Source organism: Neovison vison, chromosome 4, assembly GCF_020171115.1.
Source record: "Neovison vison isolate M4711 chromosome 4, ASM_NN_V1, whole genome shotgun sequence".
Taxonomy (NCBI): domain Eukaryota; kingdom Metazoa; phylum Chordata; class Mammalia; order Carnivora; family Mustelidae; genus Neogale; species Neogale vison.
In genome coordinates, this window is record NC_058094.1 from 74,425,635 (window position 1) to 74,569,813 (window position 144,179).

Genomic DNA, 144,179 nt, shown 5'->3' on the forward strand with positions numbered 1-144,179 from the left:
CACCAGCTAAGGAGGGAGGATGCTGCAGTCCACCAAGAGACATCTATTCCTGGGCTGTTAGTCTGAATTGGGCAAGCTGAGGTTGAAGCCAAGCTGTGGACCATGTGCTGGGAGACATAAGAGCTAGAGAAGAGGCTGAACAAACGGGCCACAAGGACAGAGAAGGGAGAGGTCAGAGGAGCAAGCCGAGGTGGGCTAAGGCTGTAGACCAGGGCTGGGTTAGGAGTAAATCTCTTCAGCATGGAGTTCCAGCCACCGATTCCCTTTTTTATACCTATGTACACTTTTAAAATATAGAATGTAGGACAGGAAGAGTGAACCTTCATGTAACCTATAGGCTTTAGTTAATAACAACGTGTCCATATTATTAGCTCATTGTCTTTGTATCAGATGTACCACAGGATGGCAATTGTTTGTACTTTCTCCTTAATCCTTTTTGGAATTAAGAAATAGTTCACAAAATAAAGTCTATCATACTTAAAAAAAAGTTTCAGTTGTTGTAGGTCTCTTTTTCCAAGCTTCTTTTTTTTTTAATTTTATTTTAAGTTCCCTTTATCCTGTGAGCATTCCTAAGCCCCAGCTGCCAAGACTGGCCCAGGATATCTCCCAGTTTGCTCAGAGGTGGAAGGCAAGAGAGCTGGCGTATGCATTTCACTTGGTGTTTGATTCTTTTTTTTTCAGATTTTATTTATTTGAAAGAGAGGGATGGATGAGCAGTGGGGAGGGGCAGAGGGAGAAGCAGACTCCCTACTGAGCAGGAAGCCTGATGCGGGTTCCATCCCAGGGCCTGGAGATCCTGATGTAAGCCGAAGGCAGATGCCAAACCCACGGAGCCACCCAGGCGTCCCTGCTTGATTCTCACCTTCTCCTGCAACCAACATTCTCCTGGTGGTGTATTACCTGAGTTCACCAACTCTAAAGGCAGTCAGTGTGGCAGGTCAGAGCCTGGGTTCCAGAGACACACCTCTGGTCACCCACCACCTCTGTCTGTGGCCACAGATGAGTCTGAGCCTTTTGTTTTCTCACCTGAAAATGAGCAATATTGAGACTCTTAGGAGAATGAAAGGAAACAGCATGGGAAATGCTTTACGTAGAATCTGCTACATAGGTAAGTGCTTGTTTCAGTTATCCACACTGTGCGATAAACCACTCCAGAGCTTCCTGGCTGAAAACAACGATTTATGACTTCTCATAGTGCTGGAGCCAGGAATTCAGGCAGGGTCTCCCCCTGCTACACCTACCGTCAGGTGGGGTCACTCACTTGGCTGCATTCGGCTGGTAGCTAAGCTGGGCTGGAAGGTCCGGACAGGCTTTTCCCCTGCACTTATGCCTCTATGTTCCTCCCAAATATCATGACCCGCCTCCCTTGCTCTTCCTCGAAGCACGGCGCATGCTCAGGGTAGGAGGGTTTCTTCCATGCTGGGGAGTTTCTGAGAGCAAGAGAGGAACTGCCCAGCCCTCTTGAAGGCTAAGCCCCAAATTGCACAGGGTCACTCCACCACAGTCTGTCAGACAAAGCAAGTCACAAAGCCGGCTCTGACTTAAGGGGAGGGGAAATAGCCTCCTCCCTCGAATGGGAGGGTGGCATGTGTCTACAGGAGGGCAAGAATTGTGGCCGCCATCTTTGGAGACATCCACAGTGCTCAAATAAGTACTCTCCTATGAACTGGTTATCTTGCATAACAGGCATCCCTTTATCTCCTGCAGCTAAACAGCATATTGTAAGGCAGAGAAAGGTGGCCTAGTTGCTGTGGGAACTAAAGTATGGGTGTGGCCAAGGCACTGATACAAGCTGGCCACTGTATCGCCTTTCAATGTTGAAAATGGCTCAGTATATTTTTAGTACTGTTCCGTCAATACTGTGTCCTCACATAAGCATATCACCTACTGTGTATTTTACTCTACGTCACGAGATTATTTTGAGGCTTTAAAAAAAAAATCACTAAGATGAACACAGACACATTATTTGAATGTGTCATTTTGCATTTTTATTAACTGTAGAAAATCTTCTAGAAAAAGAATAGTTGAGGTCTTGCTGGCTTCTGTAGTTGAGTGTTTGGCATTTATTTACCCTTTTGACTAGTATGTCCTTTGTACCCTCTTTCCTCTTCCCTTCGGTGGGCAAAAGAGCACATATTTATCTTTCAAGACTGTTTACATGTCACTTCCTTTTTTTTTTTTTTTAATATATGTCACTTCCTTTAAAGCCCCTATTGACACACCTGCCGCCAAGTAGACGTGGATCACTCCCTCTTTTGTGGCCCCACTGTACCCTGAAAGCTTCTACCTTGCAATCATAATTTTTATTGCATTAATATATTTATAAAGGCTAATCAGGTCGCCATATGGCTGCTGGCACAGGGAAACAAATTCCTAAGTGCCTACCATGAGGGGAATACAAAGAGGAAAAAGACGAATCCTTTGCTCTTGGGAGCTTATCGTCAATTGGAGGAGGAGGTAGCAATAAAATATGTATTTCAAACACAATCATAATTTCAGGGCTGGAGATCTGGACACGGTATATGGAAGCGCTTTAACCGCTTGAGTGGGAGTTCCATTTGGCAGAACACTGGGAAGGTTCCCTAAGAAAGGGTTTGCTTCCTCATACAGGTGGATTTGAGGAGTATCACTGTAATGATCTCACCTCCCAACTGTAGCCTTTGTTATTTTGGTGCTAGGTGGAGGGCCCTATGCCTAAGCGGTATGACCTCAGAAGTGAAGGGAGTTACAGCCCATGTTTACTCAGAGCACATGGGCATTTCCAATGGATAAGGGCTTTGTCACTGTGTGGTAAGGCTGTGGGGACCCTACGTAGGGCCAGAGGTTCTAAGACCTTCGTAAGTTGGGCTAAGGGCCCCACTTGAGACTGTTCAGTTTCCCTGCAGGCCAGAGAGGTACTTCTTTTTTCTTTTTTTTTTTTTAGTACTTAAAAAAAATGTTTTTTAAGGTTTTATTTATATATTTTACACGGAGAGAGACAGCGAGACAGGGAACACCAGCAGGGGGAGTGGCAGAGGCAGAGAGAGAAGCAGGCTTTCTGCTGAGCAGGGAGCCCCATGAAGGGTTCGATCCCAGGACCCTGAGATCATGACCTGAGCTGAAGGCAGACAACGACTAAGCCACCCAGGCACCCTGAGAGAGGTACTTTCATGTGAAAGAAAAAGGCAGATGAAAAAAGCATTTGAGGAAATGAAAATTACCCTTGAACTCCCCTTTACCTGATGGGCTACTATAACAGCTAGGTTGTATTAGGTTAAGCTGCTGTAACAGAGTATCCCCAAATTTCAGTGGCTTATAAAAAAAGATTTACTTCTCACTGACATGACATGTCAAATTCTGGTTGCCTGTGGCTCTGATCTATGGTTCTTCGTTATGTCAGGATCCAGAGGGACTGAAGAAGCAGGGCCTTTCTTGGACTGGGTAATTTGGGGACAGAGGGACAAACAGGATGGTGGAACCACATGACAACTTCTAATGCTTCTATTGGAAGTGGCCGGTGCCCACCTACCCATACTCAATTGGTCAAAGCGGTCCTATGGATAGTCGGTGAAGTATAATCTCATAGAGATTATAGAGAGGGGCAGTGAATGACAGGAATGAGAAAAAAAAAAATCTGTCACAGCTACACCAAAACTGAAGACTCAAAGCTGATGTTCGGAAGGCAAAGACCAAGAAGAGGTAAAACTAAAATAGATTCATAAACAGAACTGTAAGCAGGCAAAATACGAGATTAATCTGATAAGAAAAAAATATGAAAGAATTAAACTTCTTGCCTTATCAGCAAAGCTTGAAAGCTTCAGAAATCAAAATGTACAGAATGCGGAAATATTTGATGTTGTGAAACTTAATAAAGGGAAGCCTCACTAAAATGGAGTTGGGAGGCCAGGGGGGGAAGTACAGAATTGGGGAGCCTTATCTCTCAAATGTCTATTACACAAAGAATTGTCAATTACAGACTTGAACAAAAGAACCGTCAACAGGAAAGAATCAACAATTACAGGTCCCAATAGGGAATGATGTCCATTGTATCCCCTGTAAGAAATGAACCACCCCTGCAACTCAGCCAATGAGAAACGATTATCACCTTTAACTCTTACTTTTCTCCAATGGGCTTTTGTTCAAAACAACCCCTTCCAACTGCCTCCTTCTTCTCCATAAAATAATAGCTCTTTCCTTTATTTGCTGGACTTGCCTCTGGTTTTGCCATAGCTTACATGTTCCAAATTGCAATTCTTTGATATTCCTGAATAAACCTATTTTTGCTGGTAAAATAGGTGACTACTTTGTTTTTAAGGTTAGCAATGTCTTTACTGACAAAACAAAAATCAGACTAACAAACTAAACCAAAGAAATGTCTTACTTCACACATAATCCCATTGAAGGACACCTTTTTTTTTTTTTTTTTTGAGTAATCTAGATTGGTCTTGGCAGGTCACAGAGATACTTTGCGGACAAATGCATCCACAATGAGAACTTCCATGATTTGGCATCATTACTTGATGATGCTTGAAATGCTGTTTGCTCACTCACTGTGCTCTAAAGCCAACTCATCTTTTTGCATTTGCCTTAAAAGCCATCTTTTCCAAGAAACTTTGCTTCATCATTCCCATCTATATGAATCTCATCTTCCTTAGATATAATGGTGCTTGCATCACTATTAAATATATTGCCTTTATTATAGTTAATTATTGACTCCCTCCCCCATCGCCCCCCACCCCCTGCCAAGAGAAGTGTGAATTCCTTGCAGGCAGAAGGAGTGTTATTCACTTTGGGGTCTCCCATAGTGCACAATACAGAGCAGTGCACGTGAAGATATACGATTCATTGTTGAAATTCAGAAATTTACACAATCTGGTTAGAAGCCATTTGACATACATATGTTAGTTCTGTCCTTAAGGTGCTCCCAGAACACAAGATACACAAAAGAAGAGAATAATAATTGTTCGCGACTATTGCGGGGCTGAAACTCACCAGCACAAGAAGAAAGCCTTGAAAAGGTAGGGAAAGGATAGGAAAAGGTTGGGAGGAGAGGGGTGTGTGAAGCAATCTCAGTGTCTCTTTGTCCCTGTGACATCTAGATAAGTTTGTCCCTTTTAGGTATTTCTATTTTCTTAGTATTAAATAGTAATAAGTTATATAGGCTTAGTTTTAATAAACTTTCCTACTGATGTCGTTTGACCTCAGTTATGGAAACATGAGAAGCAAGCAATAGAAAGTTAAAGGAATCGAATATGATATTAGGTTGAAATATTTTAAAAATTGCATATGGGGATATGTGGAGTACTTATGTTCATAATAGAGAGCATGAATATTTTTAGATTCTCTGATATTAGATTTGGGTGTGCTTGTTCTAGTTTATAAATCAACGAATTGGCCTATATCTTCGGGTCTGTGTGTTTAGGTTTTATGGTGACAGATACTTTATAATAACTAGAAATAGAAATTCCATCTTTAGCGATAATATAGTACAGGGACCTGAGAAGAGAAGGTCTTAAAGAGCTGTTAATTAGCAGAAATCTGAAGCACACAGTCTCAAAGCAATTAAGGCTGTTAATTGAATACTTGGATGCACTGTGGAATGGTTCATATGTTGCTGGGTAGGGTATCCTAGGTTTGCAGTAGGGAGCTACATTATACACAAGACGTTGAATAATTTAGAAAGAACAAGTACGGGTAAACATCTGTTTGCGTAGTGGTTAACTACATTTATGAATAGTGATATATTGTTGGCTATATACAGAATGGTCTATTAGCTGCAAAATTCAATATTGGTAATTCAATCTTGCAGCCTGTCTGCAGTAAATATGGCACACCATTTACTACTCATGGAACACTGAGTTCTTTGCCATGGTGATTTTGCTGTCCTCTGGCTTGGTAAACATCTCTGTAATTCATGTAATACTTTAAATGAAATGGTGGTCACACAATGGTTACAGTTTGGCATCTATTCATGTTTGGGCCGAGGGGAGTGGACATTCCTGATGAGCTCAGGGCGGCAAGATGATTTTATTATTTTCTATAGGTTCCATTAACTGTAGCATTTGATTATTGTGTGAATACACTTCTAGAAGGAAACTTTAATGAAAATTTCAAGATTGTGAAAAAGTTTTCAACAACAGAAAAATAAATGAAATGTTCCTTTTAGAAGAACTTTAGTGAAAATGGTTAATACTTTGGGTAGTGCTTACTATTTTCAAAAACTATAGGTTTAGGGTAGACTTACACTTCTGTCAATCCCAGGCTTATTAAGGAACAGAAGAGAGGATATCCACTAAAGAACACCCAAAAGGCAGTGAGTGAAGAATGAATTTCATCTCTCTTAAACTGTGGCTCAAGTCCTCATAACTTTTCACCTACCTTAAGGGGGAATTTTTAATTTTTATTATTATTAATTTTTTTAGTGAGTGCTTGGAACCTCAAAGCTAAAGCTGACCAATAGTTCTCACCTCTTTTGCTAAATGTTCCAGAAAGTGTCAGAATTGATTGACTTAGGCCCCCCCACCCTCAATCTCAATCCACTTTCTGGAGTAGTTTCTAATAACCTGTTAAATGCCTTTTTTACATAGTAGAGGGCTGAGCAGCCAGTGAATGCTAGGAGCACAGAACATGAAAATCCCCAGAAGGAGCCTCTCCATCCTATGAGGAATGAAGCATTCATAAAGATGAGATGATTTAAGAACCGGCAATTCAAACTGCTAACAGACGTTGCGGTACGTGCACTGGGCTTATAAAAACAAATTCTGCTTGAGGTCCAAATCTGAGCCTCTAAAAACGCGGAGTTAACCTGGTCAGGGGTTATAAACTGGGGCTTTTAAAATGCATTGAAACACGGGGCTTAGGGCATTAAGTCGTTGGGAAGCATGTTTTAGAGGTAACAATGCTACCTCTTTATATCAGGAAAGTTCTGTTTGTTATGCAATGTGTGCATTTCATTATTTACACGATTTCATTAGACGTTTGGGAGCTGTGTACAGGTCAAGCTGTTCCTACAGCAGCACCCCAGACTCTGAAACTAAAACCAAATACCCTTTCTTTATTGCTTGTCATTGCCTTTGAGATAATTTTTTTTTTTTTTGGGGGGGGGAAATCCCCAAATTATATCTGCTTATCTAGATTGAAACATTTTTGTCTTAGGTGTTTTAGGAACTACAAGTTCCTTGGAAATTTTTCCATGTCAACTTTCCACCGTCCTTTAAGGACGATGATAAAGTAAATAGCCAATAATAAAAATTCAGAGTGGGAAACTTCTTACGGTCTTCCCAGCCCTGTCCTTTACGCATAGCTATTAATCTCTCTCCTTCCTGAAACCCCCACCTCCGCTTTTTTTTTTTTTTTTTTCTTTTTCTTTTTGTATTTCCTGCAGTAAAGCCGAAAGTAAATAAGGTAGAAAGCCCCGGGTCTAGGGCCTACACACACGGGTCCTTGGGCGACTCGCGGGCTTCTGGAAGGTAAGCGTGGGAGAGCCGGCAGTGGGGAGCCCACCCCACAGGTAGGGCAACCGGGCTTCCGCAGTTTCCCTGGTGGGGCCGGTAGCTCCAGGTCCTTTTCCTGCTGGCCGCGGAGCGAAGGGGGCGGATCCTCCCGTACCAGACACGCCCCGGTCGGGTTTATAACCCGCAGACTGCCGCTTCTGGAGCTACGGCTCGCGTCGCGCTCCGCCGGGACTCGGGGCGCGCGCGCTCCCCGCCCCGGCCGCCCGAAAACTCCGGCCCAGCCCGCGCCCGCCTCGCGCCCGCACGCGCGCTCACACCCCCACGCGCGCGCTCACACCTCCACGGACTTCTGGTCGGCCTCCCACCTCCAAGCGCGCCCACTCCCACTCCTGCCCGCTTCCCTGTTGCCCCGCGGGCTCCGCGGGCGAGAGCGCCGAGGGGATCCACGGCCTTTTCCCCATGGCTGACCTGAGCTTCATCGAAGATTCCGTCGCCTTCCCGGAGAAAGAGGAGGATGAAGAGGAGGAGGAGGAGGGGGTGGAGTGGGGCTACGAAGAAGGTAACCGGCCGCGAGTCGGGCGGGCTGTCCGAGGTCCCGCGCCCCGCCGCGTGCGCGTCCCGCCGAGTGGCTGCGGCTGTCGCGCACGCCCAGCACCGCCGCGGCCCCTCTTTCCCACGTGCGTCTCTGTCGCTTTCCCGCTCCCCAGGCCCGACTGGGGGCCGAAGTGGCTCCAGGCAGAGCGAGAGTGCCCGCCGCCTGCGCGCGTCAGGGCGCCGGTCGGTCCTGCCGGGCAGCAGTTGGCACTTGGGGCCACGCGGAGGGCCAGCCTTGCGCGGCGCCTCTAACCCTTGTGTGCACCGAGTGCCGGCGAGGAGCAGCGTTGCATTTTACTCAGCACCTTGGGCCCCCAGTCTTACCGAAACTGCTTGGTTCTTGCTTGCTGTGAGGACCCTGCGGGGAGAAAGCCTTCTCGCCGCTAGTCTTTCCGTGAAGGATGCGAACGGTGTTCAGTTCTTGCTAAAGAAGTCCTAAATTTCAAGCCCAATCAGCGGGCTTGGTCGGAAGGGGTTGACTTTTTAAAAAGTTTTGTTGGCTGCATTTATCCCAGAAGATGGAAATAGATTTGACCGCTGAAGCTGATGGTGAAGCAAATGGGGAATTTTAACTTTATAAAACATGCCAAGAGAATATATATGTATATATTGTAGGACAATAGCGGTGTGGGTATTATGAGGATATGCCCACTTCTCTACTGCTGTGTTTGCATTTCTGAGAAGAGGGGTTTATTCACTAGCATTAGATTTATGGTTTTTGGCTCTTGTCAAGCAAGTTCAGAAGTTCAGTTATTTCTCAGGGACTGCACGTATTGAACTAATGAGCAGAGGAAGTTTTTGTGGAACTCTTCATTCTTTTCCAGTCACTTCGAGGTGACCTAAATTTCCTAGAGTTACATATTATTACATATATGTGGACGAAGACAGAATATTTTGTTAGTACAGTACTTTGTATATGATATTTGATAGCATTAAATCATTGAAAATATGAGTGCAGAAATTCGTACACCTTTACCATATTTTCATCTGTAGAGAAACAATAGTCATAACCTTAATAATGTCAAGGATCATAAACAGTGTCTAAACCAGCTTTTACATGTTGAATTTTATTGGAACTTTTTTATAACCTGTTCTAAATTTGCTTTATTTTGTGCTTAGGTGTTGAGTGGGGCTTGGTGTTTCCTGATGCTAATGGGGAATACCAGTCTCCCATTAATTTAAACTCAAGAGAAGCTAGATATGACCCCTCACTGCTGGATGTCCGCCTCTCCCCAAATTATGTGGTCTGCCGGGACTGCGAAGTCACCAACGATGGACATACCATTCAGGTTATCCTGAAGTCAAAATCAGGTATATTGGAAGATGCTTTTGCATGCCTTTGTAAATTAGAAGTTCTTACAGGCTACTGACTTGATTTGGCTTCTATGACTTTAAAGGTAGACTTAACATAGTACCATTATCAGGATAGCTTACTATACTATAAAATGCTATTTTTTTGGGAATTGATTTCTAAAAAAATTTTGAGAAGCTAAAAGGATGAAATTATGGAGATGGTAGTTTGGTTGTTCTGTGTTACATGATATTACTGAAACAACCTTAGTTGATCAACTTAAACTTTGTGGGATTTATGGAAAAGCATGTGCAGGTGTCCTAATCTGCATTTTGCCCTAAATCGTTCATTAGCTTAATTCATCCAGAAAATTGTAATTCTCTGTTTTATTGCTTTGTAAAACTAAAGATTAGGATTTATTGCCATAATCTGGGATTTGAGATAGACTTCTCAAATTAATTTTCTCTACTATATTAATGTGGCAAGAAGAATTTTAATAGCTATCAAAAACATCCTCTAAACTTAGTAAAAGATTTGAATGACCAGAACTCATGTTTGTATTTACTTATTTATAACTCTTCCTCTCCCCTTTGAATCTGATTGACGTAGATTTGAAATGTTTTATGGAAAAGGTGTTGGAAATTATCAAGGAATTGGCTTAAATGTAGGGGAGATGGAAGAAGAATTTTTAAAAAATTAGCATTACTATTATGCTTTTCTTAGTGAATAGCTGTATTTCTTTCTTGGAAAGAATATAAAATTAGAGTATGTTGAAATACTAGGAAGTACTAATGAACAGAGATCACCTGTACTCAAAATTAATTCTGAATCAATAATATCATATTTTAAACCATAAAGTCTTTAGGTTTATTATATGACAGGGCAGGTACTGATTTCCAACTATGGAATCTTTGTTTTAAAACTTACTGTGACTGTTACTGAACTTTAATTTAGAACCCATGAGCTAGTCATAGGTTCATGTAGTCTTCCTTGATGATCTGACTTGGGTCAAAGTATGGGCATCATCCCAAACAGATTCTCAGTGTTACATGTGGTCAAAGAGAGAGAGCTTCAGATGGAAATTTGAACTTAAATAAAACTTTTTTTGGGGAGAGGCTATCTATGAAGGACATTAGGTATTATTTTTAAACTGCACAGTAAAATTATTAAGTGCTGACTGTCATGGTTTGTAAAAAGCATATTAATGTAATATATGTGTATTGGTATGTTGAGATGTCTTTGTGTTTCTGGAGATAAACACTTATATATCTATAGAACAAAAATGCATTTCACATCAGGCACAGTGGTCAGTGCATATGGGTTGCATACAAATGCTAAGACTCCTCGAGGATTCATAGTTTAGTGAAGAGTCAGTCATTTAAAGTATTAGTATAAAGATGTTATGGAAGAGTTATGAAATCTGGAAGCATGGAGGAATGACTGAGTACGAACACTCTCTGCTCTAAGATCCAACTACTTGATCAAATTGAATTTAACATTTCCTTCTGGTACCTTCTCACATATTGACGATTTCCCTTGGCCCGCTCACTCATCCCCAAAACAGAGACTATTAAGCAGTGCCTTGACTCTCTAACCAAAAGGTTTTCCCTTGCACTCCAGTCCCTCCCTCCTCCACCGCTGACCAGCAGGGGGGAGCTCTCTGTCTGTCCTAGCCTAATTTGAGTACACATGTTCCAGACCCCTTACTCCTGCCTCCTTGGAGAGCTTGCTCCTTTAGAAGTCCTGTCTCTTTTCTGCTGCTGGAATAATGTCTTCTTTGTTGTTTCTGCTTTTTCTGTATTTCTCAAACTTAAAATACAAGGGGCAAAAAAAATACCATGTGTGGACCATTTTTTTTTCCAGTTTTTTTTTTTTTGAAGATTTTGTTTATTTATTTGACAGAGAGAGAGACCACAAGTAGGCAGAGAGGCAGGCAGAGGGAGAGGGATAAGCAGACTCCCTGTTGAGCAGAGAACTCGATGCAGGGCTTGATCCCAGGACCCTGAGATCATGACCTGAGCCGAAGGCAGAGGCTTAACCCACAGAGCCACCCAAGTACCCCCTTTTTTAGGATATTTAAGCTTCTCAAAGGAGTAGTCTGCAAGCCCCAAGCACATTATCCTTCATTTATTTAATCAAGGGTTATCTTTATCAAAATAGGATATACAATTTGACTAGTGCTATATGTTGTTTCTCTCTGCCCTTGGGGAGACCCCATCCCCACCTAAAACTTTTTGCCTTGGTGACAATCACTTTGAACTCTTAGCTGCTTTTTCTGCCTCCATCCCTCACAGGTATGCTCATAGGGTCCTGCTTTGACATGTGAGATATCTGTGAACTCTGTGCTACGGAAAATGAGGCTGGTCTCTAACTACCCTCCCCCATTATGGTTTGCCCCTCTTTTGTCCCTGTATACTTAAATTACAATTAAAAAAAATTTATTTATTTAACAGACAGAGATCACAAGTAGGCAGAGAGGCAGGCGGACAGAGAGGGATGAAGCAGGCTCCCTGCCAAGCAGAGAGGCCGACGCGGGGCTCGATCCCAGGACCCTGGGACCATGAACAGAGCCGAAGGCAGAGGCCTAACCCGCTGAGCCACCCAGGCACCCAACAATTTCTTTTTTTTTTTAAATTTTAAAAATTTTTAAAAAAGATTTTATTTATTAATTTATTTGACACAGAGAGAGAGATCACAAGCAGGCAAAGAGGCAGGCAGAGAGAGAAGGGGAAGCAGAACCCCGCTGAGCAGAGAGCCTGATATGGGGCTCGATCCCTGGACCCTGAGATCATGACCTGAGCCGAAGGCAGCCGCTTAACCTACTGAGCCACCCAGGTGCCCCCCCCAACAATTTCTTTTTTAAAAGATTTTATTTATTTATTTGAAAGAGAGGAGAGATTGAGAGATCGAGCATGAGAAGGGGAAGGTCAGAGGGAGAAACAGACCCCCTGCTGAGCAGGGAGCTTGATGTGGGACTCAATCCTGGAACTCCAGGATCATGACCTGAGCTGAAGGCAGTCGTTCAGCTAACTGAGCCACCCAGGCACCCTTACAATTTTTCTTTAAATTAGTACTCAGTATTTTTATCATTATGACCGTGTAGTCGTTGTTTCCAGCTGAGACTATAATCTATTTCCTTTACTGAACAATGTGGCGTTTTTCTCCCCTGGAGTTAATGCATTTTTGTTTATTTAATTTCTTATTTTATCTATCATGATTTTATTCCCAGGCTCTGACCCATGGCAGAGCTACATCGAGAAGTCCTTGCCTCCCTCACCTTGGTCTTTCCCCTGTCCCTTTGGAGGCCTCTCCCTTCTCCTGCTTTATCTCTAGGCCTGCCCTCTAGCCATCACCCGCAGCTCCTGGATCTTATGCCCACGAGGTCCCTTTGCTTATCTCTCCTGTGCAAGCCCATGTTTCCTGGATGCTGTCAGACACTTTTGAGGTTGATCCCTTATGTCAGGGGTTTCTTGGTTTATTCCCTCCTATAGTCTGTCTTCCAGTAACTTCCAGAGAAGGAGGGCATGTGAGGGCTCATGGCTGGCTACCTTGTATGTCTCTGTGGTGCGCGCTTGGTGGGCTTTTGGATGATTGTGTCTTCTGTTTCTTAGAAATTTTCTTACATTAGGTAATTGATAAATTTTCTGTTTTTCCTTTATTTTCTTTTTTCATAACTCCTCTGTTTTTGTCTTTTTGTTCTGCTTCTCGGTGGATTTCCTCAACTTACATCTTCTAGTCTTCCCATTAAACTTTTGCTTTCTGTTCTAACTTCTAAAAAAGTTGTGCTTATACTACTTTTCTTAGTCATTCAAGTACAGCTTCTGCTGTTTATTTCCTAAGTGCAGAGTCTTTCTCCATTGTTTTCCGTCCATCTGTCTCTCTCTCTTTCTTTTTTTCCTGTTCTATGTCTCTGTTTATTTTGGGTTCTTTTATTTATTTGGTCTCTTTTAGATGGGAGTTTTTTTCCAAAGTCTACTTAACTTTGACTCTTTGTTCATATTTAGGGATGGGTCTAAAAATTGGATTAGAAGCTCTCTGCACGTGGACAGGGATTGCTATCTGGTGGGCATCACAGTAATGTGATTATTTAAGGACCTGGCCATGTTGTAGAAGGAACTTTTGTTGGTTTATCCAGTTTTCTGGGGAAAGGGATATGGTGGCTCACTCCTGGTTGTCAACATTCTGGTTGTTGACCCCCAGGCCAAAGAGTCAAACAAGAGTAGTACATTTGTTAACAGTTGATGAACCTATGTTGACACATCATTATCACCTAAAACTTACAGTTTAAATCAGGGTTCCCTCTTGTTGTTGTACATTCTGTGCGCTTCCACAAATGTGTAATTACATGTCTCCACCATTATACTGTCCTACAGAATAGTTCCATCATCTTAAAAATCCTCTATGCTCTACCTACTCTTCCCTTCCTCTCTCCATCTGGCAATCATTGATCTTTTTTACCATCACCATAGTTTTGCATTTTTCAGAATGTTGTACAGTTAGAAGCATATGTTGACTTATTTCACTTAGCAATAGGCATTGGTTTCTTTTACTGGTTTTCTCTGGTTTGCCAGATGCAGGTGGCAATCTTTGTTTTACCTTCTGCAAAGTGTTGCCTGCTTGGGTCAGGTAAATAGAAATCAGGCTCCCAAGCTGCCCTTGGAAGATCACAGTGGTGGATTGTGTGAGATAGGTACACCAGAAGACGTGATTTTTGGCTGCCATTTTGAGGGGAGAATGGACAGATGTGGTAGCATTGGCAGTGATCACTGAAGCATGAAGAGCATTTGGATGGGGAGGATTGGAATATATGGGAAGAGAGGATGCAGCTGTGGGAAGGTCTGGACCTTGGATGAGGAAAAGAGAATCCTGAAGTGTATGTGGAAGGAAAGATTGATTCATGGAAAATGAGGTTAATATATACATCAAGAGGCTGTGTTGGAGCAATTTCATGAACCAAATCCTAAAGAGTATAATCTTTTTTTTTTTTTTTCTTCTGTAAAATATGTTTCAGGAAAATTCACAGGGCCATACAGAGTAAGATGGGATCTGGGAGAGAGTGGGAACGGCTGTGTTGGCAGTGCCAGTGGAAAGGCAGGGATGGCACAGGGAGGTCTCTGAGATGCCATCCACAGAAAGTCGGCGATGGGGTGTGTGGACCAGCGCCGAGGAGGGAACCATTGGAGGGATGCCCCGGGGTGGAGCCCCTGTGACTGGACCATGCTTTGGGTCCTGTCACTGTGCTTCCGCCTCTGCTCTGAGCACATTTCGAGGTGACAGAGTGCCTCCTGTCATGGAGTTGAGCCAAGCATCACATTCTGGGTCCTGTTATCTCCTGGAGTTTGGAGAGTGTTATGAAGGCTGCCGCATCCATCATTTAATTTCTCTGTCGAACTGGTGAATCATTGTAGCACAGGAATCTCCATGGTTAGTGTGCACTAATGAAAATCAGACATATTGCAGTGGTATAAAGAGTAGCTTAAGCATAAAAATATAACTGTAGATTTCTAGCCTCAGTGGTTGAATAGTTAAGTCCTGACAAAGTGTGAGACTGGTCAAGCTTCTGCAATAGAACATCATTCCATCTGACTGCAAGCTGTGTGTTAAGGGTAATGACATTTTTAATGGACCATTGGTATGGGAGAAATTGCTAATCAGAATAGGTCATTTGTGTCCTTTGTTGTAACTAATTATAGAAACCCTAATTAGACAGTTCTACCTCTGGGTCTTATATAATTCTCAATATTAAATTTAGGCTAGATTACTTTTATTATTAAATCATACTTTTTTTTCCCCCAAAACATGACTTTTTTTTATAGTGCTTCTTAATAGCCTTGCTGATTTAAAGATGGGGTTGTCAAAAACATCTTAAAATTGTCTTCACTTAGACAGTGGCTCTGTATTGTTTACTTATATGAAATGTCAGGGTTGAATTTCTTTATGATTGACCTGTTAGCTAACTTTGGGGGTCTTGCATTACTTGGAGAGTTGTCTTAATCTGCTTCCTTTGCTTATGCAGACCCAGGCTGACTGGCCTCCTCCCCGTACTGTCCATGTTGCCCACTCTTAAGAACTGATGATATTCATTCTTTTTTTTTTTTTAAGATTTTATTTATTTATTTGACAGAGAGAGATCACAAGTAGGCAGAGAAGCAGCCAGAGAGAGAGGGGGAAGCAGGCTCCCTGCTGAGCAGAGAGCCCGACGTGGGGCTCGATCCCAGGACCCTGAGATTATGACCTGAGCCGAAGGCAGAGGCTTACCCCACTGAGCCACCCAGGCACCCCGATATTTATTCTTTAATATAAAGTGAAACTGTAGGTTAGAAGGTAAAGGGAGTAAAATAATTATTGCTTTCAAGATTTCAAATGCTTTTTAGAAGAACTAATTTATACTCTTTTTGGAATGTTTTGCGAATACGTTTTGGATTCCTTAAAAGTCAAACTGAGGTTATAAAATCTTTAGACCCGTTGAGAATGAACTGTTTGGTTCTAGATCCGTTAGGGGACACAGCAGTTAACAGCTTCCCTCTGTGCTGGGGACACAGCAGGGCTGGGGAGGACTCTGTCTCTAGACCTCACTATTTGTGCCTGAGTTATGACAGTCAGCTGGTCAGGCTTGCTCTTTGCTGGTCCACTGTTCACAAAGGTATGGAAGTAATATTTTATTAGTCGTCTACTTAAAAGGTATTGGTGATCCCTCCATAATAACCTCCCAGTTCATAGGCATAGCCTACAGGTCCCCTCCTGGTGCTCACATCTTGGGAACCTAACCTTTATTCTCCTGGAATAGACTCGGTCCTTTCTTGGTCCCTTCTCTCTGTTTGGAATGCTCTTACTCAATTCTCTTTGCTTCCTCTTCCAGTCTCTGCTTAGTGATCTCCTCTGTAAAGTCTTTTCTGACTTTCTGATGCCCCCTTGGTTCTGGCATGGCCCTTGCTGGGTGCCTTTCCTGCATCTCACGTTTAAATGGGAGCGTTGTTTCTTAAGCACTGAGAATACCCCTCCGGCATGGAGACTGTGTCCTCCTTTTTACATCCTTTGGGGGGCAACACAGGGCTGGGCAAGGAGTCCATCTTAAAAGGCGAGTTGAACTCAAATAAAATGAGGGAGGCTAAGCCTTTGAACTCTCTGGCAAATTCGTTTTCTGCAAAGGCTTGTGGAAGCTTAGCTAGATTTAGGTAAATGCATATATATCATGCCTTTATGGGTTTCTCAGATTTTGCAGAGGTTTCTGAGAGGAACTCTTTTTATATGTACAAGCATAATAGCTGTGCCTGTTAAAGAGCATTAAAGAAAGGGCAGCTAGTGGCAATGGCATCAGTTTATTTTCTATTCTTTCTGCATGTGTGTGTTATTCTAAGGAAATGCAGGGTGTCATCAGTGGGACTCTCATTGTTTCATTGTAATTTTATTGAACATAATGACATCACAACTAATAAACCTGCCACATGGTGACAAAATGTCACTTACCAAATTTGATACTCATAAATATAGGAAAAGTATACCCCTTTTGGTATGAGTAGTTTCCTTATTAAAAAAATAAGCTGGGAAAAAGGAGAATAATGCTTTAAAAAGATGTTGCCAAGTGGGTAAAACAGAGAGACTATTTATTTTTAGTCTATCAATGCTAGCATTCTTAGGGGATGAACAGGTAATGCTTTTAGCTGGCCCCTCATAAAATTCTTAATTCAGTATTTTGCTATTTTTTATGGCTTTGTACAGCCATGTGATTTGAGTGTGGTTTAACTTTGGATTATTCATCTGCAGCAAGAGTGACTAGTACCCAGAGCCTTGGCTGCTGGCTGGAAGCTGTGTCCTTGTCATTTCTTCCTGGGGTCTAGGCCCCGGCTGAATGCTTCCTTTCTTGGTGTTTATTTTCAACCTGATAGAGTGTAAGACCTGTGAGGGTCTTATTTCATGATGATTTTATTGAACATAATGGCATCACAGCTAACAAATCTGCCAGGGGCTGACCACATACTGCTCAGCAAAACACTGACCTCCATAAATGGGTGAATTTTCATTTCCCTCTAACAAAACGTAAGATTCTCAAGGGTAGTGAATTCTGTCGGTTTTAGCAGAGTCGGTGTATCTTAAGCATTTAATGTGGTCCCTGGTATAAAAATATTAGTCGAAAGGATGAGTAAATGAAGCCCTGTGGGCTTGGAGCTGGTCCCCGTCCACACATAAACTGGTGCCGTTTGAGTTTCTAGGGCATTTAAAATAGCAGCTCTGTCCTCCAGTTCTAAGCTGAAGGCTTGGTTCCTAGGAAAGAAATCCTGGGCATCCATCAGATGGGCATTGTATTTTGGTGCCCTGAATTCACTGTCAAGGTCACGTATCTCCATTTCTAGAGGAAAGCCTTGGTAGACGGCGCTCCCCAGGCTCAGAAATACCACGCCCTTGTGTGTGCACATACCCTAGGAAGAAGTTTGGGGGAAAGATTTTATAAATCCTCTTTTCTGGGCTACATGAGCTTCCTGGCACAATGCTGCCCTTTCTTTTTCCTCCGCAGCATGGAGTTAAGCCTTCTCTAAGACAGTTTCCACCTTCTGTTGAAAGTAGTGTTAGGGGCGCCCCTGAATGGCTTGGTCAGTTAAGCGGCGGCCTTTGGCTCCATTCATGATCCTGGGGTGCTGGGATCCGGTCCCACACCTGGCTCCCCACTTAGTGGGGGGCCTGCTTCTTCCTCTCCTTCCTGCTGTCTTCCTCTCTCTTCACTATCTCTGTCTTTATCTCTCTCAAATAAATAAAATCTTTTTAAAAAAGTGTTTAAAAAAAAAGATAGTAGATAGTAAAGTGTTAGGGAACTGGCTCCCACCCCTCAGGTCAGGCTCTCACTGCCCTGGTGAGGGCAGTGTTTTGGAGTTCTGGTGATGAGGGCCGGAGCGTGGCCTGGTAGGTCTCGAGAAGCTTTCCCCCATGTATTCTTTTTGGTTTGGGAGAGGGGTACATTCCACCTTTGGGAGTGGGTACAGTCCTGACTTCCTTCCTGGTTTTTCTTTTTTTTTTTTTTTTTTTCCAATTTATTTATTTTCAGAAAAACAGTATTCATTATTTTTTCACCACACCCAGTGCTCCATGCAAGCTGTGCCCTCTATAATACCCACCACCTGGTACCCCAACCTCCCACCCCCCCGCCACTTCAAACCCCTCAGATTGTTTTTCAGAGTCCATAGTCTCTCATGGTTCATCTCCCCTTCCAATTTACCCAAAAGCACATACCCTCCCCAATGTCCATAACCCTACCCCCCTTCTCCCAACCCCCCTCCCCCCAGCAACCCTCAGTTTGTTTCGTGAGATTAAGAGTCACTTATGGTTTGTCTCCCTCCCTATCCCATCTTGTTTCATGGTTTTTCTTAAGACCAACATCGGGCAGCCAGGGGGAAAGGAGTGATTTTTGAGGTTACGCCCAAACTGGGGCATGGCTGGTTGGAATACAAGGGTTTCATCCACAGCGTGGGTGCTTGTTGGAGAAGGTGCCCTGCACTTGCTCTGCTGTTTGGGTATCTGGAAACCTTTGTGATCCACGTGTTTACATTTTTTTTTAAATTGTTTTGCGAAATAGGATGAGGTGTAGTACTCAAAGGATGGACTGCAGTTTAGAAATCCAGGCTTAAAGAACTCATTGGTTTTTTTAGTTCCAGCTCACAGACGCAGAGATGTGAATTTCCCTGTCCTCAGAGTGAGATGTGGGTCAGAAGGTCCGAGTTCCAGGCTCCTGGAGCTGGCTAGCTGGGTGCCCGGGTCACATCACACTTCACCCGTCCAAAGCTACGCTTTCTCGACCCTGTTCCTTGGGAAGGTGATACTGACTGACCCCTCCAGTTTTTTTTTTTTTTTTTTTTTTAAGATTTATTTATTTCACAGAAGAAAGAGAGAGAATAAGCAGAAGGGGCCATGAGAGGGACAATCTCAAGCAGACTCCACACTGAGCACGGAGCCTGACGCGGGGCTTGACACAGGGCTTGATCTCACGACCCCGAGCTCACAACCTGAGGTGAAACCAGGAGTTGGACGCTTAACTGACTGGGCCACCCAGGCGCCCCTACAATTTGCTGTATAACTTACAAGACCAGACATGAAGAAAACATAAAAACCATGTGAGAGAGTATCGTCCTAAAGGTCATGTGTCTCACTTCTTTTCCGCCGGAAAGGAAAATTATAATTGTGTTTTGCTGCTGCTGCTCTTTTTCTTCTTTGAGCTGGCAAAAGGCATAGAGCCAAATGCATAGGGTGCTTTTCGTAAGGACTTCATGACTTTCATTTGTGCGGTAGCCTCCCGTCTCCATCTGTTTTCCCTCTCTGTCTTTGTTTTCCCTTTGCTCTTCTTTCTAATTTATGCCTTCTGGCTGGATGACAGGTACTTGATGTAAGAAGCCTTAAATTCTTTTGGAACAAGTAATTAGATGATGAACCAGGCAAACAAATAAATATTGCTGCACCAATTCCCTTTCCTCTCCACTAAGGTTTAGGGTACGGATGGACAGCGGGCCTGTCCCTCTGTGTGGCACTCAGCTCTGGGCACTACTGTTCCTCCACAAGCTGGCCCAAGTGTGAATGCTCCTTTCTTTCAGGGACTGCTTCTTGGGAGAGTAGATTAAATTTTGTCAACTTTTTGTCTAAAAAAACTTAATTCTTAGCTGATATCATTTAGAATAATGTTTTTTTTTTTTTTTTTAAAGATTTTATTTATTTATTTGACAGAGAGAAATCACAAGTAGGCAGAGAGGCAGGCAGAGAGAGAGAGAGGGAAGCAGGCTCCCTGCTGAGCAGAGAGCCCGATGCGGGACTCGATCCCAGGACCCTGAGATCATGACCTGAGCTGAAGGCAGCGGCTTAACCCACTGAGCCACCCAGGCGCCCCTAGAATAATGGGTTTTTAAAGAAGATTTTATTTATTTATTTTAGAGAGAGAGAAAACATGAGCGGGAGGGGCAGAGGGAGAGAGAGAGAGCGCATCCCAGGCAGACTCCATGCTAAATGGGGAACCCAGTACGGGGCTGGATCCCAGGACCCTGAGATCAGGACCTGCCCTGAAACCAAGAGTCGGACACTTACCCAACTGTGCCACCCAGGTGCACCTAGAATTGGCAGTTTTTATAGGAAAAATATGGACAGTCTTTATTTGTGTCAAAATTGGTCATTTGTGATGAGTAAAGTTTTCCTCTACAACGTCAGGGTGTGTTTAAACTAAGGAAAGTATTTTGTTGTTTCAAGACCGGTTCTTACACAGGTGTATTTTTCATCATCCTTTAGAGTGCTCCTGTTTGGGACAAAGTTCTGGGTCCTATCCAGAAATGAGAAATAGAGACCAGGCCCTGTGAAACAAATGTTAGTATTTTTCCCCCAAATGTTAACATTTTAAAGGTTTTTAAATATTATTTTATTATTTATTTATTTATTTGACAGACAGAGATCACAAGTAGGCAGAGAGGCAGGCAGAGAGGAGGGGGGAAAAACAGGCTCCATGCTGAGCAGAGAGCCCGATGCGGGGCTTGATCCCAGGACCCTGAGATCATGACCTGAGCTGAAGGCAGAAACTTAACCCACTGAGCCACTCAGGTGCCCCAACATTTTAAATCATGTTAATATTTTATTATAATTTTACTTCACTTGCATTTCTGTGGTATTACATTGTAAATAGCTTTTTAAGTGTGATTTTGTTGTCAAAAAATCACATTGGTGTAAACATTCTTTTAATAGGTAATTTTATTAGCTTGTACTTACTCTCTAAATTGACAGTATGGTACAAAAGGGTGATCTGTAAACAAGATATAAATGATCGATTGGTCGATAGCAAAGTACTGGTCAGTGTGAGACGCAAACCCTGTCCTTGTCTCCTGAGCAGTGCTAAGTGCGAGTCTCAGGGAGAATAGGTAATCGTGTCTTCTTTGTCTACTCCTTTTCCTGAAACACACAGGAAGTTGATGGGATGCAATTTTACCAAGTATTTTATAGTCTTTGAACTGTATCAGTGTGATAGTGTAAATGCTTCCCCCAGTTAGAATATATTTCTCATTTTGGCTATCTGAATTTAATTTATAGAACTCATGAGAGCTTTCTGGCAAAAAATGTCCCCTGTGTTTATGCTACAGTGTTCTACTGTACTGATGAATATGTTTTCTGTTAATTAAACAGAACTTACTTTCTTTTTTCAGTTCTATCAGGAGGTCCATTGCCTCAAGGGCATGAATTTGAACTGTATGAAGTTAGATTTCATTGGGGGAGAGAAAACCAGCGTGGTTCTGAGCACACAGTTAATTTCAAAGCTTTTCCCATGGAGGTAAGAATAACAAATCATCTTGTAAAACTCTTACTGTTTATGTAAAATATTCAGCAACTTACTGAGAATGGTTGAGTCTAGAAGTAGGTGTATACCATTTAAATTTTATCAATTTATAGTAAAATAACACAGCACTTAAAGTGTATGCTTGGGCAGCAAATGGCATTTACCATCAACTTTGGTGAGCTTGGAGAGTGCACACGGGTGATTGGCTATACAGGTAATTTACACTACTAAGTTTCATTTCGGTATTGTTACCGTTCTAAAAATTCTGCTGCCTTTGCAAATTCAGTAAGTCATTTTTGTAGATGCTACAAATAGATGATAAACTGAAAACCAGCAGAGTTAGAGAAACCTCAACATTAGTCAAAATTCTGGTTTGCCTCTGATTGAAATTGCTAAGTTGGATTTATTCACCCCAGGCAATTAGAGAGAGAGATTTTTAAAGAGTCATTCTTTTGTCTGAAGAAGTCCCTCTTTACTTCCCTTAGTCAATTCCTACTCTTTCTTCACAACTTAGTTGAAGTATTATTTCTTCCATGGGACATTTTCTGTCCATTCCCTAAGCAGAATACATTGCTCCCTCTTCTGTGTGCCCAGTGTACTTGATAGATTGTTGCCATGGCACTCATTGACTGTGAACTTTAGTGTCTGCGGCGTCTTTCTCACTGATTCCGTGGGTTCCTGTTATGGACCAAAACATTGGTGCCTTCCCCCACCCCCCAGTTGTATGTTGAATATGATGGAATTAGGAGGTGGGGCCTTTGGGATGTAATTAGGGTTAGATGAGGTCTCCAGGGTGGAGTCCTCATGAATGGAATTAGTGTCCTTATAAGAGTCCAGAGAGAGCTTGCTCCTCCCTGCTCCTTGCCATGTGAGGGCAGAGGAGAAGATGGCTGCCTACAATCCAGAAAGTGGGTCCTCACCAGATGTCAGTTCTGCCAGCCTCTTGATCTTGGATCATTCAACCTCCGGAACTGTGAGAAATAAATGTTGTGTAAGCCACTCCAGCGGTGGTCATTTGTCGTAATGACTCAACGTTGACTAAGACAGTTCCTGAAGAAAAGTCTCCCCCTCATCTTCTCTTTACACCTGTCATTTAGTCCACTGCTGGATACATCAGAGACAGCCCATGTTGGTGAACATCAGACAATGTTGCCATTGGTCCAGGTCTTGTTTCTGTGTTTTCCTATAAGGACCCCCAGATGTCTCCAGGAAACAGCATGTCGGTGGCACATAACAGTATATTTTGGAGGCTGCTGGAGTGCCAGTCTTCCTTCTCTGTTGTTGCCAACTGCCCATACCCTTAGGTATGGGATTGAAGATGGCTAGATTCTGTGTCTAGTCCCACCTCAGTGACTGGAAATCACTGCTGTATAATTTTTATTAGTGATACATCTATTTCACAGAATCAAGGTAGAAGAGGTATTTCTCCATATTTAATTATTATTTTTAAAAAGTGCCTTAGGAATCTCAGAATATGCCTTTCATTAAAAAAGACTCAAATGCCTTTTTTTTTTTTTTTAAGATTTTACTTATTTATTTGAGAGAGAAGAGAGCATAAACAGGGTCAAGGGAGAAGCAGGCTTCCCATTGAGGAGGGAGTCTGAGGGGGAACTCGATCCCAGGACCCTGGGATCATGACCTGAGCTAAAGGCAGCTGCTTAACTGAGCCACCAACGCACCTCAAGACTCGAGTCTTAAAAGTTAAATATTTAAGTGTTTGAAGGAGGATGGTGAAGGGAAAATGGTTGTAGTAAGCTGCAGACCACCTGAGTATGTGACTATGGCCTTGTGGCTGTGATTAAGACCTTGATGGGGAAGATCAGGTCTTCATATGTTACCATCCTAGGGACTTTTTTTCTCAGTACCTACAGACATCATCTCCCTTCTGCTGCGTGAATACGGTTCTGCCCTGTCTCTGTGTCACGTCTGGCTACTGCACTGTCCTCACCCACTGTGAGAAGGAAAAGCACACACCAGGAGGCATCAGAGAGGAAAGTGGACACAAAACAGTCCAAAACAGCTGGACCTGCAGGGTAGCAGAGGGCAGAGTCGGGGGCTGGGAGACACGGACGGGCAGGGCTACTTTAGGTTTAAAGGTCTGTTTCATCATTTCCTCTCAACCAGTCTTCAAAGACCCACTTGTACTATAAAAAATTGGGGGAGAGATGGGAGTAACTGGATAGGCAACAACTTCCAGATGAAAATTTAGCGGCCCTGCTTGCGACATGCGAAATTTATAGCTTTGGGAATGCTTAATTAGATTAAACCAGTCCGTGGTCTGTGCTTTTTGTTCTGTGGTCAAATAGAATTTCCAGGCCACATGTTCAGACTGGTCCTGTTACTTGGTGGCATTTTAACTGCTCTGGTCCATTAAACACAGGTAATGGTTTGTTTTGAGTGAAGATGAAATTAGGCTTTGTTTCTGTAGAAATATTTATATTTGGGATAATGGAATTACTGGCTGTAATTTTTCCAAAATAGGTGATGAATAATATTTATACTCTTTGTTATCCCAGATTATCTCTGATTCGGTCCTAGAGAAAATACTTGTATCATCAGCTGATGTTTGTTTAGTTCTCTGTCCCGCTGAGTTGCATAAATGTAGGGGGCTGTGCAGAAGTAGAGGGAGCGATCTATAGGCCACGTTTTTTCTGTTTTATTTTGTTTTGCTTTGTTTTAATGGAGGCTGTGAATACTGAGCTGGGTTTTATTTTTTTTAAAGATTTTATTTGTTATTAGAGTGAGCGAGAGAGAGCATGAGCAGTGGGGAGGGGCAGAGAGAGAGGGAGAAGCAGGCACCCAACTGAGCGCAGAGCCCAATGCAGGGCTCACTTCCAGGACCCTGCGATCATGATGTGAGCTGAAAGCAAACGTTTAACTGACTGAGCCACCCAGGCACCCCTGAGCTGGGTTTTAAGGAGAGGATTTACAGCGTGTGCTGAAAGAGAGAAGAGATAGACGCAACATAGACTAAGTCCAGGAGGGAATGAGAAGGCTTACGTGGAGATAGGTAGGTAACTTGCCACTGGTCCTCTGGCCCTGAATTGCCCTCAAGGGCCACCTTAGAGACAAGGGCCGCCACCTTGCCAATAGAATAGTGGAGAGTGAGGGGATCAGGTAGGTACCTTCTTGGGTATGGGATTAAAAAAGTTTTAAGACCCTTTCCATCTTTTATTTACATTTCAGGACTAACTTTAATTTCTAAATCGCATATGTGTACATAATTTGTTTTTAAGGATTTATTTGTTTATTGGAGGGAGGAGGGGCGGAGGAAGAGAGACTCTTAAGCAGACTCCATGCTGAGCGTGGAGCTTGGTGCTGTGCTCAATTCCGCCTTCCTGAGATCATGACCTGAGCCGAAACCAAGAGTCAGAAACTCAACCGGTTGGGCCACCCAGGTGCCCCAACAGATTTCATTTGTATCGATTTCACTTAAACTTAAATGGACGGCTTACTAAACCCTATAAACAAATATTTATCATGTCCATTACGTGTAACACAGGAATGGCTTTTACCAGAAATTCATCAACCTTCCTCAACTCTTTAAAATTATAAATACAGTAAAAACAATCCAGAACATATTTTTGTTACTACTAGTAGCCAGCACCCACATCATTTAAAAAATTAGCAGTTTATGATTTTAAACAATTTAAATGGCAACCCCTAAGCTAAGCAAGATGGATAAAGCAGGCCATTTCTGTTTTTTCTTCTTGCAGTTTTCAGTTTTGAGAAACACACGAGTTTCCATGGCATCTGACGTTCTCACTATGCTTTCATCTTCTGAACCTGAATTCTATTATCAATACTGCAGATTTATGCTTATATGACAGCGCCTGAGCAAGAGAAAAACAAATTATACTGCGTTTTTCTTCCTGTTACTTGAAAGCCTAATGGGCGTGCATGTATTAACTATACTCTTAGAAATGTCTGAGTCATGTCTACCAGCTGGAATTCTTTCACTTAGTGTGTGGATATTTTGCATCCTGATGTTTAATCAAGAAAGCAACAGGAGTAGAAGGTTGTTGATTTAAGAGAAGTCTGAGATCCAATCAAATTAATTCCTGTGTGTTTGTCCTTCTGGTGGCCGCAGAAGCTTCATATTTTCTTTGGGTATCATGAGATACGATAGCTCTTGAAGGCCAAGTTCAATGTTCTATGAATTTTGCCATTTTTCTCCCAATGGTATGCTCCTTGCACCCACCATACCACTGAAGTTATTTACTCCATTCCTGTTTAATTTTTGTTACAAATCTAACTGATGGAAGAATTTCTGAGTATTTATGTTCACATTCAACTTTTCAGGCTGTATATTCTGTTTCTGTCACTTGTCTGAGAAGACTGTCATCAGATTCTTTGTGACTTGGAGGTAGCCTAACTTTGTGTTCTGTGTAACTCTTGGAAATTATGATTAATCTTTATACATGAATTGCTACTTTCATACTTATATGGAAGAATGCTTCACAGGCATTTAGATTTTATGTGGGAGCAATAAAATAAAAAAAATATTAGGGGTGCCTGCATGGCTCAGTCGGTTAAGCATCAGACTCTTGATTTCGGCTCAAGTCATGATCTTGGGGTTGTGGGATCAAGCCACAAGTTGGGCTCTGTGCTCAGCACTGAGTCTGCTTGGGTTTATCTCCCCACCCCCCTTCCCCCAATAAATAAATCTTTAAAAGAAATTAGAGGATGGGGAAACCAGTAGTGTGGCCAAGTTTTATTTTTTCCAAATAAGAACATACTAATTGTGCTGTCCCCATCATTTTATAGAGAGATCATCTTTACTAGCTAAATGTAGGAAGGATACAGTTTCAGGATAAACATAGACCTGTAACTTGAACAGATTCTAGCATTAAGAAACTCATATATTAGTTCTGTTTTCTCATTTCACTGCAGGTGAATGAAAGTCATGGGCACTGGTCCTGCCCACAGACCAGCAGGAGATCCTGCATGGTGGGTCTGACTTTCTTGCCCTGTGGGCCTAAAAGTTTATAATTTGAGAGTGGATTACCACAAAAGAGGATATTGTAGGACAGATTCTTATCTTTATACTACATATTTAAAGAGCAGCCATTGGTCTGCATACTCTGAAAGGGCTTGGCGTTAACTGAGCCACCCACATACCTGCGGTTTATGGGAAGTTGAATGGTTTAGGTAAATATTTAAAGAAAAGAAAAAGTAAGTTTGATTGTGCAGAGCCGGATTCTTCAGTTGTGAAGAGTCTTGGCCTTGGTTGCAAAAGAGGCCAACAGAACCGGGTGAACAGTGCATCTCATAATAATAGTGGCAGTCCTGACTATTGCATTCCCCTCCCTCCAAGCCCCCAGGTCTTCCAGGGATCCTGTATTTTTCTTTCCTTGTCAGTGGCTGCCATTTAAATTTTCTTTCGGGAAAAATGGTCTGGCCTTTTGCTTTGCCGCCTCCCAGGTCATTTGCGCATTTGCCTGACTGAAAGACATTTATCGTGTGTTCATTTATCTTAATACTCTGGGGAGATACCAGGAAGAGTTTGCCTAGGTAACAGTGAAATGAGGATCTTTTCAAGTTACACTGTTTCCACGGATAGCTCAAGTAGAGCTTCATGTTTGTGATATCACTTCCAAATTAGAGGCTTCCACAGACTTCGCTTGACTTCAGTGACAGAACATGATGAGGTTAGATCTATGAGATATATAATTATTATTATTATTTATTAAAATAGATACACAATCTGTTTTCAAAAGGAGGCTTTAAGCTCACTCAGTGCAAACTCTTTTTTTTTTTTTTTTAAAGATTTTATTTATTTATTTGACAGACAGAGCTCACAAGTAGACAGAGAGGCAGACAGAGAGAGAGAGAGAGAGAGGATGCAGGCTCCCTGCTGAAGCAGAGAGCCCGATGCGGGGCTCAATCCCGGGACCCTGGGATCATGACCAGAGCTGAAGGCAGGGGCTTTAACCCACTGAGCCACCCAGGCGCCCCAAACTCCTTTTTAACACAGGAGAAATTGGAAGCTCCAAAAGGTTAAGGGTTACATGGCATCTTACAGGAAGCCATAATGTATATGGCCTGGGTAGAGAAGGGGATATTTTGCTTAATTAAGTATTCCATTTAAGAAATAATTACCCTTTAATGTTGGTCCTTTCTCTAATTGGTTAGATTGAAAGAGGTAACACAACAGTCCCTACCTCCCCCACACACTCCTGTGAGGGTCTTTTCTGTCTGCATGCACCCGTATTCAGAGGCGGGCATGTCCTACCTTATATAGGATTATAGTGAAGCTGTGTGGCATGGGGCCCTGGCTTTTCAGGATGTGAGGACAAAACTCAGTGGCTTCATGAGGTTGCAAGACCATGGTGTCATGAAGGTGGAATCCTTGCTGCTCCCTGGGGACTGGGGTGGGTTTAATGGATTGTGTAGTTCCCCCATTTTGCTGGTCTGCTCACCAAGGTCTGGAGAAGGAGGAGACTAGCTCAGGGTCGTGTACCTAGGAAGTGACAGTGGCCACACAAGATCTGTGAATTGATTTCTCTAAGGGGTGCTTCTTTTTTTTCCCCCCTTCACTTTCCAAAGCTAATTCTTACTGGGAAAATCAACAGTAGTGTTGAGATTTTATTTGCCATGGTAGTTAATACTTCGGATTGAGGCTGCTTTAGGAGAAGAAAAGGGAAGGCAAGTTATCACTGATGATAACTAAAGGAAATGATTCAAAATTTGAGTGTTCAATTTTCTTTGATCAGAAAAAGGAACAAGCTGTCAATAAAATGATTATTATGATTATAATTTGGCATCCTGGACTCTTCCACGGGGCTAGTAAATTGAGCCTCATGGAAAGACAGATGGATTTAGAACTTTGTGCTGTGGCCTTTCTGTGGTCATAGTTGCAGAAAATCCCTCTCACATCCGGGTTAAAAACAACAACAACAACAAATTTTATGTTTCCTGAATTCTGATGAACACTTGCGTTTTTACTCCGTAAAAAACACAGTTCCTGCTTTGATTTAACATGTTTATTTTTTAATTTATGAAAATGTATTTAGTGTTAGAAACTGCACAGTTTATTGAATAGAAAATAAATTATAGTGTTGAACAAACAGAAATGTTCTTCTAGCTGTACCACACGATGTGCCAATCTACCATTCCACTTAGAAATAGAAGTGTAGAAGGCCAGCTCAACCTTTGAATAGTCTTTGAGCCTACCTTTGATTTTATATTTTTTAGTTTTTTTTTTTTTTTGGTAGATTATTCTTTGTTCTTTGAAGATGTGTAACATGTTTTTGGCAAACTAAATTTGAAAGAATCCTTTTTATGTATACTTTTACAATGTAATGAACATTTATAGAAAATGAAAACTTGTTTCTGTAAATGAATATGATATGTAATTAATTCATAGGAGGTTACAGACTTGCAGCTAGAAAATATTTTTAGATTGGGTTTTAACAGATCTAAATTTTACAATAGAATATATCCCTTTAATATGTCTCCTGATAGGGGCATCTGGATGGCTCAGTCGGGGAAGCTTCTAACTCTTGATTTCATCTCAGGTTCTGATCTCAGGGTTGTGAGATCCCTGTGTCAGGCTCCCTGCTAAGGCAGGGAGCTTGGTTAGGATTCTCTTTGTCTGTCTCCCTCTGTCCCTTCCCCACTCTGTAAAAAAAAATAGTCTTCAGATGAAAAATAGACTCTGATTTAAATAAGTCAAGCAGAGAGAGTCAATTATCATATGATTTCACTTACATGTGGAGCATAAGGAATAACACGGAAGACACTGAGAGATGGAGAAGGGAAGTGAGTTGGGGGAAATTGTGGGGGGAGACAAACGATGAGGGATTGTGGACTCTGAGAGACAAACTGGGGGTTTTGGAGGGAAGGGGGTGTGGGAGGTTGGGGGAGTCTGGTGATGGGTATTAAGGAGGGCACATATTGCATGGAACACTGGGTGTGGTGCATAAACAATGAATTTTGGAACACTGAAAACAAAATAAAATTAAAAAGTAAATATATAGTCTATAACTAAGTGGCCATCTTTGAAACAACTCACTTTCATCTGTTCATTCATTTGTCCGTCGGTTGTTCATCCATCCAGTCATCCATCCATCCATGCATCCTCCCATCTAATCACATGTTTCTTGGGAGTCCACTGTTCAGGCTCCGGGCTAAGTGATAGCAGATCCAACAGTGAGTGGAAAAGACAACCAGTGGGGTTTATTACAACCGAATGCAGTTTATGCGAGTCGTCTCCTCTCCTCCTTTCCCCTAAACTGATCAGTGTTTAAATCAAGTGTTTTCATGGCAGTTAAAGGGGCTTATCCCCTCTGCCCCTTCTATGCAGTATGCAGACTCTGGCTGTCAGAAGCTGATTAGAGGAGGGTTTTGAAGACACTTGTAAGAAAGCAAATACATTATTTGAGATGTAATGATTGTCAACCAGACAGTTTATAGACTCCTGTGTGAAAGGCTCTGTGTTAGGTGTAAACCCTTCTACAGGATTAATTTAACTGCAGTAAAATTAGGCTTGGTGAGACACCAGATAGGAAACTTTTAATGCTGAGGGGAAAGTTAGGAAAGGTCTAGGTCCTGGAAAGCTGCTGTAGAACCCAGGCCATTTACCAGTCCCAATGTGTGGGGGAGGGGTCAGAGTGCTTGGATTGGTGAGAATTCAGGCTGGGAAACAAAACCAGAATGGAGATCCCAGCCCTGTGACCTTGAGCAAGCAAGTAAACTTTTTTTTAAAAGATTTTATTTATTTATTTGACAGAGAGATAGAGAAAGCACAAGGAAGCAGAGCTGCAGGCAGAGGGAGAGAGAGAAGCAGTCTCTCTGCTGAGAGGCTCTTGGCTGAGGAGAGACCCTGATGCAGGGTTTGATCCCAGGACCCTGGAATCATGACCTGACCCAAAGGCAGCCGCTTAACCAACTGAGCCACCCGGACACCCCAAGCTAGTCGACTTCTTACAGCCCCAATGGTCCTATGGAAAGGGCTCAAAACTAGCTCACAGGTTGGCAAGGAATAAACCTTTTTCTATATTACAAAGGTATCATTATTCCTTTTATGTTATTCCTATGATTAGGAAGAGATGGGGGGACATCAAAGGGGCGATTACAGTTGTGATGATAAAAACCTAGTGAAAGGGAGTGAGGGGAAAACAAAAGGATTTTTTTTTTCTGGTTGTTTTTGTTTATTTTTTTTTGTTACTAACAGAATATGAATGAAGAAAAAACTTGAAGTCTTTTCGTTTTCTTTAAAACCCCTGTTCCCTTTACTTAAATATATTATATTCCATAAGTTTAGTCAATATGGTATTTCCTGAGACATTTTTTTATTATTATTACGTGTGTATATGCAGTAGAATTTATACCATCAGCTTCTTTTGTAGTGAAAATCAACTAAATATTTCCTGTGTAAGATAGTTAAGTAATGGTATGATAAAACTTCTAATCAAACAAAGAATATTAAGAGATTTTTAACTCCGTAAGACCTTAATTAGTATAAAAGCTATGTAAGTTTGTTTTGTTCTTCTATAGCTCATTGTGCTTGCTTTGTCTCTTGTTTACTCTCTCTCTCTCTCTCAAAAAAAAATAGATAAAATCTTTAAAGAAAAAAAAAGAATGACCACTTAAAATGGTGCAGTGATGTTGGTAGGATAATTGTACCTTGGCCACAGCTTTGCTGTGCTTGTATGCATTTTTTTCTTTTAGCTTCTTAGGGTGATGCACAACAAGAGCCCACTATGGAATCCTAGAGCGACATGCCAGGAGCCCTGTGGGAAACTGGAATTTTTGGTGTCTTGGTTTTCCAGGAGAGCCCCTGTTCTGTTGACCGGCACTGTCAGTCAGGAGAACTGCACTGATTGAGGCTCACCATGGTATTTGCTGTGGGACTGATGTGTAGCCATTTAAGCTCCTTCCTTTGCTGGTACATCAGGATAATACAGTTGCACCTGCCCTTATGAAACTTAGGGAGAGGCTATAAAAATTAATGGTGTAATATTGGAGGTGCCAGCCACTAAATGTCTCCTGTGGTGGTTTAAACAGAATCTGGTATTCACTGGAAGTACTTTTGTGAAGGCATTTCAAGGGAATAATTAGGTGCATTTGATGTAAATGTTGTAATTTATGACAGTATAGTTGTTTTGGGTTTTTTAAATTTTAGAAGCCTTGGATAGAAAAGAAACCCAGATTTTAAACTGTTGAACGTAAACATTAGGTATAGAAGGAAGACATTAATGCTTATAAGAGCTGACAGAGTGAAAGACAGACCCATTTTTCATCAATTAATGTTTTCACTTGGGGACCCTGAGGCAAGTATGTTCTCCAAACCCAGCTTAACACGTAGTGGAACTGATTTCTTTGGCTTCAGAGTTAAGGTAGTTGTCACGAACATTACTTGATGAGTTCTCTAAACTGTTGAGTTCTCTGAGGAGAGCCATAAACCGATCCCTTTATCCTGCCTGTGTTTTGAACAAATTAGGAAATATTAGGAAATAGGCATTATTAGAGTCATCATTACAGAGAACCAAACACCACCTATATCAGGACTAGAATGACAATGGAAACCTAGCTTAGTGTTAGAGAGAAAAGGCTCTGCCTGCTCAGTTGTAGGTAAGGTAGAGGCATGTGAGGGAGGACAGAGCTGATCCTAGTGGGGGAGGGGCCAGGTAGGGTTTAGAAAACCTGCTCTCTCAGAGCAGGTAGCTCAAATTTCAAAAGAGGAATAAAAAAGAGGAGGAGTTAGTTGAAAGAGTGTAGAGGAAGGCCAGTCCTGTTTAGGGAAAATCCCTCTTTATAGGAGCCCGGAACAAGGAAGAGGCATTTCCTCTTAACAAGATGAGTCTTCAGAATTCTCCCATGTACCTTTTAAAATTCGATGGCACTAGATGCTAGCAAGAGACCAACCATGTTTAGGAATCAGTGGAGGAAGTTCTGTTTTCTTTTATTGCAGGTTTGCTCATTTTAACCATTTGGGATCAAATCCCCTTTTTGTTTGCTGCTCCCTTGGACCAAAGACAATCACACAGTTTCCCACTTACTAGAAGGAGCTGGGAGATGGAGCGAGCAAAGATTTTGATGCATGTGGAGGATTTATTATTATTTTTTTTCTAATTTACTTGGGTGGATTTTCACCCAAATCAGCACCTTAGTGTGGGCCAGTCACTGTTGAAACCAAAGCCGTAATTGTATTTACATATATAAATAACTGTTTCCCTTTTCAAAAATGGTGAGCTGGATCCAGGGCTTAAATTATTAATCCTACTCAAAATTTGGGTCATACAGTGCTGGAACTATTTTGCAATAATTTTTAAGAACAAATGTCACTTAATCCACCCTGTCACAGAGAACAAACATTACAGATTTTTATCAGCAGGCATTGTTTCTCATTAACTTATCAGCCCTGACGTACTTTAACGGTGCTCCCAGTCTTGCTATTTTCCAGCTGAGCTAGGCCTTGCTGTGTGGGTCAGTGGCTTGGGTCTAGCATTAAGTAATATTTGTTAGCTTTTCCTCAGCTGAGCTCCAGTGGGTTACCTCCTTTGAGGTTTTCCCTTCTAGAGGCTGTCTTCCCCATGAACAAGTAAAAGGAAAACTATGACTGGATTTTGAATCTCTCAGGAAAGCAAAATGGTGGTGTGGTACATACCATTCAATTAGCAAGCATTTGTTAAGGATCTATATTTAAAGCCAAACCCTGTGAGATACACAGCACATAAGACAACAGCATTTGTGTTTAATGATTCTGTAGTATGCTTGGAAGAGGTGGAATTAACGTAAAAACATGTGAAGAGATAACAGTTGGAGGGTTAGATGTAAAACAATTTAAAACACATTCTCTGAGTCTGGCAGATATCCACCCAGGTGGCCCATAATAGCCATTTTTAAGAGGTCTGTCACCCTGTTGGGAATATGACCTCTTCCTTTTTTGTATAGGACCTTCTTCTAGACCTGGATTATTTTGCATTTATTGTCCTATATCAGCACCACACACAGCAACAAATACATAGTAGCTGCTGGACTCAGAGAAAGCTGTGGAAAAGAATGGATTTTGGAGCTGAGCCTTGACAATCTGGTAAAATAAAAACGATACGGAAAAGGAAGAGGTGGACGCAAGATGTGTCGTAAAGGACAAGCGTGATAAGGTTTGGTGAGTGATTTGAAAAGGCCAGTGTGCTGAGAAATGGAACTTGAGTAATGGAAATAGTCATGGGATAATTAATAGGAAAATGAGGGAATCAGGAAGTGAGGTACACAGTAGGGAGAGGCTGATGAATTTGGGTTAATAAATGATGCTGTTTTAACAAGCATCACTTTACTCAATTACATCGGTACTGTTATTAATCCCAGGACACTCTGAAATTAGGTTAAAAAACAGCACAAGTCGGGTTGCCGGTCCTTAAAAAGATGCAAAGGTGCTCTCTGCTGTGGGTAAGGTGAAGAGAGGAAAATATTTGAAATCCTCCTTTGCCTTCCACAGTCTGAGACTTAATGAAAGCAAGGCTGAGCTTTCTCCACACAATAGGAAAGTGCATTACACGGAGGACTGCCAGATTTTAGTTGGTGTTTATTGTTAATTGGAGTTGATTTGTTTTCTCTGGGAAATAATTTTCAGCTTTGGGATTTTAGTTTGGTGGTCTGAATGCATTGATCTTTACCGGGTAGCGTGTATTTCTGCTGTGGGTTTCCTAGGCAACACCCAGCAGAATCTCTCTTTCTGATGGTGTTTTTGAAGAGACTTTCTCTTGATATCTGTGCTCCTTGGAATTGCTACAGCTTGCGGTTGTCAGTTGCTGTTTCTGGAGTGGCTCCTCCTCCTCCCTTTCCTCTGGCCATGTTATTTTTTTTAACATAGATATCCATGCCCTGTCAGTGCCCCTGATGACTCTTAGAAGTTTCTGGATTTTGAAAATTGAAGTGGCAGAAATAAGAAGGATATTGGCTGGGAAATGCGTACATGAAGGTCCGTCAAGTTACATGGATATTTATATTTCCATAGGTCTGAGTTTTATTAGAGATTCTCTTCTGAATTCCGTGTGAAACTCTGTGCAAACAACACGGAATTTTGTTTTAGGTTGTTAGGATTGGTGTTACTGGTGTCCCTGCTCTGGTTAGCTAGAAGGCTGTGGAGAACTAGACTTTGTGCTTCTTGATTCCAGTCAAATTTGAACCTCCTCAACGGGAAGAATTAGCCTTGGTTATTTAAGTTGAGTATCAGAAACATTTTGGCTGTCTTTCTTATTGAATAAATACTGAATCCTGTGGGGACAAGGTTTGAGATGATGGCAGATGCTTTGCCTTTCTCTTCCCAGGCTTCCTGTTTGAGGGTGGGGTGGGGGAAGATAGTCAGTATAAAATGGGGCTGGCCAAATACTATAATTTGGGGTGGGTGGTAATCTTTAGTACCTACTAAACATAATGTTATGTTTGTCAAAAAGGAATAGTGCTTTTTTTTTTTAAGGTTTTATTTATTTATTTGACAGACAGAGATCACAAGTAGGCAGAGAGGTAGGCAGAGAGGCAGACAGAAGCAGGCTCCCCGCAGAGCAGGGAGCCTGATGCGGGGCTCCATCCCAGGACCCTGGGATCATGACCTGAGCCAAAGGCAGAGGCTTTAACCCACTGAGCCACCCAGGTGCCCCTGGAATAGTGCTTTTGAGCACGAGGCTTGGGAGCATTGTGTGTTGTGAAATGACATGGGGATGTCAGGAGGGAGAGGGATTTGGAGGAAGGATGTCAGGGTTACCTCAAGTCATGCTGAATTTGAGATTGGTTGAGATTTTTATGTAATTAAACTCAAAGGTAAATTCTAGGAATTTTCACATCGGAAAGTTTGATTTCTAATAGAATCTCAAATCCTGGCCTCTAGAGGGCTTTAAATAAATAAATATACACAAGTGGGTATGAAAGAATAGATGGGCAAGTTCTAGCATAGTGTCAGGTTCTGAGGAGGTAAATAGGATAGACCGGACCTTCTCCCACCTGAGGGACTTAGTCCTTGCAGTCCCTGGTCTGGAATGTGCTCCCATCAGAGGCCACACAGCCTCTCCTTGAGCACTTTTGGGTCTCTACTCAAATGTCACAGAATCAGTGAGGCTGACTTTAGCTTTCTTTCTTTCTTTTTTTTTTTTTTTTAAAGATTTTTACTTATTTATTTGACGGAAAGAGATCACAAGTAGGCAGAACAGTAAGCAGAGAGAGAGGAGGAAGCAGGTTCCCCACTGAGCAGAGAGGCCAGTGCAGGGCTGCATCCCAGGACTTTGAGATCATGTCCTGAGCCAAAGGCAGAGGCTTAGCCCACTGAGCCACCCAGGCACCCCTAACTTCAGCTTTCTTTAACCTGCTGTGTTTTTCTCCATTGTATTTCACAGTAATTCAATAATATATATAGTTACTTATGTATATATATATATATACACACACACATATATATATATGCTGTGTATACATAAACATATAATAAATATAACAGTTTTATAGTAATCTATTGTGGTTGCAGTTTAGAGGACCTAGAAATTAAGTAGCTAGAGATACATTTCCAATGGCAGGTTGCGGACAAAGAATGGAGACTTGGAGACTCTAGAAAGTCAGGATTATATTGATAATATAATCAACTTAGTCAGATGAGTGATGTATATTATGATGTATATGGGCGTTTCACCAAGGACAACAGGGATCATTATTCCACATTTCATAGTTACAGATTTTTTCGTGCACTCACGAGTTACTGAGCACCTACAATGTATGTTACAGGCGGTTGTAAGTACTAGGAACACAGCAGTGACAAAGCATGCAAAAATCACTTCCTTGCTAAAACTGTACTTTTGGTGAAATCTAATCAATTTCATTGATCAGAAAGGTCATGCTTTGGGGAAGTCATTTTCAAAAAAACTGATGGGATACAACTGGGATGATGGCCTTGATGAAGAAAAAGAAGGTAGTGTTAGAAATAGTGTAGGAAGAGAACATTCAGAGCATACCAAAAGGGTTTTGATGGCTTGTCTGGAGATCAGGTGAAAGGAGGAGTCAGTGATTCCTCTAAGATTTGAGCCTTGATAACTGGCAAAATGGTGGACCTTTTAAGAAATGTCAGAAAGGAGGACTGTTTTGGTGGGAAATCGTGGTGGGTACTTTGATAACTTCTTGGATATAGCATAGGGCGGGGCTGTTGGGGGGGGAAGTCATGGTGTATACATTGAAATGCTTTGAGTTTGTTAGCCGCCTTTCCTCCAAGTGGAAATGCCCAGGAAGGGGCTGGAAATGCAGATCTGTAACTCAGAAGAGAGGTCACTAACCAGGATAGACTGCAGCCACTGATATTATTTACTTCTGCCTCTCTTCAAATCTGGGTCTAGGTAAATGAGTTAATACAAGAGCACACTCTCTTTTGTTCAGGCAATGTCATGGGAAAACAGTTGCCGTTTTAATTTGGTATCACAGGAATATGTAATGTACCCAAGTAAGCTTAATCAGGCAGTACTTCCCCAAGGGGAAGTTATATTCTTAATCCTGGGTAATGGCTATTTTATGCCCTTAGTTTACGTATTACGATTGTAGCTATCGTAGTAGCATATGTTGTCTTCATCCACATCAATAATTAATCTGTTCTTCAACCTTCCTCTACTGCTCACCTTGGTAATAAACTAATAATAAAATCCACTGCTATTATTAAGAAATATTAATGTGAGCACAAGAGATTTAGGACTAGATTTATACTTCTGAAACTGCTGCAGTGATGATATGTTTTCTGCTCACTGATAACTGGTTTACATTTTTCATGTCTTTATTTTTCAGGGTATTAAAAATGATGATACAGAAAATGCCTCTCAGACTATTTTTGTCAGAGCAAAAAGCTCCATCAACTTTTGTGTATTCTTAGAACTTTATCTTCAGGAAATGTTCCATTTTGTCCACCCAAAGTCCAAATGTGAATAGTAAAAAATTTTTCTTCTATTTATTAAGTTATTCTAGCATATTCTGCATTGAAGAGATTGGATGTAAGAAACCAACAGAGTACTTTGGTTTAGTATCCTCTGTCTCTTGGCAAGGAGTGCCTTGGTTTCAGGCTAGTAATAGGAAACACAACTGAGAAACGATCAGATACTTTCCTTCCGCATTACGTCCCAATGAGCAGTTCTGGGTTGGATAATTCAACAGCTAAGCCGTATTTCTAAGTGCCAGTTACTTTGTTTTTCTGGTAAATCATTTTAGAAGTTGGGCTTTGCACCTTGGTTTGCTCACTCATGGTTGCAAGATGGCATATCACGTCTCTAAGTGTCACATCCTCACAAATTAATGATTAAAAGTTGTATTTTCTTTCATTAAAAAATCATTTTATGGAAATAAAATTTACATGTCATAAAATTCACCCATTTAAAGCGTACAGATCAATGGCTTGAGTGTATTTACAGTGTCATAAGCCTCTATCATGATCTAGATTTAGAACACTTCCATCACTCCAAGAAGTAAATTACTCCCCGTCCCCTACCCCCACACCCCCACACCCCTTGCCCTAGGCAGCTGATAATCTGCTTTCTGTCTCTGCGGACTTTCCGATTCTAGACATGTCATGCAGATGGAGCCACGCGAAGTTTTCAAGGTTCCTTTATCCATCTCATAGCCTGTATCAGTCCTTTGTGACTTTGACTGGAGAAAGTGTTCCACTGTATGGGTAAACCATGTGCAGTTTATTCGCCAGTTGATGGACTTAGTTTGTTTCCACTTTCTGGCTGTTTTGAGTAATGTAGCTATAAACTTTTGAGTACAAGGTTTTGTGCCGACAGGTTTTCATTTCTCTTGGGCATGTACTTAGGTGTGGGACTACTGGGTTATGTAGTAGCTCTGGGTTTAACATTTTAGGAATTGCTCATTTTTTTCCAAAGGGGCTGTATCCTTTTACTAGTCCCATCAGGATTTTATGAGGGTATCCCATGTCCTGGTCAACACTTGTTATTGTCTGTCTTTTTGTGTAACCATTTAAGTGGGTTTGAAGTAATACCTCACTGTGGTTTCATTTGCTTTTCCTTGATAATTAGTGATATTGGGCATCATTTCATGTGGCTCTTGGCCATCTGTCTGCATTATATTTTCATTTTGGTGAAGGTGTTGCTTGATGTCCAAAACTTTTTGATATGGATGAAATTTCATTTATCAAATTTTTTCTCTTACTGGTTGTGTTTTTGGTGCCATCTCTATTTTTTACAGCTAAGACATTTTTATAGGTAAATAATACATGCAGTGCCCAAATCACAAATAGTTCATTGAATTTTCAGAACATACCTATGAAAAACTAACACTCAGATTAATAAATAGAAATAACCAGCAGCCCAGAAGCTGTCTTCATGGTGACTCCAAGGTTAACTGTGATCTTGACTCCCAGCATCATAGATAATAAGTTTTGCCTGGCTTGGAATTTTATATAAATTGACTCATGAGGCAGTTGTTCTTCTGTGTCTTACATTTTTAAAATCCTGCATTATGTTCAGAGAGATTTCTACACTCTGGTGTGTACTTTCTGTTTGCTTACTTTACTCTCAGATAGAGTATATCATTACATGAAGTTTCCACAGTATGGTTTTCTACTGTTGATAAACATTTAGATTACATTCGGAATGTGGTCTGTTAGGATAGAGCTTCTGTGAATATTATAGCCTTCTGGTGTGCATGCACCTAGAAGGGTAGGCTGGGTTGTAGGAAAGGCATAGTTCAGCTATAGCGGAGGCTGCCAAGCGATTAACCAAATTGCCGTAATCCATGCTATTACCAGTTTTAGGAATCCCAGAAGTCTTCCTCATCCCTACCAGCCAGCAGAATTTCCCTCATGTATCGTTGTCCAGAATTTCTGTACATGCAAGTTCCTGAAACAGTCATTTCAAGGTCAAGGACAAGGCTGTAATTCTTAGCTTAATCAAGTTCACCCTGTGGGGCTGAGGAGGGGCCTAGCCTTCCCATAAGCACTTGGGCTTGTGATCCATAAATGTCACTGAAGTTCTCTCTGCATGGAGGGAAGGGGAGGGAAAGGATGGCAAGTGGAAGTCAGCTGTGTCTGCTGAAAGTAGGAACATCCAGACAGACCAGTTAGATGTTGACCAAAAAAGTGGCTTTTTGCTCCACAAGATATCTCTTCTGGAATTATTTTCAAAATTGAACAGGCCTTTGAGTTTCAGGTGCTCAATAAATATTTTCTATAGTGATTATGCTTTCCTCATTTTTAAAAAAAGATATTTACTTATTCATTTGACAGAGAGATCACACATAGGCAGAGAGAGAGAGGGAAGCAGGCTCCCCATTGAGCAGAGAGCCCGTTGCAGGGCTTGATGCCGGGCTTGATCCCAGGACCCTGGGATCATGACCTGAGCCGAAAGCAGAGGCTTAACCCACTGAGCCACCAGGTGCCCCTGGTAGCGAGTCCTCCGTCTTCTCTTTGTCACAAGGCCTTATGGAAAATGTGTGGAGGAGTGCTCACTATGAGGTAGTCACCATTTTCCCACAGAAACAGGGTTTTCATTAAATTTTCATTCCTGTTTAAGGCTTAACCTCAAATTAATTAAAAATCTCACACACATTGTTCTACAAAAGCAGAGGTAATAAAGTAACTGTACACCTGTAGAATAATTTGTTAGCAAAATTATTTTCTGAGTTACATTACTGTCGAGCAAGGAGGTGTCCTTGCTTTTCTGAGGGGCCCATCTCTAGGACTATATAGATGCACAAAACTAGTTTTACTCACTGCTGTATTTCAGTGCTCTATAACAAATAGGTTTCTTATACTGAAGACTTATGGAAAAAAATAATTGTTTCAATTAGAATTTCTATCATTTTTTTGAGAGTGGTTTTGGATGGCCAGGATGATAAAGGCATTGAGTAGTCCGGTAGTTTGACTACCATGAGGGCGGACCAGGGGGAAAAAATGACACAAAACAGAGACTCTGGTCAGTCTTGGAGAGTCCAAGATGTCTATCCCATCGGTAGACAAATTCAAGGCCTAGATAAGGGTCTCCTTTCCTAATCAGTGTGCCCACTTCTGCCCTCTGAACACAGAGCACTGTGGTTATTGGTGATGATTGATTTTGGACTAGGTACCAGGTGTAATCATTTCGTTTCAGAAATGTTTTTCCCCTAAGTCAGCGTGAGCTGCACAACATTGAAGTGCGTTGCCATATAAACGTAGGTTAAATTTCCTATCTGAATTGTTGTGCTTTTTCTGGTTCACACCCATTCATGCCTTTCCTGTTCCTAGTTTGACCTCTTTTTACCGGAGCTGTTTTGGGAGAAGTTCCATCTCAGTTAAGCAAAGTGATACTTTACCTTGTCACAGCATTGAAAAGAAACTTGGACTCCATGTTTGAGGTCATTTGTAGGTGAAAACCCAGTTTTCTAGAAGGCTCTTTAAAATAATGTGATTCGTATTTGGCTCCCTGTGGCGTTGCTCCTCTGATAGTAGGAGAGGCTCACACAGATTTCAGGGAAACGTGGTCCCCTTCGGTTAGCACTGGAAGTGATGTGGTGTACGGTGAGCTTGCTTGAAGAATGGGTCTTTGTGCAGCTCTCTTGAGCAACAAGTGAGTTGGATTAGTTTGTTATGACTTTAAAGTAAATTACAAAACTTACGTAAATAAGGAAGTACTTTGTGGGAAAAGCATAGGTGAGGATTTTTGCAGAGCTGTTTGTCTCCAGGAGTAGGGCAGTCTTCCATTTTCATAGTTGTAGAGCCGGGGGAAATTCCTCTCTTGGCGGGGGAATGTTTTGGTGAAAGTCTGTGACATGCGATTCTATGTATACATTTATTTCTTTAGCCCATTTAGAGTTCACTCTTCTCAGGGTATCCCGAAGATACAAGATTTTCTTTTTTTAATGTTGGAATGTTTTATGTCTGTTGCATTATCTCATGTCCATGGAGTTAATGCAAAATTCATTTTCCTGCAGTCCTCAGAGAATTGCAGAGCCAAGCGTTAAGGCTTCTAAAGACCATCCATGTGCCAGGCATATGCCATATCTTATTTAATCATTAAAATATCCCTTAGAGGTAGATGTTATGTGTATTTTTCAGCTGACTAATCTGGTCAAGAGGTTTTAAATAAGTTGCCCCAGGTACATCCGTAATGGCTGAGACTCAGACCAAGTACCATTCTTTTCCCTCTACAATATATGCCTTCTCATATTTCTACTAAAATGGTTCTGATTTTTGCTCTAGATAATTGCAATTCACAAAGTAAAAGTGAAAGCCTCCGAGTGTGCTGTGTTAACAGACAAGTACCTTTACAGGAACAGCGAGGATTAAAAGGGATTTTCTTTTAACTTTTTTTTTTTTTTTCAGATAAATGTATTTTATTGTGAATGGTAGTATTTTAAATACTATAATTAGATTTAAAATATGTTTCCTGAAAATTAGGTTAAGAGGCAATGTATTAGGTATATCAGGTTGGAATATGAAAATTGACAGAGGTATTTTACAGAGAAATGGAATTGTGTTGAATTTTAAGCCCAATTAAAATTGTTTTATGCACATTCTTATTGCTAAAGAGAGCTTCTTACTGTAATTGTTATCACCAACATATGTGAAACAGTTTATTTATAATAAAGCTGGCACACTTTCAGAGATTATAGGAAGACATCTTCTAGTGCCGTGTGTATTAAGAGTGTGCACTGTACCCTGGCGACAATAAGAAGCCTTAGATGAGCTTTCCTGAGGAGGGTGACATCATCACATTTGCACCATATACCTGCAAGGTGGGGATGAATTTGAAATGCCAGCTTTGGAGGTTAGTTAAGAGACCTGGACCATAATTCCAGCAATAGGTTATAGATAGCTTAAACCAAGGAATTGCTCATGGGGATAAATCAAGTGGATGGATTTGGGAGATTTTAAGGAGGTAGAAAATGGCAGAACACAGCTCTTGAGTTTTGGAAGGGAAGAAGATGATGAAAGAGATTTCTGGTTTGGGTCCCTTAACAGAGCTAGGAACGAAGGTGGGGGGAGCTCTGAGGAGTGCAGGAGGCACTTCAATGACGAAACACTGATTCTGAAATATTTCAGTAAGCAGTTTAGTAAAGGGGTCTAGACTCAGGACGGATTTTAGTGAAAGATGTTGATTTTGGAATCATGGGCATCTAGATGGCCGGTGACGCCCTGGGAGTGTAGAGGATCCCCCAACAACAATATGCTCAATGGGAAGAGAAGAGGCCAGAGGACGTCTATCCTAGCTCTCCCCCTCCCTGTTCATCACGTGCTTTCCTTCATGGATTAACCTGTGAGTTTGCAACTCTGGTAGAAGCGATCCAGCTTTCTATAATGGAAAATTTAGTCCTTCCCTTTAACCTTGAGGAAAATAAATAGATGAGTTCAGCAGCAAAACGAGAAAATAACCAAAAGGAGGGTAGATGAGCTTACCTTTGTTTTCCAAGACTTTGAATACAATTTTCATACATTACCTTCCTTTTTGCCCCTCCTACTTCTCCCCACTCTCACTGGCTCTAGCCAGCACTTCCGTTGATATTTTCCAGGAGCATTCCATGTCCTATCTCTTGCCCTTGTAAGGGCCTTAAATGTTAGAGTATGATCCGTCCTTCGCAGCAGAGACTCCTAGAGCTCCAGTAATTTCCCAGGGAGCTCAGAGGGAGTAAGTGTTCATTCACAGCAGGTGTGTGCCTTTGTACCATGTGTTGTTGGCATCAGGCACAGCCCGGCTGGATTACAGCCATTTCTTGATGTGTACACCCGTCCTTCTTTCTCCCTGGTTTTTCTTGTCTCGAGGGAGAACGTAGTTTGCACTGTGGGAACAATCATGCTGCAAAAGCTACCCAGATCAGTCTTCGGCTCTCCCTCCTTGGAGGGCAGAGCTGCCATTGAAGGGTGGAGCCCAGCTGCCTAGGCCATCTCCTGGCTTTGTCCCTTGTTAGCTGTGTGACCCTAGGCATTCCCTTCTTATCAAGATGGGGTGTTGGTGGCGGTGTCAGCATCTGTTATTAGGAAGAGGATAGTGAGGATTGAAGTGAAGTCAAGTTTGTAGTGAGCGGCTCCTGGTGGAGAATGTCACACATCAGAGCACATTAAATAACTAAAGAGACACCCAAAGCAGCCCCATAATTTACTTTGCAACCGACCCTTTTCACTGCTCTTTTTATTCCATTGAATTAGAAGTTTTATATTTTTTATTTGTTCATATCCTATATTATAAAAAGATCTGAAGGGTGCCTGGGTGGCTCAGTTGGTTAGGCGACTGCCTTCGGCTCAGGTCATGATCCCGGAGTTCCAGGATCGAGTCCCACATCAGGCTCCCAGCTCCATGGGGAGTCTGCTTCTCCCTCTCATGTTCTCTCTCACTCTCTCTCTCCCTCAAATAAATATTTGAAAAAAAAAAAAAAAAAGAAGATTTGAGGTCTTTGTGTTTCCAGTGTTGAAAGCAGTGAGCACTAAAACCCAGGTATTCCTGGTGCTCTGTAAATGTTTTGTTGAATGCTGCCATCATTTCAGAACTCTTTTCTTTTTTCTTAAACTTTTTTTTTAAAAAAGATTTTATTTTATTTATTTGACAAAGAGATATCACAAGTAGGCAGAGAGGCAGGCAGAGAGAGAGAGAGAGGAGGAAGCAGGCTCCCTGCTGAGCAGAGAGCCCGATGCGGGACTCGATCCCAGTACCCTGAGACCATGAACTGAGCCGAAGGCAGTGGCCCAACCCACTGAGCCACCCAGGCGCCCCTTCAGAACTCTTTTCTAATGTGTTTTTTATTTGGGGACAGTGGGGCAAGAATACACACAGTACTTAGTGATTCACCATACAGAGCAAACAGATGCAGTCTATAAATGACCCATTCTGTAACATCAAGACCCCGTGACACCCCTTAGCTGCCTTTATTTTACAGAATAACAAATGAAATATAAAAAGTTTTGGTTATGGCAAGTTAATTGCAGCCCATAATGCACAATTCACATTTTCTTTTTTCTTTTTATTTTTTTAATAAAATAAGAGGGGATTAAGAAACAAGATGGGGGATATTTCTTGGAAAGCAAAGAGGCCAATGTGAAAGAATTTGTTTTAATTGTTTTTGATCTTGCATTAAATAGAAATTAATTTAAAATGATGTGTTTGTTTTTCTTTGATTCATGACTGCTCCCAAAGGCTTTTCCAGCCTTTCCTAGTGAATTTCCTGAACGAAGCTTCTGTTTTTGAGAGAAGAGCCCTAACAGTACTAAGATGCCCTCTTTGAAGAGGATAGCAACATCAAAGCAAACAAAAGGAAATTAGCATTCAATGACGAGGTCATTCTGCTCTGAAAAAAGATCTTTTTAGAAATTTCAGAGAACTCAGGTGCCTTTTGAATCGACAATTCCGAACCCTAAGAACACTATAAATAGCTTTTGATATTAATATATTAATAGATGAAGTTGCTCTGAAATGTTTTACCAGACCCTCTTATTTTTCTTCTACCTGTGTTAGAGGATACATAATTAAGTTTAGGCAAACATAACAAGGAAGTGACAGTCAGAGATAGAATTTCAAATAATTTATTTTCCATTTCATGCTTTACAGCGCTTTGTCACTATTCTATCTGTCTGCACCTTGGATGTCCTTCTCTGCATAGTAGCTGCATAATTTATTGACAGTGACATCTTCAAGTGCAGCCGCACCTGAAAACGATACACACTAAATCCCAGTTTATCTGCAGATGAATGGCCGCCTCTTCCAGGGAGGAGGAGATCTGCAGAGAGGGACTGTTCTCTCTGCTCTTCTGCACTTAATTATCGCTCTCACTCCGTTACTCAAAACAGTTCACTTCGTTTCGCGTTCTTTTTAAAAATTTGAATACTTCCCGTCTCCTTTGTTTCAACCCTCTCAGCAGAAGTGTAGCTGAGACGTTATCTTTTCTTTTCCTTTTTCTCATTTCATTACTCTTCCCGAGTGCTTTGAAAATGGGTGTTTTGGAGTGTGAGGGAGCAGGGGGACGTGACATTCTTGGCTTCCCAAACTCAGAATCTAGTGGGAGATGGGGCTGCCACGCTCCATCGTTGAATTTCTCTGGGACGAAGGGAAGCAGTTAAGCAAAATCAGGACACAGAAACCAGGGTGGCCCCGCTCAGAGGAGAGTTCTCGGTGACCAAAACCATTTTTGGCAGGAAAATGGTTTTCGGGGGCAATTGCATGTGAGTTCATAGGTGCACTGAATACTGCTGATTTATCAAAACTTTCAGTGGCTTGGGATTCTCTTAGGCTTTACCCTTGCCCGTTGAAAGAATAGATGAAAAGAACACTAAAAGCAAAGGTGACTTAAACTCGAGTGTATAGTTTCTCTTTATTAAAAAAAAAAAATCACTTAGCCCTTACTTATAGTTAGTTACCTTTTGATTTGTTTTCTGATACTCCCTGCCCACCTTCTTGGATGAGTGGCCTTGCCCTGCTGGTTTTATCCTAATGTCTTCACGTTCTGCCTCTGTGGCTTTCATTCTATTGCCTGTGCCTTCTCATTTATCTTTAAAAAGAAATAAATCCCATATCTCTTCCTCTCCTCATTTTCTTCTGTTTTGTTGTATCTTTGTAGCAGAGCCTGGACACTGTTGATCACAGCTTCTTCTAGAAGGATTTTTCTCTTCTGTCCATCAGGACTTTGGAATTTTCTGCATTTCCTCCCGCATATTTGATGCTCCCCTTTTCTCATCTCACTGTTTCTGAAAGCTCAGTCTTTTCCCTTCTGTCACTCTTTTTTGTGACTGGATGCATGGGTGAGCGGACTCTGTAAAGCTCTCTCTAGACATCTAAGGCTATCTGTAGTCCACAACTCAGCCTGTCTTCTTAATGCAGTTCTCATTCTGCATCGCTCACTCATGGGAGATCAGTTGGACTGTTGTCATGTAACTTTCAACTCTTCTCTACAAGTGAACTCATCTTACTTTTGGGAAGTGATACAGGCTGGAAAACCCAGTTATCTCTTTTCCTTTGTATCTATTGGTTCAAGCTGTATCTGTTTCCATCTCCTGTCATGTCCGTCCTCAGTCTGTCTGTCTCTCTGTCAAACGCCTGTTGAGGCCCAGGAGAACAGGTAGAGTTTAGGTAAGTCTCAGGACAAGACGGGGTGTGGCATTCTAAATGAGTGGAACATAAAAATGGGGAGGCTGTTGTGAACCGTCAGGAGTCTCACTTGGTTTGAGTATTTTGGAGATAGTTGGGATGGGGAAGGATGAGGTTAGAGAAATTTAATCTTGTGTGGGCAGGAAATAAGGCAAAGTAGGCATTTTTGAACAGAGGAAATGTGAAAGCTGCAAGAAATAGAGCTTTATAATGCAAACAATTAGGAGCCAGGAAAGGCGTTGGTGAGTTGGAGATAAAGGGGTTGTTCAGGGGGGTCAAGGTCTCAAACCCAGGAGGTTGGGGCTCCGTGGTGAAGCCGGTAAGAGGGCACCTTTGAAGGGAGCTGACGTGGATCCTAGCGATACTGAACTTAAACTGACATGAAGTTCTTTGAAAGGAATTGGCCATCAAGCATGTGAGGATAGGATGAGACTTCACAGAATTTGTGTGAATGAGTGCACCTGGCTGGAGAAAGAAGTCTGTGAGTCATAAGTGCCTTTTTAGCCTTCACTGCCTTTTCCATTCCTCATGATTCATTCTTTTGTACTTTAATGCTGTCGTGTTATTTATGTTAATAATAAACCTCATTTATCTTGAAGATAGCTTTCTGTTAGGCTGCCACGAAATCTTCAAACTTATTTTTCTCAGTGACAAATAAGTGATTATAAGGCAATGGCTTGTCACAGTTTCATAACTTTGGACAAATTTATCTATCGCTGTGAGTTAAGTACATTAAGATGAACGTTTCACGGGTACTAATGGCAGAGCGGCGTAATCATTTGCAGGAAATTTGAATTTGTGAACCCTACAGCAAAAGCTCCAAGATTTTCTCTGAAACTGTAAAAGGATGCTTTACAGTTGTTATTGTAGGGTCAGGTTTTTTTTTTGTTTGTTTGTTTGTTTTTGTTTTTTTTAATAGGAAGGAATGATGGTCATGATGTGGATAAGAGGAATAATGGCTCTCTGCTTTCTTATTTCTCCATAATATGAACATTGTGCTTTTTTTTTTTTTTTAATTTATCTGACAGGGAGGGGCACAGCGAGAGAGGGAACACAAGCAGGGGGGATGGGGGAGGGAGAAGCAGACTCCCTGCTGAGCAGGGAGGGCTCCATCCCAGGACCCTGGGATCATGACCTGAGCTGAAGGCAGATGCTTAACAACTGAGCCAGGCAGTCGCCCCAATATGTACATACATACCTCACAGGAGGTCACATACCTTGAGGTCTTGTGGTTGGGGGATGGAGGGGGTTGGGGGAAGAACAGTAAGTGAGAAAAGCTTTGGCTTCGATAGAGAAAACCACTGTCTTCTACTCAGACATACCCAGGTTGGGAAAACCTTGCGTCTTTTGAGGGGGAGTCCCTGAAGGGAGAGTGAAGAATTGCCCTGTTGTTTCTGTTGAAGAGTTCTCTCTTTTTTCAGCTACTGTTGTTGGTAGCCATAGTGGGAGTTGGGGTTCAAGGGGCAAGAGGCAGGCCCTATGCTACTTGCTGTGCTATGTGCTCAGGCTCCGGAAGGCCTTGGTGAGGCAGAGCCCTGCCCCCAGTCATCTTGGGTCCCATGGACCCTGACAGAGTGAGTGGGAGCATTAGGAGTCCAGGCGGCCCTTGTGGGGAAGGTGCTGTCTCTCCCCCAGACTCCTCAGCCACAGTCAGGGTCATTTAGACGCTCAGGTTTGATTCTCAAGTAAGCCACTCTCCACTCTGAAAATTCATCCCTCTCCTTCCTGGCCTTTGCTGCCTGCATATGATTAAGGCTAATGAGCACGATCGTGCCCAGGGAGAGAAATGGAGGGATCAAGAGAGTCCTTGGGCGGGCAGGGAGAGGGGTGAAGAAGCCAAGCTGGGAAGACACCGCTCTCCTTGTGTCACGGAGCCCGACGCTCAGACGAGTCAGTGATTTAAGTTCACAGAGCTAGAGAGCTGTGAACTGAACCAAGACTCTAAGACTTGATTGCTGGCGCACAGACCTTTTGTGAGAGCATGTTGCTGCTCAGAATTTATCCATAGGGTTGCAGAAGTGTCTGGCGTCCCCGCCTCTGTGCTCTGTAGTCTTCTCCACGGGCCAGACACACCCCAGAGCCTGCGTCTACCGTTCAGCTTTGAAGTGAGCTTCCTAGCTTCCACTTCCCAGTTCCCTCAACTGATAACAGCGTCTGCTTGGACCTCTGCAACAGCCTCCCTTTGACTGGACGGGCCGTTTCATCATTTTCTAAGCCAGGTTCTTCGTGTCCCACGCCTTTCCCTTCAAACTCCGCTGTCCCTCCGCAGGTCTTGGAGCACATACCCTCACTGTTGTTCATATTCAGGAATAAATACACGTGCTCATATGTATTTGATCTAGGTCTGTCTTTTTCTGTGTATGTAATTATTTTGTGAGGCATAGGGAAGCTGAAATTTTAAAAGAGGACAAAAATAAATGAGCAGAAGTTCTGGTATGTATTTTCTGATCCTCTGTGAATTGTTTTGTCCCTCCGTGCCCCTTCCCCACAGCAACCCTGCTTGGGCTTAGGAGAGGAAATTACAAACACTGTCATTTTAATTGTCAGAGTCCTTTGTCTTTATCCCTGTGGCTACTCGTCTTGTTCATATTTAAACCTCCGTTTGTCTCCATACTTCCTGCTTGTTCACTTGTTTGTACAACCTGTGTATCGGTCAGGGTTCTCCAGAGTAACAAAATATATATTGAGAATACATATCTGAGACAGAGAGAGAGGGCAAGGGAGAAACTAAGATTTGTTTTAAGGAACTGGCTCATGAGATCACAGGAACTGGCAAGTCCAAAATCTGCAGGGCTGGTCAGAGATTGGAAACTGGGGTAGAGTTTGTATGTTATAACCTGGAGGAGGGAGTATTTGTTCTTCTTCAGAGGATCTCAGTCTTTGCTCCCAAGCCTTCCCTGAATTAGATGAAGCTTACCATTATGGGGATTAATCCACTTACTAAAAGTCTACTGATTGAAGCGTTATCACATCTTTAAAAAGCACCTTCACAGCAACATCAGCAACTTCTAGACTTTTTTTTTTTTTGTTTAAATTTATTTGTCATAGACAGCGAGTGAGCACACAAGCAGGGGGTGCAGCAGGCAGACCAGGCAGAAGGAGAAGCAGGCTTGCTGGGAGCCTAATGTGAGGCTTGATCCCAGAACCCTGGGAATCATCATGACTTGAGCTGAAGGCAGACCCTTAACCCACTGAGCCATCCCAGGACCCCAGGATCATGACTTGAGCCGAAGGCAGATGCTTAACCAGCTGAGCCAGCCAGACGCCCCTCACTTTGCTTAATTTTAAATTAATTTCTTTTCTGTGTTCCAGGAACTCACCTATGATACTATGTTATATTTAGTTCTCATGTCTTTTTAGGTCCCTTTGTCACTGACATATTTTCAGGTTTTCTTGTTTCTGTTGACCTTGCCTGTTCTGAGGAGTACAAAAGATATTTTGTATCAGGTCAAGTATTTTGTAGACTGTCCCTCTGCTGGAATCCGTGTGATGTTTTCTTCATGATTAGATGGGGTTATGGGCTATGGGGTGGGGGGCAGGCCATGGGGGTAACGTGTCATTTGTACCACATCCTGTCAACGGCTCACGCTGATGACTGGAGCTGCTGACCTTGCCCCTCTGGCCTGGGGAGCGTTTGCCTGGTTTCTTCACTGTAAACTCACTCCCTGAAACAAAGTCACTGTGTGCAGTGTCTGCTTATGGCGTGGGTACCCTCAATTTTTTAAATGCAGAAGACCACCAAGCAGGTGTGGAAGATCAGGTGTGAGTAAACAGTGTTGCTGAGTTCTAAGGAGTGGCAAGGCGAAACACAAAAAGAAACCAGGGTTTTGGGGGGACTTGTTTTATTTTAGAAAAAAATACCCCATAATGTTGCTATGAGAAGTAAGAAAAACGTTGATTTGAACTTTGTGATTTGTCGAATAAAAATAGATTTCAACCTTGGGCCTTCTTTGTTTGTTTAATTAAGGTAGTCGGTTCTTATCTGTACACTGTACACTTATCTGTACCACTGGGACTCCATGCTATTGTTGCAGCCAGAAGAGGAAAGATTAAAATTGGTCTGTCTTTCATTATTAATTGAAACGTTATGGAGCATTGTTTTCTCAAAGGCAGTGCCTTGACAGTTGCATGTACTGGCAGTCATGGTCTATGTTGGCTTTTCATAGCCTGTCCTAGCTTGGCCTTGAATGTGGTCTTTTTCTAGGTTCCGGCTTCTATTGCAGGTAGAGGACTTCATTGCCTCCCTCTAGCGGTCAGTTTAATAATCTCGCATTCTAGTAGGACAAATTCAGCTGTAGAAAAAGCAAATCAGTGCCTATTCTCAATGATAACGTACCTTCACATTTTAATATGGATGCTAAAATGACCTGGTGATTGAATTTTAGCTCTGTCCTTTTAGATTCGAACTGATTTTTAAACGAGGCAGTGTTTTAACGTGGTAAGTAATTATAACTTGATTAAAAGCTGTAGTGATGAAGATAGCATTCTCGGCAGAAGGTTGACCTAGCTACTGTTTTCCTAAGGACTTCAGTGGGCATTTGATTTGAACGAGGGAATTGAATTTGGCTTCTTGCCAGTGTTTTATCAGTGCTGTAGGAGCAAGTGCATGTTCTAGATAAACTTGAAAGCCACAAAGCTTTATGAAGCTAGGAGTGAGGGAGTCCCTCTAGAGTACGGTTTGTCATTCCTTCACAGATAAAACTTTATCTCTGGTGCAGGAAATGGCCTTCTTTTAGAGCTCTCCATCAACATTCATTACATTACCATGACTTGAGGAAGACACTGCATTATAGGGTGCTCTCTCTGTATATCCTTGGAGAGTTGAAATAATTTACCAGAATTTGAGGCTGGCTTTGTCGTGGTTCTGATGGAAATACCAGGTGACCCAGTATGTGATTTTATGGGTACTGATCCCTGGAACGAGTGCTGGTGTTTGTGCCCAGACCCGGGATTTTGTCCTCTCGAAAACCAGAGGGATCAGCTTTTATGAAAGGCAAGGTGACTAAATCAGTGAGCCTTCTGCCGGTCTCCTTAGATGTACTCCTGATGAGGATTAAAGCGGATCTCAAGAGTCTGCAATCCACTGAGCATTGACAGCTGTTTGGAAATGAGAACCTGGATTCCAGCAGTGGTGTGTGTGTGTCTATTTGGGACACTTCTGTTGCATGTGTTACCACAGAGACGTAACAGACCTCATTAAGGAGAAATTGATCTGTCCTTGTGGTTCTCACTAGAAATGCATTAATAACGAGACGACCTGTCTTGTTTCCCTAGCTGCATCTGATCCACTGGAACTCCACCCTGTTTGGCAGTATCGACGAGGCCGTGGGGAAGCCACACGGCATTGCCATCATTGCTTTGTTTGTTCAGGTAAATGGTCTCCTGCTGTGACTGTTCTGTTGTTCAGAGATTCTTATTTTTGATTCCTTGGCAGAGTATTTTGTACTCTCAGTTTTATTACTTCTTAAAATCCTGTGCAAAGAACACAACTGATTTGAGAAGAGGACCCCTGATTCTGCTGGCTCACGAGAGAGCAGCCATATTTAAGGGTAGCAAATGGTTCATTTAGTCTGTAGACATTTTCTTCTAACTGGGCTTCAGGGACTTTGGAGAAATGATGTTGAAAATGTCTCCTGAAGGCAGAATGCATTTTATTAATGAAAAAGAATTTTAGAAAATGTTTTTGGACCCTGGTGCTTGCTGTGAAATCGAAGGAAAATCAATAATGTAATCATGTAGTAGACTCTTTTAGCTCTTTGTTATTAATAATTTTTACTCCAAGATGATTTGAAGTGTCTGATCGAAAACACTGATAAAATAAGACTGGTGAAGATCTTGGTGGATATAGTCAATATAGAGTTTAGATTTGAGCTCTGTAGTGGGCAAAGGATATTAAATTATGTGAAATATAAAAAACAGACTGCCTACTTTCAAAAGTAAAAATTTAATCTAGTCCCCCACCCCCTGCCGTGAGTCTTTTTAACTTTGTCTTGTCTGTGGGATGTCCTAAAAGATGAAGAGGTAGAAGAGACCCTGCTTTCTCCTTCCCCATCCTACAGAATGGTCCTACAAGGGCCAGAGAGGTCGGTCACAGATCGTAGTCACACACAGATTTAGTGTCACCGTCAAGACCGGAAACCATTGCTGTAACTGCAGTTCCGTGTGGTTCTGGGCTCTCCTTTTGGAGAACGTGAGACTAGAGCAGTCATATGAGAACAGTGATTGTCAGTAACTTAATTTTTCAAAGAAAGTGGGGCCTTTGCAAACCTGCTTTTTTGGTGTCGTCTATATTTCAATAGTAATATTAAGCACAGCAGTTTTCCTTTATAAATTTCTCTCTCAGGTATTTGTCTATTGACAGAAAGGTTTTACCTTTTAATATTTTAAAATCAGTATCTTGAAAATAGGACACCTGTCACAGAATTTAAAAGCAAATACCCAGAGTTTTAAATGAACCTTCTTACTCTTTACTTCATGGCTTCTTATTTTTTTTATAGGCAAGGGCCTATTTTATAACTGCATTGTATAAGCAGAATAAAATCACGTTATCAAGACACTGATAAAAATGTTTTGATGATTTCTAGTGTACTAAAGTAGTAACTATTGAAGTCTACGTTTGTAACCTGAAAAAATTAATAAAGTGCCCAAATTTGAGAAGTTGAGGCAATAGAAGTAGAAGGCAATGTCTTGTTATTAAAAAATAAGAATGAAATAAAATAAAACAAATAACTGAACAGTCATATCAAGTGGAGAAGTAAGCATGTTCGTTTCATCTCTGGAGTTGGTGTTCATTAAGTATTTGTGAATAGAATTGAATATGAGAATATTATCACTTACTTATCCTTAGCATAGGTCAGGTGGCATAGGGTGATAGAGCACTAGGCTGAAAGCCAGGGCTCTGGGAACCAGCATCAGTATTCCAGGAAGAAGCTCATGGTTGTAGGCCTCGGGGAAGCTTACAAGCACGTGCACCTGTTCTAACGTTCCCTGAGTTTGCTGGGAGGAGCCATTCTGGTTATCTAGGAGAGAGTCAACTTACAGAAAGTCTGAGAGCGGAATCTCATGGAAGAAAGAAGGACTGATGAGGAGTGTCCACTGAAGTGGAGACGAGAGGGACTGAAGTCCATCTGGGGCTCTCACACTTCTGCAGGAGGAGTGGGAGAATGGGAGGCGGGGGGGAGCAGGGAGGAGGCAGGGGAGGAGGCAGGGGCGGTGAGCATAGGTTTCCCTTTCAAGAAGCTTGGCTCAAGAAAAGAAAAACAGATGGGGGTAATAACTCGTGCTGATGTATAGGAAAGTTCTCTTTGTCTCATTTCAAGATCTGCGATCTGCCTATATGTTTATTCTGAGCAAAAAGCATGAGTGCAGATGCAGAGTTTAAAAATACTGGAGAAAAAAGTGATAACTTGATATATAAGAGTTCTGGAGGAGACAAGAAGATGCTGGATGGAGAGCGTTTGTGGGTAGACTAACCTCGGAAATGAGGGGGCATCCACACTTTAACCAGAGCAGAGCAGGAAGAGAGAGTGGGTAGAAACGGGATGGATTTAAATGTGAAGAAAGGCATGAAGTTAGAGGGGCTCATGCCTGATGACCTTCATCATCTCCGAGACACATGAAGTGGAATTATTTCTAAAGCAAGGGAAGCATGGGTGTAGAGTTGGGTTTTGAAATAGCCCAGAGGAGAGTGGTAACAGACGTGACAGTCAGTGTGGAAGACCCGCTTGAGACTGAACATCATAGATGGTGCAGGACGAGATCTTGTGGCTTGTTTCTCTATCCAAGTAGAAGAGTAGAAGACTTCTTGAGAATTGTTGCATTGATCTCTTGCAGAGCAGATGGCATAGGACGACATAGGGATGAGAGAATGGAGGATGGCTAGAAGGGTGTCAGGAAGGGAAAGCGACAAAGCCAGTGTACAGTGGCTCCTTAGATCAGTGAATGGGGAGAGAGAGAGAGGAGAGGATAAGAGCTGCATGGATGAGACGCTGTGGTCAAAGGGAAGGGTCTTTGGAGCTGAAGTTTTCAGAGGGAAAACAAATTCAGGGAATGTTCTCAGGATGAGTGCTAAGGTGGAATGGGGCTGTAAGCCACGGGCTTCAGGACTGAAGATACATTTCAGGGAGTCGAGGTCCTCTTAGTGATTGCAGGAGGTGAGGACAACGAGAGGGTGACCAGTGGGTCATTTTTTTAAAAAGGTGGTGACAATATAACTTCGCCCCAAGTAGAGCCGGGTAGTATCTGAGGAGGATGGTTTAGTCCGAGGAGGATAGCCTCGTGCCCATGGGTCAGAGTGTGCATCGGAGGGTACCCGCAGGGCACTGACCTCTGCTTTCAGCCTTGTCTCTGGGGGAGACGGCACAGCATCCACTCGGAAGGCCCGGGTGAGCTGGACCTTGAGCAGACCTGAGGGCTTCACACGGACCAGCAGGCAGTGGCCCCTTGTTGCAGAGGGCACAGCGGAAATGAGGTGAGGTCAGAGTGCGAGGTGGAAAAGCACGGGCCAGGGCTGGGCAGGGCTGATGGGGTCATTTTGGATAGAGGGGTAAGGAGGTAATGGGTCTCCTGGTTCTTGGCCGACTCTGGGCACCAGGCTATGCTGTCACCTGGGCTGCTCTAGGATTTCGGGGGCTGGGCTGCACATAGTAGCATCTATACTCGCTTTGTTGGGTGGTTATCACCTCTTCCTACAGATATCCAGAGAAGACGGAAAGGGAAGAGATGCCACAAGAGCTAGAGTTTGTTGCAAGATTTAAAACTCTTGCCCATAAAGTACGGAATCTTTAGAGAAGGAGGAGCCCGAGATGCTACTACTCTCCGTATAAACTGTATTTGATGCTGTTTGGCATTCTGAGTAAAGATAATAGTGGGTGATAGTAATTGAATTAGGACAGTCTGTGCCCTCTTCTGAGGTCTTTCTTGTCTTCTCTTCAACCCCATTGCTTTTATCCTCCGTACCCCACCCCTCCCCCACTGGATAGACCAGAAGCTGAAGGACAGAGAGGTTAAGTAAATTTGTTTTGGCCTGAACACTGAGTCAGCCTCAGAACCTGAGCATCCTGTGAGGGCAGCCTTGGTCCTGAACCTCTCCAGTATGTAGCCCTACTGGATTCAGATAAGGACTCTTCGAAGAGTTGTAATCTGACAGGAGATGCATGGAAGGAAAAACACCGGCCAAGGTGAAGTCCTCCAAGTGCTACCTCACTGTTAAACCAGTACAATGAAGAGGGAGGTCCACTGCCCCCAAAGGTCGGGCCCAGGACTCTGCACTTACTCGTGCATTTGCCTCAAGTATTATTTTCTTAACTTTAGAGAATTCATTTTCCATCTTTTGAGCCTGTCTGAGGAATTGCAGACACTTGGGAAATAGTTAAGTCTGGAGTCTTTTGAACTGATCAGCCTATTAGATTATGTAAGTGTCTTGTTTCGTCTCTTTCCTCTCTGATGCCCCTTCACCTGGCATATTTGACACTTGGTGCATGTGGAGAGAAACGGAGAACGTTGAGAGGTTGACAGCTTTTCTAGCACCTGTAGGTCTTCCTGCACAAATGTGTGGGGCAGGGAAAAAGCATATAACATTGTTTATCTCAGATTTTAAATTATCTCCTGTTGCTATTGTCCTCCATTATCATGGGCCATTGAAACCTGGTAGAAAAGTGGAGATCAGACGGCACTTACAGTTTTTAAAAGTTAAAGTCAGGAACACTTAATGTCAAATTTCTTTTAAAATCTCACATTCTGTGAAGCATTTTTTACACTAAAAATATGTAATGATACATAATGTTTTAAAATAGAAAGCTATGAGCAGCATATTTCGATGAATTTAAGAATAAAATGGTGGTTATACAATTATGTCCAGTCTTTTCAAAAAGTTTTTATTTATTTATTTGAGAGAGAGACTGAGCATGAGTGGGGGTGGGGGAGAAGGAGAAAGGGAGAGGGAGAAGCAGGCTATCCACTGAGCAGGGAGCCCGATGCAGGTCTCAATCCCAGGACCCTGGGATCATGACCTGAGCCAAAGGCAGAGGCTTAACAACAGATCCACCCACCACTCCCAGTATAGGTACAGTCTTTATAACAATGATCTAGAAATGCCAGAGGTAAAAAAATGAAAGGGTTTGAAATGTGATGAGCAATTTTAACTTAGAAATATCCTTGAAATATTAAATTGCAGTATTATATCCTTTGATATACAGTTGGCCCTTGAACAAACTTGACTTTGAAACCGCACGGGTCCACTTATGCATGAATTTTTTATAGTAATGTAAATGTATTTTCCCCTTTTTAGGATTTTCCTAATAACATTTTCTTTTCTCTAGCTTATTGTAAGAATAGAGTATATAATACATGTCAAATTCAAAAATACATGTTAATTGACTGCTGTTATCTGTAAGGCTTCTGGTCAACAGTGGGCTATTAGCAGTTAAGTTTTGAGGGAAGTCAAACATTGTATGTGATTTCCAACAGCACAGGGGTCAGTGCCCTTAACCCCCTCATTGTTCAGGGGTCGACTGCAGATCGCACAGTGGGTAGTAATCTCTACCTAGTAAGATGAATTTAGAATGAATTCTCGAAAATGTCTTAGAACTAACACTTTCCTGTACTAGCCTCTCTTACAACTTTAATCGCCCTCTGTAGATGCTGACCTGGTTATTAATGAAAAGGTCATTTATTCCTAGAGAAGGAAATTCAGAAGGACTTGAGCTTCACTTTCTGTTAGTTCTTTTGAATGAAAGCAGAGTATTTAAAGATAGTTGTGGTATGGTTTATGCTTTATGTATTGCAGATAGGAAAAGAACACGTAGGCTTGAAGGCTGTGACTGAAATCCTCCAGGATATTCAGTACAAGGTAAGTCCTTATTTAAAAGAAAATAAAAATACCGGTTATGAAAGCAGTCCCCAAGACCGCTCTCAGATTTGATGATGCGAACAAAGGACTCACAGAGTAGCTGTTACTCTCCTGGTTGTGGTTTATGACAGAGGAAAGACACAGATCAAAAAGGAGGACAGTGTGGAGGCACATGGGCTAAGTCCAGGAGACACCAGTCATAAGCTTCCAGCTGTGCCCTCCCAGTGGAATCACGGGATGAACCTAACTCTTTCGACCGTGGTATGCCACAGCGCATTTGAAGGGTGACCAACTAGAGAAGCTCGTTGAACCTTTGTGTACAGGGATTTTATTAGGAGTCCGTTATGTGGGCATGAAGTGTCTGTGTAACTAACCCCAGCCTCACCCCCTGCCCCAGCCAAACCAAGCCTTCATCATAAATCACATTGTGAGGATAAATTCTTCTGGTCCAACTGGTACAGTGTGGCCCAAGGCCTCCGGCATATGAAACACTCTTATCAGGCAGAAGATTCCAAGACCTCAGAGCCAATCAAGGCCAGTCCTCATGACGAACTGCTTTTTGAGCAATCCAGGCCTGTGGAATTAACCCCTTCCGCCCATTGGTTATAGGAAAGTTGTGTAATTGAAACAAAAATTATGGCAACTATACTAAAAAGTACTTATGTTAAAAAAAAAAGGCAAGTATGCATAAGCTGTAAGATCAGGTATCGCAGAGGTGATTTAGTTGGATACGATTCTGTAGTGATTCAGCCCAGCTTTGCTTGGAAGCCAAGCTCTGTTATAACCAGTGCTTTTCACGTGCATGTTGAATTGATGGAATATGAGTGGCCTCGTAGGGCAGTAGTTTAATACTGGATAGCTACTGCAGAGATAGTGCAGAGATTCGAAGACCAAGACCCACGGCCAATCCAAAAATCGATCTGGAAGTGAAGTCTGATTAGCTTGAGGCTGGTGCAAGCCCAGGGCATCTTGGATGAGGGAAAAAATATCGACCAGAGATTTCCTGAGCAGGCTTAGAATGAATCCAGCTACCAAGGGAGAGCACAGACTAGTCAAAAAGCTGGTAAGAAGGGAGAGGGACACATTTTGGCTGACATTTGTTTAATAGAAATGGGTTGAGAAATTTTCTTTCATTGCTTCAGCTCATAAGACCTCTGTCTTTATGGAATACAGGGGGCTGGCGGGAAGCAAGTAAGCTGGATTCTTACAATGTGTCAAACCGTTCTTAGAAGTAAGGAAGAGACTAAGAGGTTATGTATTAACCTCTTATGTCTGCTTTGACGGAGTAATCTTACAAGAGACCTCCAGCTACCGTGACAGGTCTGTTTGCCTCTAGGGCATGAGCAATTTAAGGGACATTATTTAAAATAGTGATTGCAAATGTGATGATTGAACAATGGCACAAATATTTTATTGAAATTATTTTATTGAAATTTAAATACAACTTTGATAAAAGTGGATTAGAATTGAATATATATATTTTTTAAAGATTTTATTTATTTATTTGACAGAGATCACAAGCAGGCAGAGAGGCAGGCAGAGAGAGAGGAGGAAGCAGGCTCCCTGCTGAGCAGAGAGCCCGATGCGGGACTCGATCCCAGGACCCTGAGATCATGACCTGAGCCGAAGGCAGCGGCTTAACCCACTGAGCCACCCAGGTGCCCCTAGAATTGAATATATTTTTAAAAAATTTAGTCATTTGAGAGAGAGAGCGCATAGGCTGGAGGGGCAGGCGGAGGGAGAGAGAATCTCAAGCAGACCCCATGCTGAGTGCAGAGCCTGTCTCGGGGCTTGAGCTCAGGACCCTGAGATCACGACCTGAACCGAAACTAAGAGACAGATGTTTACCAACTGTGCCACCCAGGCATTGGTAGAATTGAATATTTTCATTCAGGTGTCAGTTTTTCCTCTCTGGAGGAAGAGAGGATCTCAGATAGATCATAGAGACAAGTTACCAAATGCAAAGGAAACAGAATGAGAATTTAGGAGGTAGGTTGTAATGCCAAGAAGGTTAAGAGCTGAGGTCAGAGTATCAGGAGGAAGGTCTTTTCAAAGGAATTCTCTGAACCAGGGTCAGGCATTGTACACCAAAACCCAGGTCTTTGGTGTGGATGTGCTTAGGAGCAGGAAAACTGGGACAGACAACATAGTAGATAGACAGTTGTAAACATCACTCTGAAATTATAGGGGGAATTGAACTGTGGTCACAGCGACATAGCCATGGAGTTAGAGCAGGTGTGTCTTGTTGGAATCAGTTGCTGCGGCTTCCCTGAGAAGACAGAGTGGGACACTATAGACATCAGGAGTCGGGGACGCCATTCAGAAAAGATGTCAACCTGGGTCCTTAGTGCTAGTAATTTTTTTATTCTAAAATTGAGGAATCTTATGATAACATATGGTGAATTTTTTTCTTTTTCAGGGGAAGTCCAAAACAATACCCTGCTTTAATCCTAACACTTTATTACCAGGTAGGTGTTAATTGCGGTCGTGTTAGAAGAATTTTAACTGTGTGAATATGATTGCATTGTTTCCTTTTGAATATATACGACTATATATTATTACTTAATAAAGTTTCTTTACAGTTTACATTCTCTGTCGTAGGTAGTACTTTCAGATTGCTCTAAACATGAGTAACCTTTTGAAACAAACATTTTGTCACTTTTTCCATTATTCTCTGAAGAGTTTCTTTCGGATTTTCATTTGCAAGAATTGCTACCTCTGTGTAAAGCATGAGTGTAATAACGTAACATTAATATACTTCTAGGATTGGTCAGTGAGGTTCTTACTAATCTCTAGAGTGAAATAAAGTTTATATCTAATTATTTAAGGTAAAGTCTTTGCAGTGCTTCTATCATACAGATGTTACTCTTAATTACTTAGGTATACCTAAACATGTAAGAATTCAGTATAAAATACTCAAAGCATAGTTTGTAGTTAAAGGTGGTTTTGTTCAAAATTTTGGTCTTCATATCTCTCTGCCTAAATTATATGCTGTTTCTCAGTGTTTTAAACAAAACCACGTAGGCTGATGTATTGTATCATCTGTGGCCTACCTTTAGTTGCTTTACAACAAACCAGTTTTTGCCATGTGTTGAACATCTATCCCTCATATTTGATCATGAATTCCTCTAATGCAGAACTAAAAGATTTCTTTTGTCCTGTCATAATAGGACCTCAGTATTTTGCTGTTGAGGGAGATGTATAGAGAGAGCTAGAACAGAATGTTTATTTTTACTTTTATTTTTTAATAGTAAAAATTGCTTTATTATCACAGAATGCCTTTAGATTCTTTTAAAAATCATTGCATGTAAAAATGCAAAAACTTCTCCTTTACTATTTTTTTAATTAACATATAATGCATTATTTGCTTCAGGGGTAGAGGTCTGTGAATCATCAGTCTTACACAATTCACAGCACTCACCATAGCACATACTCTCCCCAATGTCCATAACCCAGCCACCCCATTCCTCCCTCCCTCCACTCCCCAGCAACCCTCAGTTTGTTCCCTGAGATTAAGAGTCTCTTATGGTTGTCTCCCTCCCGGGTCCCATCTTGTTTCATTTTTCCCTCCCTACCCCCCACGAACCCCTGCCCTGCCTCTCAAATTCCTCCTATGAGAGAGATCATATCTATTATGCTAAGCAAAATAAGTCTGTCAGAGAAAGACAATTATCATAGAACAGAATGTTTAAAAGTGCAGTCTTTGAAGTCAGACGGCTTGGTGTTGAACCTGGCTCTGCCAGTTATTAGCTGAGTGACCTTGGGCAAATTATGTCACCCTCTGTGCTTCAGTTTCCCCATCTGGAAAACAGGGCTAACAATAATACCCATCTCATTGATTTCCTGTGAGGGTTAAATGAATTCATGTGAAATGCTTAGAAGAGTGCCTCACAGGTAGTAAGGGAGGGTTAGGTATGAATAAGTCAGGGAAATTCTTCAATATAGTAAAAAACAACACAGATACGTGTCTTCTAAAGTGACTAAACCTGGGACGCCTGGGTGGCTCAGTTGGTTAAGCATCTGCCTTCGGCTCAGGTCATGATCTCGGGGTCCTGGGATCGAGTCCCGATTCGGGCTCTCTGCTCGGCAGGGAGCCTGCTTCCTCCTCTCTCTCTCTCTCTCTCTCTCTCTCTCTCTCTCTGCTTGCTTCTCTGCCTACTTGTGATCTCTCTCTGTCAAATAAATAAAATCTTAAAAAAAAAATAGAGAAAGAGACGAACTGGACCTATACGTTCACATATGTATAAGTCTATCAACTTTGTAGAGCCGTCTTTGGCTCACAGAGTGGTACACAGCTCGAAATCAGTATTAATACTAGAATGAGGGCTCATCGTATTGTCCTGTTGGTTATTTTCTCCCTGATGATCAGTTTAAGAATACAGGTGTGAGACTGTAGTTTAAAATGACCTCATTCTGAAAATTGGTGTTTAGATGATTTGTAATTCTGGAAAGTTATTGTTGGCCTCCTCCAAAGTACTATTAATTAACTTACTTTTTCGTGCCATGTCCACCCGGTTGCACAGATCCTTTGCTTCGGGATTATTGGGTGTATGAAGGCTCTCTTACCATTCCGCCTTGCAGTGAAGGTGTTACCTGGATATTATTCCGATATCCTTTAACGATATCCCAGCTGCAGGTGAGTACAGCACTTTAAATCATTCAGAAGAAGTTCTGAGTTAAAGGTTAAATATTGTTTCTGTAAAAGGGAAATGTCTGTTTTATGTCTTAGCTTCCTTTAGATCAGTCACATCTCCACAGATGAAAGTTAGATGTCTTGAACCAGTGAAAGCAATCGAAAGGTCAGGGATGAATAAAACCCAGCTATCGTTTATGATCTGTATTTTAAAAGTTAGTTTTTATAGAGTAAATAGAAGTCACTGAAATAGTCAGACTTTTGATTAGTCTAGTTATTTCTTTGTGTGGGATTCCCCAGGAGTGGAGAGGAGAAAGGTCTTGGAAGTGAAAATATTGGTTATTTCTGTGAGTCATGGGGTTTTGTGATACTTCTTTCTTGGCTTGCACAGGATGAGTTCTGTAAGCAGAAGTGTGAAGGAGGTAAAAAGAATGCTCTGGAAAGAGCTGGATTGTTCTCCAGCTCCACTTCTGGTCACGTACTTCTTACCTTGGGCTTGGCCTCAGTGCTCTAAAGGCTGATGCCCAGTCGGTGGGGGCACTGAGTTGAACTGTCATGGGATGTTAGCTGGTGGAACCTGAGGCAACATCATTACAATATGTTTAAATAATGATTTTGATATTATTACAAAAGAGGTGCTTTAAATGTCTCCTGTCCTCCAGGGATCTAAGGGATGTGTTCTAAAAGGCTGTATTTTTTCCCTCATGATCAACCTCAGAAGGCTTAGACTGTACTCCAAACAAATGAAGTTTCCTTTAGAGACCTTTTTTTTTTTTTTAACAAATTTTTATTACATCTCCTATCACTTTCTAAGAACCTCAAGTTTATTAACTACTCAGTAAAGCCGTCCTTTGCTTGTCCTTAAATCTTCAAAATCCTTTCAACCTTTAACAGTTTCTTCTTCTTTTTGTTTTTCTAAGGATTGATTTTAAAACTTCCCAAATTAGCTTCTCCAGCCTTTTACGGACTTCGATCACACCACCTTGAGGCTTTCATATTTTTAATATGACCGATCCCTTATTTATTCATTTATCCCTGTGTTCTTCAAAGAAGCTATTTCTGAGTGCCAAGCAGACACACAAAGAATATGGAGATTAAAACAGTTTTTATCCTCAAGATGTTTACAAGAGTGGAAGAGGCAAAGAATCCTACAGATGGGTTATGCTGAGAAGTAAGGTGTTCCTGGCACACGTAGGAAAGAAACCCAGCCTGGCCTAGGGGGACAGGGAATAATTCCCCAAAAATATTATGAGTAAGTCTGGTAAGGAGAGGAAAGAAATCAGAAATTTGACTCTAATGTTAGGGATGAACCTTTGGACTAATAATTGTGGGTTTGGATTTTAACCACAAAGATGGTAGCTGCTGTAACAAACCAACCTCAGTGACCTCTCACAGACGAGATTTATTTATTTATTTTAGAGAGCAAGCCAGCACAGGAGTGTGCACGCATGAACTCGGGAGGGGTGGAAGGAGAGAGAGTCTTACTTAGCAGATTCCCTGCTGAGCTGGGATGTGCATTCAGGATTCACGTCCCAGAGGAAGAAGAAATGGATTTTACGATGAGTTGAGCTCAAGTTGAGGAGGAGGCGAGAGAGGGCCGGCTGACGGCCAAACCTCAGTGCAGCTGGAGATGGCTTCATGCAGGGGGCTAAGAAGGACTTGCGGACACTGGAGACGGAGTGACTTCCTGGGATGCAGGATGGGAGAGAGAATCGGCCCACACGTGGAGGAGGGACATTAATAGTGACAGATGCCTGGGAGAATTTAAGTAGGGCGGGCGTGGCAGATAACCATACCTTACAGAAGCGGGCCCGGATGCCACTGGCTGGTTGTGGGATCCAGCTCAGTTCCAGGTGATGATCAGTGATGGGTGCTTAACCACTGTCCCCTTTCAACTCCTGTCCTTTATGACGTCACAACTCCTTTGAGATCCTCTTTCTATATCAGACCTTGACAAGAAAATCTCACGGTACTAGAGAAGGTTTCTACCTTTTTGGCCCATGTTTTGTGTTCTCAGTTGGAGGAGTTTTAGTTCTTCTGACTGAAACACAGAATAAGATCATCTGAGGCTGAAGTGGCCACACGGATTTAGGGATCTTTGGCACAAGACAAGGAGCCAAGGGATGAATGAGATACCCAAGAAAAGAGTTTAGGAAAGGAAGAGTGGAGGAGATGGAAGATGGGAGAAATAGTCTCTTGGGAGGTTTTCCTGAGAAAGCTTTTTTTTTTTTAAAGATTTTATTTATTTATTTGACACAAGTACGCAAAGAGGCAGGCAGAGAGAGGGGAGGAAGCAGGCTCCCCGCTGAGCAGAGAGCCCGATGCGGGGCTCGATCCCAGGACCCTGGGATCATGACCTGAGCTGAAGGCAGAGACTTTAACCCACTGAGCCACCCAGGTACCCCTCCTGAGAAAACATTTATAAGAGAACTTTTTTTTATAAGAGAACTCTTCAAGGCTGGTAGGGTCCCATGGGACTTAGTAGTCTCCATGTGCTATCCAGTTCATCCAAGTCACTTCTCTCGCTGACATCTCATTTCCAAAGCAGGGAAGAAGGTTTGGGATGACCCGGTGGATGGGTGAAGGCCATGCTTGTTGTTAGCCCCTCAGCCAGGTAAGAGTGAGACTGCAGCCTCAGCCGTCCGAAGCTGGGCCGGCTCAGAGTTGTGATTGTTCTGGGAATGACGTAGATCAAAGATCAAACACCCCCCCCCCCGGCATTTATATTTCCTGCACTTTGCTTTTAGGACAATGATACACACTTCCTCATTGTTGTAGCAAGGAGCACAAGTTCTTAGATGACTAAGTTTCAAAACACTGAGGCTGGATACGCAGTATGTTTTGCTGGGGATTCATTCACTGGCCTTTAATGTCCCTGACACTATTAATTAGTTTAGTTACTGATAAAATGTGTTGCCATAGCCCTGTCTCCCTTTACCCTTTTCATAGGCAGATGTTAGCATGTGGAATTTCTCTTTTGAGAAAAGGTGAATAATTTATTCACATATTCATGCATTCAATGATTAATTTGGTAATTTGGCATTTTCTGTATTCCAGGTGCTGTAGTAGGCACAGAAAATGGAGGAACGATAAGACATAGTTCTGACCTCAAGGGGTTCACCATCTAGGGGGAAAGGCAGATATGCTCACATTTTTTTTTTTTTAAAGATTTTATTTATTTATTTGCCGGGGTGGGGGGCGGAGAGAGAGAGCACGTGCAAGCGAGCACAGGCAGACAGAGTGGCAGCAGAGGCAGAGGGAGAAGCAGGCTCCCGGCTGAGCAAGGAGCCTGATGTGGGACTCGATCCCAGGAAGCTGGGATCATGACCTGAGCCGAAGGCAGCTGCTTAACCAACTGAGCCACCCAGGTGTCCCAGATATGCTCACATTTAAAGAACAGTAATTTCTGGGGCATCTCGGTGGCTCAGTGGATTAAGCCTCTGCCTTCAGCTCAGGTCATGATCCCAGGGTCCTGGGATGGAGCCCTGCATTTGGCTCTCTGCTCAGCAGGGAGCCTGCTTCCTCCTCTCTCTCTGCCTGCCTCTCTGCCTACTTGTGATCTCTGTCAATTAAATAAATAAAATCTTAAAAAAATAAAAAAGATTGTGACAGTGGGATGAAAGGAGAGGAATGGCTTTAGAAACAAAAAGGCAGTAGAATCAATAGAATTGGTGATCGAAGACATAGGAGGGTTTTCAGGGAGGGCAAACCTGCATATTACTCCCTGGATTTTGACTTGAGTGACTGGCGAGTGTGTAGTGTCGCTCTTCATGACAGGGAATAAAAATGGAAGAGTAGGCTTTATGGAGAGTATTAGGACTTTATGGTTGTGACTGCTGAGAGTTTGAGGATGCCTTTGAGACGTCCCAAGAAAGGGGTGTACTTACTTCATAGGTGATGGTTGAAGCCATAAGTGGAGAAGAGGAAGGAGATCCTTTAGGGAGAGAAAAGAAATCATGCAGAGCTTGGGGAGTGGCAGCTGATAAGGGCATGCATTGGGAGAGTTGTCCCCACCACCTGACTTAAGGGGTGGGAAGAGTCAGGAGGTTGATGGGAAGCCACAGAAGGTGTGAGTTTTAAGAAGAAGGGAGTGGAGGGGCGCCTGGGTGGCTCCGTGGGTTAAAGCCTCTGCCTTCGGCTCAGGTCATGATCCCACGGTTCTGGGATCGAGCCCCACATCGGGCTCTCTGCTCAGCAGGGAACCTGCTTCTTCCTCTCTCTCTGCCTGCTTCTCTGCCTGCTTGTGATCTCCGTCTGTCAAATAAATAAATAAATAAAATTTTTTTTTTAAAAAAAGAAGGGAGTGGAAAGATGAAAAGTATCAGATTCTGCACATACATTAAATGATGGGTAGAAAAGTATTAATTGGATTGAGCCACAAGAAGAGGTCTCAGGCATTGCGAGGAACTAGAAGAACCTGAGTCTACAGTCTCATTTGTTCAGCATTGCTTTGTTTAGGGGTATTTTTCTAAAAATAGATCAAACCTTTTAGTGAAAAATAAAATTTTATCACCACAATAAATTTCTGTTTATTGGAAGTTAGCTGGGACTAACCTTGTTGAGCCACAAAAGAGAACATTTTCAATTCCTCTTGGAATTCCGTTAAGGATTCCCTTGCTAGGCTGTTAATTCTTGGGAATGTTACTGTTGAGCTTTACTCTGAATATTAACTGATGTTCTGTAAATGTGAGCCATAATGTTTTACTCCTCTGTTGACTAGCATGTTATGCCAAAACTCAGAGACAAATCACTGTGTCTGCGTTTGCGTCTGGCTAGCTTCAAAGGGAACCTTGCTTTCTATTGTCCCTTTGGGTAAGGCCAATAAAAGACTCTAATAACCCTAACACACCAAGTCATGTTCCTCGATTGTTGGGAAAAGCTGTATCCTCCTAAGTGGAAGCCAAAGGGATGTGTATTGGAAGGAATAACATCAACTGCTCTTGAAAATACATGACTTTCCAATTAGCAGCAGCTTTTTAAGAAAAAAGATATAGGTACTATTAGCACAAAGGTCCATTATAGCATCTTTTCAGAAGGCAGCGGTGTTAAAATGTACACACACACACACACACACAAAATGCAACTTACAACAATTTGGAAAAAAATTACAATTTTAGGTGAATATAAATTAGTTTTCTCTTGGCCCAAATGTTTTGTTGTTGCTGCTCATATAACTTCAGAGAAAGCCGGGCAGAAAAAGAAAAGGTCCAGAGAAGGCAATAAAAATGAGAAGGACCAAAGAGAGAGGTGGGATTCTAAAATTTAGACCAAGAAAAATTGAGACGTCTTGTATTATTAACTTTAAAGAGGAACAGAGACAAAGGGAGGGATTATAAAATATTATTTGTGTATAAAACAATGAAAGGAACTGGCAAATAGGTAGGGTCTTTGCATAGCTGAGTCTGTTGGGAAATATAAAACTTCGTATAGAAGAAAAAATGTTTCCTTTCAGATCCCAGGGTTAACGTATGTAAATTAGGCTGTTGGGTCTTATTACAGAAAGGATTGGTATCTTGCAGTGTACCATCTGCCATAGGATAAGAGTGTCTGCACTAGCCACATTAAAGAAAAGACTCCAAATCATTGTAGTTTTTAAGTTTTTTAAAAAATTAATTATTTGATAGAGTAGGCAGAGAGGCAGGCAGAGAGAGGAGAGAGAGAGAGGAGGAAGCAGGCTCCCTGCTGAGCAGAGAGCCCAATGCGGGGCTTGATTCCAGGACCCTGAGATCATGACCTGAGCTGAAGGCTTTAACTAAACACTGAGCTACCTGGGCGGCCCCAAATCATCATAGTTTCTAATGAAGTGCACAGCAGTTCAGTTAAGGAGGAGTCGTCTTCTGTTGACTTGTAGTGTTGACTGTTAAGCCCATCATGGAACACTCACATGCTCAGGGGTACTCGGAATTCTAGAGTAAACAACTGGAAGCCTCTGCTCAGTTGAATTTTTTCATCTTATTCTTGGTTAGCATACCATATGCGAGGGGAAAAGACACGCAATTGGATGGCATGTAATTTTCTTTGATTTTGCTATGATCTAGAATGTTCAATTACTTTGCAGTAAACAGTGGTCTAAGCATTAGGAAGCTGAAGGAAATAATTTTTTCAGCTGAACGGTTATGTTTGGAGATGAGTTTCCAAGAACAGAATAAAACATGCCAAATTTCATCAAATCTGTCAACAAATTGTAAGACCCATCCTGATTTCCAGTGACATTAAAATGTGAACAGTAGTCAGAATTGATACTGTAATGGCATGTGTGCAAGTATGCACAGAGAAATGATTAAGTTTTACTCTCCTTTTCTGACTTTCTCTGTTTCTTCCTTACTCATCTATTCCTACTTCTTAGTTTATCTGCTTTCTTCAGTTAGATGTGCCTGTTTTTGTTTCTTTCTCTTTCAACTTCAGTAACACTAGTGAAGCAAAGGGACGTGAATGTGTTTACTGTCTCTCACTGTGTGAATATATGTCTGTTAGAACTTAGAAAACCACTTTTAATTTTCTTTTCTTCTCAGTTTTGCCCCTTCTCCATCCTTCCCTGTTACGTATTTCCTAGAGATCAAGAAGCAGAACTCTTCCTCACCCCAACAGCCCTAGTCAGGATATGGTGTGTGCTTTGTCAGAGCGATCTGAGAGCCCACGGTCCTGGGAGACCAATGAGGTCTGTTTAGGGCCAGGACTCAGCAGCAGGGTCTTTCTTGTCTGTGTGATCCCCACATAGGTTCTGAGGGGCTGGTAACCCTAAAGACCCCAGTTGCTGTGGAATCACCGCATGGTCATGTTTGAAAAACAGTTTCAAGCAATTGGGGACATTTGTTTTGAATTGTCTTCTGTTATCCACAATTCCCAAACTTGGGTGGGCTTGTTCGATCACAGATTGCTGGGCCCCACCCCGGAGTTGCTGATCCAGTAGGACTGGGGCAGGAACTTATCCCAGGAAGCACACTTTGAGGATACCTGGTTCTTGTCTACTGGCATTTACCTCCATGTGTAATTTAGAACCACATTCTCACATCAGAATGTGGAGTTTCTTGAGAGAAGTGTTGACTATCCTGTGGAAACACCATGTGAGGAGCCACATATATAAGACTAAAATTTCTAGGGGTCACAATAAAACAATCTAAATATAAATAGTTGAAATGAATTTAAATAGTATATTTTAACCCAGTGTACCCCAAATACCATTTTAACATATAACGAATAAAAAAAAGCATTTTTTTTACACGATTACTTCACTGTAAGTCTGACTTCCAGCATGTGTCCTGCATTTCCAGCACACCTCAGGGCAGACCAGCTGCATTCCGGATGCTCAGTGGCCACACTGTGATAATACAGCTCTAGGTTCTCTCCCTTGGGATGCTCCCTCTTCCCTTTCTTAAAATGAGTGTTTTTTAGGCACTTGTGGGGAATTTTGGATGTATTTCCTCAGCGTCTTCTGTGATAGAGAGCGCTTCCTCTGTGGTCATGATCTCTAGACTGTAATTCTTGACTAAGTTTGCACATGGGTAGCTCACCAGTAACTGCCCTCAGATGGAGACGGGAAGACTGTGGCAGAGACCAGGACTGGGTATTGGAATAAGGGAAAGTTGGCATCAGTTTTACTGGGCTCTTCTCTGAGCTCTTCCTCAGAAAAATGAGAAAAATGAGACTAAGTAGAGTCTGTGACAGATGAGTTGATTTATGGATGAGAAGTCTTTAAAAAAAAAAAAGCAATGATTTTAGAAAAAAGTAGATAGTGGGTTGAGGAAAATGAAATAAAAACAATTAGACTGAGTACGTGAAAGGTGGAGAGTCCTATCAATGACATAATCTCAATTTATGTACGTATTTATGGACTATTTAAGTAGAGCTGACTTTTGACTCTTAACTTGAATGCTGCCATAAGGAATTATATTACACTAATGCATGCAGTGTCATTGCTTGACCAGAAAAGAAAACCAGATGAGAATGTTGACTTTTATGTGTTCTTTTCTCTTTAAACATGGTAACAGAGATGCAAGTAAAAAGACGTCTGTTAGAGGATATTCACAGGATCTTGGGAATCTTTAAAAATAATTAATGCCAAACCACAAGCCCTGTAAATTAGCACTTTGAATGCACTCTTAAAGAAAGAGGTTTTAAAGCTGAACTTTGAGTGAATAATCTGGTTCATGAGTCAGTGAAGGTTGGAGTCAATGCTTTATAAGTAGAGTGCACAGACGATTCAGAGAATAGCTATTCAACTCGGTTACCTTTAGAAGACAAGCATTTCTCCCTGAAGCTTGGGTCTCTGTCCTCTCTCCTCTTTTAAATTGGTTAAAAACCGATAGCCATGTTTAAGTAGAGTAGCATTAAAAATTGACGAAGTCATCCCTACTGATGTGTGTGATAGTGATAGTCTCTGTACTGCCCTGACATTTGAATTTCATCACAGACTTTTATCCTGAAATATTATTCCGCTCCTTTCTCACTCTCTCTCTCTTTTCAGTGGGAGATAACGCAGTACGCGCTTGAAACCATTTGAAGTGACTAAAGGTTTTGAGGGGTGGTTACTTCAGAAAAAATTGGCATTTCAGAAAGACATGTTTTCCCCTCGATCTCTGTTGATGTTTGAAGTCTTCAAAGTATTGCTATGATCAGAGAAAAACATTTCTTGTGAAATAGTTCTCTCCAAGAATGCAGTGATTTGAGACTGGCTGGCTGTGGATTCCGATCGTCTGTTCTAGAAGAAGCTGTTTTCACAGAATTTGCTTCAGGCTGAGGTCTGGGGCTTGAAAGATTTATCTTCGGTTCAGAATATGTAAATATAAAATTAACCTAGCTTTCAAATAAGCTTCAAAGTCAATCAGAAATGGAGTCTTTCTTAAACTATGCTTAGGCAGTGCACTTTCTAGTCCTTGTTCCTCACTGGTGACCCCGTGTCTGGTGTGTGGATTCTAGTCGCTACCATTATGTGTGATTACATGTGAAGAGGCTGTGAGAAGGCAGGACGTTCTGTTTTTGCAGTCTGTTGGTTTATTATTTCCAGTCTACTTTTTGCACAGAAAATTGTAGCTAAATATTTATCTCAAGATGCTAAAGGTTTGACTTCAAAAGAAGTGCCAGTATCTGCTGAACAGTTGTGTGTGCTGTAGGAGTATGCGCAGTGATTCTCATGAAGTATCTCGCTCCTGCATTGTCCTTGCAAATGCTGTTGTTCGTCGTCCCTTACGTCCATGTGAAAACGGAACGGAAGCTTAAAGAGGTGATGTAGTCTGGCCGTTTTGGTTCTTCGGTGTCAGAGCCAGGGTGTGAACTGGGCTGTTTCAAAATTTAAAAATTTTTTATTTTATTTTTTAAAAGAGATTTATATTTATCAGAGAGAGAGAGAGAGAGCACAAGCAGGGAGAGTGGACGAGGGAGACGCAGGCTCCCCGCTGAGCAGGGAGCCCGAAGTGGGACTCAGTCCCAGGACCCCGAGATCATGACCTGAGCTGAAGGCAGACGCTTAATGACTGAGCCACCCAGGAACTCCTCAACTAGGCTTTTGATGCACAGCCCAACAGCCTTCATCTCCATAATTTTCTGTTGAAAAAGCCTGACTAGGTTCCTTTCAACTCCACGCTTAGAGAAAACCTAGTAAAAATACATGTCACAAATAATGACAGGGAATTCTCAGTGCAGCCTTGGCTCTGGAAGTTTTCCCAGTGCAGCAAACAATAGGTGATGCCCGTATTCTGAACCTAAGATTCCAAGAAGGTCTGGGGAAAAGCCACAGTGAAGATTAAACCAGTAATTGCTTATGTCCCTGGCACTTCTGTAGAAGGGCAGCGAGTAGGTATGATAAAAAAGCAAACAAACAGGACAGTACCAGGTGGGTCAGTCTTACCCCATGTGGGGAAATCAACATGTAGGGAAAGCATTTGGAGACATGAGAAAGTAAGATCTTAGAGGTTAGACTTCTAACTTGCGTTCTGATGTAACAAGTCACTTCCTTCTCCCTTAGCTCTGTTTCCCAACACGTATATAAATAGTTGGAATATTAGAATCCTGGGAAAGTCCTTTCTTTTTGGGCCCAGGAACCTCTTCTTAGGAAATGCACATGTAAAATGTTCCGTATCATTGAGGGTTTTCATGAGCCCCTAAAGCCTCTAGGGGCTTCTAGACTTCTATTCGAATCCCCGAATTGATGGATCTCCTTCATTTCATTTTAGTTCACGAGTGGCAGAATTCTGTGGCTGTGTTGTGGGAAGAACTTCTGTAGATAGAGCCCTGTGATAGACATCTGGTGGACTTTTGGGAGATTGATGCTACTGAAAGCACATTTGTTCCATATCTTGCGATACATGGAGGGCAGAGGTGATACCAGGTTGATGGGAATTTCTGAAGAGCTGGCACTGGAGCTGGGGGAAGAGCGGGCGGACTTGGACTTGTCTGACCCAGCTAACGTGGACACACTCTCAGTCTGTCAGTTTCCTCTTTTGTGAAAGGACTGAAAACTGGATCATGTGACTGTGTGGCATTTAGCGGAATGGCAGATGATGATACCTGTAGATAAATCGACTGATGGGAATGAGTCTGGTGAATGTTCATCACATTTCCTTGTTGGTCAGCAACTGCTTAGAGGGTCCTGGCAGGATATGGGTTCTTAGGAGGCACAGACCTGTCAGATCAGAGAAACTGACCCTTGGGACTCTGGGAATCTCGTAACGTGTAATGAGAATCCATGGGATCTGAGGAGGCCACCTGAGAAAGGAAATGAACGTGAAAATTGATATGGCTAAAGGAGGAAGCTGGGCTTACATTTTTTGGAAAGTCAGAGGTTTTCACTGGACCAGGGCTCTCCAAAAAGCTAGAAGGGCAGCAGAGAAGGTTGTGTGATAAAAGGCATGTCCATCTGATAAATCTGACATCGATTCGGTGTTAGCATGCAGTAAAACTAGATTTCATTAATTGAAGCTATGCTTGGAACACTTACTCCTTTGTTTGCCTCTCCTTTACTGTGTTACAGACAGGCATGAGAGCTTTTTGAGAGAGGGGTATTGCATTTTGACCTGAACAAATCTAGCAGGTTTCTGTGACTACTGGGGGTGTCTGGAGACCTTACTATCTCTCTTTCTGCTGCTTCCATTTCTCGTGCAGCAGGGATGGCTAATGTCTAAGGTTTGGAAGAATTAAGTCCGTCCTACTCTTCTTGAAGAATAATTTTTGTTTTCTTTGTACAAACTGTTGTAATTTATGTGTATATGAAGTCACTGAGGAAACTCCAGTCTCCTCCGCGTCTAGTAAATAATCCATCTGTTTTGTTCCGTTTCTATTTTCAGATCGAAGAATTTCGAAGGCTGAGGACACATGTGAAGGGGGCGGAGCTTGTGGAAGGCTGTGATGGGATTTTGGGAGACAATTTTAGACCCACTCAGCCACTTAGTGACAGAGTCATTAGAGCTGCATTTCAGTAGCCAAGGAGAAGAGGAACAAGACGGTCTTCATCAGGGTATGTGCAGATTAAGTGAGCAAAATGGGGCTTGCAGTTCCATAAACCAGAGTCATCCTCACGGCGATCCTGATAATTTAGCAGTATGCGTGCACTTCGTTTTGATACAAGTGAGGACGCATGCTCAATCCCTGTTAACCACAAGTCAGATGGCTTTAAAAATTTCGTGCAGTGTTGAAAAAGAACCTCCAGTCCTTGCATTTTCCCACCAGAGCAGACTTTAATTCCCATTTCAGTTTAATCCTGGCCTTCCTCAGGTAAGGAGCCCCATGGCAGAGAAGCCGTCTGTCTTTATTCAAGGCAAAGAGGTAAATTCCTTTTTAGGGCTCCCTATGCTTCACCCTTGAAATGGCAGCAGTTACCTCCTGATGACTGAGGAACATACAGGGAGCCACCGGGAGGGGTATGTGAGCCTCAGAGCTGACCCTTGTCTAATGCAGATGGGATCCTCTGTCGGGGTAGGAGAGGGCAGATCTGGTGTGCATGAAAACCCTCGTCCTGTGGAAGTGCTTTTATTTGATAGATCAGGAAGCACTTCTTAGGTATATGAATATGGTATACTTCTTTATGGACTGAAATATAATCTATGCATTTTCATATGTTGGATTCAATATATGTATACCTTATCCCCAAAGAACTAACAAAATAAAACATCACAGACATGGGAAAGATCAAATATACGTAGATGCCTATATACTGGATTCTTTCTTTACCTTGTCAATTTCCCAAGAGTGTGTACATAGGTCAGGGCATGTGGCTGGCCAACCACGGTTTCCCACAAGAGGAGAGCATCTGCTGGAAGTTACGTAGGTGAGCAAGGCAGAGCATGGACTTGGTTTAATGAACCTTGGTGAGTATAAGCTCACATACTGTGGGAGCAGAATGGTAGAGACAGAGTCACGGATGAACAGATGAAATCTCTGGTTTCAGGAAGTCAACAGGGTCTTGAGCTAGACAGCTGACATTAGACTTTTAAAAACTGACCATTTTGTCCATGTGTTCCCCAATCCATTTTTCTTGCCTCTCTGTTACTACTATACCATATATACCCAGTAGTCTTTTCTTACCATATATATCCAGATTGTCTTTTTTCTTATGGGAATGTGCTTTGCTCCTACAGTCCTTCCCACAGCTCCTATAGCCTGTTGAAATCCGAGCTCCCTGCAGGCTCAGCCCAAATCCTATTCTCAGCATGAATTCTCTGCTCCTCCCTTAAATTGTACTTCTTTATTCATATCCTTTCTCCCAGTTAGCTGTTTGTGTGTTTTTTAACTTTCTGGGTTACAGTCAGACTGAAGGGTTGAACCATGTTTATTTTGCTCTGAATCCATGAGGCCACATAACACTTTGTGTCTTGAATGTCTGTTGGCCAATTAGCAATTCTTTAGAGCTACACACGTGCCAGTCATTCCCGGACTCTCCATTTCTGACTTAGCTGGTACGGTTCATCCTCTTCCTATTTTGGAGATGGTGAGAGCCAGGCAAAGTTGCTCTGGTAGGACTGAGAAGGGACTTTCAGTAAATCCTATGTGGTAACATGCAAGAACGTCCCAAGAGTGCTTTAAGCTAAGCCTTATGTTGGAGGGACTAAAGAATTCAAACTTATTTGATCAAAGATCGTCACTGTATGATTGGTTCTGGGTATGCAGAGGTCAGAAGAACAGATGTCTCTGCTCCCAGAAAACTTAGAATCACATGTCAGGAGGCTGATGGTGGAAAAATAAAATTTCAAAAAACATATGACTACACTTTGTAGTAAATCCATGAATGAGAACAACAACAACAACAAAGTACAGAGGAGGAGATTTCAGGTCGAGGGAGTATCTTTTGCAAAGGCCCTGAGGAGCTACTTCCTGTGGAGGAGGTAAAAATTTGATTGCATTAAAAAAAAAAAAAAAAAAAAGAATTTGATGCATTGAGGTACATAGGAGGGCCCTGTGAGTCTGGGGCATAGGAATCAAAGGGAGAGGGCTCTTCTCTTGGAGGCCTTGTAGCCACGTTAAGGGATTTTTATTTTACTGCTGATGCATTGAGAACCCATGAAGACTTCTACTCAGGGGAGTGCCTGAGTAGAAAATGTACCCCATGTACATTTCCAATAGATCACAGAAACTGCTGAATGAACATACAGGATGATGGGTGGTCAGGGGCAGGAGTAGGGAGATATTTTATTTTATTTTATTATGATTTTATTTATTTATTTGACAGAGATCACAAATAGAGAGGCAGGCAGAGAGAGAGGAGGAAGCAGTCTTCCTGCTGAGCACAGGGCCTGATGTGGGGCTCGATCCCAGGACCTGGGGATCATGACCTGAGCTGAAGGCAGAGGCTTTAACCCACTGAGCCACCCCCGCGCCTGTAGGGAGATATTTTAGAAGTCTGCTGGGTAGCCAAGGGGAAAGACAAAGAGCTCAGATGCTAGACGAGGACCAGCGGAGATGGGGAGAAGTTAAAGTGTGTTTAGTAGACACTGAAAGTGACACCCAGTTGACAAATCAGGGGATGATAGAGAGAGCCGGAAACATCAAAGATAACTTCTGGGGTTTGGGGGCTTCAGAAACTGCACACGGATGAATGACATCATTGAATGACAGCAAGAAAGCCGGAGGAGACTCTTGGAAAGTTAAAGAGTTGAGTTGGAGCTTCTTGCATGAGAGATGTTTGTCAGTGGCAGTGGTGGACGCTTCCTGCAGCTCGCTGGGATTTCAAAAGTGGAGATCACAAAGGAGGTCTGAACTGAATGTGGGAGTCATTGAGGCGTTGGCATGAGGTTATACATACACATCTCATGTTCTAATGCTGCACAGGACTGTCTCATTTAAGTGTTCACAAAATTTAATGTGAGACTTTATAGATAAGCTCACAGAAGCATGGAGAAGTTAGATCACCTGCCAAAATCTGCAGTCTTTGAGCAGCAGAGCTGGAAATTGGACCCAGGCAGCCCTGGCTGGCAGAGCCCCTTTTCTTACCCACTGTGCGGCAGGGGTCTGGGAGCGTCCCCAAGCTGGAGGGGAAGGTGGTGTGACGAGGAGGGACCTGAGTTGAATGAAGGCGGGGTAGTGTGTCATGGCGGCTGTCGATGAGCTGGGTAGGAGAATAGCAGAAGCTGCAGCGACAGAGGGGGCGAAAGGATTGTGGGACACTTTTTGAACAAAAACTACTGGCACTCGTCTGTATGCTGGGGTAATGAGCCAGTAGATGGGAAGCAGTGAAGATGCCATTTCTCAGGGGGGCTCGTCCTAGCAGGAAGTTCTCTGAAGCCTTGAAAGGGGACGAAGTCTGGGGTGCCTCCCTGGCTCAGTTGGAAGAACATGAGCCTCTTGATCTGGCGAATCTTGAGTTTGAGCCCCACCCTGGGTGTAGGGATTACTGAAAAAAGAAAGGCCACGGAATCCTGAGCAAATGTGGAAACGGTCTTTCTCATGAAAAGGGACAATTTCTGGACTGTAATAGCAAGGGAGCCGGAGGTGGTTAGCATTGTGACTTGTCTTTATTATTTAAGGAAGAATGGGGCGGCCGCCAGGAGAGGCGAGAGGAGGGGGGAAGGTGGGTGACTGGAGCAGTGGGAGGTGGTTGGACTCCCAGCAGCTTCCCCAGGAGGAGGCATAGGTGGGCTGGCAGGAGGGAAGTGAGGTTGGGTGCATGTGAATTTATTAGTTTCCCCAGTCTAGGTTTAGTGTACTCTCTGAATATCAGGAACTGTAAATGACACATTTTATGAAATCAGATTATAACCTTGAATTTTTGATCCATATCGAGCCCTAGACCAGAGGTGCTTTTCTCTAAATATCTCAATAACCATGACTCTTATCTCCCCCCACACGTGTACACAGGCTAAAATGTTGCTGACATTATGTGTATTTTGGATGTTTCATATTCCTTATATGATAGGAAGATAATGTACAATTTTTCAAGGCTTTAAATTAATTATGATCTATTTCTTTTAAAAGGAGGATGGATTGGCATCCTTATCGTGGTGACTGAGATTACTTAAAGGGGGTCACTTTCCCCCAAATTCCTAGAAGTGGTGCAGGAATTCTTTCAAGGGCAACTCCAGTTCTGACTTCATCCTTCTATGAATACATTTTTGACCCTTTTATCTTGAAATGTGTAATACAAATCTAGTCATAGTTCTACATAAAAATTATATTGGGAAATCAGACTTATGGATGTGTGCTTTTTATTTGATATTTAATAATGCCCTAAGGCAGGTAATTCAAATTTTTATTAAAGTGAAATGATTTGACAGTCAGACTTTGAATTTAATGCATGAATGTTTCATTTAAGCTCTTGGAACTGAAAAGGAAAAAAAAATTTTTTTTCTGGTGGTTCTCTAAAAAAATGTTTAAAATAATTCAGATTTATTTTAGCTATGTCTTACTAAAATAACTTTAGTTTTTGGACTTAAAATGACTTTTTTTTTTCATGACATGTCTAGACATCTGGAGGGCTTTGATAACCAAGACTTATTATTTCCATGAATAATCTGTGACTTTTTATATTACCATTTAAGAAGTATGAACCATGGTTTTTATACTTGTTTAAAGAACTAGCACATAACTCATCCAGGTGCTGGAAATTCTTAGTTTGCAGTGTTAGTTCAGATTTCTGGGAGCCAGGGACCATGAAATGATCCTTTACCCATTGAATTTTCTGTATGAGAACCAAATCTTAATAATAACAAACAAAAAACAAGACCAAAGTTTAGTCTAGTTTACTTGTTGTTCTTGGTATCTTAATATTGGTACTTAGTTCTGATGAGATGATTACTTCCCTGTTTGTTTCGTGAAGTTTTAGCCCATTATTTAAAGCTTTAATGACTGTTCAAAGACTTGTCTGTTTCCCCTGTAACTCAGATATATTTAAGCTGCACATGTATATAGTAACTATACTTAATTATAATTATTTATTATCCGTAAAACCAATGCCACAGGTCTCTTTATATACTTTCCTTTCTTCCCCCCACTTTAAGGGGGAAGAAGTCTAAGTATGCCTTCAAGTAAATTAAGGGAAAAAATAAAGAAAGCAGAAAAAAGAGGGTTATTAACCAAAGGACTCTGAATGATCCCTTTGTCAAGCCTGCCCTCATTTTTCTTTCTGGGTCTTTGAAGCCATCCTTGACTGTGTTGAACTCTTCCCTCCGTATACTTTTGCAATTAATAATGTTGTCTTTTTAGTTTTAATAACGCTATCACAAGCATCAGTTTCTTATCTGTTCTCTTTTGCAACATAAAAAATTACAGCCTTAGAAAAGGATAAGGCTTTCTAGAAAAGGAGGGGGGCTACAAGGGGAAAGGGAGAGTGTCAATTCTGAATGACCAAGTAGGGAAAAGCTTTTATCCTTTCTGAACAAATGGAACGCTCAAAGCCATATTTTCAGTCAATAGAACTTGGACTTTTCCTCACTCTAATAATTTAACTTGATGCACAGCATTAAGGTGAGAAATGAAAACTCGATGGATATAGCTGTTTTCTATTTACTGTATCATATAGAATTTCTTGAAAATGGAATGGATTTCCTAAAGGATTTCAAAATGATTTCAGGAAAAGGCCAAAATATCAAGGGTGCTCAACCTGTCCTTTATGTTTTGATTATGTGATATAAAAATTGTTATTAACCCAAGAATGAAAAGCATCAAAGCTGTATAGGCATTTCTTCAAGATTACTCAACAAGGATAATAATCCCTACTTCCATATTTATCCCTTTTCCTTTTAGGTTTTAGAAATTTTAATGATTTGTAGTAGATAAAAATTGCAGAATGATTTGTCCCCCCCACCCCTCCGCCCCAGCTCATGAATTCAAAGAAAATTGTGTTTGGGAAGAAGAAAAGAGAACATTTTGCAGTCATGGGCCAACTTGTATGTTGAACATTCATATATTCTGATCCCTTAAATATAGTAGGTTTCAAGATTTTAAACCTAGAGCATATATTTTTCGTAAGAAAATGACTGAGACCAGGTGATCTCCTCTAAACATGTTCTCTTATGCATCATGGATGCTTGTTTTGGTAATTTCCTCAGATCAATTTTTAGCTCCATTTTCCCACTCTGAGACTAATTATTAAGAAAGCCGTATTCATAAGGAGGCACTCATTTTGGTTTCCTTGTTTATTTGCTGTTCATTCTCTCGAGTTTCTCTTTCTCCTGATGACGTTTACAGAGACTTAGGAAAGCGGTCATTCTGGAGGTGGGGAGGTATAAAAGCTCTGCACCCAGACTTTTCAGGAGGCCACTTCCTGTCGGAGTCCTCACAGTTCAGCCTGTGAGGAGGCATGCTGTCTTTGTAGGCGACTTCTCCAAACCTACAGTTTCTGTTCGCACCAGCTGCACATGACCCATGCATTTATAGTCTCAGACTAGGTCTCTCTAGTCAGTTCTAGTCCTGGAGGCCCAACTGTCTGTCTGACTCTTCTCTTGGAGGTGTCAAAGACATCTTAAACTCCATATGTACGAGAGTGAATTTATGAGCTGGCTCTCTTACAGTTTTTTTAGAAACCCAAGTTATATTTGACTCCTCGCTCCCTCACCTCACTTCCCATTTCCAATTTATCGTCCAGTTCTGCAGATTTGCCTTCTGACAGCTCCCAAATCTGTGTCTGTGTCCCCATGCCCAACATCACACCCCGTGAAGTTAGCCCCATTTCTTACCTGGACTGTCGCAAGAGCACCCATTCCCATAGGATTATTAAAGAACGATGGCTACAAATAAAAGACTTGGAGGACATGGTGCAGTCAGACTTGTGTGTCAGCTGTGAGTGGTTGAAAGGAAGACTGAATCCACCTCTGAGTGCAGTGGGAAGGGGTGCTGTGACTAACTGGCAGGACCTGCCCTTGGGAGTTTGGTGTCAGTGGTGGTTATTGCCGTCCGTAATGAAGGGTACTATTACCGGCACCTGATTGAAATGTTTACTCTTAAGGTACAGAGTCTTCTGGAAATGGGCTTTGGAAAACCTGTCTGCATTAGAGCTTCTGATCTGTAGCTAGGTGTTAGCAGTTAGCCAGGAAATACGGAAGCATGATGAAATGACGGGAGTCCTCTTTTAATATTTTCATATTGTTATGTAATAGTTATGGTCCTGATGATTTTATATAGCAAATTGCTTACATATAGCAAAACCTAGGGAATCTGAAAGCTCAGCATGGAAATGAAATGGCATGAGGGTGAGGAAAGCATTATGGTGTGACAGTGAAGAGGAAATTACCCCAGACCTCTTTGTTAGGGATGAAAGTCGTCTCCTGAAGAAGGGAAAGGGTGAGTTAGAGAAGAAACTATGTGAGAGAAAGATAGATATCGATAGGACCCTCAAAAGGGTGAGAGTGTATTTTAAAATATTTTTACTAAAAATATGCCATAAAAAGTTGTTAAACTAGATAGGTCTTAGAGGTGCATGTGCGTGTGTGTGTGTAGGTTTGCTTTATTTTGGGGGCTACTTCAGTTTTAATTAAACAAGCATTCCAGTTAAAACTTGTTTTGATAACATGCAAAGATAAATTAATCTAGACAATACCCAGTATCTTGGGGACAGAATCTGATATATTTGTTAGGTAAGGTGGAGATTTCTCCAATCAAGAAACTGGCCACTAGATAGGTGACACGTTCTCCAAATAAATTGTTAAATCGGGAAAACCACATTGTTTTGGATGGGTCTATTTTGCATTACAGCACTACTTTAACCCCCTTCAAAATTTCTGAATTCTTGTTGTACTTTTAGTGGTTAGAAACTCATCAGGGTCTTTAGGGCTCGTTTACAGAAAATCTTTTTAGGACATCTTGGAAACTTGGCATTGACTGGATCTGAAGAAGTTATTTAATCTAGTCATCTGCCAGAGGAGGGCTTCAGCTCAATTATTTCAGATAGCTGTTCCCCGTATCTATACACAAGCAAACAAACCTTTGTTGTTGGGAATATCTACTTCAGACTTTTTTTGTTACTCCTGCATAATGCAAGAAGGGTGAGGGGGGAAACCTCTCATGAAATAGTATCTGTAAAACAGTAACTGAATTTGGAATGCCATTTTGATAGTAATGTTTTTATGTTTTTCCATAAATAATTTTTTTTATGAATCTAACTGATTATATTCCAAATTTATGTTTTTCTTCTGTTGACATCATGTGAGAATTCCTATAACCTTTATGCTGCAGAGAAACTCATCTAGTCACTGATACGAATGATCATCCTGACTTTGCTACAACTAATGATTCTTTAATAGTATCTTTTCTTTAAAGAATGATTATATTTAGTGGGTCCCAGCAATAAAAATCACTGTAATGAGGAAGAAAAGGTTGTAAATAAGAATAACAATGTTATTAATCATTTAAATTAGTCAGTTATGGCACATTCCTGTACCTAAAATATCTCCATAGGAAATAATGCTAAAATCCACATTTACTTATAATTAGACATAATACAAACCTTCTTTCATTATAACAGTTGCCCAAATCCCAATTCAACTTAATTTCATTGACTTTGATTTCTGGACTAAAAGCATTAAGCTTGAACTAGTGAAAAATGTATATTATGTGCATTCAATTAAGAAGTAATTAGATATTCAATCACCCTTACAACACACCAGGGATTAGGGAAGAAAGAAGAAAAATGTGACTCACTTTAGTGTATAAAAGTTTTGTTAATTGGTTTGCTGCTAATTGAGATTGAGAAAGTGTCAAAGTATCATAACATAGGTTTACTACTGAACAACCTTAAAAGCTAAGTTTAATGTTTTATGATACTCTGATGCAGAATACAGAAATTACCAAGCTGTATGATTTATCTTAGAGTTCTGATTAAAGTTTATGTATTCATTCTAAATTATACAGATTAGCGAGTGGTGGGAAGAAAAAGAAACGAGTGGTTTGTTCTATTTCAGACGGTGCTGTATTTTATCTCATTTAATCCCCACAACAATTCTGTGAGGCCTGTGTTTTGATTTATGTTTTAGAGATAAACGGAGGCTGAAGGAGGTTGAGTAACTTGGGTCATGGTCACAGCCAGTAAAGTACAGAGCAAGGATTCAGACCCAGGTAGGTTTAACTGCAAACCTGGAGCTCCTGTCACTGCACCACATTTCAGATAACAAAGGGTAGAAAGCTAAGAGTATATCTTTGTATATCCTTATATATCTTTGCTCCTTATCTCTTTTAGATAATTTCCCGGAAATGAGACTTCTGGGAAAAAAGGACACGCATGTTTCTGTTTTCGGTAACATATTGCTGCAATCCAGGGTTATGATAATAAGGGTTATGCAGGGCGCCTGGGTGGCTCAGTGGGTTAAGCCGCTGCCTTCAGCTCAGGTCATGATCTCAGGGTCCTGGGATCGAGTCCCGCATCGGGCTCTCTGCTCAGCAGGGAGCCTGCTTCCATCTCTCTCTCTCTGCCTGCCTCTCCATCTACTTGTAATTTCTCTCTGTCAAATAAATAAATAAAATCTTTAAAAAAAAAAAAAGGGTTATGCAAATGATGCAGGCTGGCTGGGTCCTGGAGAACCCAGAGTGGGTCCTGCAGGACCAGCCAACATAGTCCTTGGCTTAGTACAGGATAGAAAGCAACCTCCGGCCATGAGGAAGTGAGAACAAATTTTACTGAAGACATAGAGTGCAGATATGGACAGCGCATCTGGGAGACTTGGAAAGGAGACAGGAGAGTGAGTCTCATTGTTGCTTGGGGTCTTGGGTTTTTACTGGGGATTGTGGTCCAGTGCCCATGTCTTCTCAGACATCCAGGAACAAAGATGAGTGTTTAGCTGTGCTCCGCACATCCCGTACGCCCTGGAACCAGGGCCTTTGGTGTCAGTGGTCTTGGAAAATGTTTATGATGACCGTGCTTGGTCACTCCTAAGATGTTATCTACTGAGAAACCACTAACTCCTTGACCTCTGGAGGGGGATAGACCTAATCTGTTCTGTGAGGCATGTGGAAGGCAGGGGTGTAGGTCTTCACAAGAATAAAGGCAGAAGGAGTTAAAGAAAGTTTTTCATGGGGTCCCTTTATGTATGTACATATGTGCTTGTACCACTGATTGAATATTTTATAGAAAGTGTTTCTGCCATTTTTTTTTTATCACTCGGTATACTTTCCACCTCTTTCTCATTTCTTCTTTCCTCCTTGATTTTTTGAAATGTGTTCATCTCCCCTCTGCCTCTTGAAATTGCTGTGGCAAGAGTTGCCTTTGATTTCTTTCTTTTTTTGTTCTTTGTTCCCATGTCTCTAAATATGATGCTTGTTCAGGACAAAAAATTCAAACAGTATGGAACAATATAAAGAAGAAGTAATGGATTTCTCAAAGCCTCCTGTCAGTAACAACCATCACCAGGACTGGGGTGAACACGGAGACCCCATAGCACAGTGGGGAGGTCTCGTGTTCCATTTTGACTCCACCACTAATTAGTTGTGTGATCCTGAAAAAGTTGCTGATGTCTCTTAAGTTATTTTTGTCATCAGTTAAAAGAAGTCCATAAGTACCTCAGAGTGTTACTGTGAAGATTCACTGAGGTAATGTAAAGGGCTTAACATGTTTTTGGTCCACGGTATAAGTATTCAGTGAATACTTAGCTTTATTGTTATTTTTGTCCATTTGGTCTCTCTTCATGCATTTATCTTCTATGGAATATGTAGATATACAGTGTTCCTCATCAATTATATTCAGGCTATTTTTCTTTTCTTTTTAAAGATTTCATTTTTTTTTTTTTTTAATTTTTAAGTAATCTCTACACCCAGCATAGGGCTTGAACTTACCCTGAGATCAAGAGGAACATGTTCTACTAACTGAGCCAGCCAGGTGCCCCAGAGGATTTTTTTTTTTTTTTTAATGTAGGCTCTATATCCAGTGTGGGGCTTGAACTCATAACCCCGAGATCAAGAGTTGTACACTCTACCAGTTGAGACAGGCAGGTGTCGCAGGCTGTTTTTTTCGGTCTGCTTGACAATATATCTTTTTATGCCATTGCGTAGGTAATAGGCCATACTTCTAAATGATTACCTTTTAAATAAGTTACCATAAGTATGTACCAAAATTTTATTGCACTGTTCCTCTATTATTATACATTCAGGTTATTTACAGTATTTTGCCATCCTTAGTGATACTGTGGTTGATTTATGCATCTGTGTCCTTAAAAAATTCTTGGTAATGAGATTACTGATTCGGAGAGTTTGAATTCGAGTGCATATGTATGGAGATTGCTTGGCCTGGGAGTCCTATCCATTTATGCTTCCACCAAGCACAGTTCCCCTCACCTTCACCACCGTTAGCTGTTTTCAGATTTTTCATCTGTGCCCGTCTGAATAAAAAGGATAAAAATACATTACGATGTTAAATCCTGGGATGGCTTGGTTCTGTCTCCGAAGTCCTTCTCCTAGTCCACGAAACTCCCTATTCATGACCATCGCTCACAATCCTGGTGGCGTATGTGTATGGTTTAGTGTTTGGTAGGACAAGGTCCCTCACGTAGCCCTTTCTGCAGAATTTTCCTGGCTGTTTTCCCATACTTAGTTCTTCCAGATAAGCTGTAGTAGCATCATTTTATCAGAATGGTCGAAATAAAGAGTGAAAGAAAGAGGGGGTGTGAAAAAAGAGTTTGAGAAAAGAAAAAGCAAAAAAATCTTGCTAGAACGTTTCATTTGGGTTGCATTGAATATATAGAGGGATTTAAGGAGAATTGGTATTGAATCTTTCTATTAAAGAACAATGCATAGGTCAGGGCTTGTTAAAAGTGTTTATGTTCTTCATTCATTGGATGGTTCTCTCATCACTAGACTAATACAAGGTGTGCATTGGGCTCTAGAGTCAGCCTTGGGTGTGGCCCGATGGGGAATATGGCACCGCCACCTGTTCCGCACCTTGGGCAAATCAGTGATACTCCATCAGCCTCAGGGTCCTCATCTATGAGGTAACGATACTAGGAGTAACACTTTCTAGAGATGATGAAATTAAATAAGGTAAAATGCACAGCGCAGCGCTTAGCAGAAGTTAGCGTTCAACAAATGTGAGCTATTACTATTATTGTTTTCTTTTTCTTTTTTTACAGTTATTGTTACTGCTGTCATCTGTTTTGATTAGTGTCATTTTCCATTATATCTTTCTATGGGTTAATGTTTCTTCACTGAACAAATAATTGCTTAGGTTTGTCCTTGGCTTTCTTTTTTAAAATTTATTTTTATTTTCTTTATTTTTTTATTAAACATTTTGTTTACTTATTTGACAGAGAGAGAGAGATCACAACTAGGCAGAGAGGCAGGGAGAGAGAGCAGACTCCCCGCTGAGCAGAGAGCACGATGTGGGTCTTGATCCCAGGACCCTGAGATCATGACCTGAGCCGAAGGCAGCGGCTTAACCCACTGAGCCACCCAGGTGCCCCTGTCCTTGGCTTTCTTAACTGACCTTTCACATAATTTCCAGTAATATTGTAGCTGAGTATTTTGAATTTTCTAAACAGACCTTGATCACATACGCAAATAATGACAGTCTTCTCCTTTCTAATGTCAATATTTAATGTAGCATATAGTACTTTTAGAATAATGTTAAATAATCCGGCACCCCTTTCTCATTTCTGATATGCTTTGACTTCTCTTTCCAAAAACACTAGCATTTTCCTCACCCTCTTTTCTCTGAATCTTCAAATGCATTGGACACTCCGGACCTCTTCCTTTCTCATTCTCCTTTCTCTCTTTATTTCCTTTCTCGTGACCTGATGTTGTTATTAGTGGGTATGTTGGGGGGAAAAAGGTGGCTGTGCGTCCTTGTTTGTCATGGAAGGACATTTATTTTTAGTCTTCTGTTTTGTGTATGGTGGTATTTTAGGGACTGTGTGAAAATAAAAACATAATCAGACATACATGGACTTTCCCCAAAGGGGCTTACAGCCCAGTGTTGGGAGTAAATCAGGTACATGGTTAACTCCAAATTAAAGCAGCCTGTGAAAACTCCCCCAAGAGAGTGTTCTTCTAATACACACGATAGAGAGACAATTCTGAAAGAGAGAATCCTCATGTCCATCACATCCCCATTTATTTATTTGTTTATTTTGTATTTCTTTTTTTTTTTTTTTTTTTGGATTTTATTTATTTGAGAGAGAGAGCATTAGCAGAGAGAGAGGCAAAGGGAGGGGCAGACTCCACGCTGAGCAGGAAGCCTGTTGCCAGGTTGGATCCCAGGACCCTGGGATCATGACCTGAGCAGGAGGCAGGTGCTTAACTGAGCCACCCAGGCACCCCATCCCTATTTCTTAAAAGATTCTTATTTTGGAAATTATACCCTGGATTATCTTACTTAGGGAGGGAAACTTTAATGGGTTATCAGTGAGCAGAGCCAGACCAGCACTTAGGTCAGCCCTGGGACCTGCAGTGGCCTCTGAGAAGTAGGGCACGTGTGCATGCGTGTCTTTTTATTATTCTATTATTTCTTTTCATTTTACGTGCTTGTTTATTTTTGATAGCTTTTCAGGAAATTCTCCCAGTAGTGATTTGATTTGCACTCATTCCCTGGAGTCTCTTCATAGAAGGTAATTTAAAGTTCAAAAATACTCACATGTGAAAGATAGCATCTGTTACAATTATACTGAAATAGCAGATGATTTAGAGGACTTCTTAGGGTATAGCCATACTTCAGGGTCTTGTTATGAACAGTGATCGTTGTATAATAGAACATTCTTTTTTAGAATTAATATTTCTTATTTTTTATACATACATAGATGGGTATTTGGAGGAAGTCCCAAAGGGGAGCCAGTCAATTTGATGGCCTTTGTATATTGAAAGTATCATTTCTTTAGATGGTTTTTCTAAATAAATATATATTCTGATTATCAAGTAATACAGTTATGGTAGAAACTTGAGAAAATACACAAATGTATAAAAATAACTTTTTTAAATCAAACAATGATAATCCATTGAACATAAGCAATTAATTTTGTCTCTACTACAAATTGCATTAAAATAACAGGAAAGGTGTTTGTTTTTTTAAAATTTTTTTTAAGTACACAAACCGACTAGGAAGAGAAAACAAAAGAGACAGCACCAAAAATATTTTGGAAGCTGGAAGCAGATGGTTGTGAGGTAACAGACTTAGCAGATGTGAGGAACATGCCTGTTTACGTGACAGTCTCTCAAAGGCTCAGGAATTGGTGGCAGCAGATAATCTCTAGAAGCTAGAGTAGAGGAGACTGAAATCATGTGTAGTGGTTGAAAGCTGATGAAGAGAGAGTCTCCTTATTAGGGGACATAGGTGCTATTGAGTATCAGGATACCTCACTGAAAAATAGAATAATTAAATAATATCCTCATGTCCTGTGTTCTCTCCTCCCCCACTTGGCCTCCAGGACACTGGCAGAAAGGCCTCTACTCTCTAGACAGGGAGCTCGAAGGGGAAGGGTCTTTCTGGAGAACCTGAGTACCCCAAGAGACTTCTTAACAAAATGGCCCAGCTGGTACATTCTGTGGTGAAAGCAGGACAGATAAATAAGTGCCCTCTTGTGTGCTTGGAGTCTCTGCTCTTGTTTTTTTTAAAAAAGATTTTTATTTATTTATTTGACAGAGAACAGAAGTAGGCAGAGAGGCAGATGGCGGCGGCAGGGAGAGAAGCAGACTCCCCACTGAGCAGAAACCCCGATCCTAGGACCCTGGGGTCATGACCTGAGCTGAAGGCAGAGGCTTTAACCCACTGAACTACCCAGGGACCCCTCCACTCTCAATTTTTGTTGTTGTTGTTGTTTTATAGTGGTTGTTCCCATTCTTCGGTATGAACAGTTACGGACATTTGAAAAAGGTGTATAATACAGAAGAGCCCAAAACAAATAGAAGAAGGCAAGATATAAGAAATATTAGGAAAAGTTAAAAAAAAAAAAAGTGATCATTCATGTCTTCAGAGAGGTCAGGGAAGAAACTGCAACCACGAAATGGGAATTGGATGCTGTGAAGAAAAGGAATAGTCTAAAAAGCTTTTGGAAATCATAAACACGATGGCAGAAATTTCTCTAGGAGAATCAGAAGGCAGAACTGAATTTCTTAGAAAGTAGAACAAAAACAGGTAAGTTAGAAAATTGTAGAACCAGCGCAGGTGGTCCATTATCCAAATAATAGGAAAACGAGAGAGAGAGAGCAGAGAAAATGGAAGAGTGGAAGCAGCAACAAAATTATTTAAACATTTTCTCAGGACTCATGAATATACATTTAAGGTTTTAAAGGACCCATTGAATTTCCAGCATATTGATCAAAGTGCACCCACAGCAAGACACCACTAATTTCTAGACACTGAGGGAGGAATTACAGGGAGAAAAAACATTGAAAGAACCTGGAATTTGCACATCAGACCAATAAATAGCAACACTGGAAGCTAAATGTCAAGCATGAATTCTGAGGGAAAATTACAACTCACTAGAATTTTTTAGCCAGTCAAGCTTAAAGTATTCCTTTTTAAATATCAAGATTATTGAAGATTATTTCCTGAGAAGCTACTAGAAGATAAGCTTCACCAAAATGGAGAAAACAGATGGAGCATTTGGGAAAAAAGAGATCCAGCAAAGGAGATGCCCCAAACAATTGTGAAGTGGGGTTGTAGAGATAGACGTCGTGAGTCCAGATGTGAGCAAATGAGAAGGTTCTAGAACTTTCTCCAGGAAGATGAAATAGATTGCATGATATGCCTTAAACTTCTTGGGGCGCCTGGGTGGCTCAGTGGGTTAAGCCGCTGCCTTTGGCTCGGGTCGTGATCTCAGGGTCCTGGGATCGAGTCCCATATCGGGCTCTCTGCTCAGCAGGGAGCCTGCTTCCCTCTCTCTCTCTCTCTCTACCTGCCTCTCCATCTACTTGTGATTTCTCTCTGTCAAATAAATAAATAAAATCTTAAAAAAAAAAAAAAAAAAAAAAAAAAACTTCTTGAGAGTCAGAAGATTGGGAGGTAGCTTTGGATTGAGTACAGAGAAAACTAAGGTCGGAAAAACCAAGATAATTACAGTTACTCCAGAGGGAAAAAAGAAGTATAGGGGGGAAAAAATGATACATGAATACACATAATTCAGCTCTGGATTAGATTTACATCATTACAGTCATAGAAATAATAGAACTGAAACTGATCCAGCCAAAATTACTATATAACCATATTGGAAGGATGGAGGGAGGGAAGAGTTTATATACATGTGGGTGGTGTATGTTGGAGTGGGAGGATGTCTGACAGGAGGAAGGAGGGTCACATCTTCATTTTCCATGGGAAAAGTCAAGAGATAATACTTAAAATTGAAAGGAGTAATAAAAAAATCACACTGTTTAGCTCTGTGGTGTTAATAAAATAATCAGTTAAGAGAGTTGAGGAAATTGGTGTAAGAGCTTGGCGTAAGAGATAAGGACCTGCTAGTTTTCATAGGAAATATTCTAGAACTATGCAACCCTTTATGTAAATGTGCAATTTTAATACAAATTTAGAAAATAAAATTAAAAAATAAAGTTGTTCCTGTCGTTTTGTACACTTTTTTATGTATACACGCACACACACACACACACACACACACACATTTTCTTTGAGTGTTTGCTGTGGGCCAGGTACTGTGTTGGGCCTTGGGAATACAGTGCAAAGGTGATCGAGTATAATTTCCTTCCATGAAAACTTTCTCTGAAATTCTAGAAAGTAAATTTTGAACACATGCTGTGGAAAATAATAGGCCATCGCGTAGTTCAATTTCCAGCTAGTGAGAGGTCGTAGAATCAGCTGAAGTCCTCACTAATAGCTTGATTATGTGCCTGGGACTCACTGTTCTCACCTTTCATCTGTTGTCATACTACATTCTCACACATCCCTATGAAGGTTCTATCTGGATCCACGATCATCCGAAGCTCAGAAGGGGTGAGTAGATTGCCTAAAATCGCAGAGCTGGAACTCGAACCTTGGCCTCCCTGGTTTCAGATTTGTACCACAGATTGTGATTGATTGAAGTATTTACCCAGGTAATTTGGTGTCTACCCTGAATAAGATGAAGCATCCATTTTTTTGGGCTGGGGGTGGAGGGGCTAACATAAAAATCATCCTCACAGTGCCTTGTAGAGGAGAAGCAGCCCAACAAGCATGGGGCATTACTATCTTTAGTTTCTTCTGGAGGGGGATTTTTAGCAGAGTGAGTACCTAAATTTACCAGGAAGAGACCACACTCTGGTAGATTAGAACTCACTTAGCATCTGTTGAGAACAATTTATATGGGACCCTTAGAACTTCAAAATGAATGAGACACCGATGGACACAGGCATCTGTTACGCTCGATGTGTGAACATTCAGTGTCAAAATGCTTTGTGTTAAGACCGGAGTTTGTATGATTAAGGAGACTGCATATTAACTATCCTTTGTTTAATTGGTATTTTGGAGCATGATAGTTTAAGTTTTAGAATGGCTTCATATATTCTAAATTGAAATTGCTTTGCTTTGATAAACTTGGAATATATATTCCTGTAGATTCGCCTTTTCCAAATGTGTTCTGCAGAGCCATTAAGATACACATTAAGGTGTTTTGTTAAGTCAGGAGCTGATGTCTAACAATTTGGAGAATCCTGGATATAATAACCTCCTTTTGGAGATTTACAGGGCACATGAGTGCATTAGAGACTCTGAGGTGATTTTGTATAGAACCACCATATGTTACTGTATTTAACCAGAATTTCCACAGTTTTTTTGAACATGGATTCATCTTTCCAACTAATTTTTACTTGAACACATTTGGGAAATGGGGGACTCCAGGTTTTTTTTTTTGAAGGAAATGTGCATATCATGACCTTTACGCTCCTTTAAGCTCTGAAATGCTGTGGCTTCACAATTTTGACTATCAGTTCCGTGTGAGTCGCTTTGACTTAAATTTTGCTGGGTTGTAATTATCAAGTGTGTACACAAAGTCCTACTTTACCTTTGAAGTTTTATCTGAGGTCTTAAAGATTTGATTAGGACTCCCTATTTTCTTTGAAACATGGTTTGGAAAAATATACACCACATTATTAATACTTTCTAATAAATTGTTCCAGAAATTTTGTATATCTGTGTACATAGCATATGTGGACAGACACGTATATGTGTGTATGTATAATATATCCATACACAGAGAGCATATGTGGACATTCTTTAAGAGCTCTATTGTGTTCTTCTTTATTAAGGAAGGAAGTTATTTAATTGCTGCAGTGAATATCCTGACACATAAAATCTTTGTATGATTGGATGGCTGTATCTGTATAATAAGCTTCTAGGAATATAATTTCAGGTCAGAAAGCATATGCATCTGAATTTTAATAGGTCTTTATTATCCAAAAGAGTGGACCGGTTAATGTGCAGCAACTCCATGAAAGTTGGTTTGGCCACTCCCATTGCTGGCAACATGAGTAGATGGTATTGAACATCTTAGCTGATGTTGTTTTCCTCTATGGGAAATCCACTATTTCAAAAAAGACTATCTTTTCATGTATTATTTTGTATTTATTAATTATCCATTTACTTCATAGAATTGGAAAGCTATTTGGGGGCTAGCAGGAAGTGGTCTTTTTGCACAAGCAGTCACCATCTGTGGTTAATATACATGAAGTTAATGATAATAACTTAAAGCTGAATTTTATTACTAAACAAGGTACAGAAATGTTCAGCCTTTCAAGCACTTCCTTCAGTTGAAAACACCTCTGTGAAATTTTGCGCTAGTAGATTCTGCCACAGACATAAAATGATGGTGGACTTGATGCAAACATTGCAGAGATGACAAACTTGACCGTGAATATAGTTTTGAAATTTCCACATTTTTTTAAGAAGTCTTGAGTTTTCACTGTCTCTTCTGAGACTGCAAAAAAAGACTTTTCAGTCTGCTGTGGAGGGATGTCAGTAACATAATTGATTCATTCTTTTTGCCTCCAGGAGGAAGACAACGATCCTATAGTGCCCTTCAATGAGAAACGGAAACTTTTGAGCTGCAGCTAAGGTTGACCCTCAAAGCCTGCATTGTTTGTCTTCATCTAACCCAGCTCTGATGGACTTCTGTGACAGCTGCCTCCACATGTGCTCTAATGAAATACTAGAAGTGGCTGTACATTCAAAAAAACCCCAATATTCTATATCCATACCACTGCTGCTAGGATTCAGATTTGGGCACATACTGTTTTTTTGCTTATGTGTAGAAGAAATGAAACTAGTTTTCAGAGTTGTTATTAATATGAATATATATCACATATTAATACTGAGACAGGAAAAATACATTCTCAGTGTTAGCGGTCCTTCATTTCCTGTCTCAGAAAATTCACTCATTTGGAGAATAATGTAATTCTTAATAATAAATAAGAGTTTTGATCAGGAACAGCATACGGCTTGCAAATGGAATGTGAAGGATTAGTGAAGGTCGTATCTCATGTTGTTCAGCCCTCGTGCCACAATTAATGTCATGCTGGTTATTATGCAAAACAATTTTGGAGTTAATGCAACAACAGAATCACTTTATGTATTTCTCAAAGGATCAAATTGAATGTATGAATCTAATTGATTTATCTGACATATTAGAAGCTCTGGTTTCTAGGAGTTTGAGAAAGGCATAAAAATAGGATAAAAAGTAAGTGGGTACTCCATACCAGAAAATAGCTTTATTTTCAATGATAGAAGCATAAATTTAATAGTATCCTATAATAATTTAGTGTTGTACATTTTGTAAGACCTTAAAATATTTTATTCTATGGATTTTACTTTAGTATATTGAGACATTGCTTTCTAAGATAATCAACAATATCTTTATTTTAATTAATTTTAAGTGCTACTGGCAAATGTAAGCATATGCTTAGAAGCAGTTAGATGTGACAGAATGGGATAATTTGTGTAAACTAGTAGTGTGCCTGGCACAAAGCAAGTACTTAATAAATGTTATTTGTTGTTACAATTGTTGTAAAACTGCAGGCCTCATAGTCCTAATTTGGAGGGATTTGGGGATGCAAAATGTCTAAGTCAGAAATCATACAGGTAAAAGGTGTATACGTTGTGAGGTTTTAGATGTGTTGTGGAGAGGCTGTAATAATGAAAGCATTAAATACAAATAAAAATCATACCGAGTCTCCCTGAAAAATGACAGCAAAGGAAGATGCTGGTAGAGCCTTGTGCTGGGAGAGGCAGGGGCGGTGGCCATGGCAGCAGAGTGAGGAAAAGCAGGAACTTGCAAAGGTTTGGGGTCCTCCCTGAGCCCTGGGCCACAGGAGGGCAGCATTGGGCAGAGTCTCTGGGAAGTGGAGAGAAGCCCTGGATAACTTCCTCTCTGTAGTTTCTTCTATGCAAAAATGAAGAAATGGCAAAGCATGGCTGCAAAAACTGCAACCTGTTTAAAGACTTCTCTCTCCTAGACTAAAACATGCCACACACGCTGAACATTGGTCGTAGGTGTCTCCTCATTTGTAACTGATATCTAAAGATGACCTCTGAAGATCTCATTTTCTTATGGATGAGAAGCCAGTCAAAAGGTGCCCTGGCAATCTTTCAGTAGAGCCTGTGTTCGGGCCCTGAAAGCAGGGTGCAGGTCAAGTCTTGGACTTGACTTTTGTTGCTTCTTGTAGTCTCCAACCATCTGTCCCTGAAAAACACAAACATTAACAATTCAAATGACCTTTAGGGAAATACCTAGTTGCCCATATTTCCCCCTTCAATGTTTTTTAGTTGAAGCAATCAAATTTACCATCTGTTTTCTTAAGTGAGAAGATGGACATGAACCACTTGATTCAGCTTGTGGTGTCCATTGCTGAGGCAGTGTGTGTGGAGGCGTAGTCGTCTTTAATATAGGAAACCCCTTCTTCCTTTCTCCACTTCGGTACCTCAGGCTCAGACAATGAATGCAGGTGTGAGAGTGATGCTTGTGTAAGAATGAATCTGAAAGTGTAATTTGTAAATCAACACAAGCACAAATAACACCTCAAATCTATCCTCCCTTTGACTGTGTCCTGGGGAAGGAAAATGAAAGGTATGTAAGGGCCCTGAAATTGAGGAAGGAGCCTCCCAAGCAAAAGTGTGTGTGTACGTGTGTGTGTGTGTGTTGGGGGTGGGTGAAGGGGGTGTGGGGGAGTTAACTTGGGATAAATGACAAATTTTATGGATCTTGAAATGTAATTTAGGGTGGATTTGTTTACCTAACAGGAAAAAAAAGCAACAAACGGAGGTGCTTTTTCACATAGCTTACACATCTGAAAGTGTTTCTGATTCATGGTAATTAACGTACCTGATGGTGTCTAAAGTAATATTGTCCTCAGAAGGTTTGTCAATTAAGATAATTTTTTATTGTTGTTGGTCAATTGAACTGAAGGCTTGCCAATATTGTTGCTCCTTTCAAAGAAGCAGCATTTAGTTTTGTTGGTTGTCTCTACCGTGTTTCTATTCTCTATTTCATTAAGTTCTTCTCTAATCTTTATTATTTCTTTTTCTGCTTGCATTAGGTTTGGTTTGTGATTTTTCTAGTATGTTAAGGTAGAAGATTAGGTTATTGGTTTGAGATTTTTTTGTAATAAAGCCCTTTACAGTTATAAAATTTTCTCTAAGCAGGTTTCTGCTGCATCTTGTAAGTTTTGTTTGGTATGTTTTTGCTTTCTTTATCTCAAAGTATTTTCTAATTTGCCTTGTGATTTCTTCTTTGACTTAATGGTTATTTAGGTGTGTGTTGGTTAATTACCACATATTTTTGAATTCCAAAATTTCTGTTGTTGATCTGTAATTCTCCTCCATTATGATTAGAGGACTAACTCTGCATGTTTTCAATCCTTTTAAATCTGTTGAGGCTTGTTTAATGGCCTAGCATATGGCTTGTTTTCATGACTGTTCTGTGTGCACTTGAGAAGAATGTGTAATCTGCTGTTGTTGATGTGTTCTGTAGATGCCTGTTAGGTCTGGTTGGTTTATGATGTTGTTTAAGTATTCTATTTTGTTTATCTTTTTATTTCTATTATTGAAAATTGGATATTGATGGCTCCAACTATTATTATTGAATTATTTATTTTTCCTTTCTTTTCTGTCAGCTTTTTCTTTAAGCATTTTGGTCTTTATTGTTTTTTATTTATATATATATATATATATATATGAAATATATTTTTCTGAAGGAGTTCTTTTATTATTAAAAAATGCCCTTCTTTATCTCTAGAAACATTTTTTTTTTGCTTTAAAAAGTAACTTGTTAGATATTAGTAAAGCCATTGCCACTTTCTTATGGTTGCTATTTGCATGATCTGTCTTTTCCGTTCTTTCACTTTCAGTATATTTCTATTTTTGAATCTGAAGTATGTCTCCTGTATACAAAGTGGGATCTTGTTTTTTCATCCAGACTGACAATCTCTCTGACTTTTGATTGTATTTTTTTAACCATTCACATTTAATGTTATTGTTGACATAGCTGGATTTATGCCTACCACTTTTTGTTTCCTACATGTCTCATGTCTTTGATGTTGTTCTTCTATCTTTCCTTTATTGTTTTCTTTTGCATTAAGTGCATATTTATACTTCAATAGCTTTATTGATTTTTTCTTTTACTTTCTTTGGACTTTATTTTCTTAGTGGCTGCTCTAGAACTTACCATATATGTATGTATGTGTGTGTGTGTGTTTAAGTTTATGTGTTTATATATTAGAGAACATGAGCAGGGGGAGGGGCAGAGGTAGAGGGAGGGCAAGAATCTCAAGCAGACTCTATGCTGAACTTGGAGCCCGATATGGAGCTTGATCCCACGACCCTGAGACATGACCTGAGTCAAAACCAAGACTCAGATGCTTAACCAACTGAGCCACTGAGGTGCCCCAGAGAGCTTACCATATACATGTAATTCATCAGAATCTACTTCAGATTTATACTAACTTGGTTACAGTGAGATCAGAAATATTACCTTTATATTTCTCTATTCATTCTTTTTCCTTTTTTGTTACTGTTTTATATATTATATGTGTAAATATATGTCCTATGAACCCAACAATATATTGTTATAATCATTACTTTATAGAATTGTCTATTAAGCTAAGCAAAGGAAGGACAAGTAGAATTTCTTTTTTATAGGATTCCTTATGTTAGTCTTCTTATTTATAATTTCTGGTTTTTTTTATTTGGCCCTGTAGATTCACATTGTCGTCTGTGTAATTTTCTTACTCCACTCTCTTACTTTGTTTTCACCTACTTCCTATATGTTATTATTGTCAAATACATTACATTTCTATATGTTCTAAGGCTAATAGTACAACTATATGACACTGCTTTATACAGTTGTTTCTTAAGTAAGAGATGGAAGAAAGATGCACTTACATTTTTATAATTATATAATTACTTTTATAATTATATAATTACTTTTACCAGTGCTCTTGGTTTTTGGTATGGATTCATACTATTGTCCGGGGTCACTTGGTTTCAGGCCAAAGGATTTCATCTAAGGCAAGTCTACTAGCAACAAATTCTTTTTGTTTATGTGGGAATACATTTATTTTACCTTTCTGTGTGAAAGTTTGTTATATGTAAGATTCTCGATTGGCAGTTTTTTTTCTTTTAGCACTTTGTGCATGATATCTCATGGACTTTTGGCCTCCACTATTTATGTCGTTTCTCATAAGATGTCAGCCATTAAACTTAGTGGGGTTTCCTTCCACATGACAAGTGATTTTTATGTTGCTGTTATCAAATTTTTTTTTTTTTCCTGCTTTTCTTGTTACCTGATCTCTCCTACCTATTCTTACTATGATGTATCTGGGTGTAGATCTGTTTGTGTTTATCCTAGTTGGAGTTTGTTGTGCTTCTTAGATATATAGATTAATATTTCATCAAATGTGGCATGTTTCTGGTCATTCCTTTTTAAATTTTTTTTCTCATTCTCTCTTCTCTTTCTGGTGCTACCATTATTCAAATGTTAGGACACTCTTTTTTTTAAGATTGTATTTATTTGAGAAAGAGAGAGAGAGAGAAAACCAGAGTAGGGGGAGGGGCAAAGGGAGAAGCAGGCTTCCTGTTGAAGAGGGAGCCTGATGTGGGGCTCGATCCCAGGATTCTAAGATCATGACCTGAGCCAAAGGCAGACACTTAACCAGGTGAGCCAGCCAGGTGCCCCTTGTTAAGGCATTTGATAGTGTCCCATATTTCTCTGATCCTGTGCTCATTTTTCCCCCTTTCTACCCACTCCACCCCCTGCTTCTTTCTGTTGTTGTTTGCCTTATTTGTTTAATGACTTGACTGGACTATGCATTTTTTTTTTTTTTTTAATCACCTCTATTACTCCATGCACTGTGAAGCCTAGGAAGTAGCTTCTCAGAGAACTGAAATTCTGGGCGTGTGCACATCAGGATGACAGTGATGTAACAGGACTCTCTTGGGTGGTCTCTTTCCTTGATCTCTCTGCTAAGCTCTGCTATGAGATTTGTTCTGATCCTAGGAGGGTTTTTGGCTGTCTCTTTCCATGGTTCCATCTGAAAAACTAGCTAGTGATTTAACTTGTTACCCTGATACAGTTAATATTCTCCTCTTAATTACTTGTCACCAAAATCTCCCTTGTTTTCCAGAGCAGCCTCAGGCTTGAACTTCCCCCACACTCTGTTACTAATAAAGTTAATTCTTGTACGGAAAGTTTTGGTGCTCTTTGCTCTTACCGTCTGTCTTAGGCAAAATATTTATGTCACAGTTCTTGAGCTGTGGGTGGGGTCAGCAGCTTGTTTCTTAATGCAGTGACACTCCAGCTTTGCAAATAGGGTTCTGGGTAAGGGCAGTAGCCTCCCATCTTTGTGGCTTGCCTCTCCCAGAATGTAGTTCCAAGATGGAACTACTGCTGTATGAGTGAGCTGGGGCAAAGGTGATCAAGACCCCAGTATTCCCAGCTTGCTCTATCTGTTGTTGAACCTCTGGTCTGTGAGTGGGGGCTTTGGAAGGAAGGGACCTATAATTCTCAAGTGCTTAGCCTCTGCAACCTTTTTAGTATCTCTTGATTGGGAACTGAGGGGAGCCCCAGCTTCCTGGTCATACCCACCAAGGATGGAGATTTAATCATGCTAAGCCTGGAGCAGGGGAAGGGAAAGAGTGGGTTCATGGTACTCTAACTATCCTTACTGAGATTAAGAGATTTTCTTGAATAAATATTTCTTCTTTTGCTGTATGTCCTTAGAAAAATTTTCAGACTTTCAGATGTCTTCTTTTTTTTTTTTTTTCCAATTCTATCAGTTATGGTTGTTTTGCTGAGAAGCAGGTCTGTGAAGCTCTATATGTCATTCTGGATATAATTTTCTCTCATTTACAATAGCGTATTACTTAAAATGTTTGGCTGTCGTTTTCCATTTGGAATTTGCACTCAAGTAAGCATATTTTCCAGAATTTTATGTCAACTATCATCATTGTGATTGAGGGTAGATTCGTGGTTTTTGGTAAAATTTCTTAAAATGAAAATGACCTTGATGTAAAAATATTAGGCATTGACTTATGGAATTAATTACCATGAGATTTTATTTCTCTAACCAACTAATTAAAAGCAATTAGCTAACATATGCTGATAATTTTCAAGTCTTAACTCTACAAACTCTATCCCAAGGTGGCATGTGCATAAATAGACTCCTGAATAAATCTCATTTTCCTTGGAATCTTCATTTCTTTAAAGAACATACTGATATAGCAAATATTCCCATGATAAAAAACAACCCATATTTAGTTAATTAAATTTAATTAATAGTATAAAACATTATGGAAAATGTGAGCTATTGTACACTGATGACATAATGCAAATCCTAAGGATATGCACAGGGAAACATTCTTTCCTTCTTTTCTATGTTCCCTTCCTTTGTTTACAGTTGTTTCCGGTGCTAGTTTTGTGTGAAACTCTTAACTGGCACTCACTGAGATAGTCAGGTGGTGAAATATGACCCTTCAGACATTTTTAAGAAAGGTAAAAACAACATAGAAGAAAGGATTTTAAATTGGAAATTTTGTGTTGTATCAGGCTTAGATGATGTTTTATTAAAGCATACTAGAAGTTTTATACTTCAGGTTGTAAAGGAATGCCCATTATCAAGTTTTAAGAAACTTTTCAATGAATCTGTATAAGCTGCCTTATAAGGCTTTTGTTCTCCCTCCCTCCACTTGGAACACTATAGTTTTAGTTAGTCAATAGAACTTAAGAAATTTCTTAGAGCTGCTCCAAAGACCTAATATCCTTGTTTTACTGCTTTTAGGGCTGATTCATTTTCAGAATAACCCTACTGCATAATTCCTTTGATAAACTTTAATTGCTTTCAAATTATATTGGAATTCAGTCAGCCTCTGTAGGAATTTTCCTGTGAAATTGTGTTAGAATCTGGCCCAAAGGGATTTTCTTAAAATGCAGATTAAAGTCCATACATTGCATGAAAAACATTTTATCTTTTATAACATAGAGATGCTTCTTTATCATATAAAGGAGATCTACAGTATTATTATAGCGCAAGACTGAGATGAAAATTGATCCCTTGAAATTTCAGTCATATTAAATAAATTTCCTTATGAATACTTTTTTGAACAAATCTCATTTGAATGAACTGATCTTGGTATAGAAAAAGTCCTGTAATATATGTGATTTCTTCCCCCCCCTTTTTTTCCTACTCATACTTATACATTATTTTCATATGAAATGGTTCCAAATATTCAATAAATATATTTGAGGCATTATTAAAAAAATTCACATGCAAGTCTAGGGAAGTGTTTTATGATGGCTTTGCAGAAAGGAACTTGCCTCTGCTAGTAGGCTCAGTAGTCAAGAAGGCCAAGCCAGAAATGTGAAGCTGTCTGGAAAAAACAAGAGAGTAGGTATGAGAAGCCTATGATTCCACAGGCTTCTATTTTCTAGGTCCCCACAAAGGAAATGTACACACAGTTCTTGTGGGTAGATTGGTCTTCCCAGGGAGAGAAATTAATACTTCAGAGCACCAAGGAGGTGATTTTCTCATTTATGTAAGTGGAAGAAAACATTCCAAGTGGTATTCTGCTGTGTGGGACAAGAAGCAGGTGAGCAGTTAGCTCCAAGAAATGGTACATCACACCGAGGTTAGTACCATTATTACTGTCAGTCCTTGCACAAAACCACATATTTGAAAACATCTATGGACATTGATTACACCTATTATTTCTCACTACAGTTCTGACCCTTGGGTTCTAGCCTTGTGTCCCTCTGTTCTCAGAGTCCCTTGAGACTATGGGATACATTGTTGTTAACTTAACATCTTTGGCAGGATTATATGTATTTCACTACTACCCTTGGAGAAGTTTTCTTTCTTCTGTGTTACTGACAACGGGTCTATATTTTAACATTCTTGCACGTTTGTATTAAATATATTTTTCTCATTGTAATTTCTATCTATTTCTATAGTTCAAAAGAGGCAGACAGTATTGAAGCCAGAAAAAACTTTTTTTTCTTTCTTTCTAAATCACCTTTTAAAAACTATTGAGAGGTGGTGACATAATTGATTTCTGGAGTTTCTTAATTCTGTCCTCTGATTTTGCAAGGGAAAATTTCCTTTCCTTATTTTTGACCAGAAAGGAAAAAAAATGTGTCAAGTACCTATGGTCGAACCTCTCCATCTGAGGAATTATTTGTATTTTTTATTTCCTTTAGACTCTTTCCAGTGCATTGCACAATGCTTTTAAGAAAATGGACTTCCTTCAACAGCATTAGTTCCCAGCATTACTGTGTGAGGTGGGAGAATTAGGAATCGGAATCTATGATATATCTCTTCCAGCTGATGTGTGGAAAGGAAACTCCAACATAGCCAAATGGAGAGAAGGCAGGGTCTGCACCTAGAAAGTGATATATAATAAGAGTGCACACGTGGGGCAGGTGCATGAATGAAAGGAGATATGAAGATGTCACAAAAAGTTCAGTGAAGCCAGACCCACCAGAAAGTAATGGCTCTAATAGATACAGGTCAGTACCTTAGATGATTTAAAGTGGTATTCATAACACCATTCTCTGAGCAAAGTTTTTGATTGACTCTACATTATGTGCTCTCCTCATGTCAGGCATTCCGATGGGCAGGCATTCTAGAAGATTCCAGGCATAGACTGAATCCAGACTCTTTGATTCGAATTCTAAGTCTGAGTACTACCACTGATGTGTGACCTTGGGCCATGGACTTAATCACATTGGGTATCAGCTTCTTCATCTTTGGATCTCAAGATTTAAATCTTCAGATGTTCTTTTTTGGGACATCTGAATTAAGTGTTTACTGTTATTAACACTCATGGGAATATCTGAATTAAGTGCTCTTATTACTCCATCACTTACAGGAATGTCTAAGACATTAGAGAAGCCCTTTTAGAATATAGTTGTCTTAATCATGTATAGAAGTTGTATTCACTTGAGCAACAACTGTTGATTGTGCAGTTTTAGAAGTCCCAGGCATTGTGTGAGGTGATGGGGATATAGTGAGGAATGGACCAGAGCAATCCCCTCTTTTCTGGAATGACAGGTGTTAAGGGGGTAGGCTGCCTGGCAACCTCAGCTTGCCCACCCACCCTACACACTTTCTGGAGACTTTGCAATGTATGCACCTCTGCACTCAGCCTCTCAGCATATTCAAGACTACATAGATCCTCAGATCTCATTTCATGTCCAAGATGACTGATATCCAGTGCCAGTCTTTGATTCCTCAGTCAAAACACTGAGAAGTAGATTTTCTCTAACCTTTAATGATCCAATGGCAAAATACCAAACAAGTTTTCATGACACTGAGTACAATATAAATATCAAAGAACTGTAACTGGCCGGTGTTTCCATTGCCATACCTTGTTAATGACATGTGTTAACTCTGTCATGAGATTGGAATGGACCATCCTACGGTTCTGTGCTTTCCTTGTGATGGCTGGCAGGTCTGCATGTCCATGGATGAAGGAGGCACCAGAGCTTTTGAAACAGGACTGCCCAACACTGTCCCCTTCCTTCTCTTCATCACTCACTTTTGCCTTTTTGCAAGGATCATCGGTTTTGTGCCCACTGGCTCTCCCTGGGCTTCCACACGGACAGTCATGGACCTCCCTCTGCGGCACATGTTAGTTAGTCACTCCCATACTGAGAGAGGAATATCATTCACCAAGGCAAAATCTCCTGAGGAGTTCCTCATCATTTTTCTTCTTCCCACATTCTGGGTACTAAAAGCAGCTGTAGTCCACAACTAGGTGACCGAATATCAAATTACATGAAAGAAGATGATGAAATGCTTTGCAAAGGACGAGTGAAGCTGTACGGTGAAATGAAGAGTAAATAGGTTTACTTCATTTTATATGTTATTTTCTGTTGATGCAGAAAAATAATTTAAAAAAAGCTGACTATAACTGCGTCTTGTATGGTTAGATAGAGACAGTCTCCCAAGGGTAACTTCCTTGTTTCAGAGTCACTGAGGGACCCTCTCTTAGAGATGTACATGTAGGCACATAGGTACGCCCCACTTGGAGGGAGGGCACAGAAGAGTGTGGCAAAGGGGAGCTCCTCTTGGTAAGGAATGCTCTGGGGTACAGTTGACACTATTTCCATAAAGAACTAGGGTCCTTCTGGGGAGGGAAGAAGGTAAGACTCTCAAGTGAATTTGAAAGTTAGGGGAACCTGTGGGAGTTCACTGATTGGGAAGGGCCCCCTGAGGCCCAGTAAAGCAAGATACCACATGGGAGGGGTGGGCCTATCTGGTGATGACATCCCATGAAAGCAATAGCCTAAGAGTTGTGGGCTAGGACTGGTGGCAGCATTTTGGGGGCTGAGGCTGGAATCTTCTCTGGTTGGAAAAAGTTACTTTCTGCTTGGAACCTGACTGGAATCTTATCTCCCAAATTCTCTCACAACACACCAGACTTCCTAGGCAACAACATGAAATCCAGGTAGCATGGGGCAATATTTTTTTAAATAAATTCCCAGGTTTGTGTATGCTAGATAATGGTTAAGAATTTTTAGCTTGTCTTATCTCAAATGGAAGTAGAGTATTTAATTTCCAAGAGCCACTTAGGTGAGAAAGAGTTGAAAACTCTGTGAAGGTAAGTGGACTTGTTATCTGGAGAACTTCCTACATTCACTAAATGTCGACACTCATTTCTTTTGCTTCCAGGGGAGTCAGCGTTTTTTTCGTCCGTCTGTGGTCTGTTCATTGCCCACATTAATGAGGCCTCTCTTGGGGCCAGAATGGGTGAATGAAAGTAAGCTCCTCGATTGTCCACCTACATTGATAAATCATACTTCTTCACAATGATAGAGCACCAAAGACAAACAATTGCAATGCATGGACTGTTTGTTTCATCTTGGTGTGTGCAAAAAAAAAAGAATAAGTCTTCACAGAGGTAGATTTTCAGTTGCCTTTCATTCATCAAAAACAAACAAACAAACAAACAAACACACACACACACAAAAAAAACACAAGCTAACAGAACTTTACTGTTTCTGACTGAAAACACTCTAGCATGAGAATCTGGAGCAGATAAAATAGAGTCATTTGGTTCCTGTAAACTCAAAGCTACAGAATTTGATCTAGTTCTATCTAGTACATTGAAATTTTAGTAGCTTTGTGTTAGCTGGGTTTCAGACAAGGTTCTAATAAAAAAAAATCAGCAATTACTGAATTATTGAATTGCATAGTTAGGAAATGGGCAGGGTCCTTTGCAGTAGCACATTAAGTACAGAATTAAGTGACCAGGAGACTTGAGGGTCACTCTGGGACTGAAAGTCTCATTCAGTTACACAATGGACAAGCCCCTTCTTGGACAGGATGTTGGTTTGTGGGAGGTGATCCAGAATGTAAGTGTGAGTTAACAGTAGTCCTTTTAATTCCATTCTCCCGTATTTCTAATTAATCCAACCCTATTGGAACACTACCTTATTGTGTTCCTTTATACATGTCTATCACAGAACCCCAATATATGATATCACCATTGATAAGTTTTCTCAGTTTACACATTCCACTGATTTCCATGCCCACTCTCTAGTCAGGACCAGTGAAATTTATGTAACGATATATTATTATATGCTTCTCAATTTCAATCCATCAGAAATATTTAACAATACTTTATGTAATACTGTGAAACTACTCCTAAAGGAAATTATTTTGTCGAGTGCATTTAATTAATGCATTATCTTTTTTTTTTAAAGATATAGAGTTTAAAGATATAGAGAGCAGTCCCACTGACCGGGGCCCCTAACAGTTTAGGGTAAGAGCTACTCTTCACTGAAATGCCTCCTGGGATGATGGCCAAATTCACTTTGAAACCAAAGACAGAATAAAATAATGTTTACATGTTTGGGGGGTCAGACAAGCCCATTATGATGATTTTGCTTAATGCTTGTCATATAGTCTGTAGTTTTCTTAATATCATGCATGTCCTGATGCAGATTTTATGCTTCAGCGAGCAGGCATCTCTGGTCACAAATGCAAGGGCTGTTGCACAGTAGAAAGGGTATATACAAGATGGTTATGATGGCCTCGGAAACATAGTCAAAGCCAAGTGCAGTAATTAGACTCCTCCTTCTATTTGTTTCTCTTCTTCTGTTGTTGTAATTAAACGTGATTGGTAACATCTGACATTTCTCCTGTGGCAGGAAGGGGGACAGCATGCAAGGGTATCATTTATGTATTTCGTGAATACCTACTGAGTTCTTAGTGTGTGTCTGTTAGTGTCCTGTGCTAAGGGAGATACACTACTTGCCCGAAATATACCCAAATAATTCAGAGCCTCTTCCAAAGCCAGATGGATGGTGCAAAGTATAGGTTCAAAAAAGAAAAAAAAAAGAACATTCTGAGATGAACAGGGACTGTTTCATGGGGAGGGTGGCTTTGGACTTGAAAGTCGGAGAGGAAGGTTAGAGATCCAGGTGAGGAGAGGGCCTCCTGCTACCTAGACCAGTAGGAAGAGAGGTGTGAGGAGGGTGGGTGCAATACAGAGCTGGTGACGGGCCATTTTAGCTGAGTCTAAATATAGGCAAGGAAAGTAGAGAACTACTATGATCAAAGGCAGGTGAAGGAATCACAGTGAGTATTTTGAGAGATAAGTTAGGAAGTCTGACCTTTATCTATCTACCAGAGATCATGGATTCATTATGCGAGTTAATTGTGAGCACTTAAGAAGCATGCACCGTGACAGACACTGGAGATGCTGGAGGATAAATGATACAGAGCCAGCAATGAGGCCCAGAAGCATTCTGAACAGGGGATTGAACTTTCTGGAGATTATGCTCCCACGTTATTCATGGAGGTCTGGAAGTGGGGAGCCTGGGGGCTGGCAGGCCTGTTGTCCAGAGATGTGGGCAGGCAGAGACTGATCCAGGTTGAGAGGCGAGATGGAGAAGCAGATGGGGCAGGGGCCTGCTTTACCTCCTGGCTTGAGCACTGGGGTCTGAGTCTGACTCCTTACTTGGACAAACTCTTCACTCATCTGACGAGCAGATGGGTCTAGCTGTCAGTAAGCTGCTGCCCCTCCGCTTACTTTGGGGGGTGCATCATTTGCAAACATTTCACGTTACTCTGCGTTATTCTGCAGACTCCACGAAATACAAAGTGGCCCTCTGGTGTGCTCTAAATGTCTTACTTGTAAATTGCCCTCACAAAATAGTACAGGGCCCGGGTCTGCTCCTCACAGGCAGCATTTAAGCACCTGGAAAGTAAGGACTGTTTTCATTCTCTTTGTTAGGGTCCCACAGAGTGTTTTCTCCCATACACTTGATGCCTGACGGGATTCCCAGTGAGGTAAAAGATTCTGGACTTGCTACCAGACCCAAACAAACCTCGGTAACAACTAAATACAAATTTACTTGTCTTTGTGGAAATGTAAATAATGTGTGTGTGTGTGTGTGTGTGTGTGTGTGTGTGTGTGTATTCCCCCTCCCCTGCCTCCCCTTCTCAGTAATCCTTGTGGAATCCATGATTTCACCGGTAGGAACATTTGGCCTCTGGAAAACACCGAGCAGCTTTCTTGCCTTTCACATTATCCTGAAGCCACGTCACCCTTCTTCTTTTCGACTTGCTGACAACACAGTTGTTCAGGGTCACACGCTCAGGATGGGTGTGTCTTCTTGATAAAAACTAATGGCCATGTGGTTGTTCCATCAGCTTCTGACCTTGTTTCTATTTTCTAAAAGTGTTCTCTAAGAGGATGCACGGGCTGGGTCCCTCAGCTCCCCCTCAACATCCTGTAACCCTGTAGGTTCCCCATTTTCTCTGGACCCAGCAGACTTCTCCGGGCCGTAGATGACAAATCCAGAAGGACCTTGGAGATGGGCATCCATGAAGCAAAGCAGAGGAGGTGGGCACTAGGCGTTTCTCTGCTGGCCCATGAAGAGTTGCTTGAACAGAGCGGTCCCCAGCTGGGGGTCGGGTGGGGGGGCGGCGGGAAGGGGTACTAGACAGGGATACAGAGCAAGACCAATGGGTGGGCAAACCCACCATGGTGCTCTCATGGGTTCATCCCTTACCTGGTCAGCGTCCAGTCTTCTACTCTGCTTTTTGCTTGTTTTTACACAGGGCTCCCTTGCATATTTGTATTCCTTAAAAAAAAAATGGATTTATTCTATCCGCTTTATGTCAGCTGAGTGAATTTTTCATTTAATGTAAGCTAGTGCGCTATTTCTCGTTTTGATGGGGATTTGTCTTTGGAATTAATTTCAGTCATTTCTTCCTCTCTTCATATCTTTAGCAACTTGCAAACATTACTTGGAAAGACTAGTTTAAATGATTTATTGGATCTTTAAAAAACCATTAATATGTCTTCCTATTCCATAATTATTTTACTTAACAGGTTATAAAGTTATACCTTTTTCTTATTTAGAAGTGAACAAAAACCCCCAGCGTCATTCTGTTTATGTGGTCAATAGAGGATTTTAAAAAATGACCAGGATTAGCTGGTTGTGTCCACACACTTCAGTGGATTTTTGTCAGCTTTTGCAAATACCCAAACAATACTATTATTTTTCTCTTACTTTAAACTCACCAGAGAAAAGATACAACCCTCGGCAGTTTTTCAGTTAACTTAGTCTTTCTATTCAGAAGGGTCTCACGAGTGTTGCCCGAAAGCCTTGCCCCTTGACGAGGCAGCGAGGAGCCGGACCCAGACCCTGGCGCTGCTCCGCCATGACATCCTTCTCTGCATGAGCATATTGGAATGTCTGTGGATGGGTGAACTGCCTTAGAAGGACAGCCTCCCGTGATTCCTAATCCCAGTACTGCAACAGCGGGCAGAGCTGCCTAAGACAGAAAAGGCTTTTCCCAGCTTTGTGTGAATCACCACTCAGGCGTTTAAAAACACGGAGTCTGCTCTTCCAGCGCAAAGGACTTCTGTTAATATTAATGAAAAGTCACACATTCACCTCCAAGCCAGAAAGGAGGCCTTCAATCTTTCCCCAGGATTCCTAGACTGTAGAGAAAGAGTATCTGTCCTTTTCATAGTCAAGCGGAATGGAATAGTGAAGCTTAGGGGAAGTCTAGCAACATTTAAAATAAAGCTTTCCATTTGTTGACAGTAGACAAATACCTGAGCGTCAGAACTTAACGTGAATGGCTCCATTTGGATTTTTGCAAGATCAAAGGGAGGTTTAGAAACCCGTTACAGATGCTCACCACTCATTTTCTCACTAAGTCAAATCAAGTGTCTTATCAGAAAAGGAGAGGAGGTAAGACATATTAGATGAAAGGCTGGAAGAGTAGCAACGTGATGTTCCTGTTGCTCCTCTCTTAAGGGAGGCTGTTCCATCATTCCTGTGGGGCACAACTACCTCTGATGTTGGCTGGCTAAGGGCACCCCAAATGAAGCTTTTTCAGACTATTAGATTGATTAGCAAATCCTTACAACCAAGAGTAATAGAAAGCATTCGACCATAGGGCAGTATTATGTAGCACTGTTCTAAGAATTACCATTTTTATGGCTCAGTTTTCTGTGTCAATCCACGTGATGAATCCTATTCATTTTGAGAATTTGAGGGTAGTTCTTAACTTTGCTGAAAATATAGGAGACTACCTGCGTAGTGGATGAGGCATGGGTTTGGGAGTTAGAACACGGGCTCATCGTTGTTTAGTTATGTGGTAAATGCTTACGTGTGATGCGCGCAGGTGCTCAGCCTCTTAGTGGCAATGGAATGGTGTGTATGGAACTGAATTTTGTGACCTTTGGTATTGCAGATACTCTGTCACATTTAGTCTGCCCAGCAATTTTCTCTTGGAACTCTCTGTCTTCTACCTAACAAGGTAGCCAATGCCTGACTTTCTCTATAACATGGAGACGTGGACTGGGGCAATCTAAATACTCAATTTATTGGTCACGGTGATTAGCGTGGGATGGATGGACACACGGCCCCATCTGGGCCAATCTGAGAATGTGGCTGGAGCTTCCTGGAAAGAGGAATAAGTGAGCTATTCTCCAGGATTACAAGGTGTAAGAATGGCATTAACTGAGTTTTCAGGTATGAACTCATCTAAGAATAAATTTTAACCCACAGAGGAAAGAAGCCCACAGAGCTGGGAAGAGCCCACACCAGAGGGCTCTGACATGTTTTGAGTCACTGATTCCAAACTTAACTTGGGTCCAGTTCTGGACATTTCAGTTATTTGGAATCCACTTTTTTTTTTTTTTTAACCCTTTTGTATTTCATTTTGTTTGGACTAGTTTGAGTCCTGACAAGAATATTTTGATTCTTTATTGGCAAAATTGGAATAATAATGCTATTTTCCTTAAAGATTAGCTGTGATGATTGAATGAGGTAAGGTAGGTAAAAGTAAGCGACCTGCATTACCTATGGAACACATCACTGACCATAGGTGAAGGGCTTGGGAGACCCACTAGCCTTGAGATGGGGAAGTTAAGGGAGTGACAACCTTGCTGCTTCTCTCAGATACTCTAGTGAGATTATCAGCTTTTAAACTGAATCTTGGTCTTCTGCTCGGAAGTATCATCACTATTGCAAGTGAATTATGTTTATAATTTATACTAACAGGAAAGGAATAAAAATCCCGCAGCCACTGGTATCCGTTCCTTTAACAGCTATTGGAGTGTTTCTATTCTCAGGCACTGTTTTATGTACTGGTGCTGGGAGATAGCAGGGAGAATGTGTGAATCAGCTTCTGCCCCCATCATGACTGCATTTCCATATAGATGCAGGATTGTACCCAGGAACAGACTCCAAATGGGAGTCAGCATTTGGCTCCTAGAAACATGACTAAGGATTACAGTCTTGTTACATGAGCTTGGCTGCTCAAGTTCCTGGTCAGGAACACCAGGATGTTACCCCACAGGCGATTTGATTCCTTTCTTCAGTTAATTATTTGTCCAGGAGATCCGGGTCTGCCCTGACTCTCTTTTCGCTAAAATTGGAAAATGGAAAAGACAGCTTTTTCAGAGGATCTCAGTATGCATGAATGAGGCTTCCACAGATGCGGAGTGAGACGATGACTACCGACCCTTCAGCAGGGCCCCGCCCACATTGTCAATGGCCTCACGGATGGACCTGATGTGTTTGCTCAACCTTACGCTTCCAGGAAAGAAGAGGAAAGTATCATGAAAAATCTGCTGATTTATCTAAAGCTTAAATCTTCACCTGACGGGTTGTGTCAAATTTGGTTTTAACTGTGTTTTAGTCATCCTAGTGTTAGGTACAAAATGCAGTGTTCAAAAATAGGATTGTCTGTTGGGTAGGAGGAGCGTGAGCTTTGGAATCAATCAGATTAATTTGAGTCCTGGCTCTGTCACTTAGCACTTGGCAAATAAGCTTTCTTAATCCATTTCTAAGTCCACGGAAGTCTCAGCTGAACTCATGCTACAAATTTCCATGCAGTTGTTTTTCATTTATTCTAATCATCTTACACCTACAGCCAGAGGTCATGTTCAGAATGCCACAACCTGATGGAAAGAGGTAGGGGGTCTACAAAATTGTTAGAGAGGTCCACAGAATCTGAGATACTTCAAATCTTGCCAATAAACAAAAATAGTATGTTGCTATTTTTCAAGTATCAAAAGATAATTTTGAATTAGTAATGAAACAAATCTTCTTGAGAAATACTGCCTAATTCAAAAAAGCTTTTTGCAACTTCCTTCCTCTTTCTTTCTTTCTAAGATTTAATTTATTTATTTGACAGAGAGAGACAGCAGAGAGTGGGAACACAAGCAGGAGGAGTGGGAGGGGAGAAGCAGGCTTCTCCCTGAGCAGGGAGCCAGTCCTGGGACTAGATCCCAGCACCCTGGGATCATGACCTAAGCTAAAAGCAGACACTTAATGACTGTGCCACCCAGGCGCCGCCAACTGTTTCTTTCAATTGGTGGATTTGAAAGGCACAAATAATATCATATATGACTTATTAGAGTTTTTAAAATTCAAAAGAAGATCTCTAAAAAAGTTAGGAATATTTTATTTATTTATTAATTTATTATTTAAATTCAGTTAGCTAACATATAGAACATTATTAATTTCAGATGTAGAGGTCAGTGATTCATCAGTTGCATATAATACCCAGTGCTTGTCACGTCACGTGTCTTCCTTAATGCCCGTCCATCACCCAGTTACCCCATTCCCCAACCCACCTCTCCTCCAGCAACCCTCAGTTTCCTTACCATAGCTAATAGTCTCCCATGGTTTTTCCCCCTCTCTGACTTCTTCCCTTTCTGTTTTTCCCTCCCTTCCACTATAATCCTTTGTGCTGCTTCTTATATTCCACATAAGTGTGAAACCATATGAAAGTTGTCTTTCTTTGATTGACTTACTTTACTCAGCATAATACCCTCCAGTTCCATCCATGTTGATATAAATTAAAAGATTTCATCCTTTCTGATGGCTGAGTAATATTTCATTGTGTGTGTATATACACACACACCATTCATCTGTGGATGGACATCTGTATTTCCTTCTCCTTTTTTCCTCTCACCTTTCTTTCTTTCCAACTAAGGGTCTCTAATTTCGGTGTCCTAAACCACTATTGGTTAATGTTATAAAAATGGCCCCCTGCAAAAAAAAAAGATATTGGCCATTGCTTCTTCCCTTGGAGTTTCCTTCAAAGAAAGAAACTTCTTTCTTTTTTATATACTTCCCTGCTGAAGTATGTAAATTGTACAAACACTTCCATCCTGTGCCGCTGAAATGTCAGTTATTAAGTGTTTTTTAAATCCCTTCAGCCAAGGTTCTCTGTGGGGGTTCACAGTGCACATCTCATCATACATATATATATGTTTTGTATATATACTGAATATAATATATATAATAATAAATATAATAAATAAATATAATAAGTAACAAATGTGTGTATATATTCACCTCCACAGATTTCAGGGTGCCATGTACCCTAAGATCCTTCCTGCCACAGCTTGAGAAGGAGACCGTATAAAGTTACATTTACTCAGCTCCAATCCACTCATGATTCCAGTGTCTTCTCTCCATCACCACTCCAAACAAACTGCTGAAAAAGGCTTTGAGTCTCTCTTTGTTTTACTTTTATTGTGGGCAATAAATTTGTAAATTTAAAATTTCCAAGAAGCTAAAACAAAGGTAACAGAATTAAGAATACCCACTTTCTTGTCACCCAGAGTTAAATATTTTAAGAAAGCTGTCATATCTGCATTCTCTGCTTGTTAAAGATGTGAAACATAATATGAAGCTAACATCTCCTTTGATCACCATGACCAGTCCCACCACCTGACCCTTTTTTCCGAGGCAATCACTATGATTAGTGTGTTACTTCCCAGTTTATCGAAATGCACACATATACATGATTACATAATACGATTTTTGCATGTTTTTATTAATGCATTTATTACGTTAGTTTCATTTTATCTCGCTTTTCAAAAATCTGATATTGTGTTTCTCCTGTCTCTGCATGCTGTAGAGTGTTCTAGCTTATGTCTGTATCTTCAATTTGTTCCCAACTTGGTGGCCATCTAGATTGCTTCTCTCTAAAGATGTCAGAAATATACATCTTGTAACTATAGGAGACCTTTTTAAATACTTCTTAAAGGATTTTTAAAAAAGACTTATTGAGAGAGAAAGAGTGCAAGAAGGGGAGGGGTATAGGGAGAGAAAGAGAGAGAGAGAGAGAATCTCCAAGCAAACTCCCAGCTGAGTGGGAGTCTAATGCAGGTCTTAGTCCCAGGACTCTGAGATCATGGCCTGAGCAGAAACTAAGAGTCCAATGCTCAGCCCACTGAACCACCCAGGTGCCCCTAACATAAAGCATTTGCAAATTTTGTTCTATAGGAAAGATTGTGGCACAGTGTTAAAACCTTAGACTTCATCCTGTGGTAGAGTTATATTGATGCCCAAATCCTTACCTTCTAATCATGGATAGCATTGCTTTGTTTTGCCAAGTTCTCAAAATTCCTTTCTTTTTCATCCCCCTCGGTTATCTGCATCCTTCCACCTGTCTCCTTTTCCTCCTCATAGACCTACTCATAAGCCCACATCCCTTTCCATTAATCCTTTACCCAGTGTGGCTGCTCCGATGAGCTACTGTCTGTACATACGGCCTTCCTGGGATGCTTTCCTTAGAACTAGCAAAAATAAGTCTGATGGAAAAAAAAATCACAGAGAAAGATCTATTCTTTTTTTTTTTTTTAAAGATTTTATTTATTTATTTGACAGAGAGAGATCACAAGTAGACAGAGAGGCAGGCAGAGAGAGAGAGGGAAGCAGGCTCCCTGCTGAGCAGAGAGCCCGATGCAGGACTCGATCCCAGGACCCTGAGATCATGACCTGAGCCGAAGGCAGCGGCTTAACCCACTGAGCCACCCAGGCGCCCCATGAGAAAGATCTATTCTTTAAAATGTCAGCTATCAGGCTGATATGAATGACTCAGATACAAGTGACAAGGAATGTATTGTCGTTTTTGAAACAGGAATTACTAATCTTTAACTCTTGACCAGCCAGATCATCACAGGTAAGATTCCTAGTTAGTCTATAACCGAGAGCAACAGGAAGACCACTCAGTACAATGCATATTCATTCATCCACATATCAAACCTCATCACTGAATATTTTATGGCAGTAGCCAAGTAATTAAATATTTGAAGGAGCAAAAGGGTCAAGTGACAGGGTGAGGAGGAGAGAGAAAGTCTTGGGTGCTATCACCTATGTCCCAGAATTTGATGGGATTAAAACTTTTAGACGTAAAAAAGACAAAGTATTGTATTGTGACATATGAGGACTTTCATATTTCACTTCTCTGATTATATGTGGTTCTTGAGGTGGAAACTGAGGCCTGAACTAAAGCCACACAGGTCTTACCGGTGGCAGGATGACATCGAATGCATATGAGCCGTTCCAAGTTCAGTGCTCTCCCCGCATGCATGACAGCGTGGGCTGTAGCATTTGTCTCAAAGGATAAATACTTCACATCTTACTCATGTTGTAACTGCTAAATGTCACCACAAGGGACAGGCGCACTCAGCTTAGACGTTGTAATGGTTTAGAAAGAGTTTGAACTTGCAGTTAGAATCATCATGGTCTCTAATTAGCCATGTGGCCTGTGGCAGGTACTCCCCGATCCTTATCCGTAAAGTGAGCTAGTATCACACACGTGAAACTCTGAGATTTCACCGTTGTCAAACATCAGCATCCTTTCTTCTGCTTTTTTCCCTTTAGGACTCCAACAAGTAGCCAATGTAGGTGCTTAAGTTTCAGGCATAAAAACTAGGGTTGTTTAGAAAAGTTGTGATTGGGTGAATGAATGAAAACTCTGTAGGATAATTTTAAATATTCAAATGTGTTAATTGCAAAGAATACATTTCCACAAATAACAGAGTACATCCAGTATGTCTTTTAGAGATGCTTTGCTAGATGGAAAACATGATTTGTGATTATTAGTATAACCCTGGAAATAAATATCTGTGTATGCTGTTTAAATAAATTTAAGTGTGGGTTGCATTTACACTATTAGTTCCCAAGACAGCATAAAATAGTAGCTAATGCAGGACTTCTACTTCTGCCCATAAAGAATCAAATGTTTCGGATATTACTCTCCTTCCATGAAACCTAGAAAATGCGACTGTGACCCCAAGAGAAGGAAGACAATGAACTGAGCCTTATAGTTGCTCCAGTTTACTGCTGGGGGCCAATCTCCAGGCCCTGGCACAGGACAGAGAACACAAGTAGGGCTGGTGGGTTGTTGACTGGGGAGACAGAGATCGTAGTTGGGAGACACAGCAAGTAGTCACAGTTGGTAATCAGAGTACAGAGGGGGTACCGCACAGACGGAGAGCTCTGGGGATCTATAGAGGGTTCTCCCTGTGTCTGCCTGTGCAGGTGGGGGTGGATCTTCTTAAGCCAGGAAGAGAGCCACCAGAAGGCAGTGGACTAAGTGATTCCCAGAGCTCACATGGGTTTTGGGGGCAAAGTTTGGCTTCTCACCACCTTGGGTGAAGAAATCTGGTATGACATGGGGTTTGGAACAGAATCCTCACAAAGTTATAACATTGTTTCCAGGCAATCTACCTCTAAAGCAGGTCCTCTGAGCCTACCCTGATAAAGCTTAAGCAAGCCTTGAAAAGATCAAAATGATGTGCAAGTAAAATTCCATAAGGAAGCCAAATACTAAAGGAAAACAATAAAATCCAACACCCACTGACATGAAATTCACAGTGGCCAGGAAATGATTTAAAAACATCAGTCTGCTTGCAAATAAGTAGGAAAAAATATGCCTGATAACCAGGAGAAAGATCCATCAGTATAAAAGAACCAAAACCCAGCAGAGATAAAGGAATTGGGAGATGAGGATCCTAAGACAATGTTTATAAATCTCAAGTATGCTCAAGGATGTAAAAGAAAACATGAAAAAGATGAGGAAGGAAATGGTAGATATGATAAGGAACCAAATGAAACTGAGAGGTGAAAAATATAATGTCCACAAAGACAAACAGACTGAATGAGAGTCAGATGAGATTAGACACTGCAGAAGATCAATGAACTTGAAGACAAAGCAATAGAAAGGGTCCAGAATAAAGTGTGTGTGAGAGAGAAAAGGACTGGATAAAAGGAACAAAATCTCTGTGAACTATGGTAAAATATCAAGCAGTCTGATGTATGTTTTTTTTTTTTCAAGATTTTATCCATTGATTTGAGAGAAAGAGAGAGAGAGAGAGAAAGAGAGCATGAGCAGGGGGAGGGGCAGAGGGAGAATAAGGCTCCCCACTGAGCAGGGAGCCTAATGTATCACTCAATCCCAGGACCCTGGAATCATGACCTGCGCCAAAGGCAGACACGTAACCAAATAAGCCACCCAGGTGCCCCATTCTGATGTATGTTTAATCAGAGTCTCAGAGTAAGAGGAAAAAGAGAGGGTGGTATAGAGTAATTTTTTCGAATCCAAGAAAATCCACAGATCTCGGGAAAAATAAAAATAGAGAAAACCATGGTGTGTCAATCAGTGCCCAATTAGAAGAGGGAAAACACATGGTAATTTGAAAGGAAAAGGAATTTGCAAGGGAAAGTTCAATATTAAGAATTATTAACTGTAATAGTGGATTGATATAATGAGTGATTTACTAGTAAGAAACAAAAAGGATTCCAGGGAATACAGGAGCTGCGGTGTAAGGAGTAGCTGCTATCCCTAGGGCTGACGTAGGGAGCTCTAGGAAGATACCCTCCAGGGCTGAGATTCAGATCTCAATGCAGAGGCGCAGCTGTGTCTCACTGATAGCAGAGAAGTCATGGTGATGCCATGCTGTGGAACTTGCTGGAAATGTGCCCTCTGGAACTTGCTAACATTCCATATCCTAGGACACCTGGGAAAACTGTTCACAGGGATGTGTTTCACTGAAGGCATTCCGCTACAAAACCACCTGAGTAGGGCACCAGGAGAAGTTGCTGGCAATGGACTGTTGTTGGCTGTGTGCACTGCAGAGTCCTGCCAAACGAGCTCACCAGAACCCAATGGAAAGCCCCTTCTTTCTGTAGTGTCTTTCCCAGTATCCTTTATTGACAAAACGTACAGCCATTGGCAAAGGAAAAAAATAGACAAAATGTCCAGATCCTTTCTTTTTTTTTTTTTTGCTGAGTAGACAGCGAAAAATGACCTTGGAGCTGAGAGACAATATGCTGATAACTGGCACAGTCCACCACTTGACTACCGAGTTTCCATATGCACTCTTCTACAGGCATTTGAGCTTTCGTACATCATCAGGACAACTCTATCATTGCACATAATAAGATACATCCATCCATTTGACATGTAAAATTTCCTATCCTTTCCCCAAAAGGAGAAATCTCGCAGTCCCAATAATCATTGCATCCATTACTGATTGTCTTAATTCCTTCTCAAATTTAGCTGGACTGTTCTATTGCTTAAAAACAAGTCAAAATGAAATTTCTAATAACATATATAAAATAAGAATGGGAAGAAAGAAGTTGGTGGCTAGAGTAGACAAATATATGCACATAAGAAAGAGAAAATATGTAAAGCTCCCATAGACATTACTTTCGTAGTTTGTCCCAAGCTTATTGTTGGCTGTGTTTTCTTCCACGGCCTTGTATCTCCCTTGCTCTCAGCCAGAATCTCAGCTTCCCTGGGTTCTTTATGTGGTGGAGTGAGCCAAACGTTTTTTCCTGAATGGCTTGGGTCCTCACCAATTCTGTTTCTTGCTGTATTTTTCTAAGTCAATTTTACTACTGAGCATGGAAGTACCAAGAGACATTCCCGAGGACCCTCTGGATTATTGACATAGTTTTCCTAGCCTCCACTCTCAGGCAGCAATTCAATATTCCTTTGGTAACTGGGAATAATCACTTCAATTAGTAGATGAACCTGTTTTTTATTTTTTATTTTTATTTTTTATTTATTTATTTATTTCTTTTTAACCTGTTGTTCTTGGTGTTGTAAGAAGACCCAAATGGCCAGGTAGAAGTTTAACTGACATCATTGTTGTATTCCTGACAGAAGTATTTTCCCCCTTGAGAACCTTTGCCAGATTATATACCCAGCAAAATAGTCTTCAACAATAAAGGCAAAATAAAGACTTTTTTCAGACCAACAAAAACCGAGAGTCATTTATTATTGTTCTTCATTATGTGTTATTTAAATAAATCTATCCTTTATTCACTAGCTTCTTTTATTTTTTATTTATTTATTTATTTATTAAAAAGATTTTATTTATTTATTTAACGGACAGAGATCACAAGTAGGCAGAGAGAGAGAAGGAAGCAGGCTCCCCGCTGAGCAGAGAACCCGATGCGGGGCTCGATCTGAGCCGAAGGCAGAGGCTTTAACCCACTGAGCCACCCAGGCACCCCCACTAGCTTCTTTTAAAGTTGTACATTTGTCTTGATTTTTTTTTTTTCAGTTTCCATATAAGCATACATGTGTATTTCTTTTATATTTTCCTGCTTAGTATTCATTGGGTTTCACAAATATATGGGTTATCTGTCATGAGCTCTGGAAAATATTTAGCCATTGGTTTTTTGAATATTGCTTCTGCCTCATTCTTTCCTGTTCTCTCCTGATTCTCCAACTAAGTCTATGATGGACCTTTTTCTTACTTAGATATGCTGTTCACTTTTGTGTATCTTACATTTAAAAAAATATTTTCTGGGACACCTGGGTGGCTCAGTTGGTTAAGCAGCTGCCTTCCGCTCAGGTCATGATCCCAGCGTTCTGGGATCGAGTCCCACTTCCGGCTTCTTGCTCGGCAGGGAGCCTGCTTCTTCTGCCTCTGCCTGCCATTCTGTCTGCCTGTGCTCGCTCTCTCCCCCCACCTCTGATAAATAAATAAATAAAATCTTTAAAAAATATTTTCTATCTTTTCATTTCTTTGTGTTTCATTCAGCTAATTTCTTCTGTCTTCTGGTTCAATAGCTCTCGCTTCAGCTGGTTATAATCTGATAAACCCATCCACCGAGTTGTTAATTTTTCAGTTTTATTCTTTCTACTTGGTTTTTCTCCAAATCATCTATATCACTGTTTAATAGTTTCCATTTTGGTGTTGATAATTTTAACCTTGGCTTTATATACTAGCTGTTTCATAGTCTATAGTCTGATAACTCCCCTATCTATGATTCTTGTGGATCTATTTCAGTTTCCTGTTATTTCTGCTGATTTTTGTTCATGGGATCTTGTTTTTTGTATGCTTAGTTGTCTTTGACTGTGTTGGACACTAAAGTTATGGAATAATATGGGGTCTTAGATGATAAAATCTTATCTTGAATATCTTTAGGGTCTTCATAAATTATAGAATTCTGTGGTATTGGGACACTTGGGGGCTCAGTAAGTTAAGTGGCTGACTGTTGATTTGGCTCAGCTCATGATCTCAGGGTCCTGGGATGGAGTCCCGTGTTCGGCTCTGAGCTCAGTTAGGAGCCTGCCTGGGAATTCTCTCTCTCCTTCTAACCCTCTCCCTGATCATTCTCTGTCTCAAACTGTAAATAAATGTTTAAAAAAATTCCGTGGTATCTATCTGAATTGATTAGTGGGCTGCAAATTGAGATTCCATTGTGTTGTTGAGAAATAGATGTGGAGGGGAGACAAGATGGTGGGGAAGTAGGAGGAGGTGCCATTTCAACCTGTACCCTAAAGTGAGCTGATTACCTACCCCGGAACTCTGATTACCCATGAAATCAGCCTGATATTAGAATTATACACTTCTAGATCTCTAGGGGGCAGAAGACGCCAGTGGGCAGGTACAATGGAGTGGGAACATCAGACTGATATCAGAAGGTAAACAAAAGGGGGAGGGAGCCACCAGAAGGGACCCACTGGAAAGTAATACCCCAATACGAATGTGCCCTGCGTCTGGGGACCAGCATTAACTTGGAGTCTGGTTGAAAGCACTCCAAAAGAGCAAAGGATCATGGGGGGAAATTGTGGGAATCGGGGCAGTAGGGACAGGGGCTTAATTCCGCTGACCCAGGACAGTCACAGCTGGAGCTGAGCCAGAGCCAGTGCAGCGAAGAAGCCGGGTCTTGGTCCCTGAGTCGCCAGTGCCCCTGAGAGCGTCTGGGTGGCGGCTCCTGTGAGGGTGAGGGAGACTCGTCAGCAGGCAGAACCACAGCCTTTTGCACTCTCCACGTGCTGGCCGTACAACCAGAGTCTGAGTCGTGCCCCACACGCTCCCCTGAGAGAGGTGAGGGCAGGCGCCAGCCCAGCGCTCTCCGACCCAGAAAGTCTGAGCACTCCCACCCCGGGCCAGCGGGAAAATCTCAGGGCGCTATCACTGCTTGGGACCTCTCTGGTGGTCTGGAGCTGCCCAGACAGCCACCGCTGTCGTGGTTTTGGATACAAGCAGGAGTTCCTGTGATCCCAGAGACTGTGACTGGGAAGGAGCTCTGCCAGCAGCCCTGGGGGAATTTATGTGCTCTGGAGCACCCAGAGGGGAACAGACTGAGGCTTCTCTCTGAGAGGGAGGTCTGGGTGCAGTTTGCTTTCCTCTAAACCTCAAACCATCAAAAGCTTCCAAGGGGAGAGAAAACAAATGAACAAAAAAAAAAAAAAAAATTCCAGAGAACAAAAGCCTGAAAAACCGGTTTCCTCAGAGCCCATCCCCTTGATGGGGGCAGGAGGACTTAACTTCAGCAAGACTCTCTGAAAACCTTTGCAGCAGGCCCCTCCCCCAGAAAGCCAGCACCCCCCCCCCCGAAAAAGACGAGGACAACCACCACTACTTCATAGATACAACTTTTTTTTTTCAGCATAACAGTATTCGTTATTTTTTTCACCACACCCAGTGCTCCATGCAATCCATGCTCTCTATAATACCCACCACCTGGTACCCCAAACTCCCCCCCCCCCGCCACTTCAAACCCCTCAGCATAGATACAACTTTTATTTTTAATTCATTCCCACTATTCTGGTTCAGTTTTAAATATATATATATAACTTTTCAACCTATTTACTATCACAGTCAGATGTCTAGTACATCAAATTCTATAATAACCTTTTAACCTGAACTTTTTGATACATATAACCTGTTTTTCTTTTGCTTTTCTATTTTTAAATTTTTAAAATTTTATTTTAGTTTATTCTTTTTTTAAAAAATATTCATATAGAGTTAAGCTTCAAGGTAATCCCCTTTCCCCAATCAATGCTACCCCTATAGGTAAACCAGTTTTAATTCCCCTTCATCTTAGGAAAGTTGAGTCCTTTAACAAAGATATCAAGATACATCCAGGAAGAATCAAAATAACCTTCCTCACCCACACTGAGAATTTACAATCACTCTCCCATCTTTTTCTTCTGCCGGTGTTTCTGTGTATTTGTTTTTGTCCTGGTATTATATAATTCTTATACTTGGGGTTCTTTTTGTTTGTTTGTTTTTATATATTTATTTATTTTTCCCTTGTCATCTACTTTTGTCGGTCTTTTTGTTTGTCTGTTTTTGTTTGTATACTTCATAAATCTTATCTTGGAGCCCATTTGGGCTAGGCCTTCTTTTTCATTTTATCTTTTTTTTCTTTTCCTCTCTCTCTCTCTCTCTCTTTTTTTTTCTTTTTTCTATTTTTTGGGTGGGGACTCTTAATTTCTCAGAAGGATTCCAGAGCACACCTTGCCTGCACCATGGCCGATACATTCAGCTACACATCCATTCAGCCATCTCTCACCAAAATGACTAGGAGGAGGAATGCCCAACAGAAGAAAAATTCAGAGAATGAGCTTTCTGCAACAGAGCTAATGGATATGGACATAGACAATATTTCAGAAAGGGAATTCAGGCTCACAATCATCCAGGCAATAGCTAGGTTGGAGAAAGCCATGGATGACAAAATGGAATTGATTAGGGCAGAACTGAAAGCCACCAGGGATGATGTTCACAATGTTCTCAATGAGTTCCAATCTAATCTAAACTCTCTCAAAGCTAGGGTAACTGAGACAGAAGATAGAATTAGTGATCTGGAGGACAAACAGATAGAGAAAAAGGATCAGGAGGAAGCCTGGAACAAACAGCTTAGAAGCCATGAACATAGAATTAAGGAAATAAATGACACCATGAAATGTTCCAATGTCAGAATTATTGTAATCCCTCGGGCGGAGGAGAAAGAAAGAAGACTAGAAGATATAGTTGAAAAAATTTTCCATGAAAATTTTCCCAATCTCGAGAATGGAACCAGTGTCCATGTACTAAAGGCAGAAAGGTATCCCCCCAAGATCACAGAATATAGAAAGACCTCAAGACACCTGATAGTGAAAATGATGAATCATAATTGTAGACAGGAGCTTTTGAAAACAGCTAGGACAAAGAAATTCCTTACATACAGGGGAAAGCCCATCAGAATAATGTCAGACCTGCCCACAGAAACCTGGCAAACCAGAAAGGTCTGGCAAGACGTATTCAGGGCACTAAATGAGAAGAACATGTAGCCAAGAATACTTTATCCAGCAAGACTGACATTCAAAATGGATGGAGAGATGAAGAGCTTCCAAGACCGGCAAGGTTTAAAAGAGTATGTGACCACCAAGCCGACATTGCAGGAAATATTAAGGGGGGTTCTATAAAAGAGAAAAGATCCTAAGAATATCATTGAACAGAAATATATGGAGACAATCTATAGAAACAAAGACTTCACAGGTAACACGATGTCAATAAAAATGTATCTCTCAATCACCACTCTTAATGTGACTGGCCTAAATGCGCCCATAAGAAGACACAGAATTGCATATTGGATATAATGACAGGACCCATCCATATGTTGTCTACAAGAGAAGTATATGTGTACATCTGCCTTTATCTATTCATATAATTAAATCTGTTAATTTGGGAGAAGCTAACTTGATCTAATAGCTAACTTTGGGCCAGAGATTTATAGTCATGTCTTTTGCCTATTTGATTAAAACTTATTTGATTAATGTTCTAGTTTCCCTTTTAAGCTCCTTGCTGTGTATTTTAAATGTTAAATAAAATTATTCTAGATTTACTATTTTAGGTCACATGACTTAGAGTTTTAATTGATTAATATTTATATTGCCTGAGTGAAAAAAAACCCCTCCTTTTTAATTTTTTTTTAACTTTTATTTATTTTTTAACCCCTCCTTTTTTTTTTTTTAAAGAAAGTTCTTTATGTGATCTCTATTTGTTTCTACTACTTTAGAAGATAGTTGGAAGTACAAGTAATGGAGCACTAACAGTGATTTTGCACAAGAATAGCCACACAGATATTAATTACACTGTAATTTGTCCTGATTATATTGATGGTGTCTTACAGAATCTGAGAGATTTGATTACAGTGATATAGTCCCCAAAAGGCTCTATCCAAGAGCTATCTGCCTAATACGATAGACTGCTGTAGATAAATATTATTAAATGTTATTTTGAAACAACCTAAGTACATTAACTGTTAAGCTTAGAATGAACTCTTTGCTAAAAACTGCTAATTGTTGTGTTCTCTTGACTTCAGTATTCATTCCAACAAAGAGATAAAACCAAATTGCAGCAGGTCATAAGAATTTCTTTTCCCTTCTCACCCTCATTTCTTTCCAGACTGTCATTTTATTTATTTTAATTCTTTTTTTCCAGCTTTATCACATCTAACAATAAATATCTTATAGTTATCCTTCTGATTATAACATTGTTCCTTTGGGAAAAGTGAGGCTTTGAATTATACAATTTTTCCAAATGTTTCCAGGATTAGGAATATAATGTTACTCAAACTGGTAATATGCATATCAGTTTACATCTAATTTATTTCCTTTGAAATGTGAGGATAAATATTGCTCTATTTATAACTGGATCATCAGATATATTTCTTTTTTTTCACAGGGCACAAAAATAATTCTCAGGATATGTATATGTGAGGGAATTAAAGTTATTTTGAATCTATTATCATCCTTTCTGCCCCATACTTCTTTTTTTCATTCTGTTCATAAAGACTCTGTTTAAAGAAAAGAAAAATGACATGGCAGACACAGAAATACATTTTTTCTTCATTCATACAGAAAGCACCCCTGTATTTTGGTCTATTTTGGAGAGAAAGTAATTTAGCTTATCTTCTATTGTATTTTCTTATTTGAAGTGTAGATTAGAACTTTCTCCAATGTTTTTTAGACTTTAGCTTTTTTTTGAAAGTTGAGATAGTCATATCATCTTCTCATTAACTTTCTCAAAAATCTAAATACTTTCCGATCTGTTGTGAACTTGGTACTTCAGATAATTTTAATACTTTATTTTTTCCCAAAACAAGCATTCCCAAACTCAGAGGGGCATGGAGAGGAGGAATAATAAAGAAAATACAAAAACAGGGTAACTACCCAAATTCCTGTAACTTAAGATGATATCTCATTAAGTCCTCTTAGGTTCTTTAACTGTGTAAGTTTCACTGAATGTTTGGGATGAAGCTACAATAGCAGTCCTGGGTCAAGAGATGAGATAACAAGTCAAGCGTCTGAGCCTGAATACCATGTGATACCTCCTTGGTTGATGACCTGATCTTTGCTATCCAACAACTGAATTGGAAACATTTTGAGTGCGTTAGCCAAACTATTATCACACAAAATTAGGTAAACTAGCAAACAAAACCCAACTCATCAAAAGACCTGGATTATATTACATTGCATGTATCAAGTAGCTGAAAATATAAAATAATATTCTAAAGAACGAAATTCCTTCTTTCTGTGAAAGGACAAATAATAGTGATTTTTTTTTCTTCTTCTTTTGGGACTGACCTCCCTGTATCCCACCTGCTGTCCAAGTCGATGTGGATGCATCATATTGGTACTGAACGTGTCTTGAAACCTTCAGTTATATCCCATTCCCCTTGGTGCTTTCATAAATACAACATTGATTTCCCATTTCATGTAGTTAAATCTTTTATTGTTTAATTCTTGCCTTTGTAGAGCCCATTGTTAATAGCATTGTAACACCTTTGATACTTAAAATTTGTACAAAACATTCCTTCTCTCTTGTGTTAAAGAATAATTAACAAGCAGGGGATATACGGGTCCCTGCAGTTTCCTGGCTTAAGAACAGCACTGAACAATTTTAGTCTAAATGCCCATAGGATAGATGCAGAAGGTGAGAACCAAAGTGCTGGGTAATTCAACCCAACATTTGTGGGAGCCAGACCAAAACAATAGCTTCCTTTTGACTCTTTAGTATTATCAGGTGAAGGAACCAAAAACTGTCAGTACCAAATGGTTCCAGAGATGATTCTGATAGTACTGTTTAATTGTTATTATTAAAGTCCTCCTAAAGAAAAGTCTTGGTAGTCAGGATTACTGTTGCTATTCATGTCTGGTCAAAACTTTGTTTCACACAGTCCAAACCAACTTCATCATTCCCAGAGAAACTAACACTCTCATTACAGTCAGCAAGCCCACACAAATGTCTTTGTAACCCTTTAGCCAAGCCTGAAAAGGAGGCAGCAGATCTGTGGACTGTCAGGTTGACTGGAATGGGAGGCAGGCAGGTCATACTGATAATTGGTGGCATTCTTCCAACAGCTCTCCTCCTGACTCAGGTAGGCAGATTAATAATCCCCCAAGGATGTCCGTGTCTTAATCCCAGAACTGGCGAATGGAATTACCGTCAGAGATGGAATTAAGCTTGCTAACCAGCTGACAGTGAGATGGAAGGATTATCCTGGATTCTCCAGGTGGACCCAGTGCAATCACAGGGCTTCTTAAAATGCAGTAAGAGGAGACTGGAAAGAACGTCCAAGGAAGGCAAGGTGAGAAGAGCTCAATCTACTATTGCTGGCTGTGAAGATGGTGGACTGGGGCCACCAACTAAGGGAAGCAGGTGGCTTCTAGGGGCTAAAAACAGCAAGGTAGTGGATTCCCCCCTAGAGCTTCCAGAAAGGAATGCAGCCCTACTGACGCCTTGATTTTAGCCCACTGAGGCCCTCTTCAGACTTGTGAATTGCAGAATTGTAAAATAAACTTGTATTGTTTTAAGTCACTAAATTTGTGGTGATTTGCTACAGCAGGAGGAGGAAACTTACACAACAGCCTTAATTATCTCATCATCCATGAAGCTTCATGATGAAAAGCAGAGAAATCATTTGTTTAAAATTATTTGAAGTTCACTTATACTACTGTGAGAGAGAAAACATCTACCCCCCAAACACCCCAAAACCAACATTTGTGGACACAGATGTTTTCAAGAAAATCAGAAGCCCTTTGTGGCGCTTAGAGGTTTTAATATAATTCAGGAAATTTCTGCCTCTGGAATGTCCCTGAATAACTGGATAGAACATTTTCTTTTTATTGAGAAAAAAACTTCTAACCACATAAGTTAAAAAAAAAAAAAAAAGAGGTAGGGCTAGAGAAAATGAGGTACTAGAGGAGGCTTGGACTGACTTGGAAGAAACAATTTTTAATGTTTTAGGAATTTTAAGAGGTGTGTATTTATTTACTAGTCAAAAATCAGGAGATAGGAGAGCTAGAGCCATACCTAATAAGAGCATAGCACCGACTAGATTTTTCTTGGACAAGGGTCCTTAACATGTGTTGTACCTTTCATTCTTGGGTTTTACTACCACTATCAGTATGCTATAATTCTTCCAGATTACTTTCCGCATATTTATATATTTTGGGGTTCCAGATAAAACATAATCTTGTTAACATTTTCCCCCTTTATTTACTAATGTGCCACGATAAACTTGATGTTCTGTAGCTTGCATTTTTCTCCCCCAGCAAAATCTTGGACATCTGTCTGTGTTAGTTCAGAGAGGTCGGCCTCATTTTGAACATTGTAATAGAACATGTATCATATATGTGGGACACATAAACTATCAGGTTGTTTAACTTATGTAATAATTGCTCCATTTATGAATATGTGCCTCATTTTAAATTTTTTTTATCACTAGAAACATGCCCCAGGGTATGGCCCTATACTTGCTTTCTGGCCATTGCATGTCTAGGATAAATAATGACATTCAGAATTTCTGGGTTTAGGGCATGAGCATTTATAATTGTAATATCTACTGTCAAATCGCTTCCCAAAGAGGTCGTAATACCTCACATATCTACCAGCAGCATCTGGCAATGCAGTTTCTCTAATTTTGACCTTAGATGTAGTTAATCTACATTTGCCGACAAAATGGTTAAAAAGTGGTCATTCTCATTTGTGTTTCACTTAACGTCATTTTATGTTTATTGGGCATTTTTTTATGTTTTCAGGCAATTACCTCTTCTGGTGTTTTCCCCACTTTTCAATTTCTGTCTTTTTTCTAATAAATTTAGAGCCTATATTCTGGAGGCTAATTGTTTCTTTATTATTACACTACAAATATTTTCTCTCAGGTTTTCCTTTTTTTTCTTTTCTTTTCTTTTTTTTTTTTTAATTTAAATTCAGCTAGCCAACATACAGTACGTCATTCGTTTCAGGTGTGGTGTTCAGTGATTCATCAATTGCATGTAACTCCCAGCACTTATCACATCACGTGCCCTCCTGAATGACCGCTACCCGGTGTCCCATCCCCCCACCCAGCTTGTCCTCTAATATTATTGTTTTTTCACCTGTAAATAATCTTTTGATTTTAGAATGGTGTTCAGTTTACAGAGAAGTTGCCAAGGTAACATGGAGCATTCCCATACCCTCTTCATTCAGTTGCCCTCCTGTTAACATTTCACGCTACTGTGGCACATTTGTCATGGCTAACAAATCAGTATCGATACATTACTATTAACCAAAGCCCACACTGAATTCACATTTTATTAATTTTCTGCAAAACCCCTTTTCTGGTTTAGCTTCCGTTCAGGATGCCAGCTTATATTTAGTGGTCAAGTTTTCTTAGCCTCCTTGGATTTGTGAGTCTTAGACTTTTGCCTCCCTTTATTTTTAAGATTTTATTTATTTGTCAGAGAGAGAAAGAGCATAAGTATGGGAAGCTGCAGGCAGAAGTAGATGAAGACAGAGGGAGCTCAGTCAGGTTCCTGACTGAGCAAAGATCCCCATGTGGGACTCAATCCCACGACCCTGAATCATGACCTGAGCCCAAGGCAGATGCTTAACACACTGAGCCACCCAGGCGCTCCAGACTCCTCTTTTTGAAATGATCTTAACAGTTTTGAGGAGGACTGGTCAGGTATTTGGTAGATTGTCCTTCGATTTGGGTTTGTCTGATGTTTTTTCATGGTTTGGCTGGGCTGTGATTGGAAGAGGAAGACCATGGATGATCAGAGAAGTGGTGTCATCTCACTTCATCCTCTCAGCGGTGCATGATCTCATTATGATTTACCCTCAGTCTCCTGCACAAGGGGGTGTTTTAAGCAGGAGGTATTAGGTGAGTTGTAGACTTGCAACCATATGCCTGCTTTTTACTTGCCTTCTATAGAAATTGAAATTCACCTTAACAAGAGCTAATTGACACATAAGGAGAAATTAGAATATAGATACTTAAGTTTATTGAATAATCCCAAGTAATTGCTTGTTTAATATATATAAAGTCTGTTTTTTTTTTTTTTTTAAAATGGAAGATGGATTTTGCCCACGGGATCATCAGCTTAAACTTTCTCTGAGGCTATTGATAAAAAAGGATGGTTTCTTATGTGTTGTTTATTAATAGTAATATAAAGTAATATGACAAGAAATAAACAAAGTAAAGAACAGTACACATTGCACTTATAATAGTATAAATTTGCAATTACATCTAATGACCAACATTAAGTACAGTGTATTAAATTATTCAAATTGCTCTTCGGTATAAATTACGCCATTGATTAGATTTACGGTGGTAGCTATGAGATGTAAACTAAATATTGTGACATTCTTTAATTGAACTAAATGCTTGTACTTCAATTAATGGCAATTTTTTAGCTCATTAACTCTAGAAATTTGTTTTTATAGTCTATTCAGAATTCTACAATCAAATGAATTGAGACACAAACAGCATGGGTTTATTAAGAACAAATCAATGTCGCATAAACCTGATAACATTTTTTTCAATATAATGATAAGGTAGCACTTAAAATTTGCAATGCAAAGAAGTGAAAATGTCTGTGTTGGTCTCTCCTAAATCTTCTTATGTCAGATATGTCTACTTTTTTCCAAATAACGATTTGTGGGCAAATGACACGTAGGCCTTAATAGTGCATGAATTTTGTTCTTCTATAGCTTAACCCATCTTAGAATTCTTTGTCCGCCCCATTAAAATGCAGCCATTTTTTTTAAGGTTTTATTTATTTATTTGACAGACAGAGGTCACAAGTAGGCAGAGAGGCAGACAGAGAGAAGGGGGAAGCAGGCTCCCCGCTGAGCAGAGAGCCTGATGTGGGGCTCGATCCCAAAACCCTGGGATCATGACCCGAGCTGAAGGCAGAGGCTTTAACCCACTGAGCCACACAGGGGCCCCTGCAGCCATGTTTTTACCTAAAGTACAGAGTAGGAAAAATTAGCATGGGTGTGACCTGAGGGAAGGTCAGTACCTGTATAAAATATCTTATAAAACTCTCCCAAACCCTTATCACTCACAGAAGCCATGTTTGTAGCCAAAGGAGTACAAACTTGGAAGAACACTGAACAAAATACCAACATCTGAATGACATTTCTCAAGGTATAGGCTAAGGAACCATATCAAAATCACCTGGAGTACACATTAAAATGTAGACCCACTGAACTAGATGCTTAGGAATTCAGGGGAGGGCACCTCCATGTTTACCATCTCCTTAGCTATTCTCATGCAAGCCAAGTTCCACTGGTATGAAGGGTATTGTTTTATTTGTAATATATGAGGGACAATAGGAATGAATGCATGAAGTTCTCAATTCAAAAGGGCTTCAGGGGTGGGGGCAGGTGGCTCAGTCTTTAAGGGTCCTGGGATCAAGCCCTGCCTTGGGCTACCTGCTCAGTGGGACACCTGCTTCTCCCTCTCCCACTCCCCCTTTGTGTTCCCTTCTTGCTGTGTCTCTCTCTGTCAGGTAAATAAATAAAATCTTAAGAAAAAAAATAAAAGGGGGCTTCCTGGGGGCACCTGGATGTCTCAGTTGGTTAAGCGTCTGCCTTTGGCTTAGGTCATGATCTCCAGGTCCTGGGATTGAGCCCCATGTCAGGCTCCCAGCTCAGTGGGAAGTATGCTTCTCCCTTTCCCTCTGCCTCTCCCCCTGCATGGGTTCTCTCTGTCTCTCTCAAATGAACAAATAAAATCTTAAAAAAAAAAATAGAAAAGATAAAAAGGGCTTCCTTCTTGCCAGATAGAATATTTGTGACAAGCTGTTTTTTGTTTCTGAGATCATATTCCATATAGCTTGTCTTCTCTTTTTTCCCTCACACTTTGTGGTTAAAGTGTTAACCTGTGGCACTTCACTTTGTGCTTATGATGTATCCCTACTGTACCAGACCATAACCTCCTTGAGGACAGGATCATGTGACCTCATCTCTACATTCTTACAGCACCTATTTGATTGGGGGTACATAAGTATTTGAAGATCTGACTTGAGCTAACAACTAGCTAATCAAATTGAGTAGAAGTATAACTATTGCTGAGTATTTGTGTTATTAGCAGGCCCCATTGCAGATTATGATAAATAACACTGAAAACAATAGGGATTGTTTCTGTCAACCAGAAATTAATACAATCAATTCTGGTTATTTCCTAACATTTTCTTAGTTTCTTCCATGGCAAATCTCTTCCATCACTCTACTTTACATTTATACAACATTTTCACTCCCAGCCTGGAGGGGTGATTTGCTGGGGCACACAAAGGAATGTTCATGAGGCACAAGGGAATCAATGTTTGGATTAAATGTACTGCCTCTTACAAATGTTATTTATGGTTATTGAGGCAATAATAATAATAGTAAAAAAGTAATAGAGAAGGACGTAGTAAAGACACTTAATTCATTCTAACCTAGTAATGATAGGTGAGTAAGTGTTGATTTCCAGGTTTATCTCTTACTTGTTGGAAAATTATGATATCTCTTTCCTGTCACTGAACTTAAAGTGCTTTTCTTGTTCCTTGGGTTTTGGGGTGGTAGGGGCATGGGGGAGAGCAAAGCTCAAGTGATACCGTGATCGTGTTTATGACTTCATCAGTCCAGGCCACACAAGTAACTAATGAATGACAAAATGATAGCACCGATTTATGGGTCATCTACCTCTGGAGATGTTATCACATAGGGAATTATTGCTTTGTAAATTCAATCCTTTTTTAGCTCCTGACATCGAAGAATTGCCTTCCACAAGCTCTGCTCTGAGTAGTCCTGTCCACTGTAGGTAGACACTGTAGGTCACACTGGGATGTATGTTCCAACTCAGTCCTTCCCATGGGGTGCTCTAATGTTAATGTTCTGTACTTGGACTCCGTGTTGGGTATGGAAGGTGAGTCCTTTTTCCTTGGCTTTCTGTGTGTGTTCGGTACCTAGACTTTTTTATGATGTGTATTCTGGCTCTCTGGTGACCTGGGAGTCTTACAAATCCCATCTTTCTTGACTGAGACCCCAGGCCAGGCTCAATGCTTTGTCTTAATTGTGTATTTTGTTTGAATTGTGTATCATCCCAGTGATTAAGCAAGGATGTGGTCAAGATTGGCAGTGGACTCGGTTGTCTTTGTCAATCAAGGGAGATTTCATCTCTGTCCTATGTAGTCCTGCCTGACACCCTGAATTGTGAAGCAAGACTTCCATGAAAATTTTATTCAACTTTTTCTTAAAAGATTTGTGCCACCAGCAAAGAAAACAGTCAACAAAACAAAGAGGCAACACATGGAATAGGAGAAGGTATTCTCAAATGACAATACAGACAAAGGGCTGATATCCAAGATCTAGAAAGAACTCCTCAAACTCAACACACACAAAACAGATAATCACGTCAAAAAATGGGCAGAAGACATGAATGGACACTTCTCTAAAAAAGACATACAAATGGCTAACAGACACATGAAAAAATGTTCATTATCACTAGCCATCAGGGAGATTCAAATCAAAACCACATTGAGATACCACCTTACACCAGTTAGAATGGCCAAAATCAACAAGGCAGGAAACAACAAGTGTTGGGGAAGATGTGGAGAAAGGGGAGCCCTCTTACACTATTGGTGGGAATGCAAGTTGGTGGAGCCACTTTGGAAAAAGGTGTGGAGATTCCTGAAGAAATTAAAAATAGAGCTTCCCTATGACCCTGCAATTGCACTACTGGATATTTACCCCAAAGATACAGATATAGTGAAAAGAAAGGCCATCTGTACCCCAACGTTCACAGCAGCAATGACCACAGTTGCCAAACTGTGGAAAGAACCAAGGTGCCCTTTGACAGACGAATGGATAAAGAAGATGTGGTACATATATACAATGGAATATTGTATTCCATTGTATATGTATTGTATTCTGTCTCCTTCAGAAAGGATGAATACCCAAATTTTGTATCAACATGGACAGGACTGGAGGAGAGCATGCTGAGTGAAATAAGTCAAGCAGAGAGAATCAATTATCATATGGTTTCACTTACTTGTGGAGCATAAGGAATAACACGGACATTGGGAGATGGAAAGGAGAAATGAGTTGGGGGAAATCAGATGGCGAGACAAAACCAGGAGAGACTGTGGACTCTGAGAAATGAACTGAGGGTTTTAGAGGTGAGAGGGAAGGGGGGTTGGGTGAGCCTGGTGATGGGTATTAAGGAGGGCACGTATTGCATGGAGCACTGGGGTGTGGTGCATAAACAATAAATTTTGGAACACACACACACACACACACACAAATAAAATAAAATTAAATTTTAAAAAGACAAGATTATCCATCCATCAAGTTGACAAAGCCTAGAAAGTACAAGGTGCTTAGATTTTCTCTTTTGATTAATTTATTATTTTGTTTTGTATTTGGGAATTCCCTGTTCACTTCTTTGATTACACACTCTTTGGTGTTTTATATATAATCGGTCATACCTTTAACCCCAGTATGCTTTAGTTCAGAATTCAAAATACCTCGGAATCTTATCTAAAATATAGTATATGTAAATATATTCAATTTTATGTAAATAAAATATTTAGAAAATTTAAAAAACCCCTATTTACACTATGAAAAGAAAAAACTTGTGCCATGTTAGGATTAGAAACAAAATTAAATTTTTAAAAATGTACAATTAAAAAAAAGGCAAAACTTTGAAAGTGGGCACAAAAAGGATTTTAAATAGAGTTACATGGTCATGGTGCTCCAAATTCAACATCAGTTGAAGGGTGGAAAGGCACATGCTAAGGCAGGGGACCATGGGTTTGGTGGTGGGCAGTTGCCATCTTTTCCGGTGACCTGCATATATTACCCCTTCTTCACTCAGTTTCTCTTTGTAGAGATGCTTCTCCCCCAGTGGGTCTAGTTTGGGTGGGATGCTAAATTCAGGTTCTTGCCTTTTGTGAGGGAAGCCAGTGGGATCTCTGTGTCTCTTTCTTCCATCGTTGTCACTGTTGTCCTGCACACGGTGAAGGTAAACTCATGGAAATGCAGAGCTACCTCTTCTTGACTTTTCCAAGCTGCATTTTTCAGTCTGTCTTCCAGACTTGGGACCTTTCCTGGATTATTCTAATAAATTACCTTTTGTTGCATCTAGCCAGAGTTCAACTTTTGTGGCTTGAGATTGAAGAAATGACAGCCAGTAGAAAGGGTAAGTTGTAGGGACATTGTGTTGTCTGGGATGTGTTGTCAATTACCCGTTTTTTTTTCCACATAGGAAAAAGGAGACTTCCATCTTTGATGTCATAGTATTGTGATTTTCAGCCTATGATGATTATACTAATGTTCTAGTCCCTGAATCAGGAATATGTGCTCATATTTATCTTCTCTATATCCTAAGGAATTTACAAAGGAAACATTTGCAAAGTGGTAATTCCTTTGGATGATGACATCTCTGGGAGGCAGAGGCCCCCAAAATGTTGTCAGTACCATGACATTCAACAGCTAGTCATGTGCCACATCCTTTAGGCTTTACATTAATCAAAATCATTAATGAAATTAGCAACACAAGCCAGCCTCATTAGTTTTAATTCATTCTGTGATGTGTAATAAAATACAAAGAACACGTGACCTGTATTAGGAGGCTCCATGATCTCAATGGCTCTCATCACTGGTTTAAATGAAGGCTGCTTCTCACCTAATTCACAGGTTTCAATTGCCACATAAATTTAATTAATTCATAATTGACTCCTTAGCCCTCCCATCCCGGAAAGACTGTCATTGTTTACTGATTTCTATAATTTACTCTTGGGAAAAACAAAACAAAACACAGTCTCTGTGGGGTTTGCAGTTTTGAAGAAAAGCACTCAAGACCATAATCACCAGGTGAGGAAATGTCACTTTGCAGCTTTTGAATCTCCAACTGTGATGATTGCACAGCTTTTATTAAACTTTAATTTTGTGATGAGGAAATCCAAACAAAGCATTTTGTTGATCTTGGTGGAATAATTTCTCATTTTTATTCATAAAAACTTGGTTTTTTCCCCAGCTTTATTGAGATATAGTTGACAAATAAAAGGGCATGTATTCAAAGTGTACATGGTGAACATGCTTAAGACCTACTCTGTTAGCAAATTTTAAGTAGACAATACAATATTGTTAGTTTTACTCTCCATGCTGTACTTTAGGTCCCAGAACTCATTTGTCTTACAGCTAAAGTTTTATGCCCTTTGACCAGTGTCTCCCATTTCTCCCCATCCCCTAAGTCCCTGGCAACCATCATTCTACTCACCGTTTTCACGAGTTAGAATTTCTTTCTTCCTTTTTTTTTTTAGTGTAGAGTAATTTTAAATACTTACCTTGTAGAATAATAATTTGTGCATCTTTGTGGAAAGAAATTGTCATAGGGGATTTTGCCTTTCTAAAAACAGGCTTGTAAAGTCTCTCTACAGATTTATACCTGTGGTAGAAAAAAGTGCAAAGCAAGTCCTGTGGCAGGATGATGCCACCGTGTGTTAAGAACTTTGACAGCGGAGTGACTCAAATATGTGGCTGGGCAGTTGAAATGTGTGGAGAGCAGCAGATTTCCCTGTCATTATGTATGTTTTCTGGGAAGTGCTGGTGGTGAGGAATGGGGCTGCCAGTGAACCTTTGGTTATGTGGAAGCTGATGATTCCCACTACCACCACCAGAGGATGTTCTAGGCACGTTTTTTGTCAGAGCAAGGCTGACTAAAATAGCCAGTCCTTCCAACAGAAATAGCAAAACGGCTCTGAGGATGTGGAAAATCTCAATGTCAACAGCAGCTCATAAAATGGAAAAGAACATGGGATCGGTTGTGTTTAGAAAAGTCTGAGGCATTTAGCCTAACTGTTCTTGAATCATTACCACGATACTGACAAGCACAGATATTTCTGAGAAATCTGTCAGATTTAGTCCTTGGCTGCATGGTTAATAGAGAAAATAGCTAGGCTACCCAGATTATAATTCTTTCTGAGTTTTGGGAAAGCAGCCATTTTGGTGATTAGATGATGGTGATGATGATTATTACTGTAATTCTTGTGGGGAGATCAGGGTAGGAAGAGACACAGAGAAGCGAAAAAAATATGTTTTTTAGGGGAATTTTACTGCAGCGTTTCTTAGATAGAGGAGGGGAAGGATAGGGAACTGTGTCTTACATTCACTAGAAGTATCAGCTATAAAATACTGTCAAAAGAGTGGCAAGAGCACCTGTTGTAGATAAGAACTTTAAAAACTGAAATCTTATATCAAGGTCTGCTATCAAATGTCAAATGTCGAAAACTACTTAGAGGTTGAATCCTATGTTAGCTCAAAGGATATACAGTTAAGTTGAAAAGCAATGTGTTTCCTATCACTTTGCTTCCGTATAGAAATTACATCTTTTTTGCACGCTGCAACAATACTTGAGAATATGTGGTATATCTTAAAATATGTGAGACAATATAAAATGTAATATATTGTTTAAGGTAAACAGTTTATTCATGTGCATATGTGTGTGTGACCATACATACATACGGAAAAGCCCAAAAAATGTTTTCCAAGTTTAAGGATGTGTGCTTTAATATAATATTTCAAAGATCATTAAGGTATATTTTTCACATTTATTTATTTATTTATTATTGTGGTAAGAATATTTAAGATATGCCCTCTTAACAGATTATTAAGGGCACAGTACAGTGTTATTATAGCCTAGAGGCACAATATCATACAACAGTTCTCTAGAACTTATTCATATCAAATAACTAGAAGCTTATGCTGGCTGATTAGCAACTTCCCATATCTCCCCATATCTCCAAGACCCTGACAATCACCATTCTACTCTCTGCTTCTGTGAATTTGACTGCTTTAGATACCTCATGTAAATGGAATGATGCAGAATTTGTCCTTCTGAGCTTATTTCACTGGTTTCGCTTAGCATGATATCCTCAAAACTCATCTGCCTTGTCACATATGGCAGGGTATCCTTTGTCAAAGCTGAATAGTGTTCCATTGTATGCGTGCTCCACATTTTCTTTAGCCATTCATCCATCAATGAACCTTTGAGTTATTTCCCTATCTTGGCTATTTTGAACAGAACTGCAATAGATTTATTATTATAAGGTTCTGCTTTATTTGTTTGTAAGATTCTAATAGTAAAATAATGAAATAATCTGTATGAATAATGGAGGCAGGTGCAATTCGTATAACAAAAATAATTGGCCACTGGAATAATTGGCCACTGAAATAGGCACGGAATTTAACAGGCAGGTGGACTTTGTGTACTAGTCAGGATCATGGCTGCAATCTCACGGGACTTGACGGGAATTGCAAATAGCTTCTTAAAAACATTGGGGGCAGTATAAACAATACAGTCTCTGGAGTTCCTCCACCACTCTAGTTACCTCTTGCCCATTTCTTAATTATGTAAACATTGGCTGGGCAGACAATGGGGGGATTGTAGAGGCTCACAGGATTAATGTGAGAATAAAAGGAAATAGCAAATATGAGAATGGTTAACAGCAGGCATTAAAAATATATCAACTGCTATTATTTCATTCTTTTTATTTCTTGTCAGCCTGAGTTGTACCCTAAAACCCCAAAATCCATTGAATTTGGAAGAAAAACAGAAACTCTCATCTTCAGGAAGTTTGAAGAATTACATGAATTAATTGGAAAGAAGGTCCCATGAGAAGCCCTCTGGTCTCCTTCCTAGAGCACATCTCACCAGAAACATTGATTGTATCATTTAATTGTTACTACCCTGATGATGCAGGATAGGCTGATTTTAATCAAAGGGATATTAACACCCCCAGTCTCTTTATCAAAGGTGACAATAACAGTAGTAAGTCGTGGTTTATTGGGACCTGCAGGGGCAGCCCAAGACAAAACAGGCCTGAACAGGAATCACCCAGGAGGTGCAGGAGGTGTACCCAGGAGGAAAACATGGCAAATGACACAGCACTAGATGGGGGTGATGGGAGGGGTGAAATGAAAGAGAGAGATAATAGAAAAAACTTGCCTTCTGCCCAGTGTGATTTGGTATCCAAACTGGACCGTGGTGCTGATATTTACAATTACTGAACAACTCACCTTTCTAAAAAAATATTTAAGAAGCCATCTGGAGAATTTATCTGTACCTTGTCACCACTTATTGAAACAAAAGCATTTATCAGGCCTTTCACTTCACATCCTTCTTCAGTTTATTTCCTGAAATTATGCCGATTAAAGTCACTGCTACCAAACGTTGCTGGATTTTACTAGAAATCCGTGTGAAGATCGCTTCTCATTAAAATGCTACAGCAAAAGAATTTGGATGTCAAATTAAGGACAGACATTACTTTGTTTAAGTGTATTTCAGTAAGAAGTCAAACCTAAAACCTGATTCTTAACATAAATACATTAATCAGAAAGGAATTTGGTACATGACTTCTTAATTTATGTACATATATACATAGTAAATAACTTCAATTTGCCTTCTCTCTACTTCAGCAATTCTCTGTGACTTCCTCTGTTACGTCTCCCTTTATTCTCACTTTCAAGTCTATATATTCTTCTGTGACAAGCTCCATACTCTTTTTCTATTGCCCTCTTGTTTCTTTTCTTTTCTTTTCTTTTTTTAAAGATTTTATTTATTTATTTGAGAGAGAGAGAGCATGAGAGGAGAGAGGACAGTGGGAGAAACAGACTCTCTGGCAATCAGAGAGCCTCATGTGGTACTCCATCCCAGACTCCAGGATCATGACCTGAGCGGAAGGCAGCTGCTTAACCAACTGAGCCACCCAGGAGCCCTGCCTTCTTGTTTCTTGACTGAATTCTTCTCTCTCTTCTACAACTATGGTCTCTGTGTCTTCCTTGGTTTCTTTCCCTCAGCCATCTGTTATGCTCAAGATTATTCTCCTAATGCTTTTGAATGCCTTCCATTGATCTGACTTCCTAGGTTGCTCCTTGTGGTCATCCTCTGGGACACTGGTGGAGTAAATAACCTGGGTCTGTCCATCAGAACCACAGAGCTCAACGGTGCAAAGGTAGTAAGACAGCCTTTCCCTCAAGAAGCTTAGAGTCCAGTAGTGGGAGACAAACATGTAAATGCACTGGGACTCTGAGTTCTATAAGGATAAGCTGTCTATGAGTCAACACTGCTTTCTCAGAGGTGAGATCTGGATGTCTGCTTAAAGATAAGTTGATGTTTGCCAACTGGATAATAGTGGAAGCGAAAAGGACATTCCATACAGGGGTGCGAGTAAGACCTAAGTTGGAAAGAGTATGAAGCCCCAAGCATGTAAGGAAAGCCACAGGTGATTCTGTGCCACTGGAGTGTGACAGACAAGGGAAGCACTTGGTAAGAAATAAGATAGAGAGTCACAAGGGGCATGACCAGCTGAACTCTTTTTCCAGGCATCTAATGCATCTTCAAGGGGTTTCCCATGGCAGCTATCCCCTTCACATTTTCCTATTTCGGGATATGCAGACTTTATATAAATTGAGTTTCTCACTAAATTCCCCTTCCTAATATTGTACCTTTGGATACTGTCCTCTTTAAATGAGCATCTGCTACTCAGGAAGTGTTAATGTGTAGATCGTCCCTGGATTGGCGACTATCAGATGCCTATCAGTACTCTTCTCCCTGTCTGTGGTAATGGGACTGTAGGATACATGACCACCCATTGGAGACCCCATTTCTTAGCCTCTCTTACAGGTTGGTGTGTTCTATGCATCTGAATTCTGCACACTTGGGTATAAGCAGAAGTGATGTTGTCCTATCTCCAGAGGACATCTCTCAAAAGGGACATGGGTGCACATCTCTGGTTCTTCCCACTGTTTGGGTAATAGCAAGACCTAGGGTGGCCGTTCTGAACCTGGGAGAGAAGCTGTGCACTGAAAGTGACTGAGGCACCCAATCAGCTCTAGAATATTCTTCACTGACCTGTTACATAAGCAAGAAGTAAAGTTCAGTTTAAACCATATTTGCATCTTCTTATAGCTGGGTAGCCCATTCTGAAACTCACATAATAACAGAGTGTTATACTGGGTTCTGAGAGTGTCTCAATTTATTTTTATTTTTTATTTTTATTTTTTAAAGATTTTATTTATTTATTTGACAGACAGAGATCACAAGTAGGCAGAGAGGCAGGCAGAGAGAGAGAGAGAGAGAAGCAGGCTCCCTGCTGAGCAGAGAGCCTGATGAGGGGCTCGATCCCAGGACCCTGAGATCATGACCTGAGCTGAAGGCAGAGGCTTAACCCACTGAGCCACACAGGTGCCCAGAGTGTCTCAATTTAAAGCAATTATCCCAATGATGGGCACCCCAGATACCCAGGTATGTTCATAGAACAGACCTATTCAGGCAACTGGGGTTCTACAGCACTTTCTAAACTACATCCTCAAAATAGCAAACCCGATTTGAGAATATCTCACATAGTAACTGCATGTATACTTCAAAAATATCAAGAGCAAGAAACAAGCAAGGTTGAGAAAGTATCCCAGATTAAAGAAAGCTAAAGAGACAAGATGACTAAATGCAATGTCTAGTCATGGACAAGGAAAAAAAGCAATAAAAGACATTATAGAACTACTGATAAACTTTGAACATGGATGGCCAATTAGATATATCCATTCTAGAAATCTTGATTTTGATAACTGTGTTGTAGTTACATAAGAAAATATCCTTATCCATAGAAAATAAATACTGAAGACTTAGGTTGAAAACATCATGCTGTCTGCAACGTATTCAAATGGCTCTGAAAAAATATGCAAACATATATATGTATATAGATACATGCATAAAGTACACACACTCACACACAGATGTGTGCACACACAAACCACACAGAAATAGAGACAGAAAAATGGATGAGAAAGCAAAATGGAGTGAAATGAAAACAACTGGTGAATTGCATTGGTAAAGGGTAATATAGTTATACCAGAAATCTTCTCTAAGTTTAAAATTATGTCAAAATAAAAACTTATATAGAAAAAGATGTGGAGTATAATTTTCTCTGTCTCAGTCATCAGCAATATCATCAATAGCTACATGTTTGTTATTTGAATATGACCTGTCAATTAAATCGTTGCTGCTGGCAAAACATTTGGCTGGGAGTTCATGCATGTGACCCTTCATTTTGGGCCCATTTCCAATGCTCCAAATTTTCCCTGCAGCAAATTTGTCAAAATGATTGTAGACTAAGCTCACATTTTAGAAGTTGGCAAAACAGAACCCCTCTCCATCTTTCATCTAAGAACAGATGTGGACTTTCGGTCTGCACAGCAGGTGGAATTAGAGACTGATTTTAAGCATGTGCTAAAATTCAATTAGTTTGATTTTGGTGATATCTGTATATCCTAAATTTAAGGACGTTCTACAAAATAACTGCCTATAACTTTCCACTTCAGAAGGCAAGAGACATCAAGTAAGACTGAATAACTATTTCAGAGTTAAGGAGACCACAGATAGGACAACTAAAAGTAATATGATGTGGGCTTTGACAAGGAAGACAGAATTATGAGGGACATCATGAGAACAACTGGCAAAATTTGAACATGAACTAATGATGAGATAATATTAATTCCAAAAATCTTGATTTTGATAACTGTGTGACACACACATGTGCATAGAGAAAGAGAGAGAGAGAGAAAGAGGTGATACTAGGAAACATGCTTGAAGGTCATTGTTATACCATAAGGGCTACTCTAAGTCAGAAACATCTTGCAATTCAGTAACATCATCTTTTACTTGTTGATGTGAAGAGACCATGGATGCATTCATACCCAGACACCTCAGTAATTAATTTTTAGTTCATTGATAAGTCCCAAAAGATGGTTAGATTATGTAGACAGTGGATTTTGGGTAGCATCTTAACTAATTTTCTCCAAACCTTGGTTAGAAATTCATTCATTCATTCATTTGTTCGTTCGTTCGTTCATTCATTCATTCATTCATTCAACAAGCCATTTTAAGCACTGCTAATTGTCGGCCACTAAGTTAAGTACTGAAATAACACAGTTTGCCCACCAGCCTCTTACAGTAGAAAAGGATGAGGGAGGCAGTGTTAGTAAACACTTGGTAGTAAATTGCTAGTAAAGTGTTAGTAAACCCTTGACATGGTAGCTCATTTATGAGTTAGTAAACACTTGGTTAGTAAATCCTTGACATGATAACTCATTTATGTTTTGTTATGAAATCTTCCTTTCATTTTCTAGCATTTCCTCTTAAGAGACACAGGATAGCTATGTATAAAAAAGCATACAGAAATATGGTTTACAAAATAATACATGGAGATCACACATATTTTCAAACTAACATTAAAGGTAAAGTTAAATGCATATAGGGAAGATGTGGGTCAAAAGTTGCAAACTTCTAGTTAGAAGATGAATAAGTTCTGGGGACCTAATATACAACATTGTGAATATAGTTGACAATACTCTATTACATACTTGAAAGTTGCTGAGGGAGTAGATCTTAAGTTCTCCCCATAAGAAGAAATGGTAATTGTGTGACACAATGGAGGTGTTAGCTAAGGCTGTGGTGCTGATCATAATGCAGTATATAGGTGTATGAGATCAACACATTTGTACATCTTAAATTTACACAATGTTATATGTTGATTGCATCTCGGTAAGGCTGAGGAAAAGTTAAATGCATACAGTAACTTTATGATAACACGAATAAATATATATTTAGTTTTACTTTCTGCCCTAATGCCAAATTTAGAGTTCAAAGCATGATGCTGGTAAATTTGTTACTGATTCTCCTTTCTTCATGGCTTCAAGTGAAGAGATTATTATATAGCAATTCTTAATAAAATACTGATTTATTAATAGCTGATAATCATTCCATCTCTTCCAACACAGTCCTCATTGGTAATATCTGTGCAGGAGGACATGGCCCAGGCTTACCACCTCTCTTTGGAATCTAGGATGACTGGATCTGAGAAATCTGCTTACCCACCTCATGGAAGCAGGAAGTGAAAGATGGTCTCAGAGCATGGGTGCTGGTCCCTCCCATTGGAGAAACAAAGTCCAATATAGGTCTCAGGTTTTGGCCAATAACAACTTCTTTTCATTTGAGGGCAGGAGGGCTAGGCAGGACATGGGGATGGGAGACAAAATTCCCCTTTTCAATATTCTACATGGTCTTTATTAAAGATTTGTTGGGTGAATTATAGATTTCTCTATGGTTCTAAGCTTCCTGAGAACAGGAACCGCATCTTAACATATTTTTGTATTGTCTCTATCTATAATAATAGAGACTACTACAAATTTGTTGACTGACTATTGCTTTCTGCTTTAGATGACATTTTTTTTAAAGATTTTATTTATTTATCAGAGAGAGAGAGGGAGAGAGAGCGAGCACAGGCAGATAGAATGGCAGGCAGAGGCAGAGGGAGAAGCAGGCTCCCCGCTGAGCAAGGAGCCCGATGTGGGACTCGATCCCAGGACGCTGGGATCATGACCCGAGCCGAAGGCAGCTGCCCAACCAACTGAGCCACCCAGGTGTCCCTAGATGACATTTTTTTAAGAAGGTATTTTGAGATCTCCAGGTGCCTCCTTTAGGACATAATTATGAAAATCAATTTGCATTCTACACAAGTCTTAGTTAATAGATATTTCTGGATAAAGTAACCTCTACAAGATGTAGATTAGATTATTCATAGTTTTTTAGTATCTGTGTCATTATGGAACAACATTGTTCAAAATCATGAAGTTTTTGAGTTAATTACTCAAAATGAAGTATAGTGCTAGCTGTTTTTGAACTGTTTTAATATAGGTTTTAATATAATATATTATAGGAATTAGCAAAAAGAAAATTATGCCATTTGAAGGACAACTTACTGGAGACTGAATTTGGTACAATTAATTATTTTCCTCCAGAAAGATCTTCTCAAGCATTAACTTTATATAGTTACTTGGTCCAAAGGTCACATATTTACCAAGAGGCATCTGCAAGATGTTCTGAGGGTATTTTGTCCATTTCTTAGCCTCAAAGTCTATCTATTCATGATCACTTCAGTGAGCTTCTTGGGGCTATGTGCTATCTCATACATCTTCATACCCCTGAAAGTACCTATTTATATTGCTTTGCATATAATAGACACTTAACAAATATTTATTAAGTGAATTCATTGTCCTAACTTGAAGAATTGGCTGAAAAGCAAGTTTCCACAAATATATGAACCTATTCATTTGGTCAACATAGCTGACCCTAGTTGACCTCAGAGTCAATGTGTTAATCTCTTTGATAAAAATTGTGGAGAATTAGATTGGATCACACAGATCTGAATTTCCTGACAAGATCTTCTCCTGGTCAAAACATCTCCTAATAGAATAACATTGTCTTCTGTTTACTAGCCAACAGAAGGACATCATACATACATTCACGAGTTAGAAAACTCAGTGACCATGTTCATATTCTGTGCCAGGAACTAAGTGATGATTAGATTGCTGTAGCATTGCAAGACAGTTAACGATGGACAGACTGCCAGTGGGTTTATTCCTACTCTACTTAGAAATTAATTACCTCTTTAACTTATTAGTTTTTGCAGACAAAAAGTTATTGCTATTATTTAACAGTCTCTATGATAACTAAGCAGGATATAGCAGTGATGAGTTTACATTCCACAGATCCACCTAAGATAAGGCAGAGTTTCACTAAATTGTAACTGACTAATGCATACTTTCTGGAATGATGCTTCCCGAACTGGAGTTCTTGGTTCTTTTTCCTAAGATCCAATACTCTTCTAAGATACTTCTTATTTTGTGTTTGTAGATATTTAAAATTATGAAGATATTTAAAATATAAACAAAAATAATAACCCAAGGATCTTTTAGAAGACCACTCTGGGATTGAGCATTTTCATATACTTTCTGTGTCTGTGAATATACTTACATTTGAAATAACACCAACATTTCCACACCAATAATCTTGTCCCTCTGGGGATCTAAAGACATGCAGTACTTGGACCTAGATATGTGAATTTGAAAAATATCACTCTAGAATAGGGCACTGTGAAGAAGTCCTCAAACCTCTTAGATCAGAGAACCTAAGGGAAAGGATTTATTAAAAGAAACTTAAATTGTTAACACCATAGATGTTTCAAGATGCTGCTACTGAGATTAACTGGATAAGAATGGCTTTAGTGTCCTTGAATGGACTAATCACATCCACCATAGAAATTCTGGAAAGCTGTTTTCCAACTCAATCACTAGTGGTTCTATACATATCAAGAAGAGATTTGCTATGACAGAGTGCTTTAAGATTACTATATATGAACAATGGAATCTGTTATATAAGTATCAAAAGAAGCTTTTAATTTTAGATTCTATAATAGGTGAATTGTGAAAAATAAAACATTTTTAAATGGTCTGTTCCAAGATGTCACAAATGAATTTTCCCTCAAGCATATTTCTTCCAGATTTGTTTCCCTCATAGACATTTAATCTGCATGCCTCTG

The 144,179-nt window shown here is 40.6% G+C and overlaps 1 protein-coding gene and 1 pseudogene across 1 annotated transcript; one reads left to right on the top strand and one right to left on the bottom strand.

Moving 5' to 3' along the window:
- The first annotated feature begins 7,745 nt into the window (after positions 1-7,745).
- On the top strand, positions 7,746-93,590 carry CA8 (carbonic anhydrase 8). The gene is made up of 9 exons (XM_044245549.1): positions 7,746-7,992; positions 9,147-9,338; positions 21,477-21,601; positions 51,910-52,005; positions 57,422-57,484; positions 59,904-59,952; positions 62,008-62,120; positions 73,397-73,566; positions 92,422-93,590. The coding sequence occupies exons 1-8, from the start codon at positions 7,893-7,895 to the stop codon at positions 73,529-73,531; spliced, it is 873 nt and encodes a 290-aa protein (XP_044101484.1). The 5' UTR covers positions 7,746-7,892; the 3' UTR covers positions 73,532-73,566; positions 92,422-93,590.
- LOC122905253 lies at positions 25,652-27,938 on the bottom strand (annotated as a pseudogene).
- Positions 93,591-144,179: the final 50,589 nt, after the last annotated feature.

Coding starts and splice junctions, on each gene's coding strand:
- CA8 (XM_044245549.1), top strand. CDS start 7,893: ATGGCTGACCTGAGCTTCATCGAAGATTCCGTCGCCTTCCCGGAGAAA. Junction 9,339..21,476: donor TATCCTGAAGTCAAAATCAG/GTATATTGGAAG, acceptor TTCTTTTTTCAG/TTCTATCAGGAGGTCCATTG. Junction 62,121..73,396: donor TAACGATATCCCAGCTGCAG/GTGAGTACAGCA, acceptor TTCTATTTTCAG/ATCGAAGAATTTCGAAGGCT.